We start from the raw sequence: 114,460 nt of genomic DNA, 5'->3' as shown, positions 1-114,460 counted from the left end.
ATATGAACAAAAGATGTGCTCCCTCTTTTTGGTGTGTTTAGGACAAAAGTGACCACTAGCAGGGGACTGGGTGCTGTTAACATGCTATCCAGTTATAGCCAACAGTCTTGGCCCCCTCAGCTGCCATGGCAACAGGAGTTTGCTTCATTGCAGTCAATGGGCATAGGTTGCCAACATCTTATCAATAGGCATTATATGTCTCAACAGCTGAAGGTGTGCTTGGCATCGAAGCAAACAAAGCCCTTGGCTTTCAATTCTGTTTATTGACTTGACCCCCACTTTAAATCCCGCTCCAGGCTTCTTTCCAGTAATGCCAGATATTCAAACAGCAGTGTATCATTTGCCTGGTGTGACTTTGAAAAGGCTGCACTCATGATTTATTTTTATTCATTTAGAAGCTTTGTAGCTTGCCTTTTCACACACGTGCGGAAGGTGGCTCACAGTGTCAGATATAAAAACGCAGTAAAAAGAAAAGCAGAGCAACTGCAAACCAGCAGCAGAAAAAAAGCAGTCGTGTTAAGAGTCTGATGGTCTTCACCTGTTGCCTCAAAGAAAGGTGCAAGACCTTGCCAGGGAGCGTGTCTTAGAGACAAGGTGCCACCACAGAAAAGGCCCTGCACCCATTTTGCCACCCACACACCTGGGGCAGTGTGTTCAGAATTTGGATAATGGCAGAAAGCTTGATTGTTTCAGTTATTGCAGCTATCAAAAAAAGCAGCAGAACAAGGGAATATGAAACCATGCAGGTATCATCCCAGCGTTCTGTGGTCTTGCAATAGAACTGCTTTGCAACGGGCAAGAAACCAGCCAATTGGATGTGGCTTGCACAAAGATCACTTGATTGCTGGATATGTGAAGTTTGGTACCTAGATGTATAAATGGGCTTCAGTGAAGGACCCTGAGTATAAATTGTTGATGAAAGTGCTTTCTGTTGGGGGGGTCTAATGACATATAGGCAAAATTCTGAAAGTTTCTGTACAATAAAATCACTTGGCAACATCGGCATCTAACAATTAAAATGCTGTTGTATAACATTCATGGATCCTCATTGCGTGTTGCAGAAACCTGGCTACTAGTTTTCACATGCAGCATATGAGGTAGTAAAACTCTTTCCAGGCAGTTTTGCTATGCCATAATAAATTTGCTATGCCATAATAAATTCGTTAGTCTTTAGAGTGTCACTGCAGTTCGTTTTTGCCGTAAAATATTAATGTGACAACTCCTGGTACCACTTCAGGGGGAGAAAGTATCACACGATTGATTATTCAGCTATATAAACAACCTCTTGCCCATAGAAAGCTAAATATCCAGGAGAACTAACCCAGCCCTTTCATTGATGTGGTAACTTCATATGAAGCTTCTTTCACGTAGAAGGATTCAGCTGTGCAATCTCCTACAGGTAATGTTAACAGGTAACAGTCTTAGAACATTTTTACCACCGTATCCACATTTTCTTTTGGACATTTAGACTCGCAATTCGATTTCTATCTGGCTGTTGTTTGAACAAAGTGCTGTGTATTCAGCACCTCAGTTTAACTTGACATTGTGCTATAATGCATCATAGCTTTGGCTGTGCTGCTTTGTCAACATGCCTAAATTCAGTTCAGCTTCTAAACTGATTTCTAGCAGATACATTTGAAGGTCAAGCTAGACGGTGATGGGCTTAGCTTCCCATGCTCCCCCGCCAGACCTGCTTGTGCTCTGTTTTTTCAGACCTTTTCCTCCCAATCTGGATAATTTTTGGTACTGTAAAAATTAAGCCTCCTGCCCCTGCTTAATACACAAACAGAAGAGACATATAAAGAACAAGGACAGTTGTCCCGTTGCATTTAGCTTGACTCTGAAAGATGTCTCTGAGGATTTGTCCACAAACTCTTGCACGGTGCATAATTTTGATGGAATCATTCTTGCGAAGTTGAAGGAGCATTTTTCTGTGCACTGTTGTATAGAAGTACTTTTGATCTTGGCTCTTGATCCAGGATAGTTAGGTGAGAACATCCATTTCTTGGTCACAGGAGAGGAGAATAGGCAGCAAAGGATGAACCCATCTGAAGACGAGAGCATGAACTTTGCATCTGAGGGGGTCGTGACATCCAGGAACCACATTCTGACATGTGCTAGGCCCTTATAGGGCAATCATGTAATGTTCTGCATTTTCTGCTGTTGCAATCCCCCCCCCCCCCCCGGTTCTGGGAGAGGCCTCCTCAAAGGCACCATAAATTTGCTATACTGCCTTGGGGGGCTGGATTAATCATTTTCTGTCTGCAACTTGGAACTTCATGGGCAAGCTGAACTTTCCATGTATCTGCAGAAGCAGCTGAATAACTTGTAGCTTAAACAGACTTCTCACCTCCAGGTCAACTTGTCCCTTCTGATAAATGTGATCTGTCTTTTCCACCTGGGCGAAGCCTTTTGCTGTGTCACCGAGGCATATAAATCTCTGCTAATCTCTTGATTCATAGTATGGCTTTCCTTAATTTTAATGCCAATGTGTTGCTGCAAGAGTGAGGCCTTCAGGCTGCAGAGGCAGAACCAGGAGGAACCTCTGGATTTAAAGGCATAACCCCCCCCCCAGTGAGCTACAGGAACAGCTGCCTCACTTGAAACAAGCACATGGTGTGTAACCGTATCTGCAGTAGGAAAATGTTATGCAGAAATAGCATTGGGGTAGATGTTTCTAAACAATGTCGCCGCTTCTAGAGTTACAGTCCTGCCTAACATGCACTAATGTGCGACCAGTCATGGGACGCTCACAGGAACTGTTCTGGTGTGTACAAAATTAAGAACAAAGCTCCGGCTTACCCAGAGCTTAGCTCTGGCAGATGCCGCTGCTAAAAATAAACCAACCCTTCATGATCCGAAATAATATAATATTACCAGCATGTTTGCACTCTTTGGCCCCATGAGGGATTGCGGGGTCACTGGGTTTCTCGATTTAGATCCCCCTGGGCCAAATAAGTGTTCAAATATCATCATCTCATGCCGCTTCTATGAAGCGCAGAGAAATGGATTTTGAGCTAAGACTCTGCAATTCCACAAAGGAGCATGAGCAAAGAATTTAGAAGCTGAGCAGAAAACTTTTGATTTTGTGCAGCAGCAGCTTCTTGTTGTCGTTTAGTCGTGTCCGACTCTTCGTGACCCCATGGACCAGAGCACGCCAGGCACTCCTGTCTTCCACTGCCTCCCGCAGTTTGGTCAAACTCATGCTGGTAGCTTCGAGAACACTGTCCAACCATCTCGTCCTCTGTCGTCCCCTTCTCCTTGTACCCTCCATCTTTCCCAACTTCAGGGTCTTTTCCAGGGAGTCTTCTCTTCTCATGAGGTGGCCAAAGTCTAGGAGCCTCAGCTTCACGATCTGTCCTTCTAGTGAGCACTCAGGGCTGATTTCCTTCAGAATGGATAGGTTTGATCTTCTTGCAGTCCATGGGACTCTCAAGAGTCTCCTCCAGCAGCATAATTCAAAAGCATCCATTCTTTGGCGATCAGCCTTCTTATGCCAGTTAAATAACTTATTTTGATTCTGTGCTACCCACCACACAGCAACATCTAAAGCACAACCATAGCTGCAGAGGGGGAAAGAGACGGAACGTCATAACAGCAGCCGTTCCCACCGCATTCCTAGCAATTCTTTCACCAACCACCAGCCCTAAGGTCATTCACTGACAACGCCCCTACATTTACCCATCCACGGAGGGTACAAATAACATGAAGCAATGGCAGGAACGCTTCTCTGTCAAACAGAAACTGAATCCGATCTATACTCTCTTCCATCCACGACACAAGTTGCGCTGCTACAAAGATCCCACAGTGGTTCCCAGTAGACCTGAAGGAGCGTCTCCACCTCCATCGTCCAGCCAAGACACTGAGGTCCAACTCCGAGGGCCTTCTGGCGGTTCCCTCCCTGCAAGAAGTGAAGTTATAGGGAACCAGGCAGAGGGTCTTCTCAGTAGTGGAGAAGACTACTGTGGAACACTCTCCCATCAGATGTCAAGGAAATAAACAACTATCTGACTTTTAGAAGACATCTGAAGGCAGCCCTGTTCAGGAAATTTTTAATGTTTGATTGTATGATGATGATGATGATAGGAGCTGCCCAGAGTGGCTGGGGAAACCCACCCAGATTGGTGGGGTATAAATAATAAATTCTTTTTGTTGTTGTTATAATAGCAAAGCAGTGCCACAGCTCATGGGTCAATTGAACATGAAGCTAAGCCTTTAGCCCAAGGCAGCAGCAGGATTCCCTCCTTTGGCCAGAGAACTAGCCAGACACAGACAGATGGAGTCGCATCCCAGTATCAGAGTAACCAAGCAGTTCTATAGCTCAGGAGGTCTGCCCATATATTATTATTATTATTATTATTATTATTATTATTATTATTACACATACCGTATTTTTCTGTGTATAAGATGCCCCCATGTATAAGACAACCCCAATTTTTAAAAACCCAAAATGCACTATGCACTATCTGTGTATAAGACAACCCCTTATTTTAAACTTCAAAAATTTAGGGAAAAATATAGTCTTATACATGGAAAAATACAGTATATATTTATTTCTACCTCGCCTTTTCCCCTGGCAGGGACTCAAGGCGGCTTACAGATAAAAATAAGAACCACTGAAAACATAGGGGGAAAATTTTATAAAGCAAACAGTGTTAGAATTAAAACTCTACCCTACAGTAAATTGACTGCATGGGGCAAAGTGATGGGAATTGGGCTGCGAGAACTGGTGAACTGACCCAGATAAACGAATCCTCAATTGGAAAAACCCTAGCAGAATGGGAAACTTCCTGCTTCAGAGAGCAGTAAAATGAGCTCTGGTTCACTCTCCTTAGAGAGGAGAGTAAGCTGAGTTTTCAGTTTCAAAAGAGGACAGTACCCCTAACCATGGTCGTCCATGGGAATTTTTTTCCGGTGAGGGGCATCAGAGCGCACCGAAAGCAGGCTGATTTCTCCTCCAAAATAAAATAATTGCCCCATGCACATTTAGTCCCATTTTTCAGGTTCTACCACTGCTTGAAACCTCTCTCTCTCTCTCTCTTAAATGAAAGCTGGGAATTGGGGGATTATACAGTGGTGCCCTGCAAGACGGAAAACCCGCTAGACGAAAGGGTTTTCCATTTTGGAGGCGCTTCGCAAAACGAATTTCCCTATGGGGTTGCTTTGCAAGACGAAAAATTATTGCGAGTCCCCGCGGTTTTTTTTCGCCCCCCCTTTTCCTAAGCCGCTAAGCCGCTTATCAGCTGTTCCGCTGATAAGCCGCTTAACAGCTGATCGCAAAAAGCCGCTAGACTGCTGTAGTGCTAATCCGCTAAGCTGTCAATGGGCTTGCTTCGCAAGACGAAAAAACCGCTAGACGAAGAGAATCGCGGAACGGATTATTTTCGTCTTGCGAGGCACCACTGTAGTTGTGGATGAGATTTGAGCAAGGGCATGTGGTGGACTTGCAAAGAGGTAAAGGCTTTCTGGGTGGGAAATGGTACATAATGAGTTAAATAAAGTGTTTGAAAACACTTTTGTTAAAAAACCAGAAGCCTTTCTATTGGGGATAGTGGGTGAAAAGATACCAAAGGAAGATAAAAGACTGTTTATGTATGCAACAACTGCGGCAAGAATTTTTTTAGCCCCAAAATGGAAACAGCAAGAAGTACCAACGAAAGAAGAGTGGAAGAGGAAGATGATGGACTTTGCAGAACTGGTGAAGCTGACAGGAAAAATCCGATCAAGTATTCCAAAAAGACTGGAGTAAATTTATCCGATGTCTGAAAGATCATTGTCAGCAATTAACATCCCTAGCAGGGTTGTCTGAAGACTTGTAATGAGAAATTTTCTATCATCTATCATCTATCTATCTATCTATCATCTATCTATCTATCTATCTATCTATCTATCTATCTATCTATCATCTATCTATCTATCTATCTATCTATCTATCTATATCTATCATCTATCATCTATCTATCATCTATCTATCTATCTATCTATCTATCTATCTATCTATCTATCATCTATCTATATCTATCTATCTCTCTATCTCTCTATCATCTATCTATCTATCTATCTATCTATCTATCTATCTATCTATCATCTATCTATCTATCTCTATCAATCATCTATCTATCATCTATCTATCTATCTATCTATCTATCTATCTATCTATCTAATCTATCTATCATCTATCTATCTATCTATCTATCATCTATCTATCTATCTATCTATCATCTATCTATCTATCTATCTATCTATCTATCATCTATCTATCATCTATCTATCTATCTATCTATCATCTCTATCAATCATTTATCTATCTATATCTATCTATCTATCTATCATCTCTATCTATCAATCATTTATCTATCTATATCTATCTATCTATCATCTATCTATCTATCATCTATCTATCTTTGAAATATTCTGTAATGAGTGTAATTCGAATTGGAAAATGTCTAAATTGCAATGATATAAAAGTTAATTTTGAAAGCAATGAGGCTTTCATGTAAGGTTACTGAGGTAAACCAGTGTTGCTGTGGGGGAAAGACTCGTAGCCTCTTAACAATTCAGTTTGGCTAATCTTACTGGTCACGTTCCAGAATAGCGCTGAACAGCAAACCACCCTCAAGTTGCACAACATGACTCCTGTTTTTTTCCTGCCCGCGCTCTGCCTTAAGTAACCTGCAGCTAATGACTTAACATTCTTCAACTCCTTTGGCCGCAGTCCACTAATACCCAGCTTAAGCCTTGCTGCTTATTTTCAAAGTGCCTAAGCAGCTCCTCTTCAGAAGCAGCACCTCCCAGCCCACATACCAAACTGTTATAATCCATTTCCAAAGTGTGGCTCGTTCCCTGGAAGTTAAAACTGAGAATCGCTGCAGACTTTGACATTATTGAGCATGTTGTTGCCTTGCCTCGGAGTGCAAGTAGCAGCCAGAGGCAGGACCAGATTTATCAACAGGCAAAGCAAGCCTGTTGCGGGTAGCGCGGGTGGCGCTGTGGGTAAAAGCCTCAGCGCCTAGGGCTTGCCGATCGAAAGGTCGGCGGTTCGAATCCCCGCGGCGGGGTGCGCTCCCGCTGCTCGGTCCCAGCGCCTGCCAACCTAGCAGTTCGAAAGCACCCCCAGGTGCAAGTAGATAAATAGGGACCGCTTACTGGCGGGAAGGTAAACGGCGTTTCCGTGTGCTGCGCTGGCTCGCCAGATGCAGCTTTGTCACGCTGGCCACGTGACCCGGAAGTGTCTCCGGACAGCGCTGGCCCCTGGCCTCTTAAGTGAGATGGGCGCACAACCCCAGAGTCTGTCAAGACTGGCCCGTACGGGCAGGGGTACCTTTACCTTTAAAGCAAGCCTGCGTCTCAGTCCCCAAATGGAGAAGGAAAAAAGGAAGGGAAATTAACTGTACTTTTCCGTGTATTTTGGGGGGCTGAAGGAGCATCTCGACCCCCATCGTTCCACCCGGACACTGAGGTCCAGCGCTGAGGGCCTTCTGGCGGTTCCCTCGCTGCGAGAAGCCAAGTTACAGGGAACCAGGCAGAGGGCCTTCTCGGTAGTGGCACCCGCCCTGTGGGTCAGCAACCTAAGGCTCATGGGCTGGAAGTGGCCCGTGGAGGTTGTTTGACCGGCCCACGAGCCAACCCCCGCACCAAGCTGCCCACTCGTGCGTTGTGCTAAACCAGCGCAGCATGGCTCAGATACTCACTTCTGCTGTGCTGAAAATCATGTCTGCGCAGACGCCAAAAATCTTGGGCGGACGTGCTCATGTGCACGTGCGATCTGTTTATCAGCTCCACCTGGTACGCAGGCTGAGACCCTACCTGCCCGCACACTGTCTTGCCAGAGTGGTGCTTGCTCTGGTTATCTCCCGCTTGGACTACTGCAATGCACTCTACGTGGGGCTACCTTTGAAGGTGACCCTGAAACTACAACTGGTGACTGGGAGTGGCCGCCAAGACCATATAACACCGGTCTTGAAAGACCTACACTGGCTCCCAGTACGTTTCGGAGCACAATTCAAAGTGTTGGTGCTGACCTTTAAAGCCCTAAATGGCCTCGGTCCTGTATACCTGAAGGAGCATCTCCACCTCCATCGTTCTGCCCGGACACTGAGGTCCAGCGCCAAGGGCCTTCTGGCGGTTCCCTTGCTGCGAGAAGCCAAGTTACAGGGAACCAGGCAGAGGGCCTTCTCGGCAGTGGCACCTGCCCTGTGGAACACCCTCCCATCAGATGTCAAAGAGAAAAATAACTACCAAACTTTTAGAAGACATCTGAAGGCAGCCCTGTTTAGGGAAGCTTTTAATGTTTAATAGGATATTGTATTTTAGTGTTTTGTTGGAAGCCGCCCAGAGTGGCTGGGGAAACCCAGCCAGATGGACAGGGTATAAATATCATCATCATCATCATTATTATTATTATTATTATTATTATTATTATTATTATTATACAGCCCATAGAGGGATCTCCATGGGACTGATCCGGCCCAGGCAAGATAAACCTTGCTGACCCCTGGTCTAACCAACACACTCTGTTTCCAAATAAATGGAGATCCAGAACTCATCCCAAACACTACACACTCTTCCACTCAATCCCATACACCTTGCATCTGAGAACTGGCTCATGCTAGCATGTAGTCTTACGATGTTTCTCCACAACTGGCTACACTTGGTCCTGCCCTCGCACTTGAATATGTGCAATGGTTTGCCCACACTTGTAACTGGGTCCCATAGGTGTGCAGTGCACATGATTTCATTTCTCTCTGCTGGATTGCATTGCTGTTGATGATTCGCAGCGGAGCCGACTCCATGGAAAAAAACATCGTGTTTTGAACCTCAATATGAAATGACAGATCTGTGGCCGTTAGATGTATGGTGACCTTCACACATTCAAAGCATCACTTGTGGGGAACTGTTGTCATTGAGTGATGAATATACATGTATATACATTTATGTATGCCACTACTGCGGCCCGTGTTTTGTTAGCCCCAAAGTGGAAAACGAGCGAGGTCCCAACCAAATAATAATAATAATAATAAATAAATTTTTATTTATACCCCGCCCTTCCCAGTTCAGGAAACAACAAATTTAAAATACTTAATTGATACTACAAAAAACAGCATAAAATGCAGTATAAAGCGTAAATAACAATAAAATCAAGAAGCAAAAATCAATTTAGGGGGAAAATCCATCCAATAAACATTAGATGATCACCAGGGCTAGTTGGGCCAGCGAGGAGACTAGGGGAGAACCAGATGTGGGATCCCCCGGCAGGAAATCTGCACAAAAAGGGGAGGGGGAGGGAAAGAAGGGGAACAAAAGATCAGGCCAGGTTCAAATTGAAAGCCAGGTGGAACAGTTGTGTCTTACAGGCCCTGCGGAAGAATGGTGACTTAAGCTGACAGAATATGCTCAGCTTGCAGACTTAACATGCAGAATAGGAGAACAAGAAGAACATAACTTTAGAGAATATTGGAAAACGTTTATTGAATATATGGGAAATAATTGTGTACAGTTGAAAATGCTGGCAGCGTCAAGATAAATTCAGCAGTGTAAATAAGTTCTTATGGATGCAATAATGGAATACTGAATGGTGTAGTTTTTGTAAAATATGCAGGGATTTATGATATGCAAAATGAACCATGGAAGGAGAAGAAGGGAGGTCATTGATATTTTAAAGATGCTCAAATTTTAAATTGTAAAACAGAAAATTTAATAAAATATATATATGTAAACAATAAATATACAAGTGTATATCAGTCTAGAGTTGTACCCTTGATAGCAGCCAGTCATCCATTTATCAAACAGGCAAGACTGAGTGAAAAAATGTCCAGTTTCTCCCCTTCCCCATCCAAGAGAAGATCCACCACTTATTATTGTTCCTGCTCAGCTTTTAAGGAAGAAATTAGCATCCCTCCCTGGGGAGAGAGCTCAGTACAGCACATGCCACGATTCAAGAAAGGAGATTCCAACTAAACATCTGGAAGATCTTCCTTTTTAAAAAATAAAATAAGAAATATTTTGATTAAATATTTCTCAGTTTACAAAAATACCTGCGTTGTCTCTTTATTTTCAAGTTGTGTTTCCTACAGATCAGTTTCGTTTGCTGTGAAACGTTAATCTGGAAGATCTTTCTGGCGATAAGAGCTGTTTGACAGTGTTGGAGGTGTGGTGGGAATAATGGCGACATGTATCATATGTGGTGGACATGTAGGAAGATCAAAGTGTTAGAATCATAGAATCATAGAATCATAGAGTTGGAAGAGACCACAAGGGCCATCGAGTCCAACCCCCTGCCAAGCAGGAAACACCATCAGAGCACTCCTGACATATGGTTGTCAAGCCTCTGCTTAAAGACCTCCAAAGGAGACTCCACCACACTCCTTGGCAGCAAATTCCACTGTCGAACAGCTCTTACTGTCAGGAAGTTCTTCCTAATGTTTAGGTGGAATCTTCTTTCTTGTAGTTTGGATCCATTGCTCCGTGTCCGCTTCTCTGGAGCAGCAGAAAACAACCTTTCTCCCTCCTCTATGTGACATCCTTTTATATATTTGAACATGGCTATCATATCACCCCTTAAGCTCCTCTTCTCCAGGCTAAACATGCCCAGCTCCCTTAGCCGTTCCTCATAAGGCATCGTTTCCAGGCCTTTGACCATTTTGGTTGCCCTCCTCTGGACACGTTCCAGTTTGTCAGTGTCCTTCTTGAACTGTGGTGCCCAGAACTGGACACAGTACTCCAGGTGAGGTCTGACCAGAGCAGAATACAGTGGCACTATTACTTCCCTTGATCTAGATGCTATACTCCTATTGATGCAGCCCAGAATTGCATTGGCTTTCTTAGCTGCCGCGTCACACTGTTGGCTCATGTCAAGTTTGTGGTCAACCAAGACTCCTAGATCCTTTTCACATGTACTGCTCTCAAGCCAGGTGTCACCCATCTTGTCATATTTAGTGTTCTGGGGCTTAATTTACGAGGGGTTGAAAAAAATGTTTGGAATAACTTTTTTTAAAAGACAAGAAGCATTTCTGTTAAGCATTGTTGGCAGGGACATCCCAAAGGCCTTTAGGGAGGTATTCTTATATGCAACGGCCGCAGTTCGGACTTTGGTGGCAAAGGGGTGGAAGGAAGAAGAAGCCCCGACGATAACGGACTGGCATAACAAGCTACAAGAATTTGCTGAAACGGCGCAGTTGACAAATACCCTGAGAGGCAATTCAAAACAAAAATTTATGGAAAAGTGGGATAGACATCAGATATACGTTCAAAAATACAGTAAAGTTTCGCTATCTATGCTAGCATTTGATTGATGTTGGAGTGAGACTGAGTTGAGAAATAAGACTGAGAGCACATATTGATATAGGAATGTATTAGATAATATGTAAAGAAATATACAATAATAAGAGTACATTCATTTGTAAAAAAGGAATATACGACGGGAAAGACAGGAAGCCTAGTGTGTTGGTATGTATATGATTTTCTGGGGAAATGGTTTTTTTTTCTTTTCTTTGTTCTTTCTTTTTTGTTTCATTTTCTTTCTAAAGGTAAAGGGGCCCCTGACCATTAGGTCCAGTTGTGACCGGCTCTGAGGTTGTGGTGCTCATCTTGCTTTATTGGCCGAGGGAGCCGGTGTACAGCTTCTGGGTCATGTGGCCAGCATGACTAAGCCGCTTCTGGCGAACCAAAGCAGCGCATGGAAATACCATTTACCTTCCCGCCGGAGAAGTACCTATTTACCTACTTGCACTTTTTGGTGTGCTTTTGAACTGCTAGGTTGGCAGGAGCAGGGACCGAGCAACGGGAGCTCACCCCTTTGCGGGGATTTGAACCACCGACCTTTGAATCACCGCAAGCCCTAGGCTCTGTGGTTTAACCCACAGCACCACCCGTGTCCCATTTTCTTTCTAGGTATATAAAATTTGTATATAATTTTTGTATACATGTTGGAAACTATATTATAGTAAGTCCTGTAATGTAATATGAGAACGTTTACCGATGTAATATAAGAATGTTAACAAATAAATAAAATGCAAGTTCAAAAAAAGAAAGAAAAAGAGCTGTTTGACAGTGGAATGGACTCCCAAGGAAGATGGTGGAATCTCCTTCACTGCAGGTTTGCAAGAAGTGGTTGGACAGCCATCTGCCATGGATGCTTTAGCTGAGATTCCTGCATTGCAGGAGGTCGGACTAGATGACAAACTACAATTCTGTGATTCTGTGTAGATCATAGCTGTCAACTTACAGAATTGAAAATAAGGGATCAGCAGCCAAAATAAGGGATTTTCCCAAGCACAGGTAGGTTCAACTTCTGAGCCCCTCCGAGCCAAAGGCAGAAAGCCCAGCCAGCAGCCAAACGAAGCCTCAAGCGGTGGTTCCCACAGCGCAGCAACCCGGCAAAGGGGATGCAGCAAGGGAAACCACCGTCACCTCTCCGCTGGGAAGCGCTGAGCAAAGGCGAGTCCCCAGGCAACGCGGCTGATTTGATTGGCACAAGGCATGCAAGCTCTACCCCCCAGTCGTTCTTAGACTCCTTACTGGGTGAGCAACGCAGCAAAGCAACACAGTTGGAGCCTCCCTCCTCCCTGGCTGGCAGGGAGGGAGGGAAAGGAGCTGCTTCCTTTGAAACCCGGGAAATTTAAGGGACATCATCAATAAGGGACAGCAGCGGGATACGGCGTTGGGATAAGGGACTTTCCCACCAAATAAGGGACGGTTGACAGCTATGTTGTAGATGTTCCCTGGCATGTCTCTCTTAAAAGCTTTTTAGGTAGCAGGATTAGAGAACATCCCTTTCAAGGTCTGGAAGAACTGCTGCCAGTCAGCAGACAATACTCAGACATAGGAACCAGTGGTGTGACTCATATGGCAGCTTCCTATTTTCTTAATACACTCTCAGGTTTTCATAACATGCTCTCAATTTACATTAATGAAAAGTGTGTTTAAAAATGGGTTTCATGGAGCAGAATAAATCACCCAAGAACCCAGGATGCCTTGGTTCAGTGGAAACGCTCATCAATTCAGGAAATATCTGGTTTCATTTTTACTAGACCTTTTAAAAAAACCTGAACCATGCACGCTGTCATCTTCTATTTTAAAAATAACTTATCCATGCTGAGCTTTCAAGCTCAGTGTTTTCCAGAGAGGGAGAGAGAGCTTATTGAGGAAATTAAATTATTTTGACAGTCTAATGCTAGGAAAAGCTTATGAAGTGAGGGCTAACTTTATTTGGGGGTCATAAGAACTGGCAGGGGAACAAAAAGAGGATGGTTTGTTTTTGTTTTAAATTTTTATTTATGATTTTCAGGTTTATACATTTCAATAATTTTACAGTCATTTTAGCATTTCCAAACTTGACTTCCTTCCCCCTCTTTCTGCGGTTCCTTAAATTTATTTTAAATATCTTCTGCATATCCAAATTAACTTAATTTGTTCATTTACCCATCTACTTTAAATATATACTCTTATGAAACTGCAGGTTATTACAGTAATCCTGCCAATATTCTTATTTGTTTACAATTTGTCTGCAAATATTCAATAAACCATTTCCATTCTTTTATTAAAAGTTTGTTATCTTGATTTCTTATTCTTCCGGTAAGTTTCACAATTTCTGCATATTCCGTAAGTTTTTGTATCCACTCTTCCTTTGCTGGAACTTCTGCTTCTTTCCATTTTGGGGCAAGTAACATTTTTGCCGCTGTAGTCGCATACATGAATAAATCTCTATACAATTTAGGTAGTTCTCTCTCTATAATTCCCAAAAGAAAAGCTTCTGGGTTTGTTTGTTTTTTACAAATGTTATTTTTCAATTCATTAAATATCATTTACCTGTAAGCTTTAACCTTACAACAAGACCACCACATGTGATAAAAAGAACCTTCTTTCTCTTTACATTTCCAACACTTATTTGATTCAGATTTATACATTTTTGCCACTTTACTCGGTGTTAGGTACCATCGATATATCATTTTCATATCATTTTCTGTTAGACCATAACATGCCGTAAATTTTATATCCATATTCCACAATCGTTCCCCTGCTGCCATACCTATATTATGACTGATATCTGTTGCCCAGTGTATCACTGAAGATTTTACTTGCACATCCTTTGTCTCACATTCCAGTAATACCTTATACATTTTAGACAACACTTTTACATTATATTCCTACTGGTCTCTCTCAGTTGTGATATTTGTTCCCCAAATTCTCGGAGGAGGATGGTTTGTTATGATTCTGCCAGAGTTGATCAGTAAGGCCTGAATCATAAGTTACCAGGATGGTAGCTTTATCGAAGGTCACACACATATCGCACGTGAAAGAATCCTGGGAATCGTTTTGTGAGGGACAAACTACATTTCCCAGGATATTTTTTTTTTAAAAAATTATATTTATTGAGGTTTTAACAATAAACTCATCAATAACAATAACAATAACAACAAAAACCACTACACACTACACAAATACAAAGAAGAAAAAATACGAAACAAGAAAGAAAGATGAACAATCAAACACGTACAAGAAAAAGAAAAACAGCACATAAAATTAAACTTTCCAAAATGTCCTTTCATTAACTTGTTCCTTTGACTTCCTCTCGCCTCCCTTTTTGCATTCTATTTTAATTTGTTATTTTAGCAAATCCTTCTGATTCCTGCTTTTTCATAATAATATATTACACACAATCTTAAAAACAACTTTTGCAAAAGTCAAATTGTTTAATACCAGTCTCTTTCTAAACCTCTTTAATTTTGCCGTATTTCTGTAAATAGTCTTTAAATTTCTTCCATTCTTCTTATACATTTTAGACAACACTTTTACATTATATTCCTACTGGTCTCTCTCAGTTGTGATATTTGTTCCCCAAATTCTCGGAGGAGGATGGTTTGTTATGATTCTGCCAGGGTTGATCAGTAAGGCCTGAATCATAAGTTACCAGGATGGTAGCTTTATCGAAGGTCACACACATATCGCATGTGAAAGAATCCTGGGAATCGTTTTGTGAGGGACAAACTACATTTCCCAGGATTTTTTGGGGGGAAGCCCATTTAAATGTGTGTTGAATTTGCTTTAAATATATGGTCTGCATCAGGGGTCAGCAAACTTTTTCAGCAGGGGGCTGGTCTACTGTTCCTCAGACCTTGTGGGGGGCCGGACTATATATATTTTTTTTGGGGGGGATGAACGAATTCCTATGCCCCACAAATAACCCAGAGATGCATTTTAAATAAAAGGACACATTCTACTCATGTAAAAACATGCTGATTCCCAGACTGTCTGCGGGCCGAATTTAGAAAGTGATTGGGCAGGATCCGGCCCCCGGGCCTTAGTTTGGCTACCCATGGTCTGGATGGTGTCCCTAAGTAGGAACGACATTCACCCTTTCAAGTTACAAGGTAAGGAAGTCTGAGCTAGGTCATGGGAAGCTGTCTGAGGGAAGCCACCAGCCAGGAACATTCGACAAAGCTAGCAATTGGGACAGAAGAGTCCCCAGGATAAGGTTACCAGACTTCCCCTTTTCCGGGGACAGTCCCCGGATTCACAAATCAGTCCCCTGACAAAATCCACTGAAGTTGAAAAGTGTCCCTGGATTCATTGAAAACAATCTGGTAACCTTACCCCAGGAGCAAGTTGGAGAACAGGACGGAAGGACAACCAAAGGATATACTGTAGGAATGCAGCAGAGCTCTGGAAGGCTTACCATATTTTTCGCTCTTTAAGACGCACCAGACCACAAGACGCACCTAGTTTTTGGAGGAGGAAAACAAGAAAAAAAATATTCTGAATCTCAGAAGCCAGAACAGCAAGAGGGATCGCTGCGCAGTGAAAGCAGCAATCCCTCTTGCTGTTCTGGCTTCTGGGATAGCTGCGCAGCCTGCATTCGCTCCATAAGACGCACACACAATTCCCCTTACTTTTTAGGAGGGAAAAAGTGAGTCTTATAGAGCAAAAAATACGGTAGATAAAGCAGAAAGTCCTCTGATAGTCCTTCCTGTCCAGGACGATCTGGTGACAAGACCGTGGGTGAGGTTAGTCCATGGCTGGAGGGAACTAGGTAGATGCCATGGCTTGCAGTTCAACAGCTCACAACACAAAGCGGCTGTACACAGATCTGAATGTTCCCAGTTCAACTCCAGTATTGTCCCAATGAGTACTGCATGTACAAAAGAACATGCCAATCAACATTTGCTTTGTTTGTGTCTCCGATGGCTATGTGAAAGATCATATTCCTTCACACAAACCTGCACAGGTTTTGAGATCTTCAGGGAAGGTCCTTCTTAGGCCCATTTGGTGGGGACATGGGACAGGGCCTTCCTGGTGGCGGCTCCCAGACTCAGGAACTCCCTTCCTCCCTCCCTTCGCTCTCTTGCTTCCCCTACCATCATCACACTATTTTCTGGGAGCAACCTCACCCGTGCGCCTGCCTTTTGAACCCCTTTGAACCTTGGCAACTAGCCAATGAAAACAGAGTGGTCACGCCTTACAATTTTATTATACAGCAAGATAAGAAAATAATCTGATTTTTGTGTGTGAATGTTTTCAGGTCCACTGTTGTTCTTAACTAGTATTTCTGTTTTAATGCAATTAATTACAACTTGCACTGATGTGCGAAGAATGGCTGACTAGAATGGTTGAGAGCCAGTGTGGTGTAGTGGTTAAGAGCTGTAGTTTCATAATCTGGGGAACCAGGTTCGCGTCTCCGCTCCTCCACATGCAGCTGCTGGGTGACCTTGGGCCAGTCACACTTCTCTGAAGTCTCCCAGCCCCACTCACCTCACAGAGTGTTTGTTGTGGGGGAGGAAGGGAAAGGAGAATGTTAGCCGCTCTGAGACTCCTTCGTGTAGTGATAAAGTGGGATATCAAATCCAAACTCTTCTTCTTCTTCTTCTTCTGAATATTTGGAAAGGTGGTTCTACAAGGTTGCTGGAGTCAGGAGAAGCAGGTTTCTGTGGCTGGTGCTTACAAACGGGACTTGGTTTTCAGTACAACATCTGATTAAAAGAAAACAGCATTCCCACTATGGAAACGCTGAAAGATTAAGTTGTGATGTCGCAGGAGAGCCAAGTGAAAACAGCATTAAGTGAGACTTAAAGGCTAAAGGCTCAACAAGAAAGTGATAACAGGTATTAGCATCTTAAAAAGTAGAGACATCACCTTGCCAACAAAGGTCCGTATAGTAAAAGCTATGGTTTTCCCAGTAGTGATGTATGGAAGTGAGAGCTGGACCATAAAGAAGGCTGATCGCCGAAGAATTGATGCTTTTGAATTATGGTGCTGGAGGAGACTCTTGAGAGTCCCATGGACTGCAAGAAGATCCAACCTATCCATTCTTAAGGAAATCAGCCCTGAGTGCTCACTGGAAGGACAGATCCTGAAGCTGAGGCTCCAATACTTTGGCCACCTCCTGAGAAGAGAAGACTCCCTGGAAAAGACCCTGATGTTGGGAAAGATGGAGGGCCCAAGGAGAAGGGGATGGCAGAGGATGAGATGGTTGGACAGTGTTCTCGAAGCTACCAGCATGAGTTTGACCAAACTGCGGGAGGCAGTGGAAGACAGGAGTGCCTGGCGTGCTCTGGTCCATGGGGTCACGAAGAGTCGGACACGACTAAACGACTAAACAACAACAGCAACAATGGCAGCAAGAAGAAGGAGGGAGGAGCAGAGGCTTTTGAATTTGGCAGTGAGGAGATTGATTATTTTGGTGAGTTTAGGGGTATATAAATTTTATGAAACGACAAATAAATACACAAATAAAGGACATGAGTCTCTTTCATATTTGGGGTTAGCCAATGGAATTGATCAGTAAGAGATAAAGAAGAGGCAAAAGTAAGGACTCTCTTTTACATAGCATGTTTTGTGGCATCTTCTGCCACAACAAGTGTTGATGTTCACTAGCTAAATTGGCTGTACAAGTGGTTTTGATGAACTTATTATGGAGGAGAGGCTATTAGTCATATAGAATCTCCTGATCCACAGCAGAAGAGGGCTCTTGACTTGATGCCCTAATTCCGGACTTGCCAGAAGGCATCAGGTTAGCCACTGCACAACATAGATGCTGGAGCATTGGTCTGATCCAGGTAAAGGGACCCCTGACCATTAGGTCAAGTCGTGACCGACTCTGGGGTTGCGGCGCTCATCTCACTTTATTGGCCGAGGGAGCCGGCGTACAGTTTCCGGGTCATGTGCCCAGCATGACTAAGCCGCTTCTGGTGAACCAGAGCAGCGCACGGAAACGCCGTTTACCTTCCCGCCGGAGCGGTACCTATTTATCTACTTGCACTTTGACATGCTTTCGAACTGCTAGGTTGGCAGGAGCTGGGACCGAGCAACGGGAGCTCACCCCGTTGCGGGGATTCGAACCGCCGACCTTCTGATCGGCAAGCCCTAGGCTCTGTGGTTTAACCCACAGCGTCTGATCCAGGAGGGCCGTTCATATGTCAGCTGCATGCTGCTCTTTTCCCTGATTTCTCAATGGAGATGAGTTGGATGCTTTGGAACAGCTGCAATGCATTTACCGTGCCGTGTGACCATGTGCCTTTCCTTCCATTGAACACTAGAGGCCATAGTTGACACACTTAATCCTTTCTCATTGATTTCCACCGGTAACTTACATAACTCTTAATACTCTTGTAGACTTTACTGCCTAGGCTTATCTTGCAAGCCTGGCACTGGGGTCACATAAAACATAGCTGGGAAGTGCAGGAGTTTGCCAGCCTCTCCGTATATACCGTACTTTTCTGTGTATAAGACTAGGTTTCTTTTACTTTAAAATAAGGTTGAAAATCTGGGGGCGTCTTATAAACAGATTGTGCATATGTCCATTTTCTAAATTTGGGGTCCCGAAAAGTAAGGGCTGTCTTATACATGGGGGGGGGGCATCTTATACACAGAAAAATACGGTAATTCAAACAGCTTATTATATATTCATTAGGGCCAATTACAAATCAGAAAGCAAGGAATTAGCATTTGGGTTTCACATGAAACAAACAAAAAAGTATTGTTATTTTTACCTTCCGCCCTTCCAAATGGGAGTTTGCTGGGTGCTTTCCTCAGTTATAATATTAGCTCCTGCATCATACTACGGTTTCCAGGATTCCTTGATCTTCCCTCCTGTTTGTCAAGGTTAGTTTTGGCCTTCACCTATGCTGGAGAACTAATCCTTGAAATATACTCATATCATGGAAGTTCAGTGCAATCAAGGCAGCACCTGGGAGAGATTCTCAGATTGAGATGACACCTCCTTCCACTAAGCCCAACAAGAGGGTGGGCGGCCCTGGCTTCCATCATGGATGGGGGTGTCAAAAAGGAACAATTACTGCCCTACTAGGACGGTTCATTAAAACTTTTTTTTTTAAAGGCCTGCTCCAAAGGTCTTATCTTATGACACTAGGGATTATACAGTGGTACCTCTGGATGCGAAGAAGTAAAGAACTTCTGGGAAATGATATATAATGAGATGAAAAAGATGTTGCAATATACATTTTTTTTAAAAAAACAGAAGCATTTTTACTTGGTATTATAGGTCAGGACATTAATAGGCAAGATGTTAAATTGTTTTTATAGTCAACAACTGCGGCAAGAGTATTGTTAGCCCAGAAATGGAAACAGGAAGAAATTCCCATGAAAGAAGAATGGCAGACGAAATTAATGAACTATGCAGAATTGAACAAAATGAGAGGAAGGATTCGAAACCTGCGGGACCAGACATTCACAGAAGATTGGAAGAAGTATATGAATTATTCGAAGAGCAACTGTAACCAACAAATTACACTAGTAGGACTACAGGAAGTTTTGTAAGCAGAAATATACGAAGTGTTACAAAGTAGAAAAAGATAGAGATATTGGTTATGAGTTTGAAATGTGATAGGAAGATAAGAAATGCATACTAAGAGATTAGATTGGGAAATTTTCAGACAGGATTGATGGAAGTCAAAAAAATTGAATAAGATGTAAAAGTATGTTTAATTACTGTTGAAAATGATATGTTAAAAAACTAATAAAGAATTTATATTTTTTTTAAAAAGAAGAACTGTTGAGGGGGGCACCAATGAGAGGGTCGTTGGAGTGATGTTTGGGCAAGGAAGGAGGGAGCTGGTCAAGGAAGAAGAGTGAGGTCTGCTTTGCTGCGTCAGGAAGACACACCTGGGATTGTGTCTGGCATCAGCCGGAAAGCTCTGCATCATGACGTAGAATAGAATAGAATAGAATAGAATAGAATAGAATAGAATAGAATAGAATAGAATAGAATTTATTCTTTATACCTCGCCCATCTGGCTGGGCTTCCAACAAAACACTAAAATACAATAACCTATTAAACATTAAAAGCTTCCCTAAACAGGGCTGCCTTCAGATGTCTTCTAAAAGTTTGGTAGTTATTTTTCTCTTTGACATCTGGTGGGAGGGTGTTCCACAGGGCGGGTGCCACTACTGAGAAGGCCCTCTGCCTGGTTCCCTGTAACTTGGCTTCTTGCAGCAAGAGAACCGCCAGAAGGCCCTCGGCGCTGGACCTCAGTGTCCTGGCAGAACGATGGAGGTGGAGACGCTCCTTCAGATATACTGGACCAAGGATGTTTTGGGCTTTAAAGGTCAGCACCAACACTTTGAATTGTGCTCGAAACGTACTGGGAGCCAGTGTAGGTCTTTCAAGACCAGTCTTATATGGTCTCGGCGGCCGCTCCCAGTCACCAGTCTAGCTGATGCATTCTGGATTAGTTGTAGTTTCCGGGTTACCTTCAAAGGTAGCCCCACGTAGAGCACATTGCAGTAGTCCAAGTGAGAGATAACTAGAGCATGTACCACTCTGGCAAGACAGTCCACGGGCAGGTAGGGTCTCAGCCTGCGTACCAGATGGAGCTGATAAACAGCTGCCCTGGACACAGAATTGACCTCTGCCTCCATGGACAGCTGTGAGTCCAGAATGACTCCCAGGCTGTGCACCTGCTCCTTCAGGGGCACAGTTACCCCATTCAGGACGAGGGAGTCCTCGACACCCGCCCGCCTCCTGTCCCCCCAAAAAGAAGTACTTCTGTCTTGTCAGGATTCAACCTCAATCTGTTAGCCACCATCCATCCTCCAACCGCCTCCAGACACTCCAGTGGTCTCTAATGCCCCTGGATGAGCACAGTCAGAAGGGCAGACTTATAAATATGAAATATTATATGGAGAAATGTCCTGCAGTTGTGCCCATGCAAGCATTTGCTCAGATTATTTGATGGATTAAAGCTCCCTGTTCCTTTTATTCGCTCTCAAGGCTTTTGTTATCAGTGTGATACGAGTTTGGACTATGTGATAGGAAACACCCCGCCATTAAAAAAACCCTCTATAGGCACCTTTACACTGCAGTCATAAAGCTTTTTATCTCCGTGTTTAAGCTAGCTTCTCCTGATAACGTTGAAATCTACCGCTAGAGCAGTGCAACCTGTTTGAGAGAAAAGTCTGTGCAGTCTGACGCCTGGCTGAGAGGGGAAAGCAACGAATTCGCTCACAAAGGCTTCAAGGAGTTGGATTTGTGGCTTCAGGTCAGCTACCAAACTCGTACTGCACTTTGAGTACACCATATATTAGTTGCATCTTACAGCACTAAACTAACTACAGGTAAGCAAGCTTCTTTTGTAATGAAATTACCGGCAGGTGCTTCAAGCTCCTTCAGTGCAGCCTCAGGGCTCTCTTGAAGGTCCACTCAGAAAGAGATTTGATTTAAGGGTACCAATATTTGCTCATTTTCTGTGGAACAAGACTACAGGAGGTTTCGCCATCGAGGGGCACTTTTTGTCCGGCTCTATCTGGGGGTTGGAGGGTGGTTGCCAGTAGCGGAGAGGCTAGGCTTATGTGGCTGCAACTCAGCTGAAGGTGGCTTTAGAAACAGGTTCCATCAAGATATCGATGACAACACAAATTCATAGTAGCGGGCATGTTGTTTCCCAAACAACTGATTACTCACCAGTTTAGTCATGGAGACAGTGAGTTATTTTTGTCTGTATCACCGTATATATCTTACTCAAAATCATCTCCTTAAGGCTGATGGTGCAAGACTCTAGCACTGCAGAGTTTACTCTCTCCACCCAGTGCCAGATTTACGTATAAGCTAAACAAGCTATAGCTTAGGGCCCCACTCTCTTGGGCCCCCCCAAAAAAATTTAAAGGGAAAAAAAAACCTGGATGTACATTTCCAAAATATAAGATAAAAAACAAATAAAATAAAACCTCCATACAGCAACAGTGTTTTGTGTTGTGTAGGCGCCTATGATGTAAGCTATGGGCCCTGCCTGCTAGCCTGCTCCCTAAAATATCACTATCACTATTAATATACTTCTTCTTAATTGTATTTCACTATTAATATACTTCTTCCTAATTCAGTTCAACAATTACTTTGGTAAAATACATATTTTGTTATGTGCAAATGGCTTGAGATACCTATTAGGTCCATAAATTACCATACAGCATATATTCAACACACACAAAAAAAGCGACAATTTGTTGTTGACAAAGGACAGCTGGATATAAAGGGCCCCATTACCTTCAGTAACTTAGGGCCTCATCAAACCTAAATCCAGCCCTGTCTCCGTCCACAGTATTTCATCTGTCATCAGGGCAATGACAGTTTTCCTATCAATTTCCTATCAATTGAGCGTGGGTGGAGCTGTGGTCTAAACCATGGAGCCTAGGGCTTGCCGATCGGAAGGTCAGCAGTTCAAATCCCCACGACGGGATGAGCTTCCGTTGCTCGGTCCCAGCTCCTGCCCACCTAGCAGTTCAAAGGCATTTCAAATGCAAGTAGATAAATAGGTACCGCTCCAGTGGGAAGGAAAACGGTGTTTCCTTGCACTGCTCTGGTTGGCCAGAAGCGGCTTAGTCATGCTGTCCACGTGACCCGGAAGCTGTCTGTAGACAAACACCGGCTCCCTCGGCCTGAAAGCGAGATGAGCGTCGCAATCCCATAGTCGCCTTTGACTGGACTTAACCGTCCAGGGGTCCTTTACCTTTTGCCTTAATGCACTTTATCCCCCCCCCCCATGTTGTTTGCTAGGCATGCTGGGAATTGTAGCTCTGTGAGGGGTAACTTACAGCTCCCATGATTCTTTGCAAGAAATAATGTTTTAAATGTACCGTGTGTATGCGGCGTAACTTGCTCCCCTTGAACAAGGGAATAAAACAGCATTGGATAACATCGTTATGCAAGAGATAATCCCCACAGGTTTGATCTCTACAGGAGCACAACAGAGCTGTGGGAGAGAAGTAGTTCAGTTGTGTGCATTTTTTCGCTTTGCCCAAAGGAAATTCTGGTCCTTGCCTGATTCCAGGCAGTTCAGGTGTTACATTTTGGACCTCTGCGACACAGAAATAATTTCTTTTGAAGTATGCGTTTTGGGCAGGTTCCCCACGTACGGGGCTCGTTTTCTTGCTCCACACGGGAGCTGCTCCCCAGCACTGCTGCAATGGTATCCATGACAAGTAGAAGCCAGCATCACCAACTTTGGAGAGAGGAAAGACAAATCAGTAGTGTAAATTCAGAGCGGTTGGTGTCAATTTTTGTTCTCATCTCTGGAAATAATCCAGCCAGCATCACCAACTCTGGAGAGAGGAAAGACAAATCAGTAGTGTACCGCATTTTTCGCTCCATAAGGCGCACCTGACCATAAGGCGCACCTACTTTTTTTGGGGGGGGGGAATTCAAGGGAAAAAAATGCGGCTCTTGGGGGCTTTTGCGGGAGGTGGGGGAAGTGAGAGAGCCTCGCTCTGTCCCTTCACCCACCTCCCGCAAAAGCTAGGGATAGCCGTGCGAAGCCTCCCCAGGGCAGCAGGATGAAGGCTCCCTGCTGCCCTGCGGAGGCTTTGCGGGCTACCCCAGAGCTGCTCAACCCCAAGAGCAGGTTGGGGAGCCTTTCTGCACAGCCTTTCTGCTGCTCCCCGAGTTTGTAGGGCTGGCGGTGGGGGAAAGCCGAGCTTCCCTCACCGCCAGCCCCAGGGAGCAGCAGGAAGACTGCGCGCAGCCTTTCCGCTGCTCCCTGACCTGCTCTTTGGGGAAAGCCACCACCAGCCCCAAAGAGCAGGTCGGGGAGCAGTGGAAAGGCTGCTCACAGCCTTCCCACTGTTCCCCGAGCTTGTCGGGGCTGGCGAGGGAAGCCCTAGTCCCCCCTCCCCCAGCCCCAGGGACCACACATTCGCTCCATAAGATGCACAGACATTTCCCCTTAGATTTTAAGAGGAAAAAAGTGTGTCTTATGGAGCGAAAAATACGGTAAATTCAGAACGGTTGGTGTCAATTCCTGTTCTCATCTCTGGAAATAATCCAGCCATTCTCCTAGAACAGAGCTGAGGAAACTTTGGCTCCCCAGATGTTGCAGCTCCCGGCTCCCGGGCCATTGGCCATGCTTGCTAAGGCTGATGGCAGCTGACATCCCATAACTTCTGGGGGGCCACTGGCTACCTGTATCTTTTGCCTCTGCAAGTAGCAGTTGTGGGGGGATTTAAGAAGGGGTGGTGACACCTGGGGCAGAAATTAAAGTTCTGCTTTCCCAGAGCTATATTCCTAATCCAAATAACCTCCTTGCTATTACTGACATTTCTAAACAAACAAGATATCAGAAGAGACTATTCACAAATCTCCCATGTCTTGTCTAGTCCAGCCCTCAAATGGGCAGAGGCTCAAGCAGCCCAGAAGCTTATTTTGTTTTTGTTTTTTATAACCCTGCAATTACAAAGCCTTTATTATAAGTTTTAAGGCCACTTGACATGGGAGCGGTATATAAAGAGGGCCTCTAACCAAGGAGTTTGGTTGGTTGTTGCTCTGGGGGTACCTTTCATGGCAAATCCAGGGTTTATAATTTGTGAAATTCCCCTTGCCCAAATTCCATGGGCGGTTGTAAACATGGATTAATAAAAGCTTGCCCTAGCTGAGAGTCTCATTAATGTGCAGCTTCTGGAGTGTGCTAATCTCCAGGGTCCTCTCCTGTCATTAAGTAAACAATGATGTCAGTGGAAACCAACACCTCCTGACATTATGAAGGGCACCTTAAGCCACCACAAAGTATGAGTCTGCCGGATTTCTGTGCACAAGATTATTCACAGCTGCTAGGGATTTCAACTCCATAATATTCTTTACATCACAATGGTTTTCTTTTCTATTCTATTCGGTGGGACCTATTCATTGCAGATAATCCTTCCCTGTAATGCCAACAAAGGATTTCATACCTAAGGTGTACCTTTGGCTGTGAAAATCCATAAAATCAATACCGTGCTCTAATTTCCACAATTCAAAACACATATGTAATTGGGAGACGAGTTACCGATACGTTTCAAGCCCGTTTCTTTCACTGATAACAGAAAAAAATTGTCTATGTTGAACCACTGCAATGTTGCTGTGTTTTAGATAGTTTTGGAATATGCAATATGTCCATTAATTGAAATTAATAAAAAACGAAGGCTTCATACACATGTAAGCTGTTGCTGTTTGCTACTTCTTCCTCTTCTTCCTTGCCACAGGATGGAGTCGAAAGAAGGTATCTTCAGGAGGCAACTGGTAGATGTTCATGGTGTTGCCTTGTTCTGGAGCATCGCTGAGGCATGGAGCCAGGTGGAGAACTTCCAGGCCAAGCCCGATGATCTTCTGATTGCCACCTACCCAAAATCAGGTGCCTGTGCCTAAGGGCTTCCCTGGATTTAATGCACAGAATGCACAACGGCTGCATATCTGTTGCAGGGAATTGGGACATCTGCAGGAATGGGATTCAGTCTAGTTACACACTGCAAAATGTTGCTTGAAAAATACGCACTTCTGCCAGAAATCCTGGCAGTGTTTGTGAGATTGCCACGTCAAATGAGAATATGTGACTGGCAGTTGTCAGACTGCTACATCTTCGCCCATGGTACGCATGATGACCATGAAAGGTCACTTCCATGCCATGTTGAGCTGTCTTCTCCCATTGGATTCATCTATAAGAATCCCTTGCTGGACGACAGCTCCTTCTTTTGTGCCGAAGTTATGTTAATTGTCAGGGTTTGGAATAGCAGACCTTATGGCCTGAGACTGGGACTGTTTGTGTTATGTACTGAAGTTCTCACCTTGGGCCAGCAGGGGGATACTGTAGATAGTTTTTACTCAGGTCCACATATGCAAATAAGGGATCGAAAGTGACGTTCAGTGATTGGATAGTTACAGAAAGTTGTTACAGTTACATTGTACTGGAGCTCTATATAAGCAGGCTGCTGAACCCTTCAGTTCAGTTCTGTTCTGGCCTGTGAATAAACAAGAGCTGTTGAAGAATCGCTGTGTCATCTGATATGTTCACTGACAATTTAACAGTTTGTGCTCATGCCAGAGCTTTCTTCTGACATAAAAAAAGAATGGGGATGTGCAACACCAGCTTTCTTCCTGCTGCCCTTCAGATTCTAGCTTCCAGATCTAGTTCAAGCTCCAAGTTTCTTTTCCAGTAAATGACACCAGGGCTGTGGGCTGACAAGCACGGCCTCCCAAAGTAGGTTAGGGTTTTTGTGCCACCCTTTATTGGAGATTCATAGGGCAGTTTACAATATAAAAACAAATATATATATAATAATAATGATTTGTTATTTATACTCTGCCCATCTGGCTGAGTTCTCCCAGCCACTCTGGGCGGCTCACAATCAAGTGTTGAAAACAATACAGCATTAAATATTAAAAACTTCCCTAAACTTCCCTAAACAGACGACACACGACGGCATAGCAAGGTCAAGAGCAAAATGCCCTAAATATAGGGAGAGGTGGGCGGGTGTTCTGATGCACGAGCCGAAAGAGGAAGCTCTGGGTCACGTGCGTAGGTATATATAGGTCCCTTGGCCCATTTAGATGGCTCCCTATTGGTCAGATTAAACCCAGCAATGAGGGACCTACCGACCGGGTGTTGTGGCTGTCCAATATACCCACCCACAACCAGGAGGTCAGTCTCCAGGTCTCACCGCAACACGTGCCCTCTTTTAGGGAGGACACGCTTTACAAACCCAGCTGATAAAAGGTACCCCTGACCATTAGGTCCAGCCGTGGCCGACTCTGGGGTTGCGGCACTCATCTTGCTTTATTGGCCGAGGGAGCCGGCGTACAGTTTCCGGGTCATGTGGCCAGCATGACTAAGCCGCTTCTGGCAAACTAGAGCAGCGCACAGAAACGCCGTTTACCTTCCCGCCAGAGCGGTACCTATTTATCTACTTGCACTGGCGTGCTTTCGAACTGCTAGTTTGGCAGGAGCAGGGACCGAGCAACAGGAGCTCACCCCGTTGCTGGGATTCGAACCACTGACCTTCTGATCAGCAAGTCCTAGGCTCTGTGGTTTAACCCACAGTGCCACCCGGTGCGAAACCCAGCTGATACCTTATGCTAAAATTACTCTGTGGGTAATTTTATCTAATTTGCACATGCATTTACATTTTCAGGCACAACCTGGGTCAGTGAGATTCTGGACATGATTTACAACAATGCAGATGTGGAAAAGTGTAAACGAGATGCCATTTTCAATCGTGTTCCTTTCATGGAGCTGATTATTCCTGACATTATTAATGGTAAAGCCTTTACTGTATTACAAAGTACTAAGAAGGTGATGAATTCTCCCTACGTGCCCAGTATATGAGTGTTTCCCACACTTTTGGTACTTGGAGCACAACTTTTTTCTTTCTGGTTAAAAAGTGGAAATAGACTTTATTCCACAATGATGGAAACAAAAATTATTGATCAGCTCCAAAAGCAACGGGCAGGTACAGTTTCAAACTTTCAAAAAGAGATAGCTGAGAGTGATACAAAATTACTTTAAAAAACGTACAATCTCCTACTTTATGGGGAAACATTAGATGAAATGGTACAAGTGGGCTCAGGATTTAGGTCATAATATACAACTTGAAGTATGGGAAAAGATGTGGAAGGTGAACCTAAAATTTACAGATTGCATCTTACTGAAAGAGAATTATATGAAAATGATGTATAGATGGTATATAACACCAGAGAAAGTGGTCAAAATGTATAAAAAGGGACCAAAAACTTGTTGGAAGTGTAAAGAAAAAGATCGTACATTTTATCATATGTGGTGGGAATGCAAAAAGATTAGAAATTATTGGGAAATGATATATGATGAATTGAAAAAAAAGTTTAAAAAGACTTTTGTTAAGAAACCAGAAGCATTCCTCCTAGGAATTTTAGACCAAGATGTAAAAAAAGAAAATTGGAAATTATTTATGTATGCAACAACAGTGGCAAGAATTATATTAGCACAAACTTGGAAGACAGAAGAAATACCAACGAAAGAACAATGGCAAGGGAAACTTATGGAATATGCAGAACTGGCAAAACTAAGAGAAAAACTACATGAAAAGGACAACAAAGACTTGTTTACAACATACAACATTTACAACATATTTGAAGAGGCAACATGAAGAAATGGATTCACTGGCAGGGTTTGAGTAAACCATCACAACTGTATACAACAAAAAATAAGACTATATGTATTGGGAAAACTTTGGGAAACAATACACAGGGTGAACAATATGGAAATAAAGCAAAACAGGAGTATGAGGGAAGTCCAGGGAGAGAAATATGAAAAATTGTCAAAGATATATTGTTAGAAGAAGTATACATAGAAAAATCAATAATTTGTTTTTTAAAAAAACAAACAAAAGCAACAGGCAGATATCCTTCTTGTAACAGGTGAGCTCTGTGGATGTGTAATATTATTGGGATGTTAGAGCCTCTGTCATTGGAAAATAACCTGTTTTAGCTGGGCAAGTCTCCATGGATAGACCCACAAATTCACTGACAAATTCCACCTGTGCAACAATTCAGGGGCATCTCTAGATCAGGCCAGAATAAATTATTTTTTCAAATGTTTTTGTCCCCTGCCCACTTTAATTATTTTCACTATGTTTTCAAGGTGTAGAACAACTTGCTGAGATACCTTCTCCACGACTAGTTAAGACTCACCTCCCAGTGCAACTTGTCCCCGAGTCCTTTTGGGAAACCGGTTGCAAGGTAAAATAAATCTGCCTTCCATTAGGAAGCACTACAGACGCTGATGCTTACTTTTGCCTGACTATGCATTCTGATTGAACCATCTCTGAATTTGCTTCAGCCTTGGATTTGATTCTTTGAAGGATCAAGGAGTCCTGCATACCTGAAGGAGCGTCTCCCCCCGCATTGTTCAGACCGGACACTGAGTTTCAGAGCCAAGGCTCCTGGTGGTTCCCTCACTGCAAGAATAATAATAATAATAATAATAATAATAATAATAATAATAATAATAATTTATTTATACCCTGTGCATCTGGCTGGGTTTCCCCAGCCACTCTGGGCGGCTTCCAACAAAACACTAAAATACAATAACCTATTAAACATTAAAAGCTTCCCTAAACAGGGCTGCCTTTAGATGTCTTCTAAAAGTTTGGTAGTTATTTTTCTCTTTGACATCTGGTGGGAGGGTGTTCCACAGGGTGGGCGCCACTACCGAGAAGGCCCTCTGCCTGGTTCCCTGTAACCTCACTTCTCGCAGCGAGGGAACTGCCAGATGGCCCTTGGCGCTGGACCTCAGTGTCCGGGCAGAACAATGGGGGTGGAGACGCTCCTTCAGGTATACTGGACCGAGGCTGTTTAGGGCTTTAAAGGTCAGCACCAACACTTTGAATTGTGCTCGGAAACGTACTGGGAGCCAATGTAGGTCTTTCAAGACCGGTGTTATATGGTCTCGGCGGTCGCTCCCAGTCACCAGTCTAGCTGCCGCATCCTGGATTAATTGTAGTTTCTGGGTCACCTTCAAAGGTAGCCCCACATAGAGCGCATTGCAGTAGATATTTGAAGGCAGCCCTTTTTCGGGAAGCTTTTCGTTATTGAAGTTGTTCTTGCTGTGGTTGTTCCTGTATTTTTGTGGGAAGTCTGCCAGAGTGGCTGGGGCAACCTAGTCAGATGGGCGGGGTATAAGAAATACTTTATTAGTCCCCTTTTGGCTCTTGACATATCTACCTCCCACCTCCTGACTTGCTTTTCCATGGAGTCCACTGCCATTGGGCTGCCATCTTTATACAATTCTCATAGGATGTTGCACTTGAGGAACTGAAACAATTTTTTCATTTGTTTGAAACAAAAATAGCCATGCTTCTTGAGTGATTCCAATTTTCATATCTTTATTCCATTTTATTATGTATTTGTGTACTGTTGTCTCATTATGTACATTGTTGACATCTAATAATATTTCAGATTCGTTCTTTCCGCTCCAAAACTGTTTACTTTTGCTAAACCTACTTAGGAGAGGTAGAATTTGCATGTACTGGAACATGAATGTGTAGGAGGTTCAAGGTCTAGTTTATTCTTCATTTGGTCTAATGATTGTATAGTCATGGGATGTCTCCAACTTATCAACCTTCCCAAATTACCTAGTGGACCTTTCAGATGGGATCTTTCATCATGTATCAAAGAGGCAAATGACTGTTTGTATTGGTCCCATATTTACCTCACAGATCTGTCAACTTTGATAGTCAGGGCACTTCACACAAGTATAAAGGGAGCATTCTTGACTGCCAATACAGACAGTGTGCACCACTGGTGAATGAGATAGGGGATGTTTTTGAAATTTGGGTAAAATGTCATTCCATAAAATGCAGCCTTACCTTTTTATAAGTTAGTAAGTTCATTATGAATTTATTTGAGAATGAGGATGGGGTGTACAGATCATAGAACTTATTTTTTAAATTTCAGACTTTCAAGAAAAGGATCAGTTTTTCAAAAGTACATTTTGCGAATTTGGACAAATCCGCGGTTAACAGAAACACTCCATGTTCGTTCCCACAGATGATCTATGTGGCCAGGAATGCCAAGGATGTAGCTGTCTCTTATTACCACTTCTACAAGATGGCAAAGATGCACCCAGAACCTGGAACCTGGGATGAGTTTCTCGGGAAATTTGTGGCGGGGGAAGGTAGAACTTGGAAAGAACATTTCATTTCTGAGCACAACCCGTGGACCTTCTCTTGGTCCTTAGTTAGACAAAAGTTTTATTCCACTTAAACAGTCATGGTGTCCCCCAAAGAATCCTGGGTTTTGTAGTCTGGTAAGGGAGGAACGCGGGTGGCACTGTGGGTTAAACCTCAGAGCCTAGGACTTGCTGATCACAAAGTTGGCGGTTTTTGTAATCTGAGTTTTAAAAGAAGCATCCGCCCATCTCTCTCTCCCTTTGTAGTGGCTTTTGGATCCTGGTACGACCATGTAAAAGGATGGTGGGAGAAGAAGAAGACCCACCCTAATATTCTGTATCTCTTCTATGAAGACATGAAGGAGGTGTGTGAATCCTCGGATGCTAAAGGCATGATGGTCCCAGACAGCTTGTTTATTGAGCATTCCTGCTGATTCCCTTTTAGGGAGTGACAAAAACAAACCCCTGTGTTGCAGTACAGAGATATCTGCTCAAATACAGTGGCAACACTGTATAAATGCATTATATGGTAGCAGAATGTCATCCAAAATTTACTATTTCCAAATAATATCCGAATAATATATATGTCAGTCCATAACCAAAGAGTAGTCAACGTAATAAATTACTGGCGAGGAACTCCACGATGCAGACAGGATGCCTTTCAATGTCCAAGAAGTATTTTATTTAAAGTCTATAACTTTATGGTTTCAGCTTGCATTGTGATGCCAGATTTGATATACTGTACCTTTAAATTTCCTTACTTTGCTCTTAATTATTTGTTATTTGACACACCTGTGAATAACTTTATAAGTTCTTACATTGGTTTTATCAGCATCAGTTAGCTACACTGGTTAGTGAGCTCTGATCCACAAGTATTATATTTACCTGCATGGATATTCTAAAAAATTACTTGGTATGTATTCTTTCTTTATTATTTATTCATTATGCAAGTTGCTCAGTTTTATTTTTGTTGTCATTCATTGTATGTAATGTATTTAATTTCATCATCGGCTGACAGGGATTCGTCTTCGAAACAGTTGATCCAGTCCGGATATACTGTTCTCCAGACGACACATTTACGAGCATTTATTATTATTTGCTTCCTCGGAATTGAGATGGTGTTGCCTCAAAACAAGTGCTATCCCACACATCCTAGTGCCTTTTCCAGTCATTTTTGCTTATTACCAAAAGTCTGATCTTTTGGGTTTGTCGTGTAAGAACTCCCAGATAATAATGTCAAAACCTGAATTTGCTGACAGAGCCTAGGGCTTGTCGATCAGAAGGTCGGCGGTTCGAATCCCCGTGAAGGGGTGAGCCCCCATTGCTTGGTCCCTGCTCCTGCCAACCTAGCAGTTCAAAAGCACGTTAAAGTGCAAGTAGATAAATAGGTACCACTCTGGCAGGAAGGTAAACGGCGTTTCTGTGCGCTGCTCTGGTTCGCCAGAAGCGGCTTAGTCATGCTGGCCACATGACCTGGAAGCTGTACGCCGGCTCCCTCAGCCAGTAAAGCGAGATGAGCACAGCAACCTCAGAGTCGGCCACGACTGGACCTAATAGTCAGGGGAATGAATTCCCACCCCAAAAGACTGATAGTCAGGAAGAATCCGCTGCCTCTCTTTTTGCAGGACCCCAAGCGTGAAGTAGAGAAGGTGATTCGGTTTCTGGGGAAGGAGGTGTTGGAGGAAGTGGTGAATAAAATTCTTCACCATACGTCGTTTAAGGAGATGCAGAAGAACCCCACTTCAAACTATACAATGATGCCAGGTGACCAAATGGACCACAGTGTGTCTCCTTTCATGAGAAAAGGTCAGTCTCCTTTATATGCAATATGGCCTCGCAACATTCAGCTTCCCACAAATCGTTAATCGGGACCAGAGGTTTTTTTAAAAAATCAACAGAACAATAGTTTTTTAAAATGGCAATTTAAGATCCTTACACATTTTAGATTATTTTAATATTATGCTGAGTTTCTTCATGTCACATTTTCAAGTTCTCAATAGATACGAAAGTTAGAATTCTTGTTCATAATATCTGTAAATACTTACATTAATAAATGTAATAGTTTTCCATGCGTATACAACACGTGCATTTTTTTCAAAAAATTTTTTTATTAATTTTTGCAATTAAACATTATCATCACACACACAAAAAATAGAAAATAAAACATTTTCACACAATATTAAATCCACATTTTGGGATCCCTCAGATCCCTCCATTCCCTCCCTGGGTTCTTTTATATTATCTTAATTTATACATGTCAATAATTTCCTTATCTTTAATTATCTCAAAATTTAAACATTCTCCTTAATGTTACAAGTGTTTTTAAAAACCTGCTACTGTATTAACTTCCTTACAATGCTTTTGTGCATATGCAATCAATATTTTCCATTCTTTTTTTATATTTGTTGTCTTCTTGATTTCTAAGTCTTCCAGTTAATTTAGCCATTTCGGCATATTCCATTAATTTGAGTTGCCAATCTTCTTTAGTGGGGGCTCCTTTCCTTTCCTTTCCTTTCCTTTCCTTTCCTTTTCCTTTTCCTTTTCCTTTTCCTTTTCCTTTCCTTTCCTTTCCTTCTTCGTCTTCTTCTTCTTCTTCTTCTTCTTCTTCTTCTTCTTCTTCTTCTTCTTCCTCCACCTCCTCCTCCTCCTCCTCCTCCTCCTCCTCCTCCTCCTCCTCCTCTTCTTCTTCTTCTTCTTCTTCTTCTTCTTCTTCTTCTTCTTCTTCTTCTTCTTCACCCCAATGCTTTCCTAGCGAAAACCAGCTCTTTACTGCTGAATCAGAGAAAACTGCAATCCACAGAAGACCTGAATTGCCCTTTGTTCTGATTCAGCATTAAAGAGCGGGTTTTCTTGGGGAAAGTGGCTGGGCAAAAAAAGAGAGAAGTGCTCAGACATGGAGCTTGAATGTGTGAACCTGTGTCTAGAAAGTGTGGGGCCCGAGGCCAGTGTAGATTAGCTCGAAGCATTGTTAAGACTTTTCAGGCATCTGGTGCTTTAAAATTAAACACTTCCTCTTTGCAGGTCTTACCAGTTCATTTTAAAAGCCATCATGCCCCATGAAAGGGCTTTCTGTTGTTCCCCAATGCCAGTTTATATTCCCTGCAGTGAGTGAAATCTTTAAGTATTGCTTTGCTCCCAATTCCTTCCCCCCTTAAAAAAATACTGAAATAATTGTGACCCTTTAATGTTAGCTATTATTAGCTACTTCTACTGAAGAAAAGCAAATTCTCTCAAGCGCTGGGAAATGGAATTGTTTGACCCACCCTGCCAGCAAATGGTTTGTGCCCATGCTATCTGGGTCAAAACCTACGCAAAACTTTGATTTTGATGGTCTGAAATGTACCTAGCTCTGGGCTAGAATGATTACAGCGCTGATGGTTATCTGCAGAACAGAACATAGGCCTTAGGATAGTCACCTAGTGATTTTTTGGTTTTCTTCTCCACAGGGATTGCAGGTGACTGGAAAAACCAATTCACCGTAGCTCAGAACGAGAGATTTGATGAGGATTATGCGGAGAAAATGAAGGGATCTACCTTGCTTTTTCGATCGGAGATCTAAGGGACAGACATTTTTCTCTACAGCGGGGTGAAAGCCACTGGCTTCTCCTCTCTCAGCCCTGCTCCCACAATGATTAATTTGAGATTTGTTGTGCTTTAGCACTACCCAGATTGTTACGGAAAAATCTAGGTGTGAGGCTGCTCAGTCACCCAGCTTGTCGGACTGAGCCTGCGGGTCCCTGCAGAATAAAGGAAGGAGTCCAGCCACCAACCGGAGCAAACAGCTGTAGATCAGTTTATTGCGCAACAGGTTCAAAGAGTAATTTTGAACCCTGAGGATGGGGTGACAAAGACTTTTAAAACTTTCCCACCATATCCCAGAATACAATTCGTACAGCATCATTGCTACATCACTGACATGTCACAAAAGGGGAGGGGTAGACAGGGGTTACACTAGTTTAACCTTGGCAAACATGTCCAGACAAGTCCTTGGTACAAGATTAGCATAAGCAGATATGGCAGGGCAAGACTCAGGTATAAGATTAGCATAGACAAATATATCTTAAGTACCCACCACCCAAAAGTACAATAGAACTTCCTTTGCATGTCTGGAGCCTGAGGCAAGTCAGGTGATGAGATTTGGCTTCTCTTGGCTAACAATGAGCCCAGCAATTGTCACCTCTAGGAACTTCCTGGAGTCCTTTTTCAAGGGGAAAATAGCTTTGGAATGGCGGAAACTGGCAAAGGAGTTGATTTTATATTATTTTTAAAGCTAGGTAACTTCCCTGAGCTGTCAAGTTGAAAGGATATATTCAGGCATAATATTTGTAACATTTAACTTTAAAGATGTGCCCCCCCGGTAATTTCCGTAACACAGATAATGGCCCAGAAGAAGTCATTGCATCTCAACAGCTTAGCTGTCCTGAGGAGCCAATAGGTTTGCCTCATATAACCATTTCTTCAGGCTAGGTTCCTCAGCAACCCGTCAATAAGAAGAGCCACAAAGAATCCTGCAGCTTGCGTCTCGGCCCTCGGACAGCTCTTTCCTCAGAGCTAACCATTTGCCTAACCTTTGCAAAGTCCCTGCCTCTGTCCTTTCTGATCTACTCTTGCTCCCCTGGACTTTGGCTCTCCGCCTGACCCGACTACAGCTTTGCCTCTGGGACTTCTGACTTTTATGAAACTGCTTCAGAGAGAGTCCCAAAGGAGTGGCCTTTATCTTGTTTTCACTTCCCATGCTTAGTCTACTTTAGTTTCCAATAAAGTCCTCCCTCTTTCAGACCAGGTGCTTCTGTAATTACCATACAAAGTATATTTGCTTACGCTGTTTGGTACATCACACTTGGCCAGCTATAACATTTCCTCAGCGCTGGCGGCCTGAGGCATTGTTCGGGCATCTCAAGCAAGCAGACAGAATGGCTCCTTGCCTGAAGTGACTTCTCAATGTTATCATTTAGGGCAGGGCTATCCAACAGGTCGATCTACTGGTTGTTCATGGGGTGTCCCTGGTCGATCCTGGTTGGTCATTGGACCCTCAGTTCCCCCCCGAAAAAGCTTTCTTTAGGGAGCTCAACAACTGTGGCTCCCCAAAAAAGCTCAACAACTTTAGTCAATCCAATGGGTACATCACTGCCAGTTTATTTACAGTATGAGTAGATCTCTGTCTCTTGGAAGTTGGACACCCCTGGTTTAGGGTATCTGGGCAGATCTGCTTTCAATCAATGGCTTTGTCATCATCATGGTTGATGAACGTTGCTAGCTGACTAGACAGAAAGCCACCATGACTTGCTCTTTTGCTCCTAAAACAAGGGTTTTCTTCTGCAGAGGCACACTCCATTATCTCTCGAGACAGACGGATGCCAATATACAACTGGTGAAGTGTGCACATCAAACTGCTGTTGGACACCCTCATGACCGGGTGGGAGGGGAGAGAGGAAATAGAACGGAATGGCTGAATCACCTGCCCATAACCAACAATTGAGGAATTAAACACTTGAATGTAGTCGGGATTGGGCAGGAGCGTCCACTGAAACTAAAATGGAGATGAAGAAACTCAGGCAGCCCAGTGAGCATACTCAGAAGGCATACTGACCAACGGGAGGGTGAAAAACCAAAGGGAGGAGAGGTGGAATGGGGTGGCTTGAACCCTGAACAGGAGCATCCCAGCACATTTTGTCACATGGTCCCACTTGTCCATATGCGCTGATACCAAGTTGTGTCTTTTCATGCTTCGGCAGCCGTCATGACACCCACACTGCACAGAAAAGATGTATCAACAGATTCAGCGTAACCCTGAGATAAGTGCACATTTTTAAAAAAATGCCACAGAAAACCCCCCCACAGAGGAACCCATAATTAGCCCCATAATAACTGGATGGCACATAATGATGAGAGACCGAGAGGGCAAAAAATCCCTGACAACAGGAGGGGAGAACAGCTGGACATATAAAGGGCCCCGTTACCTTCAGGAGCTGAGGGCCTCATCAAACCTAAATCCAACCCTGAGGAGGAGGAACCTGAAATACCTCAAAGGCATGGATTGTTAAGAGGCTGAAGCTCTCTTTGAACACGTGAGGGTCAAAACTACGTACAGGGGCAAGGCCTGTTCTCAAAATCCCTATGCCCTCTCTTCTCTTGACCTTTCATGTGGGAGGAATCCCGATTGCTCAGACACTTTGAAGTGTGCAGCTGACTGAGTGTAGAAACCTCCTGCAGACCTTTGTTCTGAACCTACAATGGCCTGAGAGGAGCCCAAGCATGCAGGGAACATTGGTGGGCAGAGGATGAATCATGCACACACCCGACTGAAAACACAATTGGAACCCTCACTTGTTCAGCTGAATGCCTGAAAAGCTTTATTTCACACAGGACAAAGACTCAGTTTGGTCACACGCACACACATGCATTTGCGGGTACACACATGCACAGGCTGGGGGCCTCAATGGCACTACTCTGGAGACTTCACCCGGGGCAAAAAAAACCCCTGACTAGCCTCCCACCCGTAGCTAAGGCTCTGAGGGAAGGACAGATTGGTGTAACCAGAACATGGCGGCAGAGAAACAAAGTGTAGAAACCACTGTTGTCTCGGTTGATTCCTCGTTCACATGGAAAACCTATTTCTAAGCATCCTCAGGAACATAAGCGAGCGCTTCCCACAGAAATGAATGGATAAATTCAAATTGTTAATCTGGCAGGGACTGGGTCCTTGTATGTACACCCTTAAAAAGTAAAGGTAAAGGGACCCCTGACCATTAGGTCCAGTCGTGGCCGACTCTGGGGTTGCGGCGCTCATCTTGCTTTATTGGCTGAGGGAGCCGGTGTACGGCGTACAGTCATGTGGCCAGCATGACTAAGCCGCTTCTGGAGAACCAGAGCAGCGCACGGAAACGCCGTTTACCTTCCCGCTGGAGCGGTACCTATTTATCTACTTGCACTTTGACGTGCCTTCGAACAGCTAGGTTGGCAGGAGCAGGGACTGAGCAACGGCAGCTCACCCCGCCGCAGGGATGCGAACCACCGACCTTCTGATCGGCAAGTCCTAGGCTCTGTGGTTTAACCCACAGCGCCACCCGCGTCCCTATGTACACCCTTACTCACCTGAAAAACAAACAAATCCGAAAGGTAGCAGTAGAGGGGAAAGTTCTTGGTCTCTCTAACACTGTTATTATTTTAGCACGAGACATTAAAACACCAGCAGAACAGAGCCAATACAGTTCATCGCCCACATATTTCACACTGGAAGGGCTGTGGCTGGAACCGAATTACTTACGGCCACCCTGCAATGTTGCACATAGTGAAAAGAAGCTGGTAAAATGTGGTCTTGACTATGCTACCACTCAGTGGATTTGTAACTGGCTGACTGACCGAACCCAAAGGGTGCTCATCAATGGTTCCTCTTCATCCTGGAGAAGAGTGACTAGTGGGGTGCCACAGGGTTCTGTCTTGGGCCCGGTCTTATTCAACTTCTTTATCAACGACTTGGATGATGGACTCAAGGGCATCCTGATCAAATTTGCAGATGACACCAAACTGGGAGGGGTGGCTAACACCCCAGAGGACAGGATCACACTTCAAAACGACCTTGAGAGATTAGAGAACTGGGCCAAAACAAACTAGATGAATTTTAACAGGGAGAAATGTAAAGTATTGCACTTGGGCAAAAAAAATGAGAGGCACAAATACAAGATGGGTGACACCTGGCTTGAGAGCACTACATGTGAAAAGGATCTAGGAGTCTTGGTTGACCACAAACTTGACATGAGCCAACAGTGTGACGCGGCAGCTAAAAAAGCCAATGCAATTCTGGGCTGCATCAATAGGAGTATAGCATCTAGATCAAGGGAAGTAATAGTGCCACTGTATTCTGCTCTGGTCAGACCTCACCTGGAGTTCTGTGTCCAGTTCTGGGCGCCACAGTTCAAGAAGGACACTGACAAACTGGAACGTGTCCAGAGGAGGGCAACCAAAATGGTCAAAGGCCTGGAAACGATGCCTTATGAGGAATGGCTAAGGGAGCTGTGCATGTTTAGCCTGGAGAAGAGGAGGTTAAGGGGTGATATGATAGCCATGTTCAAATATATAAAAGGATGTCACATAGAGGAGGGAGAAAGGTTGTTTTCTGCTGCTCCAGAGAAGCGGACACGGAGCAATGGATCCAAACTTACAAGAAAGAAGATTCCACCTAAACATTAGGAAGAACTTCCTGACAGTAAGAGCTGTTTGACAGTGGAATTTGCTGCCAAGGAGTGTGGTGGAGTCTCCTTCTTTGGAGGTCTTTAAGCAGAGGCTTGACAACCATATGTCAGGAGTGCTCTGATGGTGCTTCCTGCTTGGCAGGGGGTTGGACTCGATGGCCCTTGTGGTCTCTTCCAACTCTATGATTCTATGATTCTATGAATTTTGCAGGCCAGGCTCTGGGTTGTTTATAACAGGGTGAGGGACTGTGGCCTTGCCAGACGTTTTTGCATTCTGTGATAGGAGTTTTGAGGTTTTAGATATATGGTAATGTTCATAAGTGTACCAACCAAGCACGTACATAGATCAGTACAGGAAGGCCAACCTGGAACCATTTTTGATTCCCAAACTGACCAAATGTTTTCTCTGCAAGGTCAATGGAAAAGACTCCCCATTGTCTTTTCCTTCACAAATCCTGTCTTAAGGGTATGTCTGTGTTTGACTAGGGTGTGAGCCTGTGACCTGGCCCAGGAACTAAGTATTTATCATTACAAAAGACTGGCCAGGCTCCCCAGGAAATCCAATCAAGTAACCTGCCAGACAGGAGATAAACAATGACAGGAGAAAAACAACATTCAAATTTCTGTTTAGACCGCCTTTTCTGTGATGTAGGTGTGATGTATCTGAGGGGTGGTCTTAGGTTACACCCCTTCTGTGATGTATGTATGATGTTTCTGGGGGTGGTCTTGATCTAGGGTGGGAATTTCAAAAGTCTTTATAAGGTATTGCGTGCCATTTTTCTGGGTTCCTCCTCCTCTCCTGCGTGTGAGGGGAGCACCCTGTTGCAACAGATCAATAAAGATCAAGCTTACTAGCTGCTTTGCTTCTCAATATTCTCTGGTTGGCCTCTGTTATTTTCTCCTACCAATAGGGAACCTATGTAAGGACTCTATATGGGCTCTTGGGTACCCCATAAGGGAAAAGGGCAATTTTTGTTTACAACAATTCCCAACTCCCATCATCCCTGACCACTGACACAGGCTCCCAGTCCCTGGTTTGCAACAACCCTGCGGTGTTGCACCATGGCTAGCAAAGCTGACTCTGGCTTCCTGTTCAGAATCGCCAGCAGTTGGCAACCTTGCCCACGCATCGTATTTGTTCAGAAAATATAGGTCGGGGGGGGGGAAACCATTGACTAGGAAGAAGGAAGGACAGATCTCTTGAAAACTGAGAGCAGCAAAGGGAGGTGTTTGGATTTCCTTATTTTCTTTTTGAAAAGTTTTTATTGTTAAAATAATTCAGCATTAATACACAGATATTGCAAATATACAAGCATACAAACATACATTTCATAGAATCCTTAAAAATGTTCAAACATACCTACACTCAATCCCACAGATAATTCCTTTTCCCATCACCATCCACCACCCCTCAACCAACCTTTGTTTTAGACTTCCAATCTACTCAATTGCAATTTCTTTCCACTTCTATTACTTTCTTTCACACACCTTTAACCTAATTTCGCACTTCTTTTTCTATTACACATTGTTATCCATCTTATTCAGTATTTCAGTACAGTGGTGCCTCGCAAGACGAAATTAATTCGTTCTGCGAGTTTTTTCGTCTTGCGAATTTTTCGTCTTGCGAAGCACGGTTTCCCAAAAACCTCAAAAAAGGCTACCACACTGCGTGCTATGAGTTGCTCTTGCAAGACGTTTTCGCCTTGCGCAGCAAGCCCATAGGGAAATTCGTCTTGCGAAGCAACTCAAAAAACGAAAAACTCTTTCGTCTTGCGAGGCATTCGTCTTGCGAGGTACCACTGTATCTGAAACAGAACTTGTTTCTTCTAATAGGAGTTCTGATTTTTCGATATGGTTTTGCAAGTATCCTTTAAACACCTTCCAGTCCAGTGGATTTCTTTTCCCTTCGAATGCGGCTTTACTTGGCTGTTTTCAGACTTCTCCTTCAAACTTTTTTTTTATTTCAAAGCTATTCAGCCGAGGAAATTCTTTCTCTGCTGGCATCGAGCCCAGCTTCCATTCCCCAACCCCTCCCACATGACACACACACTGTTTGGGCAACTGAGACCTTTGGTTTCCTTGGCCTTGTTCCCGAGGGTTGATTTTCTTTTGTTTGTGAAGAAAGCCTCCCTAAACCCTTCCCTGTTTATATCCCTGTGAAAAAATCACACCACCTCCTGGGCGACTCTCTGTCTTTTGCCACTAAAGCAGTACCATCTGTCTATGAGGAAAGGTAAGCCTCCGTTTCCCCCCTTTTGTCCGTCTAAATAACGCTGCAGCTTTTCAGAAAACAAGTGCCTGTTTTTCTGCAAAAGTCGATTAGCTCTCCAAGTTTGGGAACTTGTTGAAACAGGGCGGGGGGGGGGGCAGAGCAGGAAGGGGGAAAAGCAACGCTTCAATTTGGAATTGTTGTTAAAAGTTTGGGAGGAAAGTTTGCCTTTGAAAGCTGCAGAAGCAAAGAGGAACAAGGTGCCTGAACTTCTCATGTGAGGTGGACATTTTTCGGCTACTCTTTAATGAGGAGTCACTTGAAATATTCAGGGGTGCAATTTTTGCTGACTGGTTGCTCAGATCCTCCCGGCAGGGCCAGTCCCCACCATGAGGCAAGTTGAGGTGACTGCCTCAGGCGGCAGGACCCATGGGGCAGTAGCTCCAGCCTCCAAGGAACGCAGATGTTGTCTCTACAGCAGCCTCTTGGCAAATAGGAGGTGCTGCTTGTCTCCCGCCAGCCCAGAAACTGCTCTCTGGGGTCTCCTGGGGTCTGACATGATTCGAAGTGGGCCTTTGATTCCCACTTCAGCCACCTGCTATGGTTGATTTGATTCCGCACCTTGTCCCTGGTATACATCTTCATTTGCCCATCATCCCTGCCAGGGAGGGACACTGTTTTGTGGCTTGCCTCAGGTGTCAAAATGTCTTGGGCCGGCCTTGCCACCTGACGTGGTTGTGAAGGCAGAAGCTTTGGCAATGATCTACTGCTGCTCAAAGATAACGTCTGTATGTGAGGCTGCTCTCGAGTTGGTTCTGATGAGATGATATTTTTGTCTGTAAATCTTTGAAAAACTCACTTCCTCTTTTTGACCGCTTCACTCTCTCTTGAGCTGTCTCTCACTTGAAGTTTATGCTCTCTGCTATGTGCAGAGGCTGAATTTTAGCTGGAACAGCGGTTGCTGTTCTGTGAAAATCTTATTATATCTGACTACTTTATAATGCTGTATGTGTTGAGATTAATATATAGTTTTACCGTTAGTTATTCAGTATGTAATATGCTTAACATGTGTCCTTAAAATCTTTTAAATTTATTTAGTTATTTAATAAGGTTTATACACCTCTTAAAGGGACATGGTTGACGCTGTGGTTTAAACCACTGAGCCTCTGCGGCTTGCCGATCAGAAGGTCAGTTGTTCGAAGGGAGTGAGTGCCCGTTGCTCGGTCCCAGCTCATGCCAACCTAGCAGTTGGAAAACACGCTCCAAATTAGGTAAAGGTAAAGGGACCCATGACCATTAGGTCTAGTTAGTGACTGACTCTGGGGTTGCAGCGCTCATCTCGCTTTATTGGCCGAGGGAGCTGGCGTACAGCTTCCGGGTCATGTGGCCAGCATGACTAAGCCGCTTCTGGCGAACCAGAGCAGCGCACGGAAATGCTGTTTACCTTCCCGCCGGAGCAGTACCTATTTATCTACTTGCACTTTGATGTGCTTTCGAACTGCTAGGTTGGCAGGAGCAGGGACTGAGCAATGGGAGTTCACCCCGTCGCGGGGATTCGAACCGCCGACCTTCTGATCGGCAAGCCCTAGGCTCTGTGGTTTAACCCACAGCGCCAGCCGCGTCCCTTTCGCTCCCGTACTATAACACTTTTAAAATGAAAATAAATGGCCAAAATAAACTCCGGAGGGGTGGGGGCAGAGCATGGCCACAGTGGCCTAAGTAGTGGCATTGGGTCTGTTTGCCACTGGCTCCATCATCTGTCCCTCTCTGGATGGTCATTTGGGGACTTTGCCCCCAAGATTCAGCCGTAGCTCCACTTCTCCCCCCTCCTGCATTTTATTCGGCCAAGTGTCTTGCAGGTGGTCCTCTCGTCTTCTCTTATTTTGACTGCACTGCCTGACGCCTCCCCAAAGATGGGCAGCCCAGATGCTTATCTTCGGCAAGACTGGCAGATGGTTCGTGGCATCCCCATGGTCTGCGCGTTCTCTTTTGACTGGGACAGGATCGACTGTTTCCAGAGCAGGCCTGATGATATCGTGATATCCACGTACCCCAAATCGGGTGAGCGTTGTGTGGGGAACAGGACCGCGTTGACAATCTGCTTCCTTTCGATGACCGCCCAAAATTCGCTGTCTGGTGTGGCCCATCTTGGCGTGTCTAACGGTGGTAGTCAGTTCCCAGAAGCCTGTTGGAACAAGGAAGTCCTCACCTGCCGCCGGAAGGACAGCAAGGAGGGAGCCAGGCTAGTTTCTTCAGGGAGGGAGTTCCAGAGTCTGGGAGCAGCCACCAAGAAGGCCTTGCCCTGTATCCCCCTTTCTTACACACTTGCCCCACCTATTAACTTGCCCTGATTACTCTAATATTATCACACGGACATAATATTATTTATAAACACCAGAACATCACAAAGCCCAGTCCTAGGGGCCAAGGGGTTTTCAGCCCCTCACCAATAAAATATTTGAGGGGGGCCAAGCTCTACCAAAGTTGATGGGCATTGCCATTCAAATGGTGTGCGCGCACTGTGTCATATGACCCATTATGCAGGACGGGGCTTTCCTGAGCTCCACCCCAATATTTTATTAAACTTGGCCCCCCGGCACCCATTCACTGCCATCGTTGCCCTCTATGAGTTAGAGGGTAGCTTCTGAAATGTGTAGGTAGTACAGAAGGCTTGCCTGTAAGGGGGCTTCCATCTTGTACAAGAATGTACAAGAAGACGCCAGGCTGCCATTTTGTCCCCACCTCCCTGCCCCCATGTGTTTACACATTTAGGGAATGCCTCAGGAAGAGTGTGCCCTATAGAGCAGGCATAGGCAAACTCCGGCCCTCCAGATGTTTAGGACTACAATTCCCATCATCCCTGACCACTGGTCCTGTTAGATAGGGATGATGGGAATTGTAGTCCCAAACATCTGGAGGGCTGGAGTTTGCCTATGCCTGCTATAGGGAGTCTGTGGCTTGAGTCATGTATGGCTGAGCAAGTCCTACAAGAAAACAGTGAGACTTGCAGCCTAGTAAGCGCAATAGGGGTTGAGCTACATGGCTGTAACTTATGCGTGTCAATAGATTTTAATTATTAGGAGCTTTTTGAGGGTTCCACAAAACACACCCTACAACCCACTGGCTGCATAGGTAAAGGTAAAGGGACCCCTGACCATTAGGTCCAGTTGTGACCGACTCTGGGGTTGCGGCACTCATCTGGCTTTATTGGCCAAGGGAGCCGGCGTACAGCTTCCGGGTCATGTGGCCAGCATGACAGAGATGCTTCTGGTGAACCAGAGCAGCACACAGAAACGCCGTTTACCTTCCTGCTGAAGCGGTACCTATTTATCTACTTGCACTTTGACGTGCTTTTGAACTGCTAGGTGGGCAGGAGCAGCGACCGAGCAATGGGAGCTCACCCCGTTGTGGGGATTCGAACCGCTGACCTTCTGACTGGCAAGTCCTAGGCTCTGTGGTTTAACCCACAGTGCCACCCGTGTCCCTTAGGACACCCCTATTGATCTTAAGGCATTGGCTGGAGATGTTTCAGCATGTGTATCAGCCCATTTGGACTTCTGAGAAAATTCCCTGTCTTACTTTTCGTTTCTGTATGTTTGTTTGTTTCCAGGCACCACATGGATGAGTGAAATTGTGGACATGATTAGGAACGATGGCGACCCTGACAAAAGCAAACGGGCAATTTTCAATAAAGTGCCCATGCTGGAATTTGCTGCCCCAGGAAAGATGCCACCAGGTAAACTTGCGTGCGAGTTACCGAGAGAACTTGCATTTCAGAGATCCGAGGTGAACAGGTAAAAATTAAAGTGCGTGGCGGAATAAGCAGTTTCCTCTGGGTTTCTCCTTTCCTATCTTTTCTTGATCTTTGGCCAAGGATCAAAGCTCCTCTTCTGTGCCTTGAGGAAAGGGAGCATAAAAGAAACCCGCATTTCTGGCAGGTGAGTGAGGCTATTTTATATGTTTAGGTCACACGTAATTTTCTGAGGGTGGTTTTCCCTCTTCATAACATCCGGCGCCCAAACTGGGAGAAAAAAGAGAAGTGGGAGCAGGTGCAGGGAAGAAATTAGGATGGTTAGGCCACCATTGCTATGCATTTAAAGCAGTATCACGCCACTTTAAGCAGTCATTAAAAAAAAGTAAAGGGACCCCTGACCATTAGGTCCAGTCGTGGCCGACTCTGGGGTTGTGGCGCTCATCTCGCTTTATTGGCCGAGGGAGCCGGCGTACAGCTTCCGGGTCATGTGGCCAGCATGACTAAGCCACTACTGGTGAACCAGAGCAGCGCACGGAAACGGCGTTTACTTTCCCGCTGGAGTGGTACCTATTTATCTACTTGCACTTTGATGTGCTTTTGAACTGCTAGGTGGGCAGGAGCAGGGACCGAGCAATGGGAGCTCACCCCGTCGCGGGGATTCGAACTGCCGACCTTTTGATCGGCAAGTTCTAGGCTCTGTGGTTTAACCCACAGTGCTACCCGCGTCCCTTTAAGCAGTCATGGTTTCCTCAAGCATTGTGGGAACTATAGTTTGTTAAGGGTGCTGACAGCTCTTAAGAGGCCCGTTTCCTGCTCACAGAGCTACAATTCTCAGAGTGGCTTACCAGCCTACACCTCTTCTTTGGGAATTGTAGCACTGTGAAGGGGATCGGGGCTGCCTAACAACTCTCAGCAGCACCCTTAACAAACTACATTTCCCATGATGCCTTGGGGGAAGCCATGACTGTTTAGTGATATAACACTGGTTTAAATGCATAGCGCAAACGGAGCCTCGACTACTTCTGCCTGAAAATGAGTGAGATGACAGCTCACCTCACTTTGAACAACAGCCTAGCACTGCGATCACCAGCAGTGGAGATCAAGAGAGGCATGTGCTGGATTGGACCCAAGTCAAAGAAGTCTTATCCTGGCTCTTGAACCATCCTTAAGTGGACCTTCAGGAAAAGCCTGTAGACCAGGCATAGGCAGACTTGGCTCTCCAGATGTTTGGGGACTACAACTCCCATCATCCCTAGCTAACAGGACCAGTGGTCAGGGAGGATGGGAATTGTAGTCTCAAAACATCTGGAGGGCTGAGTTTGCCTATGCCTGCTGTAGACCAGGGGTCAGCAAACTTTTTCAGCAGGGGGCCGGTCTACTGTCCTTCAGACCTTTGGGGGGGGGCGACTATATTTTGAAGGGGGGAAATGGACAAATTCCTATGCCCTACAAATAACCCAGAGATGCATTTTAAATAAAAGCACATATTCTACTCATGTAAAAACACCAGGCAGGCCCCACAAATAACCCAGAGATTCATTTTAAATACAATGGTACCTCTGGATGCAACCGGGATCAGTTCCGGAGCCCTGTTTGCATCCTGAGTAGAACGTAACACGCAACTGCGTGCCTGCGCACGCGTGGGTCACGTTTTGCCACTTCCGCACATGCGCATGACATAATTTTGAGCGTCTGCGCATGAGCGAGCGATGAAACCCGGAAGTAACGCACTCCATTACTTCTGGGTCGCTGCAGAGCACAACCCGAAAACGCTTAACCTGAAGCTTCTTCAACGCAAGATATGATTGTAAAAGGACACATTCTGCTCATATAAAAACAGACTGATTCCCAGACCGTCTGTGGGCTGGATTTAAAAGGTGATAGGGCCGGATCCGGCCCTCAGGCCTTACTTTGCCTACTCATGCTGTAGACAGTGAAAGAAGAGATGGGGAAGACACATATTGCAGAACCAGAGGAAAACGACCTCTGGTATATCGCACAGTGATGAGGGCAGGCATGCACAATGACAAATTGCTGAGTAGCATGCCAGCCAAAAATAAATGACTCAGCAGTCTTAAATGCATACACTGAACCACCCCAAAAGGACCTGCCAACCCAAATCCAAAGCAGCTCTCAAAATCATGCTGTCTGCCAGCATCTCTCTCGCTGAGGATGACTAGAAAAAGGAACCCTACCACAGTGAAAACTCAAAAGCCCAGGCTTCTAATATGGCTGCTGGGAATATTTCCTGTAGCAGGGAAGAATAGTGTTATAAATTTGTGGGGTGCCTGGACCATTTCCTCCTAATTCTGGGGTGCCAGACATTGAATTTAGCATGTTAAAGTATAAAGTATAAGGTAAAGGTAAAGGGGCCCCTGACCATTAGGTCCAGTCGTGTCTGACTCTGGGGTTGCGGTGCTCATCTCGCTTTATCGGCTGAGGGAGCCGGCGTACAGCTTCCGGGTCATGTGGCCAGCATGACTAAGCCGCTTCTGGCGAACCAGAGCAGTGCATGGAAACGCCATTTACCTTCCTGCCGGAGCGGTACCTATTTATCTACTTGCACTTTGATGTGCTTTTGAACTGCTAGGTTGGCAGGAGCAGGGACCAAGCAACGGGAGCTCACCGCGTCGCGGGGATTCGAACCGCTGACCTTCTGATCGGCAAGTCCTAGGCTCTGTGGTTTAGCCCACTGTGCCACCCGCGTCCCATGTTAAAGTATAAGTCATGTTTTAAAAAATAAACCAGGCAGGCTTCCTTGTGAAGTAATCACGTTTAAGAGATGGACCATTAAGAGAGTGATTGCCCCTCAAGGAACACGGGGGGGGGGGCAGTGTCGCACCCTGGACTCTGGGTAGTTTGCAAAAGACTATGCAGAGTTGGGAGAGGGAGTTTCAGAATTGCAGTAGGCCGGAGTAAGCAAGAGGGGAAATAGTTGTGTTTGGGGAAGCAGTTTGCAAGCTGGAGAAGAGTGGGTCACAGGGCAATGGGGGCTGACAGTTTGAATCCAACGTGGCAGCCCTGGGAGAGACAGGATCCTCCCGGAGTCTAAAGCTGGAAGCCCCCTGCTCCATCCTAGGCTCAGGTTGTATATACAGTCATACCTCAGGTTGAAGTAGCTTCGGGATGAATATTTTCGGGTTGCGCTCCACAGTGCGTTACTTCTGGGTTTCGCCACTCACGCATGTGCAGATGCTCAAAATGACGTCACGCGCATGCGCAGAAGTGGCGAATCGCAACCTGCACACGTGCAGACGTGGGAATGCGGGTTGCGTTCACTTTAGGACGCGAACGGGGCTCCGAAACGGATCCCGTTCACAGCCAGAGGTACCATCTATAAATAAACCATATATAATAAAGACACCACGGTCTCCGCTGTGCCTCCTTCCAAGGAAACTGAACCCTGGGTAAATGCCTGGAACCTCCACAGAGATTGGGGTGTGTGTGGCTGTAACAATACGCTCCCTTGTTTCTCAGATCATTGAACAGGGGTGGGGAATCTGTGCCCCTCCAGATGAGATATTGCTGAACCACATCATGCCAGGCCATTGTCCATGCTTTGTCGGGCTGATAAGAGTCATAGTTCAGCAACTGGATAGCTCCACAGGTTATAGCGTGGTGCTGATAATGTCAAGGTTGCCCTGTATGGGGCAGCAGAATATTCCAGATAATCGCAAGGGGTTGGACCAGATGACCCACTGCACAATTCTATGATTCTGTAACATCAGGGAGCATGGAGTGAAGGTTTCCCGCCACTACCATACTGAAAGCTTTTTCTAGTGATCCACGCATTGCCTGAGTTGCTTTAGCCTACTGGTGCAATGAAGTTTCCTTGGCCCGCAGGTCACAGATCTCACCACAGTTCCCTCTTCTGCCACAGCTAGGTAATGATGGCCGATAGGAATAGTCAACTGTCCTTCATGCCCCAGGTCAATTGTTCAACCATATTACCTAGTAACACTCTTTTGCTCACCAGGCACAGAACAATTAACTCAGATGCCATCTCCTCGCCTGGTGAAGACCCACCTCCCAATTGACCTCTTTCCCAAGTCCTTCTGGGAAAATGGCTGCAAGGTAATTCTACTGGGCACCAATCCGACAAGGCAGCTAGTTTCAGAGTTTTGCAAAAAAAAATCCACCGGTCTAGACGTACCTAGTGCGAAAAACTACCAGTACAATTTGGATTGTGTGTTTTCCCCCCTGCTTCCCTTCTATGAAGATGATCTACGTGGCTCGCAACGCAAAGGATGTCGCTGTCTCCTTTTACCACTTTGACTTGATGAACAAACTGCACCCAGACCCAGGTCCCTGGGACAACTACCTGGAGAAATTCATGGCTGGAAGAGGCAAGTCTGCCCATCCATTCGCCACTGTATGTAGCTAAACTTTTCACTTTCCCAGGAAACATAAAGTATTGTTATGGGTTTGGGGGTGGAGGGTCAGTTCAGACTGTGATCCTGCATTTAGTGAGCTTTATAATCTAGTACAGTGGTACCTCAGGTTACATACGCTTCAGGTTACATACGCTTCAGGTTACAGACTCCGCTAACCCAGAAATAGTGCTTCAGGTTAAGAACTTTGCTTCAGGATGAGAACAGAAATCGTGCTGTGGCGGTGCAGCAGCAGCAGGAGGCCCCATTAGCTAAAGTGGTCCTTCAGGTTAAGAACAGTTTCAGTTTAAGTACGGACCTCTGGAACGAATTAAGTACTTAACCTCCTGAGGTACCACTGTACAGGCATGCCCAAAGTCCGTTTTGGGGGCCTAATCCAGCCCCTTGGCTAGTCAGTTTTATCCGGCCCCTGTGGCAGTCAAATCCTTAAAAAAGCTCAACAAAAGCCCTCACGCAGCATGTTTACTTCATCAAATCCGGCCCTCTTTGAAAAATGTTTGGGCACCCCTGATCTACTAGAACAGGGGTAGGCAAGCTAAGGCCCATGGGCCACAAGCAGCCCATAGGGGCATTTAACTGGCCCACAAGCTGCCCCCAAACTGAGCTGCCTGCTCAGCAAGTCCCTGCCCGGTGTGCTAAACTGGCGTAGTGTAGCATGGGGACTCGCTTCCGCGGCACTGAAAATTGCGTCTGTGCAGAAGCAGACACCGGAAATTGTGGGTGCGCACTTACGTGCCCGTGTGATGTGGTCCACAGAGGGATCTTGGCTGGAGTGAACCGGCTCAGGCGAGGTAAACCTTGATGACCCCTGTACTAGAAGATGCTACTCAAACCAGTTCCTTGGTTAATAGCTAGCCAGTTAAGTGCTCTCATCAGCATCTCAAAGAATGACCTAAGTGTGGTACACTCCAGGCATTTAAGCTATAAAGCCAGGAGAAAACTCTGTGTGTGCCAAAGCAGAAGAATATGTGGTTTATATTATACTCATCATCATCATCATCATCCAGGTGTTAAGATTACAGGAATTAGATCCAGCACCTGTGGATTACAGATCTATGTTGATCCATCATCTTCATGCAGAAATGCACAGTGAACCTCAACAGAATTAGGTTCTGATCTCACAACCATTTTAGCCTTGGTTTTCTTTAAGATTTAAGTAACGCTGCCATAGATGGAACTGGCCACACACATGATGGTGGACTGAAAATAACCAGTGATACTTAACCCTTGGAGTGGGGGCACAGGCCCCCTGGAGAATCTGATATAAACTACAGACCCCATCTCTTCAGAAAAAAATGCAATTATAAATACATACAGTGGTACCTCGCAAGACGAATGCCTCGCAAGACAAAAAACTCGCTAGATGAAAGGGTTTTTTGTTTTTTGAGCTGCTTCGCAAGACGATTTTCCCTATGGTCTTGCTTCGCAAGACGGAAATGTCTTGCAAGTTTGTTTCCTTTTTCTTAACACCATTAATACAGTTGCGACTTGACTTCGAGGAGCAACTCATAGAACGCGGTGTGGTAGCCTTTTTTGAGGTTTTTAAAGACTTTGGTCATTTTTGAAGCTTTTCCAAAACTTTCCCGACACCGTGCTTCGCAAGACGAAAAAAATTGCAAGACAACAAAACTCGCGGAACGAATTAATTTCATCTTGCGAGGCACCACTGTACACACAAAGTTTTGCATGCACTTAATTTTATTGCACTGGCAAACATTTTTCCTTTTGTGTCCGGTGCACAGACCCCCCCTGAAGCTCAAAGGGTCCGTGGGCCACATGTTAAGAACCCCTGGCCTAACTCACCCCTGGCCAATCTATTCTCATGCTGTTGTGCTAATAGCTGATCTGGAGTAATATCAGAGCCTGCACAGGCCTGAGTACGCCAGTGGAAACAGAAGCAAGCAGTGTGCAAGTTTTATGAAACGAATGACTGAATGAATAAGGCAGCAGTGGCTAGTTGAAAACTGCTGCTACCACAAGCTGAGATCATTGTGAGAATAAAAATAACGCTTGGCATTTGTGTAACTCCTTCTGAGTGTTCAAAATGCCTTGTGTGCGTTTTTCTCAGTGATCTTTACGACAACCATGGGAGGTGAGCCAGAATCATTCCCTCTGTTTTGCAGATGGGGAGTTGAGGCTGAGAAAAGTGTGGCTGAGACAGGATTAGGTCTGGGGACTTCTCAGTTTACAATTTAGCCAATAGGCCCTTGTATTCTACTACAAGATTCAACTTGTTAGGGGTTTTTTTAATATATAAAAACCATCTATTATTTCCCCACTTCTCTGCTCCTTCTCAAAATTTAGTGGCTTTTGGATCCTGGTATGACCATGTGAAAAGCTGGTGGGATAAGAGGAACGACCATCCCATCCTATACCTGTTCTATGAAGACATGAAAGAGGTAGGAGCCAACAGGATAAGCCCCTGAGGTTATTTTATGTGACATATTGGAAGAAGCAAATCTTGCAGGGGATTATATGCGGTATAATTTTTGTTTTTAAAAATGTGCATAATCTTAAGAATTGCCTTCCTGACTCGGGCCAAGGGTGCAACAAAAAGATAATGAGTGTCCTTCATTTTCTCCTGTGTGGGGTTTTATATATTCAGCTAAGCTTGCTGAATTAGAAGCACAATTGCTTCATCAAATACCCAAGAACCATAAAAATGCTGATCTATTTCAACACCGTTTCCCACAGGATCCAAAGCGCGAGATAAAGAAAGTGGTACATTTCTTGGGAAAGAACCTGGAAGATTCTGTTGTGGATAAGATTGCCTACAACACATCCTTTGAACTGATGAAGGACAATCCAGCCACAAACTATAGGATGGCTCCAGCTGCCGTGATGGACCACAGCATCTCCCCATTTATGCGCAAAGGTAAAAGACTTGCACCGTCCTCTCTGACCACCATTCTGCAAAGATTTAGGATCATGAACAGATCAGTAACTGACTTCGGGTTTTTTTATTATTATTGATTAATTAACCACCCCAATTCAACTGAACAATAAATCTGAATAGTACCAAAACCTCAATATTGGTACTAGAAGGAAAAGCCATAAATACAGAAAAAGAGTTCTGCTGGATTAGGCCATTGGCCCAGCATCCTGTTCTTGCAGTGGCCAGCCAGGTGACTGCAAGAAACCTGAACGCAGGACCTGAGGACAACAGCACTCCCCGCTTCTGAGATTTCCAGCAACTGGTATTCAGAAGCATTCCTGCCTCTAATTGTGGGAGTAAAAAGGTAAAGGGACCCCTGACCATTAGGTCCAGTCTTGGACGACTCTGGGGTTGCAGCGCTCATCTCGCTTTACTGGCTGACGGAGCCAGCGTAAAGCTTCCGGGTCATGTGGGCAGCATGACTAAGCCGCTTCTGCCGAACCAGAGCAGCACACGGAAACGCCTATTTATCTACTTGCACTTTGACGTGCTTTCGAACTGCTAGGTTGGCAGGAGCAGGGACCGAGCAACGGGAGCTCAACCCGTTGTGGGGATTCGAACCGCCGACCTTCTGATCGGCAAGTCCTAGGCTCTGTGGTTTAACCCACAGCGCCATCCGCGTCCCTCTGCTCTACAGTTAGAAGACACCATGTGGGTCATCTAGTCCATGGGTAGGCAAATTAAGGCCTGGGGGCCAGATGCAGCCTAATCGCCTTCTAAATCTGGCCCACGGACAGTCCAGGAATCAGCCTGTTTTTACATGAGTAGAATGTGTCCTTGTCCATGGAGTTTTCTTGGCAGGGATTATGGAGCTGGAGGAGACTCTTGAGAATCTCATGGACTGCAAGAAGATCAAACCTATCCATTCTTAAGGAAATCAGCCCTGAGTACTCGCTGGAAGCACAGATCCTGAAACTGAGGCTCCAATACTTTGGCCACCTCATGAGAAGAGAAGACTCCCTGGAAAAGACCCTGATGTTGGGAAAGATGGAGGGCACAAGGAGAAGGGGACGACAGAGGGCGAGATGGTTGGACAGTGTTCTCGAAGCTACCAGCATGAGTTTGACCAAACTGTGGGAGGCAGTGGAAGACAGGAGGGCCTGGCGTGCTCTGGTCCATGGGGTCACGAAGAGTCGGACACGACTAAATGACTAAACAACAACAACAAAGAATGTGTCCTTTTATTTAAAATGCATCTCTGGGTTATTTGTGGGGCATAGAAATTCGTTCATACCCCCCTCCAAAAACAATATTGTCTGGCCCCCCACAAGGTCTGAGCGAAAATGGTCCGGCCCCCTGCTGAAAAAGATGGTGACCCCTGATTCTAGTCTAACCCCCTGCAGTTCAGGCTTGAACCCACAGCCCTAAGATTAAGAATCTCATGTTGTACCTATTGAGCTATCCTAGCTAAAGTAAACAGGTGGCCCATTACCTCCCAGCCTGACTAAAACTGGCTTTTACCAAATAAAATGTATCTTTGCTGATTAAAACATCAGATGATTAATCTACCACCCAGAGCTCTCAACATCTGATTCGTATTCTTCTTTCTTCTAGGGATCACTGGAGACTGGAAAAATCACTTTACAGTGGCTCAGAATGAGGTATTTGATGAAGATTATAAGAGGAAAATGGCGGACACAACGCTGCGATTCCGAACGGAGATCTGAAGCCCCGTGTTCTGTGCTTCCATACCGAACCCACCTATCATTTAGTAGACGAATAAAGGGAAGAAGGAAGCTGCTGGTCTGGATGGTTGTGGGATACGTGTTTGAAAAAATGTGTATGTAGTTTCTGGGAAAGTATTCAGTGCTGACGGACCTGATCTCAGGATTTGAACAAGCAATCTCTCTCTCTCTCTCTCTCTCTCTCTCTCTCTCTCTCTCTCTCTCTCTCTCTCACACACACACACACACACACACACACACACAGAGAGAGAGAGAGAGACTCTGATCACATATCAATAAACCTCTCCTATACCTCATTTCTTGTTTTCTTCCACAATTCTGCTTCTAAGAGCAGCTTGGGACAACAATATTGAACGGATAATTGGCAAGAAAGTAAATCGTGAAGCGGGCCCTTCCTCTCTCCCTGCTTTCAGTGACATCCTGCTTTTCATTTTTAAAATAGGGAAAGAATCATAGAATCGCAGAGTTGGAAGGGACCCTGACAATCATCTAGTCCAACCCCCTGCAAGGCAGGAATATGCCGTTGTCCCATACGGGGATCAAACCTCCAACCTTGGCATTATCAGCACCATGCTCTAACCAATTGAGCTATGCTTCAAAAACTTCCAAAGCCACCCCATCATGTATTATTAACAAAATGTGATTATTAAAAAGTTAAGGATAAAACAGACGTATCTGGCGGCTTTTAGTCATATTTGAGTATATTGTGCTGATCTGGGTGAATATATTTTGTGTGCGTTTGAATTTCCTTGCAGCAGAATCTAGTATGTTTCCCTTCACAGAGTACAGGCATTTCTCAGTTATGAGTTAATTCTCTGCGGATTTCTACTAATTTATGCTGTAGTATGGTATTGTATTGATGCTTTTGAATTCTGGTGCTGGAGGAGACTCTTGAGAGTCCCATGGACTGCAAGAAGATCAAACGTATCCATTCTGAAGGAAATCAGCCCTGAGTGCTCACTGGAAGGACAGATCCTGAACCTGAGGCTCCAATACTTTGGCCACCTCATGAGAAGAGAAGACTCCCTGGAAAAGACCCTGATGTTGGGAAAGATGGAGGGCACAAGGAGAAGGGGACGACAGAAGACGAGATGGTTGGACAGTGTTCTCGAAGCTACCAGCATAAGTTTGACCAAACTGCGGGAGCCAGTGGAAGACAGGAGTGCCTGGCGTGCTCTGGTCCATGGAGTCACGAAGAGTCGGACACGACTAAATGACTAAACAACAACATAGTATTGTAAATCATCAATATTCAATTGGATGGACGGATGGATGGGCAAACCAACCAACCAACCAACCAACCAACCAACCAACCAATAAATAAATAAATAAATGAGGTGGGCACCCAGGGGGGACAAACACTTTGACAATCCCACCTGCTATTGCACCCCATGTGTTTGACTAGACACGATTTTGGGCCTAGGCACAATCCCCAGAACTGAACCCCTGCATAAATTTCTCAACTTGTACGGTTTTAATAGGTTTTATATAGCAAACCCACATTTACTGTAGAAAATCTATTAAAACCATACAAATAATTGTCTTGCCGGTTTGCCCGATTATACATTTATTCCGTTCACAGCCTACCTTTCTCTCCAAATGAGCTGAAGGTGGTGTACTTGGTTCTCCTTCTCCTCTCCATCTTGTGCTCAAGACGACCCTGTGAGATAGGTTAGGCCGAAGGGCAGCCACAGACCCAGAAGGCCACCCAAGTGTGCTTTACGGCTGAGTGGGAATTTGAACCGTGGTTTCCCCCAGGTCCTAGTTTGACGCTATAATAATAATAATAATAATAATAATAATAATAATAATAATAATCATAGAATCATAGAGTTGGAAGAGACCACAAGGGCCATCGAGTCCAACCCCCTGCCAAGCAGGAAACACCATCAGAGCACTCCTGACATATGGTTGTCAAGCCTCTGCTTAAAGACCTCCAAAGAAGGAGACTCCACCACACTCCTTGGCAGCAAATTCCACTGTCGAACAGCTCTTACTGTCAGGAAGTTCTTCCTAATGTTTAGCTGGAATCTTCTTTCCTGCAGTTTGGATCCATTGCTCCGTGTCCGCTTCTCTGGAGCAGCAGAAAACAACCTTTCTCCCTCCTCTATATGACATCCTTTTATATATTTGAACATGGCTATCATATCACCCCTTAACCTCCTCTTCTCCAGGCTAAACATGCCCAGCTCCCTTAGCCGTTCCTCATAAGGCATCGTTTCCAGGCCTTTGACCATTTTGGTTGCCCTCCTCTGGACACGTTCCAGTTTGTCAGTGTCCTTCTTGAACTGTGGTGCCCAGAACTGGACACAGTACTCCAGGTGAGGTCTGACCAGAGCAGAATACAGTGGCACTATTACTTCCCTTGATCTAGATGCTATACTCCTATTGATGCAGCCCAGAATTGCATTGGCTTTTTTAGCTGCCGCGTCACATTGTTGGCTCATGTCAAGTTTGTGGTCAACCAAGACTCCTAGATCCTTTTCACATGTAGTGCTCTCAAGCCAGGTGTCACCCATCTTGTATTTGTGCCTCTCATTTTTTTTGCCCAAGTGCAATACTTTACATTTCTCCCTGTTAAAATTCATCTTGTTTGTTTTGGCCCAGTTCTCTAATCTGTCAAGGTCATTTTGAAGTGTGATCCTGTCCTCTGGGGTGTTAGCCACCCCTCCCAGTTTGGTGTCATCTGCAAATTTGATCAGGATGCCCTTGAGTCCGTCATCCAAGTTGTTGATAAAGATGTTGAATAATAATAATAATAATAATAATAATAATAATAATAATAATAATAATAATAATTTATTATTTATACCCCGCCCATCTGACTGGGTCTCCCCAGCCACTCTGGGCAGCTTGCAACCAAATATCAAAAACAATACAGTGGTACCTCAGATTAAGTACTTCATTCGTTCCGGAGGTCTTCTTAACCTGAAACTGTTCTTAACCTGAAGCACCACTTTAGCTAATGGGGCCTCCTGCTGCCGCCACGGCGCTGGAGCATGATTTCTGTTCTCATCCTGAAGCAAAGTTCTTAACCTGAGGTACTATTTCTGGGTTAGCGGAGTCTGTAACCTGAAGCGTATGTAACCTGACGCGTATGTAACCTGAGGTACCACTGTACAGCGTCAGACATTAAAAATTTCCTTAAACAGGGCCGCCTTCAGCTGTCTTTTAAAAGTAAAATAGTTGTTTTTTCCTTTGACATCTGGTGGGGGGGCGTTCCACAGGGCGGGCGCCACTACCAAGAAGGCCCTCTGCCTGGTTCCCTGCAACTTCGCTTCTCGCAATGAGGGAACTGCCAGAAGGGCCTCAGAGCTGGACCTCAGTGTCCGGGCAGAACGATGGAGGTGGAGGTGCTCCTTCAGGTATACTGGGCCGAGGCCGTTTAGGGCTTTAAAGGTCAGCGCCAACACTTTGAATTTTGCTCGGAAACGTACAAGAATATAAGGAAAGCTGTGCTGGATGAGGCCAATGGCCTCATCTAGCCCAGCATCCTGTTCTCCCAGTGGCCAACCACCAGATGCCCCGAGGGGAAAACCCACCAACAGGATCTGAGCGCAGGTAGCTATCCATAGCTCTCTCCTGGCCATGAATTTGCTTAGTCCTCTCTGAGGTGTTTGTGTGTCCATGTGCCAAAGCAACCGAAAGCGCAATCGTAGGTTTGCGCACTCGGAAGTTAAATCCCATTAAAGTGAAATCTCACTGGAGGTTTTTAAGCAGGTCACCTGTCAGGGACGCTTAAGGGCAGATTCATTCCTGCACGACTCGCGGGTCCCTTCCAACTCTGCATGTCTAGGGTTCTAAAATTCAGGCACAGGGAGGCATATTTATTTGTTTGCTTCAACTTTTATGCTGTCTTTTATCCGAAGATGCCAGGATCTAGCCCTTCCCAGGTAAGGGTGGGTGGGGGAGGACTGCAGCCAGACACACGAACTTGAATCCAAGCCCGGGCTTGGCAGTTGGAATCCTTGCCAAACCGAATTTTGAACTGGATCTGGCTTCGATTTCCGTCTCTCCCCCACCAAATTTTGCACCGCAATTGCTGGACGCGAGCGCTGCTAAAGCGCACGTACTTCGACGGAGCTGGATCCGCCACGGGAAGCAGCGCTTAGTTGCGAGGAGGAGGAGGAGGAGGACCGGGTAGCAACAGCGGAATCCTGCCCGCGTGACGTCAAAAAGCCTCTGGGTGACGTCACGCTCGCCGTCGCTCAGAGCCCGTCTCCTGGCTGGAGCGGCGGGATGCTGGGCGCGCTCAGTGTCCGGCCCAAGGGGGAGCCGGCAGCAAGCAACGCCCGGCTGCTGCCGAGTTAACAACTGCATGCGGGGCTACACTGGGTGTGCAAAACATGGGGAAGAAAAGAGGTGAGCGTCTTTCAATGGGGGGGGGAGATGTTAGGGTTAAAGCTGTCGGGGGTTATTGCCCTGTGAAGGAGCCTCTATATTCAGAGGAAATCTACCTCTGCAGAAACCATGCGAAATCCTGAGTACAGTGGTACCTCGGGTTACAGGCGCTTCAGGTTACAGATGCTTCAGGTTACAGACTCCGCTAACCCAGAAATAGTACCGCGGGTTAAGAACTTTGCTTCAGGATGAGAACAGAAATTGTGCTCTGGCGGTGCAGTGGTTTTAGCTAAAGTGGTGCTTCAGGTTAAGAACAGTTTCAGCTTAAGAACGGACCTCCGGAACGAATTAAGTTCTTAACCCGAGGTACCACTGTATCTCTTTCTGAACTTCGGGTGGCCACAGGTTAGGTAAAGGTAAAGGGACCCCTGACCGTTAGGTCCAGTTGTGGCTGACTCTGGGGTTGCGGCGCTCATCTCGCTTTACTGGCTGAGGGAGCTGGCGTACAGCTTCCGGGTCATGTGGCCAGCATGACTAAGCCGCTTCTGGCGAACCAGAGCAGCACACGGAAACGCCGTTTACCTTCCCGCCACAGCGGTATCTATTTATCTACTTGCACTTTGACGTGCTTTCGAACTGCTAGGTTGGCAGGAGCAGGGACCAAGCAACGGGAGCTTACCCCGTTGCGGGGGTTTGAACAGTGGCGTAGCGTGGGGGGTGCAGGGGGGGCCGGCCGCACCGGGCGCAACATCTGGGGGGGGGGGCGCGCTCGCACTCGCAGCTCTCTGCCCCTACCTGGCTCACTCAGGGTTAGGGGGCGCAAATTACTTGCCTTGCCCCGGGTGCTGGCAACCCACGCTACGCCACTGGATTTGAACCACTGACCTTCTGATGGGCTAAGAACTAGGCTCTGTTGTTTAGAGGCTCTGTTGTTTAGACCACAGTGCCATGCCACCGTTTGTTGGACTACAACTTCCATCATCCGTAGCCGGCTGAAGTAGGTTTAAGAAGACCAAGTGAGACCTGCAATAAAATGTTGCTGCCTTGAGTGCCTCTGCTCCTTTCCTGCTCTCTCTTGTTCTCTCCCATTCTCTGGTCCCCCCCCCCCGCCCATCCAACAGTCAAATCAGCATCCCATGATCCCCGAACACACATAGCTCTCTTTGGGGTTTTGGGGGGACCCCCCAAAGGGATTTTTTTCTACTTCTGCACATCTTGGGGTTCAACCCAGCCTGATGCTGCTTGTTATTGTGTATGGTTGATGCTGTTTTACCTTCTACAGTGGTACCTCGGTTTAAGAACAGTCCTGTTTATGAACGATTTGGTTTACAAACTCCGCAGAACCGGAAATGGTGTCCCAGTTTGGGAACTTTGCCTCGGTCTAAGAACGGAATCTGAACAGTGGAAAGGCACCGGAGGCAGAAGGCCTCATTGGGGAAAGCGCACCTCGGTTTAAGAACGGTTTCGGTTTAAGAACGGACTTCCGGAATGGATGAAGTTCGTAAACCGAGGTACCACTGTATATGGATTGGCACTCGGAGACCTGATCACTATAAAGGGAGTTCAGTGTGCTCCTGGATATGAAGACTTTAATAGGCATGTTTGAGGCTCACTCAGTCCACACCCTCACTACAGGGAAATTTGGGTTGTGAAACAAACTTGTTTCCCCACCTCTTCTCCACTCCCCAAAAAAGAACCACTCAGACTTTCCACAACAAGGAAAGTAAAGGATGATGATTGCTTGTCATTATATTCTTCAACTGAAAAAAAATCTGAGTAAACGCTCAATAATAATGACTGTCACATAATCTCCTTGGAAATGTCTATAAGAATGATTGAATGCTTAGTAAACGCGTCATCTCGAAGTCACCTGAAAGAAGAATTTCCTGGAAAATAAAAGCTGAGCTTACAGTATGTTGGTACCCTGAATTATTTCCCCTTGGGCTACAATTAAGTAAAATCTGTTGAATTCTAGTAGGTAAAAATATTGATTTTTAGAGCTCTATAACATTTCCCAAGAAGATTTGTTCTATGTTACACTTGAGGATTGTTTATAGACCCACAAGGAAGCTGTGCTAGTCATTTGAGGTTGTTTTCTCTTCCCAAACATAGGAAACTAATTCACACTAATTCACTTTAATGTTCTCTCTTTTTCTGTTAAAACAGATCTGATGACATTCTCTATCACTATTGTCTATATCCATATGTTAGTGAAGAGTTAGTTTGGATGTTCCTTTCATTAAAAGAAACATAAAAGGACAAATAAATCTGTTTCTTTTGACTCTATAAAAATTGTATTATGGCCACAGATACATAATTTTCAGAATCAGCTGCAAAGTTTGTGTTCCAAACTTTAAAAGATTCATAAGCAACTCTAAAACTTTGTCACAAACTTTTTTAACAATTAAAAGAACGTATATTTACAGGGTTGTCTTATATATTTGAGTCTCTCTTGTTGCACAGAATCTAAACATTTGTTTTGGAATTTGAAAGTCTCTGTGTGGATTTTTAATACACCTGAACCAAAAACCATTCTGATATAGTTTTCTCCCCCTGCCCCAACCACTATTAGCCATTGAAAACATTCTGTGTACATGGGATACTTCTCGTGTGTGCTTGCTCCCTGTCCCTGCACAACCTGTTGTTCATTGGTATTCACCTGCCCTGTGTTCCTGACCTACGGTTGGGTTGCAATCTAACTGAAGCACAACCAGCATTGCCACTTACCCTTCCTTTTAAAAAGGTTTTTAAGAGGAGGAGAGAGTAGTGGACGCCAACTTGGACAGCTTAAAACATTAGGATTAGACAAATACATGGAGGATAAGGCTTATCAGTAGCTGCTAAAGCTGATGGCGATGATTTACCTTCACTTTCAGAGGCTGAATACCAGTTTTGGGGAAATCGTAAGAGGGGAGGGGACTGTTGGGCTCAAGTGATGCTTGCAGGCTTCTTCTCGTAGGCAACTGGTTGGCCACTGTGACAACAGGATGCAGGAGTAGATGGGCCCTTGGCTTGATCCAGTAGGTTCTTCATTTTAATTAATTAATAAACATTTTATTGGCATCACATCCAAAACAAATCAGTACAGCATTACCACTTCCCCAGTGGCAAAAAACATTTGGTAAAAGAAAGGAGGCAGAGCAGTCTATCGTCACATCTCTTGGTCTCCAGGGAGATCAGACGTCAACAGTGTATTTCGACGACAAAAAACCAAATAGAGATATTTAGCCACTAACTTGGTGAGCTCTTGGTCATTCCCCAGTAATAGAAAATGTATGACCTTCAACTCTGGATTCCATTTGGGGATACAGAGTTGATCTAGAAATTGCTGGCGGAGATCAGCATATAGTTTACAATTGAGAACCATATGTGTAAGGCTTTCCACCAGATGGTCTTCACATGGGCAAGTTCTTTCTCCTTCCACCCTGCCTGAGAACCTTCCCCAAAGGAGGTCTGATGGATTTGAATTAAACCTGGCCAGCGAAAATGCCCTTCTTTCTTGAGTAGCAGAAATTCAAGGTAATTGTGGTTAGTTTCATGCGCCCAAGAAAGTTGAAAATAAAGAGGGGAGCATGTTTTCTCTGCTGCTACTGTAAGTTCTTGGCGTTCAATATCCCACAACCTAGTTTTTATTATAGCCTTGGCAGATGGTAGGGACATCATATGTTCCTATCTAGTTTTGAGGATGGATTCCTGTAAGAAACACAGGCTAAAGCTTATTTTTACTTCTGTCTGATTTTATAGGAGGCTGGAGAAAATTTTTCTGTTGTACTGGCCCACCGGAAACGCAGTCTTCAACATGGTGAGCTACACCTCCCTTTTCTTAGTGAACGCAAGGGAACCATGTACGCCCTTTGGATGTTTGGCCCAGTATGTCTCATTGATACAGAACAGGAATTTAGTGAATGTACCAACCCATTATATGGGTTTCATCAAACTGCTTGTGAGTTAAAACTCATACCCACTGCAGGGTATGGAGAACTTGTTGAAGAGCAAGTCACCCAGTTGCATATATTTTGCATAAACTATTCACCCCAGGTGAGAACAATGGAGCTGAACAATGCATGCTTGAAGGAGGTGACTTATTTGAGGCAAGTGTTGCTCTTCATTGTGACACCTGCTTGTTCAACCTAAAAAATGCAAACACAGCCCAGTAAAACTGAGGCCCTCTGTGTGGTGTGTTGTGCGTCTACAATAGCAGGCAATCAGATTGGGTTCCCTGGCACAAGTTGAAGTTACATTTGTAAGAGAGAGACATAGTAGTTTTTCCACCAATGATGGCCAGCAGTGTTGCTGGGAATCATCAGGACCATAGGGCAAGTTAGAGGAATTCTGGGTGGCCTGCATTTATGGACGAAATTGTTCTGACTTGGACATCATATAAAATACATATATAGGTCTGGCTTTGACTACGGTCCCCTCTTATCCCCCACTTTAAGAAAACATTTTCACATCCGTTAATACATATTAAAGTTTTGGTTACTATCACTGTCTGTCCGACAAGCCCTGAAATTATTTGTTGCCTTGTGTCTTTCAGCCTTAATATCGCTTCGTCTGAGCAATTTAAGCCTCCCTCAGAGCTAGACCCCTCGGAACCAGACCCCTCAGAGGTAGAGCCAGACCAGGACCCGGTAATTCATTCTATATCTTCATTATATTGCCATCCCTAATTCAGATGGACTGCTTAGAGAACATTTGTTTCAGGTGGTATACAGATACAGTCTTTCATACCAACGCATTTGAGGGAGGTGTGTTAATTTGTGGTGGCCAAACGGCAAGGCATCTTCTGGTACCTTTGAGATTTAAAAGATTTGTTGCACTGGGGGTCACCAACCTTTTTGGCCCATTTTGAGAAGTTACAGAATGGCCCCCATGGCTGGGTGGGGTGGGGTTGCAATGTTAAACACCATGGCTGAGGGAGACATGGCACAACACAAAATTAGACACTGCAGTCCTTAATGTCCACACACCCCACGCCCCATCGCAGGACAACATCCTGCTTACTGTGGGAAGTCAGGTGTGTGCTGATGGTCTCAGTTGTGGAGGTGACACAGTATTGATTACCCACCTGCCCACAGTGACGCTGTATTATAAAACTGCAGGTTATTGCAATAATCCTGCCGTTGTTCTTATATGTTTACAGTTTATTTGTAAATATCCAATAAACCATTTCCATTCTTTTATAAAAAGTTTGTTATATTGATTTCTTATTTTTCTGGTAAGTTTTGCCATTTCTGCATACCCCGTAAGTTTTTCTATCCATTCTTCTTATTTGGGATTTCTTCTTTCCATTTTTGGGCAAGGAACATTCTTGCCGCTGTAGTTGCATACATGAGTAAATTTCTATACAGCTTGGGTGGTTCTGTCCGTATAATTCCCCAAAGGAAGGCTTCTGGGTGTTTTTTTTGTTTTGTTTTTAAACAAATGTTATTTTAAACATCTTTTTCAATTCATTATATATCATTTACCAGTAAGCTTTAACCTTACTACAAGACCACCACATATGATAAAAAGAACCTTCTTTCTCTTTACATTTCCAACACTTATTTGATTTAGATTTATACATTTTTGCCCCTTTACTCTCTGTTAGGTACCACTGATATATCATATTCATATAATTTTCTACCACTGCATCAGTTCTAGGCCAGGTTAATTGCCATGGCTTTCCACAAAGCATACAGTGGGTTGTAGAGGATGAAGGCTGAAACTAGAGAGGATTTCTCAGGGAGAGGGAATATCCATAGTTTGGATATGCTCAGAACTGATATGGCTGCTTAGCTCTTTTTGGTTGCTAAATCACCAGTTCAGTGCAGTGTAAAAAGAATAGTAGCATTTATGTGTGCTATGGGTAGGAGTGTTAGGATTCTTGCTCCGTGCTTGCAGTCATGGGATTGTTCTCTATCACATGACGGTGTATGTTTTCATTCCACGGTGTGGGAAGTGACGGAGACAGGATGTTTTGTACTACTGTGTTCCAGAATGTTGGACTGTTGTCCTTTGTTTCTTTCTCTTTGCTGTCTGATGAGAGAGAGGAAGGAGCTAAGTCAGAATGCTCTGAGTGTATTATATGTAAATAAAAGTAGATTAGCCAAAATGCTGAGCTATTGAGTCTGTTACGCGAATGCCTCTTGGCATCAGTTGCTGTGATGTTCGGGCTGGAGAAAGCTTTTGAAGCTCCCAAACGATCGACCAGGAGGGAGAGAACATGCCAGTCGGGCATGTGTCTCTGCCAGGGTCTTACACATGAGTAGGATGATCCTAACAAGGAGAGGATATATTAATTGCAATTTATCCCTCCAGGCTCCCATATGTGTGAGTTCAACAGAGTTTCCAAGTCCCATCCTTGGCAGTAAAACTGAAAGCATAGGAATTAGGCTGTAAAACCTTGTTTTGAGTCCAGCTATGAAGTAAGCTGGCTTCCCTCCTCTAATAATAATAATAATAATAATAATAATAATAATAATAATAATTTATTATTTATACCCTGCCCATCTGGCTGGGCCTCCCCAGCCACTCTGGGCGGCTTCCATAAAAACCAAAAATACAGTAAAATATCACACGTTAAAAACTTCCCTGAACAGGGCTGCCTTAAGATGTCTTCTGAATGTCAGGTAGTTGTTTATCGCTTTGACATCTGCTGGAAGGGCGTTCCACAGGGCGGGTGCTACTACCGAGAAGGCCCTCTGCCTTGTTCCCTGTAGCTTTGCTTCTCGCAATGAGGGAACCGCCAGAAGGCCCTCGGCGCTGGATCTCAGCGTCCGGGCAGAATGATGGGGGTGGAGACGCTCCTTCAGGAATACTGGACCGAGGCTGTTTAGGGCTTTAAAGGTCAGCACCAACACTTTGAATTGTGCTCCAAGCGGGAGATAACCAGAGCATGCACCACTCCGGCGAGACAGTCCGCAGGCAGATAGGGTCTCAGCCTACGTACCAGATGGAGCTGGTAAACAGCTGCCCTGGACACAGATTTGACCTGTGCCTCCATGGACAACTGTGAGTCCAAAATGACTCCCAGGCTGTGCACCTGGTCCTTCAGGGGCACAATTACCCCATTCAGGACCAGGGAATCCTCCACACCTGCCCGCCTCCTGTCCCCCAAAAACAGTACTTCTGTCTTGTCAGGATTCAACCTCAATCTGTTAGCCGCCATCCATCCTCCAACCGCCTCCAGACACTGCTTAATATAGAACCAGGCAACAACTTTCCAGAGATGGAAAGAAGATAAAGTTCCTACCAGAGAAGAATGGCAGATGATGTTGATGGACTGTACTGAAATGGCTAAAATGACCGGAATAATCAGAAATCAGGAAGACCAAAATTTTAATATGGAATGGGGAAATTTTATAATTTATCTTAAAAGACCACTGTAAACAGTTAAAATCGTTAGTAGGATTGGAATATTACTTGTAGTTTAAGGGTGAATTCTGGACACAGTGGAGATGTAAAAGATTTGGATCATCATAAAAGATGCATAAATGATTAATAATAGGACCCACAAAGGGGAGGGTGGAAGTCCAGGAGATTCCTTGGAATCTTGTTTTTATGATTCATGTTTGATACACACCTGTGAAATTTTAACTTGAAAAACCAAATAATATATATTTTTTTTAAAAATCAGGCAACAACTTGTAAAATAAGTGTAAAAGTAAGATTAACTTTATAATCATGCATTGGTTCCATCAGTAAAAACTATGCAGGCAAAATATTACAGTATAACCAGCTTCAGGCATGTGTCAGTTTCAGAGCATTCAACTCTGGTCAAAGGCAGAGTGAGAGGAACAGGAAGTGCTATATGCTCCTTCCTCTCCAGGAGAGGAAGGGGAAACGGCATCACACAGAGTCCTCTCTACCAATTGTTTTTCTATGGTCTATCTACCTATCATCAATACAGCTCTGTGGACTTAGCCCCTTCTGATGCTAACTAGCAAGAATATGCATCTGTCAGGTTGGGCTGCCAATTTCTCACATTATGTTCTTCCCCGCTCTCATCCATCTTAAGGGCTTTCAAGTAATGCATCTGGTTAAGAGCCCAGACCCCTGCCTGCCTATCAGCAAAAAGGGTGTCTCTTTAACTTTGTATTTATTTATTTTTAAATGATATTTATTAAGATTTTCCACCATAGTACAATAAAAAATCAAAAAAGAGAAAAAACAAAAAAAGTTTAAAAACACATACAGTTCACAATCCTTATTTTCTATAACATATTTCCCTGACTTCCCCACACCTCTCCCTCTTGTATTCCAGATCAGATTGTTGGTTCAACAAGTTCTTATCCCTATTTTTAAACCTTTTTATATTTAGTTCTTTTTAAAAAAACCAATTTTGCCTTATAGACTTCATATTTATACATCATTGCTTATTCTTTAAACCTTTTTCTAAAGTCGGCCTAAATTCCCTTCCACGATTTCCCCAATTTTCATACAAATATCCAAACAAAATAAAAACAGAACAGGTTAGATTATACACCCTTTGGATTCCCAGACTCCACCCCCCCCTTTCCCGGTTTCAATCCCCAACAAACGTCCATCAGTCCATCTACTATCAGCCTGGAGACCTCACGGCCGAGGCTCTTAATTCTCTCTCCATTCCTCTCTGCCGGTTTTTTTTTATAGTCCTTGGTATTAAGCACCAAATCTCGGAGAAGCTCTAGCCCAATAGGGTCCATGTTTCTTCCAGCCAGACCTCCATACTTAAAAGTGGAGCCTGAATCTTGTTTCTTACTCCTTTCAAGTCCAAATGTCCCCAAAGCTCCACCTTCCACCTTGTCTCTTTAACTTTGTAAGTCAACTCTTATTTTGAATGTAAGGTGTTGGTGGTCATACATGCATACTGTTTCTTTCCCCAAACAGGAAGATGGCTTGTATGTTGAGAATGAGATACAAACTTCTAAAATGGATATCCCAGAAGGAAACAGGTGGAGGTGGTCTCGATTGCACAAAGAAGTGGAGCAGCAAACCTCAAGGACGGCTGTACTCATTCCAGAGATAGAGACGTCATCCGAGGCGGATGTTCAGGTCCAAACCTCGTTTTCGAGCCTGCCAAGAGGAAGGGAGGCCCAGGCGCAAACTTCATTTCTCTCCCTGCGGTCTCCAACCCCAGTAGAAAATGACGCGCAAGTGCAGACTTCATTTATGGAATTGCCAAGAGAGGCAGAAGCTCAAGTGCAAACATCCTTGCTTTCGTTACCTGGAGAAAAGGAGATGCATGCCCAAACCTCGTTTAGCTCGTTGCCAGAAAGGAGGTCTGTGGCATCTTTTGCAGGATCTGCCCAGTCCTCTTCCTCCTATCTAGAGTTGTTGGAGAAGTTTCCCTCTCTGCCCATGTTATCTGAGGCCCAGGTGCAGACCTCACATCTTGATATAAGAGTTCCTTCGGAGATAGACATCCAGTTGCAGACTTCGTTTTTGGACTACATGTCAGAAAGAGAGTATGCATCCTCCTCTGAGCCCCAGAGTAAGTTATCACCCCAGTCATCAGTGATAGAACAAACCACGATATATCCCGTATATATTGATACTGGGGTACAAACTATACCTGTGGAAATACCGCCTGGCAACGACTGGCGTTCTGCACGGTTAAATACTGCGGCTCAGGTGCAAACGTCCTTTGCTTCGATGACAGAACAACGGCCAATGCTTGGGTTAGAAAAAGACAAGGAGACAGCAGGAGAAGTGGAATCCCTTTTTTCCATAGAAGAGGCACCTCTGCCTTTTGAACGGACTGAAAGAGCTATGCAGACATCTGAGTCATTGCTTCGGCAGTGGAAGAAATGGCATTCATTACAGCCACAATCTGATGCACAGGTGCAAACCTCCACCATCGAACTACTAAAGAGGCTTTCTTTGCTATCCCGGATTCAGAGCATGGAATCAGCTTCCCGTGCCGAGTTACTAAAGAAAGCTTCCTCCCTGTCAGTGGGTGAACCCCACATGCAAACTTCAAGTCCTGAATTACTGAGGAAGGCTTCTTCTTGGTCAAACTCTGGGGTCCAAGACCAGATCTTAAGTGATGAGCTGCTGAAGAAGCGTCCATCTTCAGCACAAGTGCTTAGAACCTCAGATTATGAACTGGCAAGGTTGTTATCTCCCAAGTCAACAACCAAGGAGGCCCAGATTCAAACATCTGAGGTAGAACTCATTAATAAACTTTTGTCAGATAGGTCAACAGACACTCTCTTCCGAAAGTCCTCTTCTGCGTCATATATCAAACCCCAGGAGAGGACCTCAGACACTGATTTCCCAAAGTCCCATTCTGCATCATTTGCAAAAACTCCGGAGAAGATATTGGACAGTGATTTCCAAAGCTATGCTTCTATGTCACATGCTGAACCCCAGAAGAGGGTATCAGACACTGATATTCAAAAGTACTCTTCTTTGTCATTGATTGAGGGTGGGGATGATAATCAAGAAGCTTTAACAGAAGGGAAGGAGTTCCTTATTACCCCACAGGTGATGGAAGCTCAGATCCGCAAATGGTATCATGAACTCCCAGAAGTTCAGACCTCAGCCTCTCAAAAAGAGCCTCTTTGGACACCAACAATTGACAGTGAGGTACAAACATCGCATGTTGAAATACCATATGGAAACAAGTGGCGTGAATCACGTTTGCAAACCGAAGCTCAGGTGCAGACTTCAGGGCTTAAAGTACCTGTGGAAAAAGCTGAGTCCTTTCCCCAACTGCAGAAGGCTAACCAGACCCAAACATCCTTGCTTGAAATATGGCGAGCAAGAGAGTTAGCTGAAGCCCAGAACCAGACTTGCGGCTTCGATGAAGCTGAAACAGGGGAGTTCCCTCACGCATTACTAGTTGATAGCCACGCACAAACATCAGATTTTGACTTTTGGAAAGCAAAGGAACAAATGGATATTGAAACACAGACTTCAGTAGACAAAATTCTACAGCAAGGAATCAGGCCTTCTCCCACTGAACAGGTTGACAAGCTGGTGCAGACATCTTTTCTTGATCTGGGGAAATCAAAAGACTACATGCAGCAGAAGGCATCTGGGACAGACTTAACGGAGCCTGAAAGAACGTATTTCACCCCATTACAAAGTGACTTTGAAGTGGAGACTGATACTCAGGCACAACGCTCCATCTCTGATTTCCTAGAGGCACAAAAAGAGCCTTCTCTGGCGCAACAAACCAATGCTGAGGTGCAAACCTCAAATATCGAAATACCTGGGGGGAGCTCATGGCGTTCATCACGCTTGCATTCTGATGTTCAACAGCAAACTTCACTGGAATTTGACGAGGAAGAATCAGAAGCTTTTCCCTCATCACAAAAGGACATTCAGTCACAAACCTCCCTTCTTGACATATGGAAGGCAAAACAGCTCCATGATGCCCAGATCCAAACTTCTTGGATGGATTTCCCAACAGATGTGGAAGATCCTTTTCTCTCACCACAGTCTGAAAGCCCATCTGAGTACTTTATGCCTGAGGAAGAACAGTCTCCTCCACCGGCTCTACTGGATGCTCAGATGCAAACCTCCCTCCTTGACATCTGGAAGGCAAAAGAACTCCATAATGCCCAGAAGCAAACTTCTTGGATAGATGTGCCAGAACCCATGGAAGAACCTTTTCTCCCACCACAGTCTGAAAGCCCAATTGAGCCACATATGCTTGAGATGGAAGAGGCTCCTCTACCAGGCAGAACTGACAACCAGGTGCAAACCTCCTTCTCTGACAGGTGGTGGAAGAAAGAACGAGTGGACGCTGAGATGCAAAGTTCCCTGGCAGATTTGCCACAGGGCACCAAGGTAGTGCCTCTTCTCCCACCACAGTCTGAAAGCCCACTTGAGCCAGCTGAGCTTGAGATAAAAGAGGCTCCTCCTCCGACCAGAATGGAAAACCAGGTGCAAACCTCCTTCTCTGACATATGGCGGAAAAAAGAACGAGCGGACGCTGAGATGCAAAGTTCTCTGGGAGATTTGCCACAAGTCACAAAGGTGGTGCCTCTGCTACCACAGCCTGAAAGCCCAACTGAGCCAGCTGTGGTTGAGAAAGAAGAGGCTGCTCCTCCAACCAGAATGGACAACCAGGTTCAAACCTCCTTCTCTGACATATGGCGGAAAAAAGAACGAGCAGATGCTAAGATGCAGAGTTCCCTGGCAGATTTGCCACAAGTCACCAAGGTGGTGCCTCTGCTACCACAGCCTGAAAGCCCAATTGACCCACCTGAGCTTGAGATAAAAGAGGGTGCTCCTCCAACCAGAATGGACAACCAGGTTCAAACCTCCTTCTCTGACATATGGCGGAAAAAAGAACGAGCGGATGCTAAGATGCAGAGTTCCCTGGCAGATTTGCCACAAGTCACGAAGGTGGTGCCTCTGCTACCACAGCCTGAAAGCCCAACTGAGCCAGCTGTGGTTGAGAAAGAAGAGGCTGCTCCTCCAGCCAGAATGGAAAACCAGGTGCAAACCTCCTTCTCTGACATATGGCGGAAAAAAGAACGAGCGGATGCTAAGATGCAAAGTTCCCTGGCAGATTTGCCACAAGTCACCAAGGTGGTGCCCCTGCTACCACAGCCTGAAAGCCCAACTGAGCCAGCTTTGGTTGAGAAAGAAGAGGCTGCTCCTCCAGCCAGAATGGAAAACCAGGTGCAAACCTCCTTCTCTGACATATGGCGGAAAAAAGAACGAGCGGATGCTAAGATGCAGAGTTCCCTGGCAGATTTGCCACAAGGCACCCAGGAGGTGCCTCTGCTACCACAGTCTGAAAGCCCAATTGACCCACCTGAGCTTGAGATAAAAGAGGGTGCTCCTCCAACCAGAATGGACAACCAGGTGCAAACCTCCTTCTCTGACATATGGCGGAAAAAAGAACGAGTGGATGCTAAGATGCAGAGTTCCCTGGCAGATTTGCCACAAGGCACCAAGGAGGTGCCTCTGCTACCACAGTCTGAACGCCCAACTGAGCCAGCTGAGCTTGAGATAAAAGAGGGTGCTCCTCCAACCAGAATTGACAACCAGATGCAAACCTCCTTCTCTGACATATGGCAGAAAAAAGAACGAGCGGATGCTGAGATACAAAGTTCTCTGGGAGATTTGCCACAGGTCACCAAGGTGGTGCCCCTCCTACCACAGTCTGAAAGCCCAATCGAGCCAGCTGTGGTTGAGATAAAAGAGGCTGCTCCTCCAGGCAGAATGGACAACCAGGTACAAACCTCCTTCTCTGACATATGGCGGAAAAAAGAACGAGCGGACGCTGAGATGCAAAGTTCCCTGGCAGATTTGCCACAAGGCACCAAGGAGGTGCTTCTCCCATCAAAAGCTGAAAGCCCAATACAGTCACCCATGCCTGACTCAGTAGATACAGCTCCTGAATTTCCTCCCCCAACTGAACCTAAGGAGCCAACTTCCTTACCTGAAATGCCCGAGACGTTGAAGCCAGTGGATGTTCCAAAGTCACTTCCCCCATCACCAAGTGGCAGCAAGGACCAGACCTCCCAGCCTGATATGCAGACGCCAGAAGAATTACCCATAGTGCAGGAGAAGTCTTCGAAGACCAGTTTGGCAAGTGCCAAAGCTGTAACTCCTGTCTCATCACACACGTCTTTGAGCCCTGTTCCATCACAAACTGCTGTCTCTCCCGCCCACTCTCGCACTGCTGTCTCTCCTGCCCTCTCTCGCACTGCTGTCTCTCCCGCCCACTCTCGCACTGCTGTCTCTCCTGCCCTCTCTCGCACTTCTGTCTCTCCTGCTCACTCTCGCACCGCTGTCTCTCCTGCCCACTCTCGCACCGCTGTCTCTCCCGCCCACTCTCGCACTGCTGTCTCTCCTGCCCTCTCTCACACTGCCTCTCCCTCCCACTCTCGCACTGCTGTCTCTCCTGCCCTCTCTCGCACTGTCTCTCCTGCCCTCTCTCGCCCTGCTGCCTCTCCAGCTTCCTCCCACCCTCCTGTTTCTCCTGTCCCGCCATACACTCCTGTATCTCCTGCCGCATCAGAAATTCCCAGCCCAGTTCGACCGCCCTCACCTGCATCGCTGTACGCAGAGGAGCAGCACTCTGACCTTGCAGAGCAGAAAAGAGCTTCAATGGAAAAAACATTGCTGGAATTATGGACCACACGAGAGGAGGCCGAGGTTCAAAAGCAAACTGACCAACTTCAGCTTCACCTTGAGGATTTGCCTTTATTCCCAAAGCTGGAAGACAGCCAGGTGGAGATTTCAGAGGTGATGAAACCTGAAGGGAAGAAACCAAAACAAGTGTCTAAAGTGGCGAAAAAGTCGAAAGCTCCTGCGTTTGCTGAAGCCCAGGTCCAGACCTCGTTTGTCGAAATACCCCGGGGGAAGAAATGGCGTGCATCTCGCATATTTGCGGAGGCCCAAGTCCAGACTTCTTTTCAAGACCTCCATGTGAAAGAAAGGGCCCCGGTTTTGCGTGATCACGTGGCAGCCAAAAGGTAGGAGACGAATACTGCTGTGCTGTGCTGGTTTTCATTTCCGTTCTGTGGTCTACCTCAGCTTCAGAGGTTGACAGCTAAAGCACATGAGTAGAAACTTGCTATTGGGCTGCACCATTTGAAGTGGAAGGTGGGCTCCCCGTGTTAATTGCTCCCTGTACAGTGGTACCTCGGGTTACATACGCTTCAGGTTACATACGCTTCAGGTTACAGACTCCACTAACCCAGAAATAATACTGCGGGTTAAGAACTTTGCTTCAGGATGAGAACAGAAATCATGCTCCGGTGGTGCGGCAGCAGCGGGAGGCCCATTAGCTAAAGCGGTGCTTCAGGTTAAGAACAGTTTCAGGTTAAGAACGGACCTCCGGAACGAATTAAGTACTTAACCCGAGGTACCACTGTACATACAAAGCTGGAGCATTGGGGAGAGGTTTTAAAGCAAGCTTCAGTGGCGTAGCCAGAGGGGCCGTGGCCCCCGGGGCACAACATTCTGAGAGGGTGCAACCAGGCGTCCCCACGTAGGCGCCGGCTTCCATGGGATCCCTGTCCTGGCGAAAGTGTCAGAGCAATCTAGCTCCACAGCGAGCAGGCACAGACAGGGAGGCAGGCAAGGCATAGCTCCTTTCCGTGGGCGTTGGAGAGATTTGCCCGCCAGCACATAGTTGCCTTCTTGCCTTATTAATTACTGAGGGGGACTTGTGCACACAGGCAGGTGTGTACCATATCACCGCCTGAGGCAAAACAGGAATGTGCTGCACATGTTGTGCGCCACTGCCCCCTTCCCTCCTTCCCCCTTTCTGGGTTCGCACATCAGCGGCTTCTAGGATCCGGCGAGATCTTGCAAGAGCCCTGCGAGATTGTGCAAGGCCTCTGTGTAATTTTGCGGGGCTCCTGTGGGGATCCCGCTGGAAGTGTCGCCTTGCTCCTCGGGCCGTGGGGGCAATATAGCACCCCGCCAAGAAATGTCAAAACTGTCTTCAAAAACTTAAGAGTTCTGCTTTGAAATAGAAAAGTTTTCGCATCTCTGCTAGCCCTAGCACGTCTGGCCTGATTTTTTAAAACAAAAAATGCATTAACAGTGGATGAAAACTGGGAGTTGTACAACAGAAAGTTGTACAGATGCCCCACCAAAAATATGTGCCTGGGATACTGCAAATATGCTAACAGCTAGTGTGGAAGTGCCCCCCCCTTTAGATAGGTTGTCCTGTGAGTAGACAGAAAGCAATGGAATCTGAACAGGAAACTTAAAGGCAAAGAGACCTGGGAAAGCTCAGGAGGACTTAGTAGGAATACAATGAGTTGACAATGACACTGTCTGGATTCCCCATAAAAACTGAGTGTTTTATTATGTTCATTCCAGACTAAACTGCTAGTGTGGAAGCTTCCCTTGTAAGGCAATTGGATGGATCCAGATTAAGTGAGTCGCATTTAGTTCCCACTGAAATCAACAGGTTCCTAACTTCAGTTGGTGCAAAATTTAGCAGCTAGGTTGCTCCCCGGGACAAGATGGTTTGATCATATTACACAGACCCTGGTCTGACCGCACTGGCTGCCAATTAGTTTCCAGGCCCAATTCAAAGTGCTGGTTCTGACCTACAAACCCTTAAATGGTTAAAGACCGTAGTACCTCAAGGACCGCCTTTCCCCTTAGGAACCAACCTGGACCCTGCAATAATAACCCAAGGCCTTCTTTGTGAGCCTCCTTGTGCCCTCCATCTTTCCCAACATCAGGGTGTTTTCCAGGGAGTCTTCTCTTCTCTTCAAAGTATTGGAGCCTCAGCTTCCAGTGAGCACTCAGGGCTGATTTCCTTAAGAATGGAGAGGTTTGATCTCCTTGCAGTCCATGGGACTCTCAAGAGTCTCCTCTGGCACCATAATCCCTGCCAAGAAAACTCCATGGACAAGGACACATTCTACTCATGTAAATGTCCACGATTGGACCTAATGGTCAGGGGTCCCTTTACCTTTACATGAGAGGTCCAGAGGGTGGCAACATGAGAACGGGCCTTTTCTGCGGTGGCTCCCCATTTGTTAAATGCTTTCCCAAGGAAGACTCGCCTGTTGCCTTCATTACATATCTTTAAGTCCCAAGCAAAAGCACCCCCCTTCTCCCAGGCCTTTGACTTATTAAACAATCTACAGCCTTTTAAACTGTGTGCGGGTGGAGTAGTGGGTTGTTACTGTTTTGTTTGTTAGTATGCAATGCAGTTTTGTGTTTTGGTATAATAATAAATAAATCTTTATTGTGGTCCAAAGACCCATAGAACAATTTCAGAACAAAATACAGTTAAGACAGCCAACTACAAAAGAGAGAGAAACTGAGGCGGTCATTTTGTTTTGTTTCGAACTTGATGGTCTTTGTTTCTTTTGACTTCCAAAAGAAACTTTGCCATGGCCAGCATAATATCATTAGACCTGTCACCCAAAAGATATTTAATATGGGAGGCTTCAGATTTTCCCAGCACATTTGCCAGTAGGGGTTTGATCCCTTGCTTGCCCATAAAAGGTAAAGGTAAAGAGACCCCTGACCATTAGGTCCAGTCGTGGCTGACTCTGGGGTTGCAGCGCTCTTCTCGCTTTATTGGCCGAGGGAGCCGGCGTACAGCTTCCGAGTCATGTGGCCAGCATGATTAAGCTGCTTCTGGCGAACCAGCGCAGCACACAGAAATGCCATTTACCTTCCCACTGGAGCGGTACCTATTTATCTACTTGCACTTTGACATGCTTTCGAACTGCTGGGTGGGCAGGAGCAGGGACCGAGCAACGGGAGTTCACTCCGTCGTGGGGATTCGAACTGCCGACCTTCTGATCGGCAAGTCCTAGGTTCTGTGGTTTAACCCACAGCGCTACCCGCGTCCCTGCTTGCCCATACTGCCCACAATTGCAGTAAGATATGCTTCATGCAATCAACGTCCTGTAAACATAAACAAAGCCTGTTTGGATAAGGGTTGCCTCTCAGCCTACCATTTAGCACTTCCAGAGGAAATACATTTAGCCTGGCTTTGGTAAATAAATGCTGATAGGTTGGTACAGAATTGTTTTCACTGTATTTTTCGCTCTATAAGACGCACCACACCACAAGACGCACCCAGTTTTTGGAGGAGGAAAACAAGAAAAAAATATATTCTGAATCTCAGAAGCCAGAACAGCAAGAGGGATCGCTGTGCAGTGAAAGCAGCAATCCCTCTTGCTGTTCTGGCTTCTGGGATAGCTGTGCAGCCTGCATTCGCTCCATAAGATGCACACACATCTCCCCTTACTTTTTAGGAAGGAAAAGGTGAGTCTTATAGAGCAAAAAATACGGTATATTGTAAACTGCCCTGTGACCTTTTTATGACAGTATAGAAATGTAATAAATAAATAAAATCATTTCATTGGGACCAAAGTGTAGCTTCATGTGGATCCATCCCATTAGTCTCTCCCCAACCCCCACAACCATCAGAAAATTGAAGGTGAGAATTGAAAGAGAGATCACCGTTTATGCTGTGTTCATGTGTTCCATTCTTGTCTCTGAGAAATGAGCCTGGATAGCTCAGTTGGTTAGAACATGGCGCCGATAACGCCAGGGTTGCAGGTTCAATCCCCGTATGGGACAGCTGCATCTTCCTGCTTTGCAGTCGATTGGACCAGATGAGCCTCAGAGTCTCTTTCAATTCTACAGTTCTATGATTCTTTCCCTGACTATTTTAATACTCCACCCTTACATGCTGGTGCTAAATAGGTTTGGAGGTTCTTCATATTCTTTCAAAAACAAGCAAAGCCTGTTTGGGCCAGAAAGCAACAGAGGGCTGAACGAATTGTGACTGTTCACCACGCAAAGGGGCTGCCCTCAAAATAGTTACCTGCATCCGAAAACCCTTCCTAATGTTCCCTTTTCTTGTCTTTCAGGGTACCAAGGGGACCGAAGCGAGCAGCGCCTGTGTCCGTGCACTTACACGTAAAGATGTCTCCAAAGCGTCAAACTAGCAATGAAAAGAAATAGTGAATTCTTGAATTTAAAGAAATAAAAGATTGCAAAATTCCAGAAACTTAACCAACGGCTATTTCTGTAGGTGGGTGAGCAAACGCAGAAGCAGGTGGAGGTGTGCGAAGGGCCGCGAATAAGGACCGGTGCAGCAAAGCTGTCATTAGGGGAAAATGCAGGAACAACTGGTGCACATTTTAGTTGCAGAAAGACTGTGGGATGGCACACAGTCCATGCGTGTGTGTGTTTTGTCTGTAATGCAACTGCACACAGTCAACACCCCTGTAATCCCACTTCAAATATTTTAGTCATGGATTCCACAGCATGGGGAAAGGCCAGTTAGTGACGGCAGACGTAGACTCTGAGGATGTACCCAGTGGTTTAGACCACAGCACCACCCATGTCCCTTCACATAGCATACTAGAGTGACTATAGTAAGGTGGGACCTATTTAGGGTTTGTTAATAAGTGTGGTGTAGTGGTTCAGAGCGGTGGACTTGTAATCTGGTGAACCGGGTTCGCGTCTCCACTCCTCCACATGCAGCTGCTGGGTGACCTTGGGCTAGTCACACTTCTCTGAAGTCTCTCAGCCTCATTCACCTCACAGAGTGTTTGTTGTGGGGGAGGAAGGGAAAGGAGATTGTTAGCTGCTTTGAGACTCTTTTGGGTAGTGATAAAGCGGGGTATCAAATCCAAACTCTTCTTCTTCTTCTTACTGAGCCAATGCATATGGACAATGCCTGTTTGAGAAAATGGGTGCAGGAAAATGAGGATTTGTTTGACTGAAGGAGGGGAGGTTGGGCCTCTCTGAACAGCATATAATGCAACAATGGGAAACACATTTTACAATCCCACAACAGGAAAGACCACATAGGAAACACAGGGTAAAAACTAAAGGTAAAGGACTCCTGGACGGTTAAGTCCAGTCAAAGGCAACTATGGGGTTGTGGTGCTCATCTTGCTTTCAGGCCGAGGGAGCTGGCGTTTGTCTGCAGACAGCTTTCCAGGTCATGTGGCCAGCAGGACTAAACTGCTTCTGTCACTACAGGACACTGTGACAGAAGCCGGAGCGCACGGAAACACTGTTTACCTCCCCACCTCGGTGGTGCTTATTTATCTACTTGCACTGGCATGCTTTCAAACTGCTAGGTTGGCAGAAGCTGGGACAGAGCAACAGGAGCTCACCCCGTCGTGGGGATTCAAACCGCTGACCTTCCGATTGGCAAGCCCAAGAGGCTCAGTGGTTTAGACCACAACGCCACCCGCTGTATGACCTACTAACTCTGGTGTATTATTCAGCATGAGATGTACTGGGATGAACTGGGTCATGGTATCTCTCACAGTATGTCATGATTGTAACCACTTGGGTCAAAATCATATCTGAACATCCAACATATCTGATAGATCCCCTGAGAGAACTGGACTATGAAATAAGGCGATCTAAGGCTGCAATCCTCACCCCACTCACCTGGGAGTAAGACCTGTTGAATTCTGAGTAGGCATGTGTCAGGGAACTGCCATCGGAACGAGAGGAGGAGGAGAGGCTCCACGACGATGCTGGAGAGGGGCCAAGTAGGGAGAGAGGCAGGTCTCCTGTTGGGGAAGAAATTCAGCGCGACACCAGGGATGGAGGGGGGCCAATGGGGGAAGCGGAGAGCAGGCTCCGGGACTCTTCACTGGACACCAGCGGAGAGAGCACAGGTCCTCCGCTACCCACGCCCACCCTGCGCAGAAGGCTTCCGCGCAGGGAGGCTAGGAGGAGACTGGGCGTCAAACAACTTTTAAGTTGGAAAAGGTTGAAGAAACGCCCACTGTTGGATTCTGCCAGCGACTGAGCAGCCACGAAGTGAGGGGCTGTCCAGCCAGGAAAGGTTTAACCAGGCCACCTACCCAGGAGTGGCGGCAACTTACGCACGAGCAACCCCATAACCATTAGAGCATGGTTTGGATTACAGAGTAAGTAAGTATCACAGTAGGGATGCAGGGGTGGCGCTGTGGGTTAAAGCCTCAGCGCCTAGGGCTTGCCGATCGAAAGGTCGGCAGTTCGAATCCCCGCGGCGGGGTGCGCTCCTGTTGCTTGGTCCCAGCGCCTGCCAACCTAGCAGTTCGAAAGCACCCCTGGGTGCAAGTAGATAAATAGGGACCGCTTACCAGCGGGAAGGTAAACGGCGTTCCGTGTGCGGCTCTGGCTCGCCAGATGCAGCTTGTCACGCTGGCCACGTGACCCGGAAGTGTCTCCGGACAGCGCTGGCCCCCGGCCTCTTGAGTGAGATGGGCGCACAACCCCAGAGTCTGTCAAGACTGGCCCGTACGGGCAGGGGTACCTTTACCTTTACCTTTAAGTATCACAGTGGAGAGATTCAGGGATGGCTACATGAATGCTTTGAACATGGTCGGGAAGAGATCTAGAGTGGAAAGCAGAAAAGAAGGCTCTGCGAGAATAGCTGTCCAAAGTGTACAACTATTAGAGAGCTGGTCTAAATGGTTGCTAATGACAGCAAGAAGGAATGCTAGTGATAATAATAGAAGGGACCAGGCAGATGTTGCCGTCTAGATCAGCCATTAAATTGATGAACAAGAACAAAACTAGAAGTCTGTCAACCGCAGAGCGCTAAGGGTACTGCTCTGATCTTTTCCTTTTGAAAATTTTTATTTTCAGAAAGAATTAACTCAGTATAATAAAACAACAGAGGAAAACAATGGAGAGATAAAAGCTGATTGTAGAGAATTATTTGATGGTGCTAATGGATTTTATGTGGTGGCTCCCCACTTGTGGAAGACTCACCTAGCACCTTTGTTACATTATCTTCAGGTGCCAGGAGAAAATATTCCTCTTCTCCCAAGCCTTTGGCTGATTAAACAATATATGGGCTTTTAAACTGTGTGGGTGGGCGGCCTTTTGCTTTTGTTTGTTATTTTTGTTTGTATTTTTGTGTTTTTATATTGTAAACCACCCTGTGATCTTCAGGTGAAGGGTGGTATAGAAATTTATTATTATTATTAGTAGTAGTAATAGTAATAATAATAATAATAATAATAATAATAATAATAATAATACAGTGGTACCTCGGGTTATATACGCTTCAGGTTACATACACTTTAGGTTACAGACTCCGCTAACCCAGAAATAGTGCCTCAGGTTAAGAACTTTGCTTCAGGATGAGAACAGAAATCGTGCAGCCGCAGCAGGAGGAGGTCCCATTAACTAAAGTGATGCTTCAAGTTAAGAACAGTTTCAGGTTAAGAACGGACCTCCGGAACGAATTAAGTACTTAACCCGAGGTAGCACTGTAATAGTAATAATCATGTACGCAGGAAAAGGTTTGAAAGGTGCAAACAAATCCACAGAGAAGCTAAAAGGTAATTCTACTTCCTAATTTGTAGTGAAAACAAACAAACAAACAAAATTAGCTACCTTTCCAGTAACAAAAAGCATCATTCCCAAAACAGAAACCTATCAGAGATCACTTCCAGATGACTGGCTTAATGTTTAATGAGCATTCAGCCAGATTTGTTTGCAGAGTGATTGGACAATGGCTATTTAGTGAGCTTTCATTCCGATTTGTGTGCATGTATGGAGAGAGCAAAAAAGCAGAGACATCACCTTGCCAACAAAGGTCCATATAGTTAAAGCTATGGTTTTACCAGTAGTGATGTATGGAAGTGAGAGCTGGACCATAAAGAAGGCTGATCGCCGAAGAATTGATGCTTTTGAATTCTGGTGCTGGAGGAGACTCTTGAGAGTCCCATGGACTGCAAGAAGATCAAACGTATCCATTCTGAAGGAAATCAGCCCTGAGTGCTCACTGGAAGGACAGATCCTGAACCTGAGGCTCCAATACTTTGGCCACCTCATGAGAAGAGAAGACTCCCTGGAAAAGACCCTGATGTTGGGAAAGATGGAGGGCACAAGGAGAAGGGGGCGACAGAGAACAAGATGGTTGGATAGTGTTGTCAAAGCTATCAGCATGAGTTTGACTAAACTGCGGGAGGCAGTGGAAGACAGGAGTGCCTGGCGTGCTCTGGTCCATAGGGTCACGAAGAGTCGGACACGACTAAACAACAACAACATGGAGAGAGTAGATGATATTGCATCAAGCAAGTGCCACACCATCCTTTTGAGTACACCTCCCCGTTGGGTGGATAATAATTGGGAAAGATGGACTTATTTTGCAAGATCTCCAGATCAGCTTTAATTGTGCAACCTGAATATGCTGGGATGTGAACGAATTCCACCCTAAATAGTGACTGGAAGTGTCCAGTTTCAGAGATTAGTACATCTCGTCAAGCAAGCTTGCTTGCTTGTTTGCAGTATCCACACAAACTCATTGACATCAAAATGCCAACCCCCTCCCCACCTTATTTAACCCAAATTTACTCTTTCTCAGGAAACTATAAGTCCTTGGACCATGTCAAGTGATCCAGCGAATGGAAGGCTGGATTGCATGGCTGCCAGCTAATTGGCCAATGCCAGCAGAGTTTGGATGGGAGTTCCTTTGGTGGCCGGCCCAACCGAGAAAACACCTCTTGCCAATGTCCAATTAAGCCCCTGTCTGGAAGTGTCCTCAATCGCAGTACAAAATGACCCAGCCAGCATACAGCTGATTCTGCAGGGGCAAAGTTGTTCATTAAGCAGAAACCTGCTAATCTTGTCAGGTCTTCCATTTAACAGAACAAAGGGCCAAATATTAACAAGCATAGCTGCTCTCCTGTATTTGCAAATAAAAAATGTCTCCAAGTATGATTTGATTTTTATTTGTTGTTGTTTAAAAATAGTGGGCACTAGTACAGGACTGGAAGTGAATGGGAAAAGGCGTTCCAGTTCAGTTCTAGCATGGTAAGGTCTATCAGAAGGCAGAAGGACTTGGTGGGGACTATGGCTCCCTTTGTTTAGGTCAGGCATAGGTCAACTCGGCCCTCCAGATGTTTTGAGACTACAATTCCCATCATCCCTGACCACTGGTCCTGTTAGCTAGGGATGATGGGAGTTGTAGTCCCAAAACATCTGGAGGGCTGAGTTTGCCTATGCCTGGTTTAGGTGAATGGATTCCATCCAAAGTACTCCAGAAATTAGGGTCAGTTTCATATCTTGTGGAAGACAAGGATGGATTGGGTACTAACAATTGGAGATTACTCTGAACTATATTGCCAGCAGGGACGCGGGTGGCGCTGTGGGTTAAACCACAGAGCCTAGGCCTTTCCGATCAGAAGGTCGGTGGTTTGAATCCCCGCAACGGGGTGAGCTCCCGTTGCTGGGTCCCTGCTCCTGCCAACCTAGCAGTTCAAAAGCACATCAAAGTGCAAGTAGATAAATTGGTACTGCTCTGGCGGGAAGGTAAACGGCATTTCCGTGCGCTGCTCTGGTTCGCCAGAAGCGGCTTAGTCATGCTGGCCACATGACCCAGAAGCTGTACGCCAGCTCCCTCGGCCAATAAAGCGAGATGAGCGCCGCAACCTCAGAGTCGGTCACGACTGGACCTAATGGTCAGGGGTCCCTTTACCTTTACCTATATTGCGGGAAGTAGTGGAGGACAGAGGTGCCTGGCGTGCTCTGGTCCATGGGGTCACGAAGAGTCGGACACGACTAAACGACTAAACAACAACAGCAACATATTGCCAGCACAGCCGCCTCATGGCAAAGTTGAAATTCGCTTTGAGTGAAGTGACCAGGACCTGAAATTGCACGAACCATGACGAGTTCTAAATTCTACAGGAGTGTCCAAACATTTTTCAAAGAGGGCCAGATTTGACGAAGTGAACATGCGTGAGGGCCGACCAAGGGACCAACCAAAGTTGTTGACCTTATTTTAGGATTGAAGTTGTTGAACTTTTTTTACAGTTTTATCCCAGAGTTGTTGAGCTTCTTTTAGGATTAAACTTGTTGACCTTTTTGCGTGTTGAGACCCAGAGACCTCCCCCCCCGAATAAACACACATTTGACTCAAATTTTAGTTTTGGTTTTTGGCAGAATTTAGGCCACAACTTTATTGATTACAGAAAGTGAGTGGTTGCATAGGCTCTGGTTCGACTAGCTCCCTGTACCCTTGCAGGTAGTATTGACCCAGAGCTCTATCATAGGTGAGCCAAGGGTGAACATCTGAGGTAGGTGAAAAGCCTGGGAGCAGACTCTGTTCACTCCCCAGATGCTCCCCTGGACTCAGGCATGGGCACAACGCCCTCTTTGGGGTTGACCAAACCAAGTTGAGTCCCTGGATTCCTTTAACGGAATACCCTTCACATAGGGATGGCGAGACTGTTCTCCCATCCCTATCACATGCCTATCCACAACCTTACAAGTTGTGATGATTTGCTACGCGGCAGGCAAAACCCAAATGGCAACAGCCAATCAGTCAAGTGCGGAAAATTCCTGCCATGCCCCTGTCCCAACGACAGACGACACACGACGGCATAGCAAGGTGAAGCGCAAAATGCCCTAAAGATAGGGAGAGGTGGGCGGGTGTTCTGAATGCACGAGCCGAAAGAGGAAGCTCTGGGTCATGTGCGTAGGTATATATAGGTCCCTTGGCCCGTTTAGACAGCTCCCCATTGGCCAGATTAAACCCAGTAATGAGGGACCTACCAATTGGGTGTTGTGGCTGTCCAATATACCCACCCACAACTGAGAGGTCTGTGTCCTCTTTTAGGGAGGACACGCTTTTTAGGATTGAAGTTGTTGAGCTTTTTTTGGGATTTTACCCCATGAAAGAAACTGCCACAGGGGCTGGATTAAACCGGATTAGGCCCCCAAAATGGACTTTGGACATGCCTGGTTTATTAAGAGAGGGACCTCTGGACTGGAATTGTTCGTGATGAGTTAATAAATTGTTGGGAAGGAATGTGGTAGAGTGTATTCAATAGTAATGAGAGAATGAAAAGTTATTAATTGTAGGAGGGACATTGTAGATGCCGCATGGTGATAAGAACCCCCGGTTCATTCTTGCGTTATTGGTAGGCTGACTGGATGTAGTTAAAGGCTCTGGGCCTCACTTGTACCTTGGTCAAAAATAAACAGCCAAGTTCCCTTAGTGAGTAGCAGTGTTTGTTCTCCGTATAAGCCTGAGGACACGCCTGTTTCTCTACGACCAGTGACAGGAAGTGGAGGTCTCAGTGAATCCAGGTAAGTCAGGAGACTCTGAATATATTTTGTTTGGGAAGGCAAAGTGAATTTTTGGCCAGCATGACAGTGAAGGGAACAATATGGCCCGGGACTTGGTCAGAAGGTATGTGATGTCAGAGCCTTCTGGATGCTAAAGAGGTCTGGACCTGGTCAGTTCTGGGATGGAATTTGGCTGGGAACTCTATGTAGCCTGTCCTGAGTTCCATGAAAAAAGAAAGAAAGTTGAGATATAAATGAAATGAATACCAAATTTAGCAAAAGAGGAACCACAAATATACACCAAAATACACCCAATATATCTGCCCTTACGACTCTATATTGAAGAGGAAGAACAAACGCTGTATGCAAATATCAGAGATATTTGCCCATTTCTGATTTTCTCATTGAGGAACTGCTGATAAGCTTCCATAAAATCTGGGTTTCCCACTTGGAAGGCCAGCTGTGTATGTGAACCATTTCACCCAGTATTTTGACATTGCATAGATAGAAATAGCCCCCACTTTTCAAACTTTGGTGCTTAATCATTTAGACCAAGGGTTTGTTGATGTTTAGTCATGTCCGACTCTTCGTGACCCCCTGGACCAGAGCACGCCAGGCACTCCTGTCTCCTACTGCCTTCCGCAGCTTGGTCAAACTCATGCTGGTAGCTTCGACAACATTGTCCAACCATCTCGTCCTCTGTCGTCCCCTTCTCCTTGTGCCCTCCATCTTTCCCAACATCAGGGTCTTTTCCAGGGAGTCTTCTCTTCTCATGAGGTGGCCAAAGTACTGGAGTCTCAGCTTCAGGATCTGTCCTTCCAGTGAGCACTCAGGGCTGGTTTCCTTCAGAATGGACGCGTTTGATCTTCTTGCAGTCCATGGGACTCTCAAGAGTCTCCTCCAGCACCATAATTCAAAAGCACCAATTCTTCGGCGATCAGCCTTCTTTATGGTTCAGCTCTCACTTCCATACATCACTACTGGGAAAACCATGGCTTTAACGATACGGACCTTTGTTGGCAAGGTGATGTCTCTGCTTTTTAAGATACTGTCTAGGCTTGTCATTGCTTTTCTCCCAAGAAGCAGGCGTCTTTTAATTTCGTGACTGCTGTCACCATCTGCAGTGATCATGGAGCCCAAGAAAGTAAAATCTCTCACTGCCTCCATTTCTTCCCCTTCTATTTGCCAGGAGGTGATGGGACCAGTGGCCATGATCTTAGTTTTTTTTTATGTTGAGCTGCTTCAGTGATGTGAGGCTTTTCTGTTTGATATTCTTCTCTGTGCCTGCATTCCTTCCCCCACCTCAGCCTTTCCCCCCCTTTTGGCGAGGGGTGCCGGGACTCCAAAAAGACACTGCCGACGTTCCTTTGGCTTGAGCTTCCTTCCAAACCTTTTCAGGGGTTGTTTAGCCAAACGTTGCCCCTCACAGTACCGCTGTACGCCCCGACTTGCTTACTGCGATCGGAGCTCACACTGTTGCAGCTGTGGTAAAAGCGGAAGTCTTTCTTCAATAAGAAACTGAAGAAGAAATATAGTTCACCACATATTAACACAATGAGAAGGTTTGGGTGGGTTTGTAAGAAGAGCTAACCTTGACTGGATCTGAAATGGTATGGGCAGGTTATGATTTTTGTCGGAAATAGTGACGGAGGAAAGCTGTGCCATTTGTCTTTTCATTTCAGAAATATTCAGTGACAGCGTTCTGCTTGCTTGGAGAGTTAAAAAAAGCCTGACTCAACACACTTGGTAAAAAGTCTTCTGTGAAAGGAAAACTTGGGACAGGAGGTTTCTCACACAAACAAAACGCTGAATAATTTTCCTCTGTTGTGGAGTGATAGAAGAAGAAATATGGCTGCCTCAGAAAAGCGTCTTGCGTCCTCTGCCTCAGCAACAGTGGTTGTGATTCAGCTGCTAATACTTCAGGTTGCCTTAATAGGAAACATTTCCTGTGGGAATGTGCTTATTTGGCCAGCAGAAGCCAGTCACTGGCTAAATGTTAAGGTCATCATTCAAGAACTGCTACACAGAGGTCACAACGTCAGCATTCTAGTTCCAACATCAACACTCTTAATCAAACCCAGTGATGATATATCAGCGGCTAAGTTTGAGGTATTTCCAGTGTCCTATGGAAAGGATGAGGTCGATTCCATTTTCTCGAACGCCATATGGGCATGGGTGAACAACAGGCCAACCACCCTGACCTTCTACAGGTTTTACAAAGAGCTGGGGAAAGCGGTGGGGAAATTGGTTGACTTACAGAAGGACATATCCGAAGCGGTTCTGGCCAATAAGGAACTCATGGCCCGCCTGGCAAACAGCAAATATGATGTGCTTCTTTCAGACCCTGTGGTGTTCGGTGGCGACCTGATTGCCTTGAAATTGGGCATCCCATTTATGTACACCTTGAGGTATATGCCAGCCTCAACCATAGAAAGACACTGTGCGAAGATGCCTTCCCCTCCTTCATATGTTCCGGCTGTTTTGTCTGAGCTCACAGACAGAATGTCATTTGGAGAAAGGGTGAAAAATGTAATATCTTACCATCTGCAAGACCATGTTTTCCAGACTTGGTTTGGAGCGTGGGATTCTTATTACAGTCAGGTTTTAGGTAAGCTTGTTTTTGTTTCTTCTTCCCAAAGTATTATTATTTTGGTAGAGTAGATGCTGTAAAGAGGCCAAGGATTCCAACTGTAGGCTTAGGCCCTTTACTTTGCCAGAGAATTGCTTACCCGCGTCCCCAGGACCGAGAAGAGAATAAAAAATTCCAGGAAAGTTTCTTCTTTGGAGAAAAGAGTTTTATTGCAAATCTGTGCACAGAGACAGTCAGCAGAATATAGTTTCTGAAATCTGACTGTGTTGTTACCATGTTCAGCAAGCATTTTTATACCTGAAAGCATTCACCCTCCTCCCATACCTCCCCCCAAAACTTCCCCAATCAGCTTGGCAAGTTTTCAACTCATTCCCTTTTAGGGCATATCAATATTTGCTGGCTAAGGCTGCTAGCTAAGCACTTCCTCTGCTGGTTAAGCATTTTCTCTGCTCAGTAAGCACCCCCTCCCACCTTCTTGTACACGTGTCTTTCTTTTGCTAGCTAAGCATTCCCTTCGTATCTCTTCTTATCTTGCATTACTTAAAGCAGAAGCAAAGCAGGAAACATCTTGCTAGTGGTTTTTAGTTGACAGCAGTTTTTGGCTAGGCAGGAAACGACCTTCTGACCTGTAGCTAGCATCAGCAGTTTCAGATAGCTGGTTAGACAGGAAACGGCCTCCTGACCTGTCTGATTTAGGCTTTGCAAATAACTGCATTTTTGAGTTTGAGCTTGTGTAGCCATCCTAGCAGAGTGCCGGAATTTACTATGTGTAGATAATATTAATGATTAACCGTTCCCCTCTCCCTTCACTCCCTCCTCTTCTTCTGAACAACCTAATACTTAGGTTCGTTCTGGGGTATGGGCCTATACTCCCTCATCACAGCGATGACTGTGGGTCCTAGCTTCCGTGACAGGAGTCTTTGCATCATTTGCTGCAAGCATTGCAATAAGCAGGGGATACAGAGGCAAAGAAGCAAAAGGATTAATAGCGGTCCTGCCAATAATACTATAACATTCCTGAGCCAACTGCCATCAGGGAGCCAGGAATACAACCAACCCCATGCATCACTCCCTGTGGCTTTCAGCGGGTTTTCAGCTATCATTGTTTCCATGTGGTTGATGGTGACTGAAATATTATCTAGGACATATCTATTTTATTGCTGAAGGGCCCACTGATACTCGTGCTCTATCAGCTGCCTTGCTTTTTGGGAGGTTGTGTCCCACCTCTCTGAGGAGGAGCCTATTATCTTAACCAATTTTCCCACCTGTCCTTGTGGATGCTTAATACTCTCATGATTTCCTCCCAACATACTGTATCCGAAAGGGGCTTCTCCCTCTACATATATTAACATATACCCACAGGAATATATATCCACCCTTGCAGAGGCCTGACACACGGAGTGACCATATCAAAGAGTTCTGGCCCCAATATCAAAAGTCCTGGCGGTGCCTCAGAATTTGCTGGGAAAAAAAAAAGTCTCTACGTTGGGGACGCTGCCCGCGGGCGTCCCTCCCATCCACTTGTCCAGTCGTCTGGCGCTCTTCTGGAGATGGTTAGCTTCAGAGGATCATCAGGATTTGGTGTAACTGTCCAATCTAAAATAGCCTTCTTCACTTAAGTGTGGTGGACCCAAGGGGTGAGGTCAGCAACTTTAACAGCAATGGGCCTGGGTCCACCTGTTAAGACAGAGAGAAAATCTCGGGAGAATTACTGCACATAATTATTAAACTGCACATTTTGACTAGCATGGGGGGGGGTTATTGCAAAACTGAGTGGACAAAAGCTGGTCCATTGTCAGATCCTATTGACCTAGGTAGCCCATAGCGGGGAATGATCTCCCTAAGCAGGCACCTGGTTACTTCAAATGCCTTTTCAGTTCTGGTGGGCCAGGCTTCAACCCATTCTGTATACGTGCAGGTCGCCACGAACAGGTAGCGGTATGGTCCACAGCGGGGCAATTCAGTGAAATCCACAACAAGGTCTTCCATGGGTGCAGTTCCACTATGCTGAATCCCCGGGGGAGCCAAGGGTCCGGTTCTAGGATTATTCTTTAGACACAGCAGGCATTTCCTGGAGATCTGGGCTGCCAGTTGATAAAGGTGGGCTATATAGAAGCACTGCTTCAGCTGTCTGGTTGTGGCATCTGGTCCCATGTGGGTGGACTCATGGTATCTCTGAATAATCTGCCGAGAAAGGGACTCTGGAATCCATATTCTGTCATCATGAGTAAGGTACCATCCTTCTTTGGACATAGTCAGCCCCTGGGCATCTGCAGTGTCCCTCTCCTTTTGGTGTATATTGGCTTATCAGCGGTGTTCAAGATCCTTCCAGGGACCAGTGCTCCAATAACTGACGCTGGGGGCTGGTTCCCGGGCTGCTTCCTTGGCCACTCTGTCTGCCAGTCAATTTCCTCTGACCACTTCTCCTGGTCCAGTCTTGTGTGTCCATAACAGTGTGCCACTGCTACTGCCTCAGGTTCCCATACTGCATCCAGGAGGTCCAATAAGGCTTGTGGGTGGGCCACCTGATTTCCTCTGGAGGTCAAGCAGAGCTGGGACTGCATGCGGGGTCACACAAACAGTGTCTTGGCCAAAAGTAAATTTGTCTGCTTTGTTCAGTAGGGTGGCTACTGCCACAACTGCTCTCATGCATGGCGGTAAGCCTTGTTCTGTAGGCGTCAGGCGCTCAGGTACCCTTCATGTCACTGGCTGTTGCCAGCTTCCCAATTTTTGGCACAAAACCCCTTTCCCCGTCCCTTGGTCCTCATCCACGAATAGAATAAAGGGTTTCTCAGGGTTTGGGATGCCAAGCGCTGGGGCTTGCTGTAGTGCCCTCTTCAAATCCACGAAGGCTTGCTGTTGTTCTGTGTTTCAAACAAAGGGGTCTCTCTCAGTTCCTCTGGTTGACTCATGTAGAGGCTTGGCAATGATGCTGTAATTAAATATCCATATCCTACAAAATCCTGCAGACCCCAGAAAGCCACGGAGTTCTCTGCAGTTCTTTGGCTCTGGTATCAGGATAATAGCCTGCTTCCTTTCTTCACTGGTAACAAAAGGGTGTTCCACTGTGATTGGCATTGCCTCAAGATCCTATGTTGGAGCAGTCGCTCTAGATGCACCTACACTCCTTCAGTCGCCCTTCGTGGGATGGGATACTTATTTACTGCAACAGGATTGACAAATGGCTTGGGCTTCACGATTATTGGTGGGATATTCTTTGCCATTCCTGGGGGGTTCACTTGTTCCAGAATACTGGCGGGGATGGGTCCCTCCTCTTCTTTTATTATCATGAGGCGCCAGTACTCCCTCAGGGGTGCCTCCACAACCAGTTCCCCAAGTGACATAGTGGACAATGTGGCTTCTCCCGATGGCTTAAAAGTAATTTGGGCTTGCAACTTTACCAACAAATCTCTTCCTAATAATAGAATAGGGCATTCTCTCTTCCAGTGCCCTTCCTGTCGGCAGATGGCGCACTGATTCCTTCCAAGACGGCTTCGCCCTCCTCCCCGGGCACTTCCTCTTTCCTGAGGGGTGGGTGTGGTAGCCTGTAATGCCGTCAACTTCCTTGTTTGATACTTCTCCTTTTTTTTTTTTCTTCCTCTGGGCTTCCTCATCTCTCTGATTGTAAGTGGTTTGAGCTAACTTCAACATCTATTCCAGCCCATGGCCGATGCACCCCTCATGCTTCTGGATTTTTTCTTTTGGCGAATATTGGACGCTGCCTGAGCTACAAAGGCAGCCTTTATAATGGGGCGTTGGCAATATCATCTGGGTTCTCCTCAAAGGTAGGGTTCTAATTTCTCCAATTGCACACATCAGCACTTGAAAAAGGCACATGTTGGACTGTATAAGTGCATGGTGGTGCTTCCCCACCCTGTCCTGGGGGGCTGGTGGGTCATACACTCTGCATAGAGGCATCATTGCAGTCCCACCCTTTTTCTGTGCCTTATGGGACTTATAGAGGGACGCACTGGTTGCTGCTTCTATCCATTCCTTCTGCCATTACTTCCCTTGTGTTGGGAAACATCCTGCTGCTGCCAACAAATGGGAACTAACATCCACTTCTTTCGCATAGGGTTGTACATACTGTTGCAATCTCAATGTCTGATACTGTGTCCACATTTTTCCTTTCTTTGCTAACTCAATTAGTCCCTTCATAAACTCCTCATCATCCTCTTCCTCTTTGCTCTCTAATTCATCAACCTTGGAGGGTTCAGGCTGAGGGCCGGCTCCTCCCTAGTCCTGGGGCCCTGGGCCTGGGGGATTCGCTAGAGGGGCAGTTGGTGGAGCATAGGGTGGCGGCGGTTTAATGACTTCCCCCTCTTCTCCTTCTGGCTCTGGTATCACCGGGGGCTTTTCTGACTTCCCTGCCGGTTGGACTGCACAAATTGTATTTTGTGGGGCGTCGCCTCGGCAGGCTTTCAGCCACGGTGGATTCTTTTCTACATTGATTTTCCAGGTAGAAATATAAGGGATCTGGTCTGTGTGGACCTTCAAGATATTTTGATATAGTGGGTTGATTAGTTGCAAATTAAATCTGCCCTCCAAGGGCCAATTAGTTCCTTGGGTGGGCCAATCAACCTCACATAATGCCCTCATCCTCTCTCTTCTCAATTTGAACCCAATCATCATGCTTCGTAGCTGCTTTCCAGTTGGTTAAAAAACATTTCAGAGGACTACGTTAGCTTGCCCCAGACCCCATTTTTTTTTTTTTTCAGATACCCCGCACCTAATGGGCTGTAAATTCTTTCACACTCCACGCACTACAGATTGTGACCTGCCGAGGTCGCCCTGGCAGAAAATGCACAACCCTGCAATCGCTCGGCCAAGGGGAACGCTAGGCCCCGACCCACACTTGACAACAATTCAGTCACTGGGGTATCCGACATGCAACATATAACATACAAATCACACCATTATAATTTCAACATGCAACACACAAAACACACCAATACAATTTCCCCTCTGTTTCCCTTTTACCCAACCTTACTGGCGGCAAACTACTGCAATCGGCCAGTTCCCTTCCTGGCGGCCCTCTGCACAACCAGGTGAGGCTTGATCAGACCTCGCCCCCCTTTTCCTTGGGGCCCACGCCCTTTCCCTTGGGCTTACCGTTTTCCGCTGCGGATTCCCTCCTGGCCAGTCCTCTTTCCTCCCTCGACCGAGGTCCCTACTCAGGAGCGGTGTGGCCGGCTTCCCCCACGAATCAGTAGGGTGCGCGCTGAAGCCTGCAAACTCCGGTCCGAGCTGTTCACCTGGTCGAGCCTGGCTCTTCCCGGCCCCCCTGGGGTGGGGCAGATTTCCCGGCCAACGCACCAAGCTGTAGGCTTAGGCCCTTTACTTTGCCAGAGAATTGCTTACCCGCGTCCCCAGGACCGAGAAGAGAATAAAAAATTCCAGGAAAGTTTCTTCTTTGGAGAAAAGAGTTTTATTGCAAATCTGTGCACAGAGACAGTCAGCAGAATATAGTTTCTGAAATCTGACTGTGTTGTTACCATGTTCAGCAAGCATTTTTATACCTGAAAGCATTCACCCTCCTCCCATACCTCCCCCCAAAACTTCCCCAATCAGCTTGGCAAGTTTTCAACTCATTCCCTTTTAGGGCATATCAATATTTGCTGGCTAAGGCTGCTAGCTAAGCACTTCCTCTGCTGGTTAAGCATTTTCTCTGCTCAGTAAGCACCCCCTCCCACCTTCTTGTACACGTGTCTTTCTTTTGCTAGCTAAGCATTCCCTTCGTATCTCTTCTTATCTTGCATTACTTAAAGCAGAAGCAAAGCAGGAAACATCTTGCTAGTGGTTTTTAGTTGACAGCAGTTTTTGGCTAGGCAGGAAACGACCTTCTGACCTGTAGCTAGCATCAGCAGTTTCAGATAGCTGGTTAGACAGGAAACGGCCTCCTGACCTGTCTGATTTAGGCTTTGCAAATAACTGCATTTTTGAGTTTGAGCTTGTGTAGCCATCCTAGCAGAGTGCCGGAATTTACTATGTGTAGATAATATTAATGATTAACCGTTCCCCTCTCCCTTCACAACTTCAGTCCTTGGCATGACCAGTTAGAAAGGACCTCCTAGTAGCAGGATTGGAAAGGCCTCATCCTGAGGCTGTGTAGAGCCACGGTCAGCTGGAAATAGATACTACCAAACTTGACCACCTGTAAGGGGAGGAGCAGATCTCACCTGCCTTGCTCCCTTCTTGCTCCACCAAATTGCTCTCCCTTCTGGGCAACTCTCCTTGAATTGATCTTGAAGAACTTCTGTCTTTTTTAAACTCTTTTTATTAGGGATTTGCTATAAGCAACTAACTAGAACATAACCCATACAAAAGAAATTAAAGGTAAAGGTAAAGAGACCCCATACCATTTGGTCCAGTCGTGACTGACTCTGGGGTTGCGGCGCTCATCTCTCTTTATTGGCCAAGGGAGCCGGCGTACAGCTTCCGGGTCAAGTGGCCAGCATGACTAAGCCACTTCTGGCGAACCAGAGCAGCGCACGGAAATGCCGTTTACCTTCCCACCGGAGCGGTACCTATATATCTACTTGCACTTTGACGTGCTTTCGAACTGCTAGGTTGGCAGGAGCAGGGACCAAGCAATGGGAGCTCACCCCGTCGTGGGGATTCGAACCGCCAACCTTCTGATCGGCAAGTCCTAGGCTCTGTGGTTTAACCCACAGCGCCACCCGCATCCCATAAGCAACTAACTAGAAAGTAACCAATACAAAAGAAAGTATGAGACATTAAATGAAGCAGGCATGAGAATGCATACGTCAGTGAAGAGACTTTATGAAAATGTATTATAATAGAGGAAGTTGCAAAACAACAACAACACACAATAGGGCAGCTGCCACACAAAAATGTGTGTGTTAGAATAAAATATGCACTGAAATGCTGGTAATTTCTTTGCAGTAACTTTTAAAAATAAATCGCAAATTGAAAAATTCAGTCGAATGGAGCGTTTCAGCCTAAAACTTCCATATGCCCCAGCCAGCACCTGAAGAACATCAAATTGGGGAGACCAAGACTGGTACTGATGCACATTCAGCTACCAATTCTGGCTTCAGAGGAAAGGATTATTCTAAATACTATAGAAGAGAAAATATGGATTTGGCACTGAAAGAATATCTCTGAAGGAGCCATAGCCATTTCTGGCTTCCTAACAAATGTGTAGCATAACACATATTTCTGCAGACTCAGTCCCCAGTTGCTGTTCATATTTCTTTTCTTCTTTTTTCAGGTGTACAGTATATAGTTAAAACGTAATGTGGAATCCAGCTTCCTGTATTTTGGCAAACAAGGTTGCTAAAGCCCTCATATCTGTAAAGAAAATACAAGCTGCATTTAAACTCACTCCCTTTCCCTCGTTCAACAGGGAGACCCACAACATTATGTGAAGTGATGGGGAAAGCAGAGATCTGGTTGGTCCGCACCTACTGGGACTTCGAATTTCCGCGGCCTTTCCTACCAAATTTTCAATTTGTGGGGGGTCTGCACTTGAAGCCAGCCAAGCCTTTGCCAGAGGTAATTCTCTCCTTTGCCCTTTGCCTGCTTGGTAACTATGCCTGGATCTTCTTCAAAGCACCTTCGGGAAAGGGGAGGGTGTGTGGTGGCACGATAAAGAAGTGGCAAGGACAACCTGTTGTTGTTGTTTAGTCGTTTAGTCGTGTCCGACTCTTCATGACCCCATGGACCAGAGCACTCCAGGCACTCCACTGCCTCCCGCAGTTTGGTCAAACTCATGTTGGTAGCTTCAAGAACACTGTCCAACCATCTCGTCCTCTGTCGTCCCCTTCTCTTTGTGGCCTCCATCTTTCCCAACATCAGGGTCTTTTCCAGGGAGTCTTTTCTTCTCATGAAGTGGCCAAAGCATTGGAGCCTCAGCTTCAGGATCTGTCCTTCCAGTGAGCACTCAGGGCTGATTTCCTTCAGAATGGAGAGGTTTGATCTTCTTGCAGTCCATGGGACTCTCAAGAGTTTCCTCCAGCACCATAATTCAAAAGCATCAATTCTTCGGCCATCAGCCTTCTTTATGGTCCCGCTCTCACTTCCATACATAAGCATAGCTTAACAACATGGACCTTTGTCGGCAAGGTGATGTCTGCTTTTTAAGATGCTGTCTTAGGAACTTTTTATTATACGTGGAGGAGGTATGGATTGATTTCCTAATCTTGCTCTAAATAAAGAGCAACCCTGACTCTAAGATGATTGGCAGCATCGTAGCATTCAAATCTGAAGACGCAGGCAGTCTTATCAAGGGTTGACGTCTGGTATGACATTCTGAGTGGCAGAATGAGGGAGGGATAGATCAAGGGAAGTTTGTCTGGCATCTTCATTATTCACGTTTAGGTGCCAGGCAAAAAATTCCTCTTCAACCAGGCCTTTGATTGATTTGTTGGTATGTTAAACCACACTGGGCTTCTTGAACCAACTTGGAAAATGCCAGGCAGCTGCGCTCTCCCCCACAAGCAACCCTCGGGATGATTCATCACTCTTCTTTCTGAAGTGCTTCTGTGACACATATCCGAAGATATATGCACACAATCCGATTGCAGAGTCCAAGCAGAAGCTAGGCATTTGAGGTGTGGAATCGAAGCTAATTTATTATATACAAGTGTTACAGAACAAAGAAAACATGGCTCCTCTCTCCTTCTCCTCCTCCGAGACAGAACAGACTAAAAGCAATAGTACTACACACATAACAAAACAGTGTAACTGAACTTCCATTCTCATGACTCCAATAGTATGGAATGTCAACACAGACATGTGATGAAAGCAATCACACATCCAGCAACGCAGGAATGAAATCCCAACATGATTAACATCCAATACCCTTTAAAATGTGTTTGTGGGAGCAGGGCGGTTATTGGATTTTTTTGTTCTTGTTTCTATTATGTGTTTTGTGTTGTTGTTTTTTATGATGCGAACCAACCTGAGATCTATGGATGAAGGGCAGTAATCAAATTTAATTAATTGAGGGGGGGAATATTATTGTCTGCGTGTCAATCCAGGGACATCATTTCAGATTTCTCTAGAAGGGACATACATTCCTGGAACATTTCCCGGAGCACAGCTCTGCTTTTTCTGATAGCACAGAGAAACCGGACTGACTGAGCACACAACCTGTGACTCCTCAGTCCAAAAGGGCACTGAAACCTCCTTCTAAGATTCTGGAAACACAGTTTGGAAACTGGACCTTAAATACCACCTTCTCACTCAGAGGCCAGCACAACTTGAAGTGTTAACATTAACATTTCTAATTCACGCAGCAGGTTCACATGGCAAAGACATGGAGGAAGGTGGTTTGTTGGTTTATAAAGAATGCTTTTAATCTTTTGACAGGAAATGGAAGAATTTGTCCAGAGTTCAGGGGAACACGGCATTGTGGTGTTTTCTCTGGGCACTTTTTTCCCAAACTTAACAGATGAAAAGAGTAACATGGTTGCATCGGCACTCAGCCAACTTCCACAGAAGGTCAGTGTTCATGTCATTTAGTTAGAAAATAACAATTCACTTGTATAGTGGACTTGTGAAAATGCTTCCCTGATTTCCTTAACCTGGCTGTGAAATTGCATGCTTTTACAACAGACATTTTAAAGACTTGCTTTTCTTGAAATCTACTCCTACTTAAATAAATTAGAGCAGGCTTAGACGTTGAGGCTACTCCTAGCCTAATACTTGTTATGAGATGTAGAATAATGCAAAATAATTCAGAGAGGAGAAAATGGCTCCCTAAGGTCTGCTTTGAGGAGCAGATGCAATTAGCTCTGGATAACTTTTAGTTTGAATCTTTTTTTCAGATTTACTCATACATTATGAATTCTCAGTGCTGGGGGGATATGGAGTCAGAAGAGTCCAACATAGCCTGAAGTCAACATACTTGATTGTTTAAATGTAGCTTATATATTTTCTTAATATATAAAAGCCGTATTGTTCAGTTGTCTACTAGGCTACTATATATCAGGGACACAGATGTGGTACAGAAATATGGTGCATTACAGTGGTATCTCGGGTTAAGCACTTATTTCGTTCCGGAGGTCCGTTCTTAAGCTGAAATTGTTCTTAACCTGAAGCATCACTTTAGCTAATGGGGCCTCCTGCTGCTGCTGTTGCGCCGCTGGAGCACGATTTCTGTTCTCATCCTGAAGCACTATTTCTGGGTTAGCGGAGTCTGTAACCTGAAGTGTATGTAACCTGAAGCGTATGTAACCCAAGGTACCACCGTATTATTACACTGTCACTAAGGAAAGTGGCTAAGCAGCCAGTGTTGATGATCCATATTAGAAAGCAGAAGGACAGCTCAAGTTATTGGAGAAGCCTACAGATCAACGTGGTGCTGATTGAAAGCCAAGCAAGATGAGTAGAATGCCTGGGGGGGGGGTCATCCCAGTTTTCCTTGCAACCTGAGCTACAGAGAACAGTCTTTCCATTTCCCCTCCAAATCCAGGTTCTTTGGCGCCACAAAGGGAAACGGCCAGAAACCTTAGGCGAAAACACCAGGATTTATGACTGGATACCACAAAATGATCTTCTTGGTGAGAGAGACCTCATGCTTGTTGCAGTTATGGCTTCATTGCAGTGTTCTGCCAATTCCTAGGAAATATCTCTCCTCCAGCCTCACTTTCCTCACTCATGTCATGACAGCCCTAGATAGTAGCAATGAACACCTTCCCCTTCGTTTATTCCATTCCTAATCAGTAGCTTCACCCTGCCCCTTGTATTCTGTTTTAATTGCTGAGCTTGGATCATTGTAAAAAATGATCTCAGAATTGGCAATGTGTGTGTTGGGCAGGGAAGAGGGGAAGATGCAAACTGGAAAATGGTGAGCGCACACATGCTGTAGCCCAGGGGTTGGCCACCTAAGGCCCATGGGGGTCGTTTAACTGGCCCACAAGCCACCCCTGAACCAAGCCGCCCACTCAGTGAGTCCCCGTGCAACTGCGCTAAACCGGCACAGTGCTGCGCGGGGACTCGCTTTTGTAGTGCCAGAAATTGCGTCTGCACAGACGTAGATGCCAGAAATTATGTCTGTGCAGACACGGGTGCCAGAAATCGCGGGTGGGCAGGCAATCCAGCCCACGAAGGGATCTCCGCTGGAGTGAACCATCCCAGGTAAGGTAAACCTTGTTGACCCCTGCTGTACTTGGAAACACTTGGGTGAGGAGAATCCCAACTGAAGACTTGTTTGTTTTTGTTTTTTTGAAGTGGGCAAGGATGCAATTTCTAGGCTTTGGCACATTCCCTTCCCACTTCCTGCTTGCTGCTGTGACCCCACTCCTTGTCCGAGGCAAGCAATTGGCACAAGCTCTTTGACTGAGCTCCCCCCCCCTCCAAGAGTAGAATCAGACCATTGTCCACAAAGAGGCATGCATCCCACCGCCTGCCTCAGCACCAGGTGAGATGCAGGCTGTCCCTGCTATTATTATTAATTAATTTCCCCAGCCACTCTGGGCGGTTCCCAATCAAGTGTTAAAAACAGTACAGCATTAAATATTAAAAACTTCCCTGAACAGGGCTGCCTTCAGATGTCTTTTAAAGATAGGATAGCTGCTTATTTCCTTCACATCTGAAGGGAGGGTGTTCCACAGGGTGGGTGCCACTACCGAGAAGGCCCTCTGTCTGGTTCCCTGTAACCTCACTTCTCGCAATGAGGGAACCGCCAGAAGGCCCTCGGCGCTGGATCTCAGTGTCTGGGCAGAAGGATGGAGGTGGAGATGCTCCTTCAGGTATACAGGACCGAGGCCGTTTAGGGCTTTAAAGGTCAGCACCAACACTTTGAATTGTGCTCAGAAACGTACTGGGAGCCAATGCAGATCTCTCAGGACCAGTGTTAGGTGGTCCTGGCGGCCACTCCCTGTCACCAGTCTAGCTGCGGCATTCTGGATTAATTGCAGTTTCCGGGTCACCTTCAAAGGTGGTTATCATATTTCTTCTGCCATCCCCAGTTGGATCAAGTTATTACCCCTCATCCAGCAGCTGTTTCTCATGCCTGTTTCTCACAGGTGTAACTTCTTGGGATCCTTGGCAGAAAGGGGAAAGAGGCAGGGAAAATACCTGGGTCCATCCCAAGGAAAACCAAGCCCTCAGACAGTGCTGTTTTTCAAATCTTGGCCCAAACCTGAGCAAGCTAGCCGAGCTCAAATATTTGGTGCTTTGTGTTTTCAGCTATTCAGGAGATCTGGAACTACAAATTCTCTCTGTTTTACGAAGTGTGACGCGGCAGCTAAAAAAGCCAATGCAATTCTGGGCTGCATCAATAGGAGTATAGCATCTAGATCAAGGGAAGTAATAGTGCCACTGTATTCTGCTCTGGTCAGACCTCACCTGGAGTACTGTGTCCAGTTCTGGGCACCACAGTTCAAGAAGGACACTGACAAACTGGAACGTGTCCAGAGGAGGGCAGCCAAAATGGTCAAAGGCCTGGAAACGATGCCTTATGAGGAACGGCTAAGGGAGCTGGGCATGTTTAGCCTGGAGAAGAGGAGGTTAAGGGGTGATATGATAGCCATGTTCAAATATATAAAAGGATGTCACATAGAGGAGGGAGAAAGGTTGTTTTCTGCTGCTCCAGAGAAGCGGACACGGAGCAATGGATCCAAACTACAAGAAAGAAGATTCCACCTAAACATTCGGAAGAACTTCCTGACAGTAAGAGCTGTTCGACAGTGGAATTTGCTGCCGAGGAGTGTGGTGGAGTCTCCTTCTTTGGAGGTCTTTAAGCAGAGGCTTGACAACCATATGTCAGGAGTGCTCTGATGGTGTTTCCTGCTTGGCAGGGGGTTGGACTCGATGGCCCTTGTGGTCTCTTCCAACTCTATGATTCTATGAAGCTGTTATGTGCTTGGACAGGGTCAGTTTTGAATTCTAGCAGCTTTAATAACCTGCCTTTACCATCCCATAGTCAACAGATTCTCATCTTCCTCCTCCAGGACACCCCAAGACCAAAGCCTTCATAGCACATGGTGGGATCAATGGGATTTATGAAGCCATTTACCATGGTGTTCCCATAGTGGGGATTCCTTTCTTTTCTGACCAGCACGACAATATTGTACACATGAAGGCAAAGGGGATGGCTGTGGAACTAGACCTTCAAACAATGAAAGCAGAAGATTTGTTGGAAGCTGTGAAGGCTGTGATTCACAATCCCACGTGAGTGGTCAACCCTCCCATTTAAAATGTCAAGCAATTTTAAAAAGAAAACCTCTCTCCCAAATCTCAAAGCCCCTTTGCACTAAGTCACTTTGGATTTTGAGTGAATGATGTCATACTAGTTTTTTTAATTGTTACTCCGCCCATCTGACTGGGTTACCCCAGCCACGCTAGGCAGCTTGCAACATATAAAAATAATAATAAAACATTGAACATTTAAAAACTTCCCTAAACAGAGCTGCCTTCAGATTTCTTCTAAAGGTTGTATAGTTACTTATCTCCTTGGCTCGGGGGTTGCATAACTCCATACCCTCCAACAATTCTCCAATGAAAATAGGGACCTTTTAAGGTCTAAACTGGAGGGATGTGGGTGGTGCTGTGGGTTAAACCACAGAGCCTAGGACTTGCCGATCAGAAGGTCGGCGGTTCGAAACCCCGTGACGGGGTGAGCTCCCGTTGCTCGGTCCCTTCTCCTGCCAACCTAGAAGTTCGAAAGCACATCAAAGTGCAAGTAGATAAATAGGTACCGCTCTGGTGGGAAGGTAAACGGTGTTTCTGTGCGCAGCTCTGGTTTGCCAGAAGCGGCTTAGTCATGCTGGCCACATGACACAGAAGCTGTACGCTGGCTCCCTCGGCCAATAAAGCGAGATGAGTGCCACAACCTCAGAGTCGGTCACGACTGGACCTAATGGTCAGGGGTCCCTTTACCTTTACCTTTAAGGTCTAAACCACTGAGCCTAGGGCTTGCAAGTTGGAAGGTCAGTGGTTCGAATCCTTGTGACGGGGAGAGCTCCCATTGCTCGGTCCCAGCTCCTGTCAACCTAGCAGTTGCAAAGCACATCAAAGTGCAAGTAGATAAATAGGTACCGCTCCGGTGGGAAGGTAAACAGTGTTTCCATGCACTGCTCTGGTTTCGCCAGAAGCAGCTTAGTCATGCTGGCCACATGACCTGGAAAAACTGTCTGTGGACAAACGTCAGCTCCCTCGACCAGTAAAGTGAGATGAGCGCCGCAACCCCAGAGTCATTCGCGACTAGACCTAACTCTCTGGGGTCCTTTACCTTTTTAAAGGAAAAGTGGGACATTCCAGGATCAAATCAGAAACTGGGAAGGCTTCTGCAAATCTGGCGCTGTCTCAGGAAAATAGGGACACTTGGAGGGTCTGCCTTCACTGTTGGATGAAGAACTCAAATGTGCAAAGGCTTTAATGCTCAAATCAGATTGGTACATAAGGTAAACTACAGATTACAAGGTACACCAGAGGGAGGAGACACAAGCCTAAGACATTGACCCAAGAAGCAACACACCTCCTGCACCTTCCTTTTGAAGAGGGGGAGGCAAGTGGCTGGAGTCTCAAGACTTGGAAAGCAAAAAGGCACTCTGTCGAATGGGTTGACTCTCTGTAGAATTTTTGTACTGGTGCTGGCATCTCTGCGTCCATAAAAATGGAGGCAAAGTCAGGGCTGGCTCAGCATCATCTTTCCTTTCAGCTGCCTCTCCAGGTGAGGGACGCCCTTCACCGATAGGAAGAGAGGCCAGAGGCTGCTCCACATTGGGGGGTGTTGGGCTAGGGGTGTCCAATACCACGGAGGTGGGTGCTCCTCTGCAAACCCACTCAGCCTCTCTTTGCAAACCAGATCTAACCACAGACCACTGAACCTCTTCCCAGGTTCAGACATTTATTTCTTTCCCTTTGTTGTTCATTTCCTATTGTTTTTATTATCAATCTTTATTGCATTTTTAAAATTTACAAAAGAAGAAAATAAATTAATCCTTACTCCCACATATACCAAAAGAAACAATACATAAAAGAAAATAGGAAAATAAAAAGAAAAATTAAAAAAGAAAAAGATATTTGTCAAATACACAAAATTATTTAAAGAGTACAAACCATAGTTTGAATATTCTATATCCAAAATTCCTAGAAAGACATTACCTTCATATTCCATCTTTTCTTTTCTTTACCGTCACATTCTTTCTATTCCACTCAACTGGATCGAGTCCCTTATATGTTAATTGACTTCCCTCTATCTCTTTGCGGTTTCCATGTTTCTTTTACATTTAAGTAATCCGTATTCCATTATTAAAAAAGAAAATTCCCTTATATCTGTGAAGTTAGTCTAGGCACAGCCCAGTGTTGTTATTGGAACCATATTTTGTCAGATAATTTTTAAAGCAATCCCATATAGGACCAGACATTTCATGGGGTGTCAATTCCACTTTCTCCACAGTAGAGTTTCATGAGGACTCTACTGGGGTTCTTCAACACTCTTAAGTTCCTTTCCTTCTTCCTTGGGCTCCGAGCTCTGCATCCATGATACCACAAACGCGACTTGTAACACCTGCTAAACTGCAATGGAAACGTGAGTTTGGGCCCTATTCCAATTTGTCCTTCCTTTTCTCTCTTTCCCCCTCCCCTTCTTTATCCAATCCTCCAGGTATAAGGAAAATGCAATGAGACTGTCGCAGATCTACCACGACCAACCGATAAAGCCACTGGACCAGGCTGTCTTTTGGATTGAGTTTGTCATGCGCCACAAAGGTGCCAAGCACTTGAGAGTAGCTGCGCATCACTTGACCTGGTACCAGTATCACTCCCTGGACGTCTTCATCTTCTTGATCAGTTGCATGGCACTCTTCACATTTATTGCTGTTAAAAGCTGTTTATTTTGTTGTCGGAAATGTGGCAGGGTCCTTAGGAAAACAAAAACAGAGTAGCTTCTCCCGGGACTCAGCCATCATTGTTTCACTTGCATTATTTGGTACGCTCAGACTTGATGTGCTGAAGCCCCTTCATGAAATCTACTTACAAAAGCTGTGATCATTTGCAACAACTTTAAACAGAATTGAATGTACAATGAACCAACCTTTGCGTGTCGAGGACCCCCAAGACACCCCTGAATAAAAACACGTTCACACATCATTTTTGTTTCGGTTTTTGGCATAATTTTGGCCACGACATTATTGAATTACAGTATGTGAGTGGTTGCTTAGGCATTGGTTAGCGACTATCTGTTCCCACTTAGAGGTAGGAACAGAACTGAAAACCGCAAGCCTGCAGAAGTCAGTAAGGGTAAACATTTTTGGGGAGAGAACAGAGCTGGGCGCCAGGCTCTCACCTCTCCCGAAATGCTCCCAGGGGCTCTTGCGTGGCCCTAGCCCCTTGCCAGGGGTTCAGACAAGAGCATGGCGAGCCCCTGGATTCCTTTGCCGGAATTCCCTTGCAGCAGCATTGGAGGGGCAGGCACAGCGTTTAACCCACAGGTTTAACCCACAGCGCCACCCGCGTCCCTTTTCACTATTGATATACTTCTTAATGGTATTTCAGTTCAACAATTACTTTGAAAAAATATGCATTTTGTTACGTCCAAATGGCTTTAGATACCTATTAGGTCCATAAATTACCATATATATTCAACACAAAAAACAGTGACAATTTGTTGTTGGCAAAGGACAGCTGGACATATAAAGGGCCCCATTACCTACAGGAGCTTAGGGCCTCATCAACCCTAAATCCAGCCCTGATCATTGCCCTAAAACAGTTACTCACTTGAAAATTATGTCACATTGTCCTTTGTGAAAGGGAGAACAAGTTTCTGAAAAACAGCAGTCAAGGTCTTTTGTGGAAATTTGTCGCTTGATGCTATTGTAATACATGCACAATGGATATGATCCATGGGACATCAGGCACACCTGAGTCTGCTTGTAGTAAATAATAATAATAATAATAATAATAATAATAATAATAATAATAATAATTGTACCCCACCCTTCTGACTCGGTTGCCCCAGCCACTCTGTGTAGCTTCCAACAAATATAAAAGCATAATGAAACATTACACATTAATGGAATAAAAAAATGCAAAACTAAATGCTTAAGTTCCATGTGCATGATTGTCTTCAGTACAGCTAGTACCTTCCAAAGTGATCTCAAAAAGGAGGAGGCAATGGCTGCCTCAGTGTCCAATTCTGCATCTGCTGAAGGTATAAACATTAAAGAAATTGGAGTTCTTGTTGGAAATACGCTAAAAAGAATATACCAAGAGCTCAGGCCACAAGTTTCAATATAAGGAATAATTCCTACTCGAGAGTTGAAAAGAAAAACGTGTATATTCTGCTAAGAATAACAGTTTGAAGCTAATAGTAAATTTAAACACAACGTGTAAGTACGATAGTTTTAAGGTAAAACGTTTAAGTACAGAAATAATGTAGTTTCAAATATGCAGTGATATAGTATAAAGGTACATAAAATACCAGTACACAGCAATTATTTTGTACAAGTCCCAATGGCAGTCAAAAGGAGTCCATATTATATAGAATCAGAATAAAGAATAAAGAATCAAATAGGGCCGAAAAGGAGTATCCGGAGTGTGAATCAGATGTACGACTCAGTAGTGGTGACCAGGACAGGGCCCTGTTTCGGAGTAAACGCCTTCTTCAGCTGGTAATATCAAATAATATGTCAAAATAAATCAGGTTCTTCAATACCATAGATCATAAATATAATAAAGTATATACATTCTAAAGTGTATTGAGACTTGTACAAAATAATTGCTGTGTACTGGTATTTTATGTACCTTTATACTATATCACTGCATATTTGAAACTACATTATTTCTGTACTTAAACGTTTTACCTTAAAACTATCGTACTTACACGTTTATTCTTTATTCTGAAGGTATAAACATTGCGTGGTGAGTTCCCCCTCCCCCCAGTGGAAATAAAGACACAAGACACAATAATTAAGGTTAATGGGCTAAAATTGGCCACAACTTTATTGGTTACAGGTGATGAGCGGTATTGGCTTAGGCATTGGTCCTAATCGACTATCTGGCTTCAGTCTGTCTAGCTGAGAGGCCGGGAAGGGTTAACACCAGCAGGGGGAGCCCTGCTGATGCACATCAACTAGGCACTCCCCCGGGGTCACCGCTCGGGGGCGTGCCTTGGGCTCTGGCCTCCATAGGCTTCAGACGGGGCCACGCCCCCAGGAATCCTTTACCGGACTACCCTTCAGTAAACCGGGGGAGGTGACGGTGCTCCTCCCCCCATTCATCTACATAACAATACCCCGACCAATGCCTAACCGCCAAACCAGGTAAGTTGTGACAATTTGCTACGAGGTAGGCGAAAAAACCAAATGGCTGGTGCCAATTTGCCAAGTGGGAAAATTCCTTTTTTTAAAAAAAAGATATTTATTAAAGTTTTCAATTTTTTATGCAAACAAAAAACAAACAAAAAAATTAAAAAGACATATAGTTCATAATACATAATTTTCAATAACATATTTCTCTGACCTCCTCATACCTCCCCTTCTTGTATTCCATTTCAAATTATTTGTTCAGCTAATCCTTAACTTAAAGCATTACAGCTTATAATAACACCTTGTTTTCTATCCAATCATTTTTTTCATATTCCTTTATACCATTACAGCTAGAAACCACTCAATTTCAATCCAGCATCATTCAACATTCCTTAATTTTACAATATTTCTGTAAGTAGTCCTTAAATATTTTCCAATCTTCTTCTGCCGACTCTTCTCCCTGGTCACGGATTCTGCCAGTCATTTCTGCCAATCCCATACAGTCAATCAGTTTCATCTGCCATTCTTCCAGAGTGGGAAAATTCCTATCAGGCTCCTTAATGGCGACCCACCAAGGTCCATAGCAAGGTCAAAGGAGAAACCTTGAAGGGTGGGTGGGTGGGAAATTCCCCAGCTGATCGGTGGCAAAGAGGACGCTCCTCTGCCGCGCTTGCCTTAAATGTGGCAAGCCACACCCCCTGAGCCAGCTGATTGGCTGGCCAGGGGAATGACGCGGCAGAGGATTCGCCTGATCGCGTGGGGCTGGGAGCCAGCCTCCGCACGAGTGTTGGGGGCGTGAGCCCACAACACCACCTCCTCCCGAGGTCGGAAGTGACTTTGCAATTCTTAAGATGACTTACACTTTGCATTTTCATTTCTTGACAAGGCTGCAGATATGCTTCACTTCTCCAGGACGGGAATAAATGGTCCTGGGTGCAGCATTCGGTTTCCTCAGAATACCAGCTCCCACTTTTTAAAAGCAACCAATCTCATACTACAAAATGAAAATTAAAGAAAAAACAATTAAAAAAAGAAAATACAGAGAAAAGAAAGAAGAAAAAGCAAATTTACGTACATAAAAAAAGCCTTAATCTTCCTAATTAATACTTAATTAAACATTTAAATAAAAAAGACTTCTGACAAAACGAGTCTTCCAATCATCCTCATTGTACTGTTTATATTGTCGTCGTTTCCCCCCGCACAGTTTTATATTCTTTAATACAGTGGTACTTCGGGTTACATATGCTTCAGGTTACATGCGCTTCAGGTTACAGACTCCACTAACCCAGAAATAGCGCTTCAGGTTAAGAACTTTGCTTCAGGATGAGAACAGAAATCGGGCTCCAGCGGCACGGCAGCAGCAGGAGGCCCCATTAGCTAAAGTGGTGCTTCAGGTTAAGAACAGTTTCAGGTTAAGTACGGACCTCCGGAACGAATTAAGTACTTAACCCGAGGTACCACTGTATTGTTGCCGTCTACTCCACAGACGGTATTTGTTGTGCTTACAAGGATCACTCAAGTTCTGCTAATATGGTGTGGTTGGTACAATCCTTAAATATTCTCAATTCTCCAAATATTTTCTGGTTCAATACTCCTCTAACTCTTCCCATCAGTTTTGCTAGTTGTAAATATTCTAACATGAGTATCTGCCAGTCTGTAATTGCCAGTATTGTTTCGTTCTTCCAGAATTCTTGGCAGAGGCGGAGCTAGCTGAGATTGCCACTCCCTGCTGCAAATGGAAATTGACTGTTCTAGTATCAAGCTCAATTGTGCCCCAGTGGGCTTCAACTGCTACGGCCCACACTCTCATCACTAACATAAAAGGTCACTCAAGGTTGACCTTTGGAAGCTGGTGACCCTTACACTTACTAACTTTTGACTCCCCAACTACCGTTGCACACATTTGAGCACATTCGATCCCTCAGGGTTTATTTCGAACTTTCCCCCTGGGTGTGGCGCAAGCAGAAAGCACCCTGTTCCCTCTGAAACTTCTCGTAACTGAATTGAAGAATGGGAAAGAGGAAACAGAAAATAAGAATTAGCAGAGAAAGGTATGGGAAGGGGGGGGGGAACACACATAAGAAGGGGGGGGGGAAGGATGGGGAATTTGGAGAAACGTAAAAGGCAGAGAGGAAGCAAAAAGAACAGAGGTGCCTTGAGAAGAATGGGGGAGTTATTTAGGAAATGCCCACAGTTATTTGGGGGAAAGAGATGATAAAAAGGTAAAGGGAACCCTGACCATTAGGTCCAGTCATGGCCGACTCTGGGGTTGCGGCGCTCATCTTGCTTTATTGGCCGAGAGAGCCGGCGTACAGCTTCCGGGTCACGTGGCCAGCATGACTAAGCCGCTTCTGGTGAACCAGAGCAGCGCACGGAAACGCTGTTTACCTTCCCGCCAGAGCGGTACCTATTTATCTACTTGCACTTTGACGTGCTTTCGAACTGCTAGGTTGGCAGGAGCAGGGACCGAGCATCCTTAATCTGGGTGAAGAAATATATTTTGACTGGTATAGGAATGGGGAGCAGAGAAATGAAAAGTTACTTTTTGAGAAAGTGTCCCCATCTCTTATGAATTGGCCTTTTCTGTTTGCCTAGATGTTTTTGCCACCACCAGCTTCCTTCCATTTTCCTCTCCCTGCAACCATCCACTTATTATATGTCTCTCAGTCTCTGAGCACTCTCTGGGTTTGCTCTCTCTAAAATGCATGGACAGTCATTGCCCAGTATAAAATTACCTGTCATGGAATGCATGTTGGGCAATTTACGTTGCTCTAGGGACTCGATGGTGACCCAGCTTCCAAAATCAAAGACCCCCTTCGGGCGGGCAGGCTTACACCTCTGTTTGACATTGCTAGAGGCAAGAACCAGGCAGTTTTTGAGGAGCCATTTTGTGAAGACCCTTCCTTAACTCTTGTGGGCCATTGCACAGTGAGCCCTGGGGGGCTGAGAAACAAGAGTAAGCGGACCCAATGAAGTTCTGGAATTGAAGATAGCCACAACTTTATTGGTTACAGGTGTCAGTAGGCCTTGGCTTAGGCAATGGGTATGCATCCTGAGTCCAGTCTCCTGCCTGAAGGCTGAACAGGGTTGTGCCCAGTTTAAGGGTCACCTCAAGACATACGTCAACCAAGTTGATTTCCAGGTGGCCATTGGGAAACTCTATGGCTCTTAAAGCTATGGTTTTCCCAGTAGTGATATATGGAAGTGAGAGCTGGACCATAAAGAAGGCAGATCGCCGAAGAATTGATGCTTTTGAATTATGGTGCTGGAGGAGACTCTTGAGAGTCCCATGGACTGCAAGAAGATCAAACCTCTCCATTCTGAAGGAAATCAGCCCTGAGTGCTCACTGGAAGGACAGATCGTGAAGCTGAGACTCCAATACTTTGGCCACCTCATGAGAAGAGAAGGCTCCCTGGAAAAGACCCTGATGTTGGGAAAGATGGAGGTTACATATGCTTCAGATGGAGGGCACAAGAAGGGGACGACAGAGGACAAGATGGTTGGACAGTGTTCTCGAAGCTACAAACATGAGTCTGACCAAACTGCGGGAGGCAGTGGAAGACAGAAGTGCCTGGCGTGCTCTGGTCCATGGAGTCACAAAAAGTCGGACACGACTAAACGACTAAACAACAATGGCTCTTTCGCTCTCCAACTGGGCTTCTGGATAGAATATTCCACCCAGACCTCTTTACCAGAGTACCCTGAGATCTCGCACTTGATCCATCTCAAACCCCGGTAATAGACTATGGCAGAGGTTTTCAACCGTTTTGAGTCCACGGCTCCCTTGGCCAGTTACATTCTTTCTGTGGCACCCCTGTGGGGCTGTGAAGCCCAGTTTTGTCACCCCATGCCTGCAGAGCTCTCACCCTTTTTCGAACACCCTCCCTTGTGGAGTGTTCCCTCAGCCTCCTCTCCTCTCCTTGGGAGTCCTCTGGGCAGCTGCTGCCCCTGATCTCTGAACTGCCCCCCATCCCCAAGAGAGGTGCCTCCTGACACTGCCCACCAGGGGCCTGGCAAGAGGATGGTCCAGCCTTAGTGACCCAACCAAGACTGGCCAAAGGTGAACATGAGGCCAACACCTTACCTTAGGAGGCAGCAGTGGGCGCTGCCAGGGCTGCCAGGTAGAAAGGCTCCCCTTCAGCACCGGGCACTCAGCTCCCAGGCAGGCCTTGCACACAGCAAGCACAAGAAAGGCCGGCACAGCACCTGCTGGCCTCCCACTTGTCTGTCCATTCCCAACAGCAAGGGCTGGCAGACTGGCTGGCTGGGCTTCCTCGCCCACTTGCCTGCCTACTCTGAGGCTGCCTTAGCTCCTGGCAACCAGTGCCCCCTGACCAGACCACTCGCCTGCGGAGTTGTAGCCAGGGCTGCTGCAACCAACAGCTGTGCAAGCCTTTTGGAGGCAGAGACACAAAAAGGCATCAGAGGAGGGAGGGAAGAAAACAGGGACAGAGGCCAGTGTTGCTCATGACCAGAGCCATCTTTCCCATACGGCTTAGTGGTTAGTTGCACCAGGGAGCCGGCCTCTCAGGGGTGCCCCAGCGAGTGGGGGAGCTGCTTCCCGTCAGCACACCCATCAGCTGCTCCCCGCCAACTATAAGGCTGGTGTGCAGGCAGCTTACTTCCCAAGCCCCCACAGGAGGAGAGCGATCCCTGTTGAGGCTTAGGAGGGAGGCTGCGCCCCGCTAACTATATGGCTGGCGGGTCATTTTGTCCAATTCTGCACAGCCCATTAATTTCGTCTGCCATTCTTCTTTCGTCGGAATTTCTTCTTGTTTCCATTTCTGGGCTAACGATACTCTTGTCGCAGTTGTTGCATATAAAACAATTTAACATCTTGCCTATTAATGTCCTATAATACCAAGTAAAAATGCTTCTGGTTTTTTTTTTTAAAAATGTATATTTCAACATTTTTTTCATCTCATTATATATCATTTCCCAGAAGTTCTTTACTTTTTTACATTCCCACCACATATGATAAAATGTTCCTTCTTTTTCTTTACATTTCCAACATTTATTATTTGTCTTATACATTTTAGCTAATTTCACTAGTGTAATATACCATCAAAATGACAGGAAGGATTTGAAGCCTGCGGAACCAGAGATTTACAGAAGATTGGAAGAAGTATATGAATTATTTGAAGAGCAACTGTAATCAACAAATTACGCTAGTAGGACTACAAGAAGTTTTGTAAGGAGAAACATACAAAGTGTTACAAAGTGGAAAAAGATAGAGATTTTGGTTATGAGTTTGAAATGTAATCGGGAAGATAAGAAATGCATACTGAGAGATTAGATTGGAAAATTTTCAGACGGGATTGATGGAAGTAAAAAAATTTGAATAAGATGTAAAAGTATGTTTAATTACTGTCGAAAATGATATGTTAAAAAAAACCATATATATATATATATATATATATATATACACACACACACACACACACACACACACATACACACACACACACACACACACACACACACACACACACACACACACACTATATGGCTGGTGGGCACACAGTTTCCCTCCCAAGCCACAGCGGCTTGCACCCCCCCCCCATGGCTGGCAGTGCGCAGCTTCACATCCCCTACTATCCGTGGTAATTTGGGGGAGCTGAGCCGATATTTGCACCCTGGCGCCGCATCTGCTAAAGACGGCCCTGCCCATGACACCCCGATCATTATTCAAGGCACCCCAGGGTGCCAGGGAGCACTGGTTGAAAACAACTGGACTCAGGATTCATCCTAATGCATCATCCGCTGAGAGTTGTGGCAATTGCTATGAGGAAGGCAAAACCTCCAAATGGGGTCAATTTGTCTGCAGGCAAAATTCTTAAAGGTAAAGGTAAAGGGACCCCTCACCGTTAGGTCCAATTGTGGCTGACTCTGGGGTTGCGGCGCTCATCTCGTTTTGTTGGCCGAGGGAGCCGGCGTACAGCTTCCGGGTCATGTGGCCAGCATGACTAAGCCGCTTTTGGCGAACCAGAGCAGCACACAGAAACACCCTTTACCTTCCCGCCAGAGAATTTATCTACTTGCACTTTGACGTGCTTTCGAACTGCTAGGTTGGCAGGAGCAGGGACCGAGCAACGGGAGCTCACCCCATAGTGGGGATTCGAACCGCCGACCTTCTGATCAGCAAGTCCTAGGCTCTGTGGTTTAACCCACAGCGCCACCCATGTCCCAAGGCAAAATTCTTCCTGGCCTCCAAATATGGCGTCTGATTATCTCACATCAAGGTGCTCAATATACACTGCCCACTTACTTCAAGGGCAATTCCAATTTGTAAGGTGGGTTTCTGACTGCGCTACTGGCTCCCAATAACACAGCGATGGACTGGAGTCAAGCCCATTATTATCCACTCTGGGCAGCTGGGTTCCTTCCTTCTGCCACTGAAGCCCTACAACACACCCACGCTACCATTGGCTAATTTAAATTTAGAATTTAGCGGGCTATCCTGTCCTCCCCTGTGACTGGCTGAACCTAAGGCAAATGGCCAGGCACAAAAGACAAAGAGGCCGCCCCCTGTTCTCCGAGGAGTTGTGATGAACCGCAATTGCCGCCTTCCTGGAAGGGAAGTAGTCCTTATAAACAAAATCTTCCAACACATTTTACAGGGATAATAGCCATTTTGTGACAAATCCTCATCACAAGTTATAATTTTGGGTGGAGGCTCAGAGAAGGTAATAAGACCCAACTATAGCTTAAGGAATATAGATAACCTATTTCCCCCAAATAATTGGGGGCATTCCCTCTCCCCCCCAATTCTTGTTTTTATTGTGTATATTGTTTTTTATCTCGTAGTTCTTTTTTTTAAAGGTTGTTAATGTTACTGTGTTTTTTTTAAAAAAGTTTTTTATTAGGAATTTCAACATAACATTTCATCAAAAGACATATCATCCTTAATTCCCCCCTATTTTTCCCCTCCCCCCTTCCCATAAAACCCCTCCCCCCCGACTTCCCTCAGGTCCTCTCTCTGGTTTTTCAATACATATACTTCTCTGCAGATTATAAAGTTATAAAGATCCTTAATTTATCTATCTATGTGTTATTAATGAAGGGACGCGGGTGGCGCTGTGGGTTAAACCACAGAGCCTAGGACTTGCCGATCAGAAGGTTGGTGTTTCGAATCCCCGCGACGGGGTGAGCTCCCGTTGCTCGGTCCCTGCTCCTGCCAACCTAGCAGTTCGAAAGCACGTCAAAGTGCAAGTAGATAAATAGGTACCACTCCGGCGGGAAGGTAAACGGTGTTTCCATGCGCTGCTCTGGTTCACCAGAAGCGGCTTAGTCATGCTGGCCACATGACCCGGAAGGTGTACACCGGCTCCCTCGGCCAGTAAAGCGAAATGAGTGCCGCAACCCCAGAGTCGGTCACGACTCAACCTAATGGTCAGGGGTCCCTTTACCTTTACTATGTGTTATTAATAATAAATTTGTGTATGTTTATTCAAAACCTGCCAAGGAGTCCAATTCATTTTGTTGTTTCTTGAAATACTTTGTAAAAGGTTCCCATTCTTCTTTAAAGTTACAGTTGTCGTTGTCGCGCAGTATGTGTGTCAATTTCGCCAATTCCGCATAGTCCATCAGTTTCTCTTGCCACAGTTCTTTAGTCGTGGTTTCTTCATTCTTCCATCCTTGTGCTATTAAGACTCTTGCCGCCGTTGTCACATACATGAAAATGTTCTTAAATTTCCTTGTAGTTCTATGCTGTGAACCACCCTCAGATCTACAGCTGAAGGGAAATATACAAATTTAATAAACAACAACAAAAAATTAAATGCACCTGTTTTTTTTCTTGCTTCCTCTTGCCTTTTTCATTTCCCCAAATTTCCCGCCTTTCCACATTTCTCTGTTCTTTTTTGCTTCCTTCCCATCTCTTTCTCTGATTTTTTGGAAGTGAATGGTGTGCTTTCTGCTTGTGCCATAGCAGGAAATGCTTATAATACAACCTGAGGGAAGGAATGTGAAAATTTAGTAATTCTGGTGATCACCAGCTTGGCAAAAATATTACAGGAAAACCTTTAGGCTTTTTGTTTGTTACTGGTAAGGGTGTGGACTGTAATTGTTAGAGTTCGTGGGGCTCAGTGTGTTTTATGCTTAAATAGTCAATTTCCACCAGCAGTATGAGAAGGAGGAAACCTCTGTTTCTCTACTACTGAAGCAGGGGCTGGGGATCTCAGCAAATCCAGGTAAGTCAGGAGACACCTAAAATCTTTTGTATTGGAAGGCAAAGTGAATTGTTGGCCAAGCTGAGGGCAAAGGGAATCATGTGACCCAAGGTACCGTATTTTTTCGTGTATAAGATGCCCCCGTGTATAAGATGCCCTGTATTTTGGGGGACTCAAAATTAGGAAAATGGGTGAAGATTGCCCAGAAAGTTGTTGAGCTTTTTTTGGGGGGAAGGATTGGTTATTGAACATTTTAAAGGTGGGATTGACAAAAATCGCTCACCCGCCTGAGCTATGCTACCACTCGCACACATCCCCAAAGCTGTCCCATCGCCACCAGAAGCCGCCAATTGGCCACCCAATTGTCGCAGCGACAGCAAATCCACGCCAGCCCTTGCCGCAGCCACCAATAACACCAAAAATCTTGCCTTATAAACGGAAAAGTACGGTTTATGATGTAGTTGCCATGATGATGGTCAGTTCCTTCGTAATGATGAAGGGTCCCCAAATGTTGGAACTTTGAGGGGCTGAGAGCTGGGCTGGATGTGGAACGTTTATTTTCTGTTTCCTCTTTTTGCTTTCTTTTTCTTTCAATGCTCCATTTTACCGTAAAATAAAATAAAGAAAGAGAAACAGTAATTACAGCGGTGTAGCCTTGCAAAGTAGCTGGCCCCTAAGGCAGCTAAGGCTGCAATTCTGGGACACTTCCTTCTCTAAAACATTTAATCCGGCCCTGCAAACACAGAACGCTGGCACTGTACCACTTCAGGCTGCATGTGGAAGTCGATTCTTCTTATTATCATTTTAATATATTTGCATCCCGCCTTTCTCCCAAATTGGGACTCATGTCCACGTACAAGATAGCATGTCTATGCACTCCCAGCAGATGGTAAGGTAGCTTGTCAGGGAAAATGCCTGAGCCTTCTTTCTCCCCACTGAGATGCGAACTTTCAGTGTGCAGGGAGGAAATAGACAGGTAATGTCCCACCTGTTCCCAGTGGAACAATCCCAGAAAGGTTGCTTCACATGCCCACTCTGCTCTGCAAATATAATGGGCATGATGTCTGCATGTTTGAATGCCATGAACGCAGTTAGTAGGAGGATCATCCAAGCTGGGAAAATAAAAGGTTAAGTCGTGCTTGGTGAAAGTAGTAGAACAATCCTATTTGTTGTTTAGTCGTTTAGTCGTGTCCGACTCTTCGTGACCCATGGACCAGAGCACGCCAGGCACTCCTGTCTTCCACTGCCTCCCGCAGTTTGGTAAAACTCATGTTGGTAGCTTCGAGAACACTGTCCAACCATCTCATCCTCTGTCGTCCCCTTCTCCTTGTGCCCTCCATCTTTCCCAACATCAGGGTCTTTTCCAGGGAGTCTTCTCTTCTCATGAGGTGGCCAAAGTATTGGAGCCTCAGCTTCAGGATCTGTCCTTCCAGTGAGCAGTCAGGGTTGATTTCCTTAAGAATGGATAGCTTTGATGTTCTTGCAGTTCATGGGACTCTCCAGAGTCTCCTACAGCACCAGAATTCAAAAGCATCCATTCTTCGGCGATCAGCCTTCTTTATGGTCCAGCTCTCACTTCCATACATCACTACTGGGAAAACCATAGCTTTAACTAC

The 114,460-nt window shown here is 45.5% G+C and overlaps 4 protein-coding genes across 6 annotated transcripts; all 4 read left to right on the top strand.

Annotated features, from left to right (window-relative positions):
- The first annotated feature begins 21,315 nt into the window (after positions 1 to 21,315).
- LOC128400655 (sulfotransferase 1 family member D1-like) lies at positions 21,316 to 35,667 on the top strand. 2 transcript variants are annotated; one of them, XM_053363029.1, is made up of 8 exons: positions 21,316 to 21,567; positions 25,456 to 25,604; positions 27,379 to 27,504; positions 28,863 to 28,960; positions 30,770 to 30,896; positions 31,158 to 31,255; positions 32,516 to 32,696; positions 34,337 to 35,667. In XM_053363029.1, exons 2-8 carry the CDS (start codon positions 25,457 to 25,459, stop codon positions 34,447 to 34,449), a joined length of 891 nt encoding a protein of 296 aa, XP_053219004.1. In that variant the 5' UTR covers positions 21,316 to 21,567; position 25,456; the 3' UTR covers positions 34,450 to 35,667. The 2 variants fall into 2 exon arrangements, with proteins under 2 accessions (XP_053219004.1, XP_053219005.1); XM_053363030.1 differs by lacking the exon at positions 21,316 to 21,567 and adding an exon at positions 23,426 to 23,488.
- A 5,426-nt stretch (positions 35,668 to 41,093) lies between these two features.
- On the top strand, positions 41,094 to 54,689 carry LOC128400656 (sulfotransferase 1B1-like). Of its 2 annotated transcripts, none has more exons than XM_053363032.1 (8): positions 41,094 to 41,315; positions 43,141 to 43,352; positions 44,902 to 45,027; positions 49,022 to 49,119; positions 49,265 to 49,391; positions 51,741 to 51,835; positions 52,131 to 52,311; positions 53,926 to 54,689. In XM_053363032.1, the coding sequence occupies exons 2-8, from the start codon at positions 43,205 to 43,207 to the stop codon at positions 54,036 to 54,038; spliced, it is 888 nt and encodes a 295-aa protein (XP_053219007.1). In that variant the 5' UTR covers positions 41,094 to 41,315; positions 43,141 to 43,204; the 3' UTR covers positions 54,039 to 54,689. The 2 variants fall into 2 exon arrangements, with proteins under 2 accessions (XP_053219007.1, XP_053219006.1); XM_053363031.1 differs by having other exon boundaries at positions 41,095 to 41,315; positions 43,151 to 43,352.
- A 3,630-nt stretch (positions 54,690 to 58,319) lies between these two features.
- On the top strand, positions 58,320 to 76,835 carry LOC128400095 (uncharacterized). Its single transcript, XM_053362095.1, has 6 exons — positions 58,320 to 58,418; positions 62,142 to 62,199; positions 62,935 to 63,028; positions 67,248 to 70,895; positions 71,112 to 72,802; positions 76,691 to 76,835. The coding sequence occupies exons 1-6, from the start codon at positions 58,403 to 58,405 to the stop codon at positions 76,782 to 76,784; spliced, it is 5,601 nt and encodes a 1,866-aa protein (XP_053218070.1). The 5' UTR covers positions 58,320 to 58,402; the 3' UTR covers positions 76,785 to 76,835.
- An 8,733-nt stretch (positions 76,836 to 85,568) lies between these two features.
- On the top strand, positions 85,569 to 102,787 carry LOC128400798 (UDP-glucuronosyltransferase 2A2-like). Its single transcript, XM_053363345.1, has 6 exons — positions 85,569 to 86,469; positions 93,821 to 93,969; positions 95,788 to 95,919; positions 96,893 to 96,980; positions 99,375 to 99,594; positions 102,032 to 102,787. Exons 1-6 carry the CDS (start codon positions 85,710 to 85,712, stop codon positions 102,309 to 102,311), a joined length of 1,629 nt encoding a protein of 542 aa, XP_053219320.1. The 5' UTR covers positions 85,569 to 85,709; the 3' UTR covers positions 102,312 to 102,787.
- The last annotated feature ends 11,673 nt before the right edge of the window (positions 102,788 to 114,460 follow it).

Source organism: Podarcis raffonei, chromosome 13 (assembly GCF_027172205.1).
Source record: "Podarcis raffonei isolate rPodRaf1 chromosome 13, rPodRaf1.pri, whole genome shotgun sequence".
Lineage (NCBI taxonomy): Eukaryota > Metazoa > Chordata > Lepidosauria > Squamata > Lacertidae > Podarcis > Podarcis raffonei.
The sequence above is the reverse complement of the archived record's forward strand: the minus strand, read 5'-3'. Positions and strand labels throughout refer to the sequence as shown.

Bases quoted from the DNA above. Each gene is read 5' to 3' on its own strand.
- LOC128400655 (XM_053363029.1), top strand. From the start codon at position 25,457: ATGGAGTCGAAAGAAGGTATCTTCAGGAGGCAACTGGTAGATGTTCAT. The intron at 30,897-31,157 runs GTAGAACTTGGA...CTCCCTTTGTAG, and splicing joins GAAATTTGTGGCGGGGGAAG to TGGCTTTTGGATCCTGGTAC. The intron at 31,256-32,515 runs GTGTGTGAATCC...CTCTTTTTGCAG, and splicing joins TCTATGAAGACATGAAGGAG to GACCCCAAGCGTGAAGTAGA.
- LOC128400656 (XM_053363032.1), top strand. From the start codon at position 43,205: ATGGGCAGCCCAGATGCTTATCTTCGGCAAGACTGGCAGATGGTTCGT. The intron at 49,392-51,740 runs GCAAGTCTGCCC...CTCAAAATTTAG, and splicing joins GAAATTCATGGCTGGAAGAG to TGGCTTTTGGATCCTGGTAT. The intron at 51,836-52,130 runs GTAGGAGCCAAC...CGTTTCCCACAG, and splicing joins TCTATGAAGACATGAAAGAG to GATCCAAAGCGCGAGATAAA.
- LOC128400095 (XM_053362095.1), top strand. The intron at 63,029-67,247 runs GTAATTCATTCT...TTCCCCAAACAG, and splicing joins TAGAGCCAGACCAGGACCCG to GAAGATGGCTTGTATGTTGA. The intron at 70,896-71,111 runs GTCACCAAGGTG...CTGCTACCACAG, and splicing joins CCCTGGCAGATTTGCCACAA to TCTGAAAGCCCAATTGACCC.
- LOC128400798 (XM_053363345.1), top strand. From the start codon at position 85,710: ATGGCTGCCTCAGAAAAGCGTCTTGCGTCCTCTGCCTCAGCAACAGTG. The intron at 93,970-95,787 runs GTAATTCTCTCC...ATCTTTTGACAG, and splicing joins CAGCCAAGCCTTTGCCAGAG to GAAATGGAAGAATTTGTCCA. The intron at 95,920-96,892 runs GTCAGTGTTCAT...CTCCAAATCCAG, and splicing joins TCAGCCAACTTCCACAGAAG to GTTCTTTGGCGCCACAAAGG.